The following is a 144,179-nucleotide window of genomic DNA, read 5'->3' as shown; positions in this document are numbered from 1 at the left end:
GTATCACTTGTCGGTATGACCCAGAAAAACGAGAATAGTGAACGTTAAATTGATACGGAAAATTCTGCGTTGCCTATGCTATAGTGATTCTATGGAATCAACCTGAGTATCGCATGCATGCAGCATGCCATGCTGGCAAGGGCTGTTGCGGCATGATTTACATAACTGGAATACCGAAAGCTGCACAGAGCCCTTATATGACAGTTAATAGAGCAACTTTGGGAAGAGTTAGATCAATTTTAAAGGAATGAAGTACATTTCACTTATCAACATTCAGTCGAAAAGACTACCTTCGAGAATGGCCTTCTAATTGCCATTATCCTAGTAATCGAGAAGTAAAGCAGACCCACAGTACACTGGGACGTTTGAAACACTGAGTTGTTCCTACAATTTTTGGCAGATGCTATTTAACAGTGAGGGGAAAACTGATTGCCACATATAAGTATTACACATTTGTATATTAATTATGTTGATGCCATCTGTATATAACTTCGCATTCCTTTACATTAATAATACAAAAATAATTAAATAAATAAAACTAGTATTCGATGAGACTGAGTGTCCGCAACATAAATTACGTAGTAAATTCGCCAGATTTGAACATCCTATAAGCCAAAGTCGGAAAACAGTTACTTGATTATGATGCATATACTCATCTTACTATCTATCTTAATATCTCTTCTATTAATTCGACGTTTATCTTCATTTACACATGTTTTTGATTGTCTGTTTCATAAACAGTTAAAAAACATAAAAATTAGAAAGAAGATCAAAAACAGTTGAAATATTCTAAAGTATCATAAAACCAGATGTAAAGTATCATACATCTAGTTGATGTATGATACTTTACTTTATATACGAATTATTTTAGTCAGCAAAATGTCTGATAAACTGAAATATATTTATTCATTGAACCCTTGAACATTTTTGTTATGTTGGAGCCGTTTTGAAGAGCACACTAACCTTTTTTGGTATAACGTTACGTTAATGGATAGGAAACTAAATATGAAACATCTATATTGTTACTATAGAAACACTAACTGTGTATATAAAAGCCAATGTCTGAAAACTCCATTAGGTTTCGCGATTATTTGTTTTCTTAAAAGTGATATTTGAAATAATCCATTTGTTATGTCAAGAAGTGTGTCCCGTATTTTTCTAGTATTATATTATTCTCTTACTATAATTGGCCAACCGAAGAAATTTTCATAAATAGACATTGGCCTGAAAACAAGTAAATATATAACTGAAACATTTTGTGCTGTGATATGCTGGGAATATGCAATGTACCTGCTCATATATATTAATGAAAAACTATTTGAAGTGTGCATAGCCATATATCACTGCATTGAAAACATGATCACTTACAGGAACAAAGCATAACTGAAAGAGCATGGATAGCACATTATAAACATACATTTGGAATAGAGTTAGCGTAAACTGAACTGCAGCGTTTCAAAATTGGTATACTTTTTAAGATTATAGCAGAATGATATCGGATAACAGCGGAAGAGTAATAAATCAAATATTTATGGGTATAAATAAAAGCCATTCAAAATATTAAAATATTAAGCAAACAATAAAATCATTGCACACAATCATAATAACATGTGTTTCATAATAACATTCTTGTAGAAAAACTATGGATATCTTCACTTTGACAAATAAAATGAGCTAACTGAAACTTTAAAAAAATCATGGATATCTTCTAATATGCATCTTTTATTCAAATTTTATAAAATTCTATGCAGATAGAGCAGATTTATTACAATATATACACTTTCGATTTATTTTGACCCCCCACCCCACCCCTTGTTCTCCTGCAAATAATCTGATTGAAACAAAATGATAAAGGTCCACAATATAATTATACTAATTCCAGTGTCCACAGCTTATTCCAGTGTCCTATGGATAACCTGTGTACGTAAGGATGGAAAACTGAATCAAACAGGCGCTTCCGCATATTGAGAAATGCTGCTAACATCACTTTAATAAAACATGATTTTCATTCGCTCTCCATTTCCCAATGTCTATGTTAGACTGAATAACGCCTAAGCAATCCGTTTTATAGATATTGTCTACACTTATGTTTTAAGCGAACAATAAAATTCTGATAATTAACTAATAGGGAAGCATTATGTCTTATTTCCAAATAGTAATCATTGTGCTCACGAGAAATAAAAAAAAATGAAATATTTGATTGCAGTACTCTTTGCATATTGATTTCCTTTAGTATTAGAACTTATTTGGAAGAACATAACATTACCTGACTAATTTCTTCCTTAGATGGAGATCAGTCAAGTCAAATCCCTTCAAGGTCATATCCTATACTGCAATGTCAAACAGCTGATTATTCTTCGCCTGCCTGCCCACAGTTTACAAATTTTTAGAGCGGAATTCACATAAAAATTGAAGGGGACGGGTTAGCCGGTCTACAGGTCCGTTTGGGACCCATTTGCATGTTCGATCACCTAATGACGTTAGTGTTAGCTGATCTGGAATAATCTTAGCTTTGGCGTTTAATTCTAAAGGCAACGAGGGATGCTTGATGTATCCTTTTATAAACATAGAGGTCATTAATATTTACGAAGAAAAACACTTTCAAACTGCTCTAAATAAGTTTAGAAGGAAAACAAATTATAAATATACAAAATGCAGGTACTGCACATATAAATGGAAAACCAGCGTAATGCTTTATTAGACAGAGTTGAGAGTTCAGTTGTTTAGAATTAAGACAGAGCAAATGAGGACGTACAAGATTGGTTAATTCGTGTTCTGCTGAAAAGTCCGTATGAATGATCTTTACATCCTGAACGAAATGAGAATCATCGATGTATTAGATATTAGAAGATTACATGTGCTTCTGAATGGTATTGGTGTTGTGTGACAAGCGAACAGACTTCTTCAGTAGTAATGTTGCACCAATATTTTACTAGAACACCCTCCCCCTTATGACCAGTTTGATGAATGTAAAAACTGTAGACTGCACTTTTCTCTCCAGATGGGCTTTGTCGTTAAGCGTAGGAAGTCAAAAGATAAAGGTGACTAAACTCATCATCATCATGCATATCAAGGATTTAATAATTTAAATCCTTGATATGCAGGATTTAAGGATTTAATAAACAGGCCTAGCGTGGCCTGTTTCGGCCTTAGAAGTCATCGTTGAATCGTTTAAGAGGACATCCTAATTTTCTTTTTCCTAATGGTTTGTACTTTAAGGCTTGTTTTGGTAATCTTTCTGTTTTCATCCATTTATGTTCATATTTTTTAATTTTTTCTATTACTGATTCTTGGTTTAATTCATACTCATAAAGCAACAAATGAATAGGTTTCTTGGAAACTGCACGATTCTCTGGGGGGGGGGGACACTTCTCTGAAACTGAAAATATAGCATCATGAAATGCAGAGAACAGTTAAGAACACTAGCCCAGTATGCTCTGCATCAACATTCTCTTCCACTGGACAAAAAATCCAGACAGCAGAAATATGAATCTCATATTTAACCCTTTTAGATAGCACTGAGACTTTTCTCTGTTGAAATCAGGTCATAGATCGAGCATGTTCGTAGAAAACTTCGTAAGTACTCATATATACATGACATTCTTCCCAACATTCTGTAATTCCCAGCTTATGCATATTTCCCAAAACCCGTTAACATGCATGAACACGAGTAAATGAGCGTTCTTTGCAGAGTAACCAGGATATCATATATCTAATCGAAGGTCCTTTGGGACATTTATCACCACAATGGGTGCTCAAAATAATCTATATTTATCTGTAAGCACAATTAGTTTATTGTTAGTTTCATCATATATTCTGAACTAAGACTGGCACATCAACTCACTAGTTATGCGGTTGCACCCGTCTGTTGCTCTCTGATGAACATGACATTTCCTTCTTTCCCGGTTTGAAATTGTGACAACACATGATATACTGGCTATCCCAAAGGCCTGGTAGATACTGCTGAACTCATACAAGCTCACTGCAGTACCCACTTGCAGCTCTGTTTAATCTTCCTTCGTTGTTTGGTACCAGTGGATTGTCGGGTAGCAACAAAAGGGACAATCAGGCTCCCATATTTCTGGCATCAACGTTGCATCTGAGCAAGCTTCATACTTTTTATATACTGTATGTTTCAAAGCTCGTACTCAGGTTATTTAAATTTTTGATGGAGTATTCTGATAGCATTTTAATCGCTAACTATATTTCTGAGCTACTGTGCACTGATGAATGGAGAGAACGATAAATATGAATATTAACTAACAATGGGTGCTTAAAAGTGCAACTAAAGGCTATTTGATACATCTGCATTTCTTCATTGACGACGACTCAGTTTAGTCTAATCGAACTCTCTCTCTCTCTCTTCCTTTTTATACTTTCGTGTGAATATTCATTCAGCACAATACAACCTGAAAGTGACTTCAAATAAATAGGGAAATATAATAAATGTAAAGAATTTGATGTGAAAGTATATATATATATATATATATATATATATATATATATATATATATATATATATATATACAGGGTGTTCGGGATAAATTTGACAGTTTCGTAAGGAAAAAGAAAATCTTCCTTGTATCTATTAAATTTAATGAATTGACAAAAAAACATTACAGGCAGAGTTAATTTCAATACTATCAACAAGATTTACTCAAAATAACCACCATTAGCATCGATCAAAGCTTCAATTCTGCTTCGGAACCTCGAACAAGCTGATGCTACAGTCTCCCTGGGAAGGGCCGCAAAAACTGTTTTAATTTTATCCATTAACTGGGCTTTTGTATTACTGGAAGTTCGATTGGTGTCTTTTTCAACTGCGCCCCATACAAAATAATCCATGGGGTTAAGGTCTGGGGAGTTTGGAGGCCAAACATTTGGACTGGTGAAGTCGTAGAAATTTTCAGACAACCATTTTTGACTTTTCCCAGAGTTGTGGCAAGGGGCCGAATCCTGCTGCCATACATACGGCCTACCATTGCCTACCCTTGTTATCCAGGGCTTGACTACAGTTAGCAACTCCACGAACAAAGCCCGAATTCCAATGCCAGGGTTCTTCAACACCTGTTCCTGCAGATTTGCGAGGAATTCTGCTGTACGAACGCAATCAGATCGTCTGCTAGGGATCTTTCTTCTTGCTACATCCTCGTAGTCACCATTGCAAGTCTCTAGTTCATGCCTGATTGTTTTTACTGTATTCAGGGAGCATTGGGCAGCAGTCGTAATATCCTTATTTTGATGGCGGGCACGAATCATCATGATACAAGTTATTCTCTTCCATGATTCAGGTGGGTTCCAGCTATCCATCCTTTCTGACATCTTGTATATGAATGAAGAAGGGTCCAAACTTTTAAATGAAGAGAAGTGTGTGTTAATACATGTAACTTACGGAAAAATATAATTAATTATAAATATGTCAAATTTATCCTGAACACCCTGTATATACACACACACACATCTTGAAACGTATTTTAAAAGTGATAATATTTTTGAGATTGCATCTAATAAAAATTAGCCAGTCACATCTTTTGTCTTATTTTTCCTCTAACATGGAAAAAAGAAACAAAGCCTGAAAACTATAGAAAACTATCAAATATTTGTAGACTAATAAGAATAGCATACATTTCAAATAAGGTTTCACAAAATACATTTCCTCTGATCTAGAAACAAAACTGCGGAAAATGTACGATGCGCAACACAAGAGTTTCCCAACTTTTTTTTCTTCTGGTTCAGATTTAGAAACACATCGAACCACAACTCAAAATATAAAAATGACCGAATTTTTAAAGGATAAAACCCAGCAGATCCTTAGTTTAGATCAATTCATGCAACTATCTTCGAGAATAATTCCTAGTTTACGATTTAGTCATGGAGCACAATCTCAAAACGTCTAGAGAATTCTATGGGGATGGATCCTCAAAGAACATCGAATTGATACAATATGTATTGAAATAAACATTTTTATAAGGACCAGTCCAGATCTCATGATGCTCTGCGAGAACGGAGTCCAGCAAGCCAAGCTTTTTACAGAAACTAGTTTTCCCTGAAAAAAATAGAAAAATAGAAAAAATCCGAGTGCATATGCAGTCGATACATGTCCCAAGGTCTACATTTTATGCATGCCCACCATATACAACCCAGTGGTTTTAAATTTATCCGAAACACATTTGACTCTCATATAAAATTTCCAGATTTTTAAAATGTGTAACCAGCATCGGAAATGTTCACAAAACACACGTAATAACAACTAACCGAAGAACGTAGTGGTGTCATTTTCAGTTTCCTAATTAAGGCGATAAGTAGAAGAAATCCTTATTTGTAATATCAGCCTTATTTTCTGTGTGTATTTGTTTATTCGAAAGAATTATCTATTGAAAGCACTGTATTTAAAGAACATTTCAATTGTTTTTCATAGAAATAACTACTTTACTTTGTTTGAATTTTGAGAAAATTAATGAATGAATGTATAAACACAGCATATTAATATTTAGACGAAACATCTGCGTTCGGTCTGGAATTATTCTGAAAATTAACTTCTGCAGATATTAAACAAAACTCATTCAACTTCTTGTTGCTCATGATTATTCAAAAGTTCATTCGATGGTTTAAATATAGCTCTTTTTCTAATAAAAACACTGTGTAATGTATGTTGTGGGCAACTTTTAAATGTCCCTATTAAAAGAATAAAAGTACTAAATGCCGAATTTAACAATGAATTGTATTTGCTATTCATTAGCAGAAAATGCAAATATACTTATTAATAATTTAAATTTAATTATTCCGAATATTTAATTCAACTAGAAATTGGCTAAAGTAATAAGTAAGAAGATTTAAAAATCCATATTTCCATATACTGTAAGTGATGGCGATCTGATTTATTTGTACTGATTGCGTTTAATATTGAGTATATTTCCGTTAATCTTCATGAATGTCACCATTTTCATAAAAATGTCTGGTTTAATGTTTAACTTGAACTAAAATTACTTTTGGTTATTTCGGATTTAATGTACGAAATTTAAAATAATATCTCTTTCTTTATTGATTTAAAAATGTAAAGTTTCTTTGACATTCAGAATTCCTTCGTCGCCACTTCCCCGTATAGCATCATGTCGGCCGGGAAAGCTACATATTCAGGGGCAATAAATAACGAAAGATGGGAATAAAGCATCTTGCAGACACACAAAGTATAGCTTTTCTTCTCTAAGTACCTGTCACGAAGCCGAATAAATTGTGCTTCATGCATGTGAAATATATAGAATAAAAATCCCTTTCACTCGCATTAAAATATATTCTTTCTTTCCTTAGCAATAATCGAAATTCAACTACCCTTATAAGGGCACTTTTGTGAAATCATAGAACAAATCCGACCACCAAGCAGGTGTATTATGTTCGCAATTTGGCGTAGAGACATATCTAGTCTTGAGGCGCAGGCCTGCCACTCTGAAGAAGTCAATGATCACTAATTCCGGTGTTGGACATCGGTAATTTGGCATCTAGTGTGGCACGAGACCCACTTTAGGGCTATTGAAGGAGTCGACCACAGTAATCCTTCAGCTCGACAGCAGTAGTTAGGGCTTGTTTGCTTGACATCCCTGTACTGAAGCGAATGCCAATAATTCTCACATATTTGGGAAATTGCTTAAAATTAGCCGAGATTACAAAGGAAGGCAGCTCTCCCTAACGACCGCCACCCGTTCCGTAATAAGGCGTATCGTCCTCAATAATAGCGAATTCTAGCAGGCTACGGCCATTTGGGAAGTAACGGTCGGAGACGAAAGATGTAGACTTGTGCTCTGCGACTGATCCTTTTCTCAAGAGAGTGTGTGTGTGAGAGAGAGTTCACGATGTTAAGTTTTGGATAACCTTTCGGTTGTCTGAGCGCGGAGTGAGAGGAACTTCTCCGTCAGCAGATGCGGATCGCACTACGATTCTCTAACCGTAGCGGAATATCAGGATGTTAAATATTTGATTTTATTTTTACATGAAAAGAAAAAATAACTAGTGGAATTTCCAAAGGAATATTGATTTTTTTGGCACACCGTCAGTGAATACTGTATTGAATGATGCGCTCGCATTTTGAGGAACCTTTTTTAAGGGGCGTTCAGTACCATGTGATTTGGAGGTGAGATTGTTTAACTGAACAATTTGTAATTCCAACCTACTGCAATTCTGAATATTATCAACTTATAGACTATTGTTTCATAAATATGGTAACATGAAAATCTTAATGGTATTTCTATTTATTTCTCCAATTTTTGTGTTTGTTTATCAAAACTATATTATTAACAAATGGTTGACTTAGAGGACGGGGAAATAAATTTCTTAGCTATTTGTTTAGATAAAGTTTTTAGCATAAAAATGTAATCAAATAGTAAAAAAGGACAGTAATTTTATTAATATTACGCTTTTTTATGTCGAAGTATTGTTCCCACATGTTCGCTAAATTGTGTTTGGGTCATAACATAAAATTCGTATTAGGGAAAAGAACTGGTTTATCCTTACATTTTTAGAAGATAAATGCCTTCTGACTGCAACATATTTATTGTTTTTATGATAATTTCTGTCAAGAATGATAATAGCATATATTAATGCTGTGTGTGTTCTATAGTTCAGACAGTCTAAGATTCTTGATCTGCACACCAAACATAGTAATTTTTCGAGCCATTCAGGCCGCCAATAAGGAAATACTCAAACCAGGAATAAAAATCGTCTATTCATATCAAAGTGAGATTCAAACAACATGGCGATACCCAATCGGCAACCGTGTGTATATATATTATTTGTTGCTCTTTAAGCGCTACTTATTATTGCAAAGATTAAATCATATAAGTTATAGACTGAGAGTTATAATTATAACTCAAATATATCTTGCATCTCTTCCTTGTAAATTTCTATTCTAGTTATATTAATTCTGAACATAACTGATAACTAGAATTAGAAAGTTTCAACTTTTTACGACTAAATGTTTCATCAATAATTCTAGTGGAAGAATATACAAAACAGACCATTCATGATACTCAGAAATATATACACATAAACTGTTCAACAGTGTCATAATGGTCAAGTGTTCTTCATTTCAGCCAAAAATGAAACAATGAGACATTTTAGCATAAAAATATTTTATCTATAATTGTTAACTAATGCAGACGATTTAATTAGTATCATATTAAAGCTCCAACTGATTTTAAATATGTAGAATTACATTTTAGAAAACAAAGGAGATTATTAACGTTAATAATAACAAGAGTAATGCTTCAAACAAATTCCACATACATTTCATCAATGTATTATTCTGATATTGTATATTAATGAAATAATTAAATCAAAAAAAAATAATATACATTTTCTTTTCCAAACTTATGGATTTCATAAACCTTATATATTGTTCTGGTAATCTTTTATCTTGATTTCAGCTTTCTGTTAATTATAGCTTTTGTTTCAGACAAAAATAAGAGCATAAATGTATAATGCACAGTTCCACAGTAATTCCTTAACTCTTCTTTTCATCTGAAATGCTCAGATCTCTAGCTGAAAATTATTTGAAGTTGTAATTTCCAGGATGTATGTATAATTTTTTCTTATTCCTAAAGGACAAAAATTTGGAGTATCAAAGATTACTTAAGAAGAAATATCAATCCACTGAAGGTCAATAGGCCAATAATATAGGTCAATCTACTGAAGGTCAATAGGCCAATAATATAGGTCAATCCACTGAAGGTCAATAATATATGATTACTCCATTCAAGTTCATAAAATCAATATAATTGTTTAAAAGTGTGAAGAATTGTGCAAAATGAAGTACAGTGAAATTTCTTGATTTTTTTTCAGAAAAAAGAAGAAAAAAAGGACTGCACAATCATGTACATCAGTTATGAGATTTAAATTAAAAGCAGTTTCTGCTTAATATAATACCATGTAATACGGTTAACAGTAGTAATAAATACATACTCACTAAACTGGAATCCTGTTCAATTCTATGAATTAAACATAGGTTCAAATGACGGTTGACTTGGAAATGATAAAATTAAAACGATAATTTACACACCTACTTTACTTTTGAATATTTCGAGTTTTTTATATTTTTTTAATAAAATTTATTTTTTTTTTTTAATTTTTAAAAAATAAGTTTTTTTTTGGTTTATATAAATGATGAAGAATGGTGTCCTTAGAACAAAAAATAAATAAAACTGTCGAAAATAACAATTATCGACGTTTAATTATGAAAAAAATGTAACAAATTCCTTTAATATTAACATCTTATGTTATTTACCTTGTGCTGTTCTGCGTACATTCGTAACGAAATTTATACCAATATCGCTACGAATGTTTTTATAAAGCATTTTCCTGCTTCCTTTTGCTAAATATTTTCAAATTTTATATTCACTGTATAGAGTAATATTCATAGCAGAGTTTAATAAGTGTATATTTAATTAGTATTTGGATATCTATTCTAGACAACAAAGTGTGTTATTTATCTACCTGCTAATATATTATTACAAGGTAGATTAATCAGAAAAGATTAATACTAATTTTTTCAGATAAATCAGGAACAAATGTGAAATAGCTTTAATTTAAATTCAAAGTCAAAATAGCTTTCATTGCAGTCACATGAAATTATTATCTAAATTTATTTAACCAGTATTACTCCCTTTTCAATTAATATCAGATCTCAGATACCCGATTCGTTCCTTATCTAATGATAATAATAAGTTATAGAACTGCAAAATTCATTAAATTCATTATCACATTTTCATTAAATGTATTTATTATTATTATTAAATTTTGTTCATATGATATATACAGCAGTATGATACCAAGTTCTGAAACAATGCCAGCAAATAATCTGTAAGCTATTTCTATAGACTGATGAAACAACTGTGCACTGGTGTAAACAATATAAGATTGTTTATTCCGGATAATTAAAGTTGTTTACATTTCGGAAATCTAATGTAAATAAATGTAAATAACGATTCATAATTCATTTTTTTTTCCCAAATAGGTGACAGATGAAAAAACCGCAATTAATTTTCATCTTAGGTGAAAATGTTTGTAAGTGTAACTGACAACGATGGCATAAATACAAAGGTTTAATTTAAACCTACTGGTTTAAATTAAACCAGTAGGTTTAAATTAAAAGAAAATCTGATAATAATTAAAATTAAAAGAAAATCTAGATCTGATAATAAATTCTATTCCGAATTTATTATCAGATCTAGTTAACGTCCAACCTTTCTTTGTAATTAAACACGACGTTTTTTTTTTCAGGAAATTCTGAAAAAAAAAAAAACTTTTCAAGCTGAATGCTTTTAAATCAGGATAGATTAAGGCAAAGTAATGGTAAAGATATTTATTAATAAATATTCTTATATAAATAACTGGCAACAGAAAAAAAAATAGATCCAAGTCGGAGTGTGAAAACTGGAAGAACATTAAACTAAACCTAATTTCTTATCTTATCTTTCACGAATGTAAAATAGGAGTTTTCTTTTTCTGTCAAAGAACTAAATATTCCGATTATTATTTTCTAGTGTTAAGGGTTATTCTATTAGCGCACTTATACTGTTAGATATATAACTCTGGTTCTTGCAATCGAGTAACTTTCACAATAGATATTGGAAAATAAATGAAGATTAAATTTTGAGAATTCTTATGAATAAATCCAATCTGTCCTGAAGAAAATAAGTAGAAAAGGGGGGAAACGTGATAATTCGGGTGAACAGATGATTTGTTGCGCTGTATGACTTTATTTCCTATAGATATTATACGCGGGAAACACTTAAAATGAAATGCCTAAGACAAATAATTATAATTTTTTTCTGGATTGGAAAGTAAACTATACTGGTCAATAAATTATATTCTTGTTTTAATCACTTATCCAAGCAACTTCGCGCGTGAAGTATCTCCAGCCAGGCTACTTGTACACAGAGACTCTTGACTTCAATTGCTTCAGTAATCCAAATTGCTCAGAACACTTCCTTTCGAAGATTTATATCTATGCATTATAGGAAGGGTCACTACACAAACCGATTTCGATCTTTCTTGAGGTCTCATGAGTGAGAGATAAACTTGTAGAGAAATACTGAAAGCTAAATCAATACACATTTGATATAATTTCCATATAGAAGCAGCGAAATGGTGTAGCTGTAGAACGTTTTTTTCTATTGGTTGGAAAGTAAATTACACTAGAGAAGAAATTATATTATTGTTTAAATCCTTTACCTAAGATGATTTCTGCATTGATTTAGCTTTCAATATTCTCACGACTTTAGCTTTCCTCAGAAGACCTTAATAAAGGTCGAAGCCGGTCTCAGTAGTGATCCTTCCCATAATGCCTAGTATATGTCCCAAAGGAAGTGTGCTGTACACGTGGGATGCTAGTGATAACAATGATATGAAGTCAGTCTTTACATACAAATAGCCTGCTCGTGAAAATACTTCAGGCGCAAACTACTTTTTTTTGTTGTTTACACTTGAGTAAAGAATTAAGGCAAAAATATAATTTCTTGTTTCGTATAATTTATCAGACTCATGAGCAATGCGTGGTTGACACTGAGGTAGTAATAATTCCGTCATGTGTTGTGCTCGCATAATAATGATGTAACCGTTTTCCAACAAGCATACTATAAAAAAGACACAACACTTCCACTTTTATATCCTTTCTTACACTTCTAGTAATAGTACTAATTACCGAGACGATATCTTAACCATTTCCTGTAACACACATAATGCCGACAGCTTTTTATCCCTCCAAAAAAAGTTAATTGATGATGCGTTTATCATTAGCACAATGACGTCTAAAAGGTTAGTTGAAATGTCGCAACTACCATTTGCGAAGAAATTCTAAATTCGTTCATGGCTGAGAACAGCAGCTGCTTGCATCGCACGCTTGTGATAAGGGAATGAATGGCTATTATGTAGCACGATCTCTACTGATAGGGGTTTCGTGGCAGTGCATAATAGCAGGAAGTAGTCCTAACTGCTAAATTAACAGCAGCGATTGGATGCTAACAAGCTACCGTCGTTAAACGTGAAATTGGGAAGGGGGGGAGAAAGGGTGAAGTTGGATAAGATCGTAGAAAGGATGAGGTGATCAAGAAGGACAGAAAATTCAGTGAAGAGTGCAAGTGAAGGTGTCTAGCAAACCAGTAAAATATGCTAATTTACGAAGATATGCACGAGAGAAATGGAGGTGGGAGCATATTGGACATTCAGGGATTAATGAATGAACCGTCTGAAAGTAGAATGGCATCAAGTACTAATCCACAGATTATATATATATATATATATATATATATATATATATATATATACATACATATATATATATATATACATATATAACCCATTTCAAAAGAAATATCAATGGTACTAGAATTATTTACTGAAGAAATAGGTCTATAGACCGATGCAAATTTAGTTCATTCTAACTAAAATAAAGAGAAGAAAATAAGGTTTTGTTACATACATTTAAATCTTAATCTTGCTAGGAATTCTGCGCACGCACACACACACTAATAGGCAATTTGAGACTACCAAAAGAGACAAGAAATATGACTTGAGAGTCAACATTTTAAGTAGGTCATACAGAATGTACAGCCTATAAAATAAATCAAGCAATCAAGGTAATTTTGTTAATTAATCTAATCACCATCTATTAACTTCATCTTGTAAATTAAAGCAGGACCTTTGCTGTGAAAACATGGAAGAATTTCTGTCCCAAACAATTTTATTTACATACAGAAAAACTTCTAACACCTCCGTGATCCAGTTGGAAAGATGTGAATACCCTTCAGTAAAATCGGGATTCGCATTCCGTCTAGGAGAGGAGGAATATTTAAAAGCTTTCTAGCCAGAAAAGTATTATCCAGTGTCATACTAAGGAGAAGAAAGGTTCTAACTCTAGAAAAGTTTTTCCCCAAAGTGGAAAAAATGGTGGAAAAAAGTTTCCCAAATTATGGTGAGCCTCAAGAGAGTAAGGATATCAATGGGATACTAAAAATATTCAAACAACTTCCATCAGATAATTTGCATCCTTGTACACTCAAAGATATATTCTTTGCAGCCTGTCACTGATGTTTGTTCATGAATGTTGTATTTAAGTTTAATGATATATTTAAGTTAAATTTTCGTTTCTCTGAAAATATATATCATCGGGAATCCGAAACTGTTTAAATTATGTGCTAAACATTAGCTTCGGAAGCAGTAGTTTTTACAACGAAATTAGTGTATAATAGTTTTTAAAAATATATTAGCTATTTATAATATATAGACCAAAATATAAGATCTGTCAATATTGGAGTCCTGACAGATAAAAATTAATTTTGGAGGACAACTGTAGATAGGAAGTTAATAATAATGTAAACGTTTTCGTGAAATGCTATCATAACATCCTTTATACCCACACCCGAGGGTACATATCGGGAATTTGGTGATGATCACGATTTGAAAATTGTTGTGCTGAATAACAGGATGAAATGTTCATGAAATTTAAAATGCACACGATAAATGTAATTATTGTTACAATTATATTATTCGAAATATATATTAATTTTATTAACTTATTTCGATACTAAAATTCTTTCCTTTTAATGCTATCATTTTCTCAAAGAGGCAGCAGAGTCCTATTTTATTTTATTATTTTTTTATTGAAATCAGTAGGCAGTCGACCTTCACCTGTCATCGTCATCTGCATTTGAGTTAAGAGATGTTACTAATCCCACCTAATACTTGCTGAGCTACAGGATTAAAAAAAAAAAAAAAACTGAATTACTTCAGAAGAAAAAACCTTGTATCTAGACCAAATCTGAACTAACGCAGAAATCTGCTGAAAAAAACTATAAGTACTTTTTTTATACAGTTACCACCATTATGGAAACCACAATGAAAACACGCAGTTTACTTAGTCCTAAAATTGTGATAGATTTGATTAATCAGATGTTTATTTATAAAATGAAAAGAAAGGAACGCAGTGAGAATGTTTCAGAGATACAGTCTCACTGTAAAATACGTATAACACGTATGTACGTATAAGGTAAACATTATACATAACACGTACTGCGCAGTTTAGAAAAGGGAATAAGACGTTTAAATCAAACCGGCTTTGTATTCACTCTTTAATGTTAAGGTGCAGCCTTTAGTAGAATATTCATTTCAGTATTGCGTGACACTTAGGCTCTTAAATATTCTGTTTTTCAAGATATTTGCTAGGAATTAATTGCTTATGTTTCAGAAACCAATGAGACCTCTCTACATTTTTAGCAGAAGTCAATATTTCATTTATGCTGCATGGAGAATCAAAAGAAAAAAAGCACTTCCAAGTTGCTACAGGAAACAAGATATTGCGAGATAGAATACATATTGTTAAGCAATAGAATACGGTTTAAAAGAATATAAAATCGACCCAAAAGTATACATCCGCATACTGTGTGTGTGTGCCCCACCAAAGAAAGGTTGTGAACCCATTGGTACATTAGTACCGTGGATGCTGTTTTATATATTTGCATAATCCGGAGATCCTGCTCTGGAGACCAAACAAGAAACTTTTTTCTAGTGTTTACTTATTTTCATTCAAATCTCTCTAATATTAACAATCCTTAATTATATGTAAAAACATGCTATAATGACAATTGAGATTTAGCCATAAAATTATGTTTAAGTGGCGATGTCAAAAACAGATAACTAACTCGTGCTGAGATACGGTTTTAAGAACAGCCAGAACAGAAATGACGCACACTTGCTTTAAAGTGAATTCCACGGTCTGTAATCTAAATATTCTAGTTTCATTACAATTAAATATAATGATTTTATACAATGCGTACATATCTCTTTCAATTATATTAATATTCTAACTTTGGAACTTCATTTTTATTCAAATAAATGGATTGTACTTATGCCAGTAATCATTTATACATTTATTTTCATGCACAGTTTATCTAGTGCTGATATCAATCGCAGCGATGGAAGCTACCCACTGCATGAAATCAGTGTTAGCGTGAAAATCATGGAATATTATGTGATTAGGACAGGCAGTTGACAATGCATCGTCTGAGATTGTTCTTCGTATCCTCAATGTGATAAGAGTTTAAACTGTGGATTGATAACGTACGTTATGATTGTCACCTGCATAATTAGAAGTTGGATGCATAGTTTTCCAAAATAAATGACACATGAGCGATAAAACTCATAAACTGTGCATATGCTCAAGAACAGTTATATAACTTCCATTTATTATATATTGCGCTGCATTACAAAATGTTACGAGTATTCCTTTATATGTAATCGAAAAACAACGAAGGATATCCGGCAAATTTAAGTGTATGAGTACTTCAACTACTAAAACTCATGGGCTTAACATTTAAATGCAGCGTCCCTCGTGTCTCATACACGAGTATGTGAATAAACAATTAAAAGTTTATTTCTTCAATTCACTTATGGAATAACCTCAGTTTTAATTATTAACTGAGAAGTTCCGGCATCAAAAATCTGGGAATGAAAAATAAAGAGAGAGAGAACAGGAACAAAGAAGTTACAAGCAAAAGATGCCCGAACTTGATAGTTAAAATTATTTCCGACCTCCGTCGCTGATGGATCTTAATTGTACACATCGTTTTAGATACTCGTAACAAACCTTGGCATCATAAATTGCTTAAATGCAAGAACAAGAAAACAATGTGACAACAATAATTACTACACGAGATGGCGTTCGGTTACCAAAGCAACCCGCAGGCCATGGCTATTCCGAGTTATAAATTACACCCTTTAATGGCGAAAATTATGATGCCTCCAACTTCCCACCAAGGAAAGGCAAACACTTTGATCAAGCACGTTGGGCTCATTCCGAAACAAAGTACAGCATTAGAGAGAGAGAGAGTGGGAGATGACTCGAAGTAATTGAAGGACGTAAGAAAGATGTGTGTTATTGCACGCCCGTAGGTTGGCATAAACAACATGTGCTACTGCATGTGTTTTATCATAATATTTCTTTATACTATTCCGAATAACAATTTATGTATTACATTAGTAGCAGAGTTTAATCGGTGGCTTACGATCAGCTTAAAACTCCACAAAATGTTTACTGGTGAAATTTACTCGAGTATCATTAATAATAATGATGTAATTAAATTATTTGCATCAATTTCTCAAAGCAAGATGTTGCTCATTCGGATAAAATTTGTATTGATAAAAAAATAAAATGTCTATGCTACAACATCACTTGCAAGAAAGCAGCATCTACTGCTCTTCACATATGAAGAAAGTGGGAAGTATATGATGCAAGATATGCATCGGTATAGTAGACACATAAAGGGATGCATGATAGATAAATAAAATTAATAAAAACATTTGCAATTTTATTTACTTTTTTCTTCTCTTGTTTTTTAAATCTGCCACTTTAATTTTTTTTAATTAAAATGACTTTCAGAGAACGAGCTAGATAGTCGTTGTTGATGAGCCAGTTTATATTATATCATTTTAATGTTACGATAACTTTCGCTACAATGAGTAATTCACTGGAGTTATCGGAAATGAAATCAATATCTCTTAGGATCTTTAATCAAAACGCAACATATTTTATTTCTTACCCACACTAGAGCTTAAAATCATCTACTTTGACTCTAAATTGCGCAGAATCATAACATATAGAGCATGATCAATGAAAACTTAAATCTGTTGGATTGTTTGTGTCCAATGGACATAACACAGATACATTTCGTCAACTATTTTGAAAGTGCAAAGAACTGTTTGGCTTTTTCCCTTCCATTTCTACCATTTCTCTCTCTCTTCTTGAGGTCCTCTGTTTTGTGTTTTCATTCTTCTTGGTACCATACATACATACTTCTTTTATTGTCTTTTATATGCCCATTATTGCCATGCAAATGATTAATGCACTTCAATCTATATCTTGATAATGAAATCTTATGCGATTAACATCAGTTTCTTTTCCCTTAATCCATGCATTTTTATTTCTTAATGTATTATCCATTGAGATAATACTGAGATTTTTCTTTTCGAAATATTTTAATGTATTTTTAAATACCTTACACTGGGAGCAACATAACAAAGTACTAATCCTGTTGAAGATTTTAGAATTCACGGATGAGTTCTGATTCTATATATTCTAAATATGCTAGGTCGGATATACTATGTTGTTTGCGACTTAGTTGTTTTTTATTATATTTGTTTCATCTGTGGGCATTTCTTCTATTACCTTCATGTACTTTTAATTTCTTTCTCATTTTGCGTATGCTTGTCAGAACATGAAATTAGTACGTAGATTTCATACTGCGTTTCAAATGAATTAGAACTAAATGCTAAAAAAATAATTTTATTAATATAAGGCAAAAAATACCAGATGAAATTACACTTTTTATATAATTATGAAGGAACTTTATTGAGATAAATTATGAAAAATGTTTAACCTTATCTCATAAAAAATTACTAATAATCTATAATAACTTTTAACACGATGACAAGTTCTTATCTTATTCTAAACGCATGTCATTCGTTGAGTTTATCACGAACTGTTGATTCACGTATAAAGAAGAAATATTATGATCGTAAACATTCTTATTTAAATCATTTAAGGTTATCTCGTCAAATCTTCGTTAATATGATTTCAGCTTCAAAAAGTAGTTGTATAATTTTCAACCATTTTTCTGTTAATCGCACTTTAATAGTAAGCCCCGTTATACGCAAATCCATGATTTGCACGATGGATTTGCAACCTATGAATTAACGATTAAGAGATTCAGAAGGCCTGCAGACAGAAGAGCGGTGAAGCTATCCAGGTGGTCAACTAGGCAAGCATGCGATGTATAATATGCAATGAAATGAGATTTATTCAATTGAAGTACTTATTACATGTAAAAGGAGAACGAGAATGAGTTGAATGAGCTCTGAAATATACGATGCTTTTTGGATGCTTCCATATTTTGATATTCAGCTTGTCTGTAGCCATGATGAAGATCCAATGGGCGACTATTACGTTTTTACCTCAAAACACACACACAAGCGTCTGACGATAATTAAAACTAGAGACTAAGAAGTTCTTTCCGGCATGACAAGTACTCCACCACCCCAGTCTGAATCTTCTCTAGTATGAAAACATATATACAGAGTTAGTAACAGAAAAAGGCAGGAAATGACTATTTTTCGGATTATTACTCCAGCAGAAGCTTGACTTTATCATAACACTCTTCTGATGTATTAATATGTAATGAGTGCATAAAATATCAACGCTTACATTGCGCAGTCGTAGAAAAACTTGATGCTGTATTTTACTTGTGACTCACAAAAAAAAGTATGATTCAGTAAGCATACATAAGGCTCTTTCAGCTTAATGTGAGTTGGCAGGTCTCAGGTCTCATACGGAAATGAAAAGGTTTCCCCTAGGAGAACCCTGAATTTTAACCACCACCCCTTCCCAGCATATCTGAAAAAATGACCGGAGAACTATAACAGATATAATATACTGACAATTAGACATAATTAAACTTCGTAGCTTTAGTTTTCTCAACTGTAATTCCAATAAACTAAAAGACAAATTTCTTAAAAATTTCGAATCTTTGTCATGAATAATAGTAATAATATTCACCACCATCATCAGTTTGCTGATATGTGCCCTCAAGGATGTATCTACCCTGTTAAAACGTACTATAGCTATCCACTCTTCTTTTAGTTGGATTTGACATAAAAGTACTTTAAAAATCGTCGTTTTAAGAAACAAACAAGCGTTTAAGTGATCAGATTTTATTATTAGATTTGTTGTTCGCTATTTGTAATTTTATGAATCAAGTTAGACTATGTGATTGATCGAATATAAATAAGCTAACTGATTTCGCAATGTTAACAGAAAGAAACTAACAAAATTTTAAATTAAAACAATGCTTTTGCTAGGCATTACGAAAAATAATTAGCAGTTGAATTCGACATGAGGGATACTATTTTTAAGGAGTAACGTAACGGACTATTGGCTAATGGATATTGCTTACACTATGATAAGAAATAATGAAAAAATCTTGAAGTGAAATAAAAAGTCATCTTTTATATAATAAGAAAATCTAGCATTTTAAAGTTCGAAAAATAATATAAACAGAAGCAACTTAAGATATTGCTAAGATCAGAAGTGTGCTACTGAATTGGGTTGATAAACTAAATATTTTATTCATCATTTCTTTGAGTAAATTCTAACTGAGCCGGTCCGCATTTAAGAAATACTGACCCAATCAACTGAGCTTTCCTTACCTCATAAGGCAGCGACGAAGATCGTTTTCCGACATGCATCAAAAGTGTCTCCATCGTCCTCCGATTCAGCGTCGGGGTGGCCATCCAAAGGGTGCCGTAATACGCTGCCATTTGCTGGCTGCAAGCTGAGCAAACGTTAGCCAGGGCGGCCGCCACATACAAGAGAGGTAGAGAGAGAGATGTTAGGTAACCCTCTATCGACCAACGCGCGCCAACGGCAGGCACAAGTAAGCGTCACTCCGATCAGCATGCGGTAAAATAATCTCTGTCAATGTTTTTGTACGGTCAGCGCAAAGAAAATTTCTTAAAAGGCATACCGGAGAATAAATTGTTGGGACTAATACTACCCGTACATGCAATGGCGATATTGAATAACGATGGCTGTAATGTGGCTTGTTATCAGAAGAGGAAAGAGCCGGCCATAGCAACGGTCCGCACTGCTGAGTCTTTAATTTGAGGAATGAAGCGAGCTCCAAGTAAATCTTTCTAAAATAGCATGATTACGATGTATTTATGGACGTATTTCGCCTTGTGATTTGGTGTTTAGCATGCAGCCTTATCATCAGACAGCGCAAAGGAAAATACCGCTTTTTATACGTTATCTATCTAATAATAATAATACCACTAATAATAATGATAATAGTGCGAGACCGTCCCCTTTGTACGCTTTGATTCTCATACTTCTTTAGTACTTCTAGTAGTACGTGCCTCTTTTCCCTTCAAAGTACAATAGGAAATGTAAGAACACGATATGCACTGAATTCAAAGGATATTACACGAGTGCAATATCAAAGAGGATGCAGTTTAGCAGAAAATTCTAACTTGCTTTTTTTAAGTCATTAGTAGCAGCAGTTTCGTTATTAATGAAAATTAAGCATCGAGAAAAATAGCACCACTTTAAGTGTGAGATTACTGTGAAACAGGTCCCATAGCGAATTATAAAAGTGCTATGTAACTAAGAAACAGAGCACGAAGAAATATGAATTAAGATAACGTAAACAATTTTCCACAGTCACACCCATGAATTGCGATAGGAGCTACAACAGAATTCAGATTGTGCAAATTCAGCTGTCTAATATTTAAATAACCGAATTTTATACTCATGATAGCCGAAGCGGCAGTTCGTTAATATATAAAATATTTAAAGGCTATTACATTCCGTTTTCATAATACAATTTAAAGTACTGTGATGCTTTTGAATGACTTGATAAATGCGGACTATTTAAATAATCTTATAAGAGATGTCATTCTGCAAATCTCATGGACTGCTATTCAAATAACAACCAAACAAAATAACTACAATAAGAGCATCTGAAAATCTCATAACATTCACATCTCTCTCTCAAAACTAAATTTTGATGATATTCGAAAATTATTTCTCATATTAAGTAACATTAGAAGACTTCTTTAGGTTCTAAAAGTCACACGCAAGCACGTACCCCCCCCCCCCCCCCACACACACACAAGCATCTTAAACAGGCAATCCTCTAATATCTCTAAGAGGAATCCTGATGCAAAGCCACAATGGTGGTTTTGCTTGTGTTCTAGGCTCCTCTGTCAAAGTTATTATAAGATGAATATTACCTAATTCTGTGATTCTGATTACCTAACTCAGAAAGGAATTGCCGTTTCGAAATACTCTTATTTTAAAAATAAAAATTAGAGTTTGTGCGATGTTTATTTTCTTTTTAGGTAATTTTCATGTATTAATTACTTTAATTAATAAACAAAGACTGGCAAACTGAAAAGCAAAACAAAAAAATAATTAGTTCTATTATATGTAGAAAGTTTTTTACCTTAGTTCTATTAGTTTTTTAGCTTAGTTCTATTATATGCCAAATGTTATTATTTATTGAAAATGCAGAATAGGAAACACAAGAAAGTATAAGAAAGAAGGGACTGTGAAATCTTAAATTAAACATAAGCAGTGCAAAGATAAAAACTCTGCGGTACATACCGTCAAATTATTAAAAAATATATTTTCATCGACACTCATTAAGATTGAATTTGGATTCAATAGAAATGTAAGCTTCAGATCATTTTGGAAATTTTAAAAGTGACTACACGGTTTTGCCGATTTCGTATAAGCAGTAATATATGGTATTCCTCTTTAAAATAAAATGATTAGAATATTGCAGTCTTTCTGGCAATTAAAAATTGAGTATTCATGTAATTGCGCTTAACTGTGTATAGTTAAATATCATGTTTAAACTGAGTAGTTAAATATTGTATCAAAATTCAATAGCTGAGTTTATAGTATTAAAAAAGTGTGAGTAGGAATATAAAAAGAACTGTAATAGTAAAAATTCAGAGTGCAGTTGTAGAAACGCTTAGAAGAAGTTAGAAGAACATAAAAATAAGATAAATTGTAAAATGAACATAAGAAATTCTCGCTTATATTCCATGGAAGTTTGGCGGATATCGATTCTTTTCGAAATGCATTCAGTGCAAAAAAAAAAAAAAAAAATTGGAACACATCGTTCAAAATTCATGGAAAAGATTGTTCGCTGCAATTTTTCGCATTGGATTACGATGCGCCACTTTTTTTTTTAGTCACAACGCAATGAGAGAGTAATGTAAGGTCTAAAGGACACTATAAAGTCATTAGTAACGGAATCATGCCTGAGTGGTTTCACGATGTGTATTGCAAGAAGCACTCAGTTTTGAAGCAGCCTTTCTTTTCATGTTCGATTGGTATGGGAAGAAATCTAGCAAGAATTTCCTTTGGCTGATGAAACTTATTAAGAATAGAATCATCTCGACAACGAAAATTCACACTGGATCGAGGTATTTCGAATTCACGAAATACCTCGATCCAGTATGAGTGCATATTCAAAAAAACTTAATAAACTTAGGAAACGTAATAAACATTTGGAAATTTTACAATTTTAAACACACGGATAGCACTTGTTTAATTTGTAACTCTTCATTTTTTAATTTAAAAAATAAATTTTAAATAAATTGAAAACTCGATTTATTACCTAATTCATTTTTAGGGTTTGAATCCAATACACAGCACTGCGGTTAAGCTATTTCAGTATTATATAGTCGGCTTTTAAACCCTTAAACCTTACTCTTTTTTATCTTTTGTTGACATCAAATTTTTGTGGAACTTTTCTTGTTGTTGTTCACGGTTTGCTTAACATTTTCGGAGTTTCATATGTTTTACGGGTTCTAAGAAAGGCTTTCATTTCTATTTTTCCCCCAATATAAGAAGAGTAGCAATTGCCTCAAACTCATTAAAGAGAGAGCCACCACTGCAACAATACATTTAATCTCTCTGTGTGTTTTCCCCTTTTTTTGGCGCTCAACCATCATCTGTTGACTTTCCTCCATGCTTTTGAAAGAAGGAAAATTGATAAAAATTCCCATACTCGAAACTTCTCTTATTTGTTCATCTTCTTCCTTTTTACTAAAGTGTAATAGGATTTCTAACACGCACATGTATGTGATGATGATAATACAGTCTCGAACACTTTGAATCTACTTGTTTTGTCAATTACATGTAGTGAACCGAATGCGGAAAAAAAAAAATGTAAATTCCAAAACGAAAAAAAAAATTATAAGCATATAAAGAAATTATTATACAATCATGTTAGAAATGTGTCAGTATTATAATTCAAGAAAATTAAAGCACAAGACAAGGGTTATATTCTTACTCTTCATATGCGACTAAACAACCAGCAACAAAATTCTAAATTAAATTCAGCTGGTGCTTTTAAGTGTTTTTTTTTTTTTTTCATTAAGCGATAGATATATAGGAATGTATATATTTCTACAAGTATTATAAAATTTGTACTTTCAGTTTGGTATTATCGGCATCTACATTATCTTCGCTTTAAAATGCTCTAAAAACGTTATTTCTCTTATTTGATTTAAAACTTTTTCCCCACATCCGATCCAAATAGTTTTATTGGATTATAAACAATTCGGTATAATTTTAAAAAATCGTAGAATTCAACAGCTCAATTCACGATCCACTTGTTTTTGTCAACCATTATTTCTAATTCTGAATTTTTCTTCAATATTTTTATGAAATTATTATCGTCGTATTGGCTTTTTTTTTTCTTCAAATATACGAACATCCATTATTATTATAATTTTGTGCATTTTTGTTTGTCAAACTCACAGAATACTGTGGCCTGACTACTATTTAGTATTTAAAATTATGCGATTCTTTGCCCTAAAGGCAGATTTGCTCAAGGAACTCAAATGCATTTTTTATAATAATCGCTTCAGAGATAATTGCTAATAACTTGTAGTCCCGTTTTAATTTTCGCTTAAATTTGACACAATCAAAAACCTCTTCTCTTTTTTTCCCCATGTTTGAATCATTTTCAAGATTATGTTCTTTGGTATTTTTAAATTTATTGTGCAAACAGTTTTAGTACTATACTTTTTTTTGAAAAAGATTCTGAATAATAATAAAAAAAACATTATTTCAGCGGAGCTAAACGGATAAAACAGAATTGTTATAAATTTTAGCTCTAAAAATCAGTGGACTTTAGCAATAATCATCTTGAAATATAATGAAAGAACTTTTTCGCCCACTAGGAGAGACATTTATAGAATAATCAATGTCACTAGAGGGAGCTTTTCTCAAGTTATTATACAGTATTTGCATTGTAGTGTTCAGCTGCAAATACATTTTAAGCCAGAGGACGTGTCGTAACATTAATTAATTATAATTATCTTAATTTAAAGAACGATGATCTCTTAATTAAGATTATTCATTATCTTGAGAATGCTAAGACATTTTAATTATTAATTATCATATTTTTTTAAATATTTTAGAGTTAAATTTAAATTAAATTCTTGAATTGCATTTCTAACCACTGTTGAAAAAAAAATGAGAAAAATACTGTGGATAGAAAATAATACTCTGAAAGCATTATTAGCGAATCACTACTTACTTATTTCTAGGAATCAAAATACAGCAGCGATAACTGATTCACATATTCTAATTTTAATTTATATAAAATATATATTATATTTTTATAAATCTGCTCATGAAAGATTGTAAACCTATAATACGTTTTGATTATGCAGGGAAAGGCAAAATAATCCGAAACCCCGACACAAAGAACTTCTTCACACAATTTTTAGCCTGTAATTAAGCAGGAGGGGGGGGTCTCACTGGATGATAAAATTACCACAAATATATATATATATATATATATAATATTTTTCACATAACATATACGTGAAAACAAATATCTTATAGAAACCCATAGAGCGACAGGTGTAAATAAAATACTTTTGCGCATGATTACCACTGCAGCGTAATGTGCCTGGTACGAATTTTAACGGGCCTAATCCTCTATGTTGCAGAAAGGAAATTCAAAAGATTTCTTACACACGAACACCCATACACAACAAACAACAGGGCAGATCAGTGTTTCTGAAATGGGGGGTGAGGAAATGGGGTGGGTGAAAGCAGGTTTAAGAAGGAAGGGCTAAATATAATAAATATAAATCTGATTAGTTCCTCGTTTCTTATGGTATTGATATTAGAGTTCAAGTAAATTTTTCTCAGTCATGCACTTAAATTGTCTCCATGCTTATGATATTAATGGGGGAAAAAAGTTTGGCATCCGTGTGTGTGTGAAAAACTTTCCACTATGAATCACAAAATAGTATTTGATAGTCTGTGGCTGCAGAAAATTGATGTTAATTTGGCGCATCACTTCATAAGAAATGTAGATTAGAAAGGTGATATTCTGGCTATTATTTGATCATTATTTGTCTTCCTTTGTCCACAATTCTCGTTATCGAATGAAGTATGCGTCTTTAAAATTCATATTATCTAATACTTTTATTTACAGGGAGCCATATTTAAAGGGAGCAATTAATAGAGAATGGCATTTATTATTTCTCGATTAATAAAATATTCGTAACTACGGATCACTCTCCATTCATAAAGATTGCTAAAAATGTATTTATTTTTCGCTAATACTAGGGAATAGGAGAGGAGAAAACAGCTAACAAATGGAAGAATAAAAAAAAAAGTTAACTCGTTACTTTCTCCAAATTTCTCACAAGATTATCTGAATGCATACTGAAAAAGAAAGCAATACAAAAAAAAAATCAATTTTTATGCAGTTTACACGGTTGGTCACGTGTCTCACTTTTTGGGCACAAATCTCGTTCTGCTGTCAACTACTGTGTCTAAGTGAACAGAGTAATGTTACTTCTTAATCAGTGCTTCAGCTACGAAGTCAGGAGGTGTTGTGCTCCACTGGCTTGCATAAATACCCTACATTCACTAGAACCTGTGACTTGGAAAAAACCTGGAGATTGAGGCTGCAACAAAAACATGTCATTTTCCATTTCTGAGACGTACCAGCTGCCTTCGGTATCCTAAATTGCTTATGATAACTCAGATGTGATAACAATATTAAGGAACATATATGTTGAAGTGATATATAACAGGCATCGTCTTATGAATTATGTAAATATATTTTTAATACAAAATTAACCACCTGGCCGATAAATATTCAGATTTTTCATTTTAAAAATGTGTGATGTACTGTCAGACTTATCAGGAACTGTTGATAAGGCTAGAGCTTAAATATATTCATAACACCTATGAGAAGAATTTTGATAATAATAGAATAATGATGGCGAGAGGATTGGAACTCATCAACTGCTCTTGCATTAGGGGGATAGAAAATATATCTGCTTCCCTTCTTCCGTATAAATAAATAAATAAAAATATTGGTTGTACAACAATACAACTAATCCGAATAGACAACAAAATCAAATTTAACGAACGGTTAACTTACTTTTTTTTTTTATGACAATACCACCAAAGCAAAGTTATAAACTTATCCAGGTACTACATAGTAATTAGGCAATAATTAGATAATCTAGGTAACCTGCTCTAGGAATCAACTATTGAATTTTTGCAAGAGACTTCCAATAAGCAGAATGAGAGAATACCGGACGATGAAATCATATACCAAGGTATTTGAGAACATGGTGGGATAGGAGCCCACAGCTTGTAGGTTGGAGAGCAGGGGAAATATCTATTTGGCAAACCGAGCAGGAAATTTTTAAAGATGTAATTTAATTCTTTGTAGAACAGCTGAAATAACTGCGAAAGTTATTTTAGCTGTTTAGCTTCAACTCACAGATGTAATTCAGCTTTCTGTAAATTAGAAATTTACAGAATCAGAAATTGAACTGAAGGTGAATTGAGTAAAAATAAATAATAATAAATGAAAGTGAATTCAGATTATTAAGTGTGCTTATTTATGCACACTATTTGTTACACTATACTGTTTTCAATACTTATTCCAATACGAACATTTTTCATATTTGTAGTCGTATTATACGAATGTTTTTATAAGAGAGAGATACTATACCAGTTGTTCAAACCAGTTGCGCATGAAAGAGGTAGTGCGGAAAGTTGGATGCGAATTCCTTCGATTGAGAAGTCTTTATAAAGGTTGATAGTTCGTCCAGGTCCAAAGGAGATTCGAACCCATTCATGGAGGAATAGCTGTTTCTGGGCAACCATAATATACTGTTCATAAATATCTCATTTACCACTACATAAGAGACTGCTGCGATCAGCATCATAATTACGGTTGTAATCCGTATAATCTCCAGGAATAACATGCCAGTAAATGCTTCCTACTGGTATCTAACAGGTAGACTTAATTACGCAACTGTCTTACCTTTACTTTTTATGGGTGACTTCAATGAACACGGTACGCTTTGGAATTGTACAAACTTCAACAGAAAAGGCAACATTATTAAACACAGGCTTGATGACAAGTACTTCTCAGAATGCAAAGTAACACCTTCTTTCATATATTCATCCATTTATCTCTCATTCTATCTCTACCCTACTATTTTAATAGATAAAAGAGAACTCAGATGAAATCGCTCAATCGATTATTAGTGATCAGTACACCAAGGATATCTACAGGGAGAGCTGTTAAAATAAAAGAATTTGTTTCAACAGTCGGCGATGCTCTTATCAGTAACGCAGGGATGCACATTACAGAGAATATCGTTCATTAAGTGGTATTAATATTTCAATACATGTCACTGCCAAATTTCCTAACCTAAGATCTATCAACAGTACACTACACTAGTAGCCGTCAGAAGTGCTAGTACTACAAGTCAGTCGCCAATGTGAAAAGGAATTATGGGGGTGCAATTTGCTTCTGGAAAACTGAGGGATAGATACACGCAATATGTACCTCAGTCTGGAGGGTGATTATCTTCAAAAGTCAATGTTCCAAGGGAATGCAAGGATCCTTGAGAAAAGCTGCCAAAAACACTTGCCACATGAATTTACTCTGCAAAATTTCTGGGCATAACAGAAAATGAGGAACGAAACACATTTTTCATCTAATGACCTGGGCATTCACAAATGACTACTTTACATTTTGAACTAGAATAGCATTTATCACGTAAGTCCTGGGTGGCAAAGCAATGGCATTCCGCCTGCAACAACAGGCTGTGGGTTCAAAAGCTCATTGTAAGCATGAAAGTTTGTGAAAGTTTTTCGTAGTAGAGATTTTTTTTGTCACTCGGCATAAGGTTATCATCCTACTTATGATAGGTCTGAAGTGGCTTGAAAAAGTAACATATCTAGTCTCCAGAATAGGTTTCCAGATGGCTGGTGGTAGTTGTTGGAAATTATGACCGAATGAGGATGCGTTTTTATGTCTGTAAATTGTGCATTCTTCCGAGAGGGAAAACCCTGCTACCTCTGTAGGACTTCCAAAATATCTAACTCTTAGACCACCCACGACACTAAACGTATGATAGTGGATCCATCCATACACTAAAAGTGGGATACATTTCGTGGATTCAATTGACGTAGATATTCTGTAGGACCAAATTACGTCTCTGATGAACCATCTTTTTTCCACCCTTCAAGGACAATCTTGATAATAACTTTTTCTGAAATAACAGTTCCAAATTTTAGTGGAAGGCAATCTTCATTGTTCTTCCAAAAGTTATAACTCCTTGTGAAAAATCCTTGAAAAATATTCTTTCATGAAAACAAACAGCTTTCTTATTACCCACTATGGTTTCAAGAAAAAAATCAAATCAACTCTGGGTTCAGAACAGAAAAAAACCTTCTCATGGAGACACATTTTTCATTTCAAAATGTTCCAAAATGATCCACTTATGACCGTTTTTACTTAGAAAACGTCTAATACAATTTAAAAGTCCGAAATTTTGTAGGACTTTCAGAACTTGGGACTACGAGTGCATTTCTCTCTTTTCACTTTATTAAGCATATTCACGCCTCCAAGTCTATCTTGGGTCCTCTCAAGAGAAAGGGTTCCACGAGAATCCGTTTTAAATGTCACTAGTCCAAGCTAATTCCATCGAAATTCTTCCAATAATGTGTGTGTATGTGTGAATAATTTCAGTATCAACCACTCGGCCAACCAGGTCAGCTGGTTACCTGCAGTTTATATATAAGTCAAACCTCCTATAACACAACAGTGCTATGTATGGACAAAAGATAACCTATCCAGCAATCTTTCAGCACTTCTTAGTTTTTTCTCTTCTTTTCAAGTTTTCCACACATTTCCTCTTTAGATTTTTCCTTTTGTCTTTTATTCCTCGTAGTATGCATATCATTTCATCTCTCTCTCTGTTATCCTATCTTATCATCCTTGTCACGTAGAATGTCCATTTCCGTTTAGCTTTCGTATTTATGAGATGCTTGATAATCCAAGCATTTTATTTACTCTTGTTGTATAATGCACAAAAATGCTCTCCTTTACGTTGAGTTTTATTTATTGAATTAAAAGTTAGCGCCTATGTGTTTCAGATACAAAATTCACAGATAACACATTTAGTCAAGAACTTTCTTTTAAAACTGATGGAAATGTTGCTTTTTTATATAATATTTATTATTTCTAAATATCAACCATCCTTCACTAATCCTAATCCTGTTTTGCATCCCGATTTCATGGTTGAATTCTGCTTGTAAATGTTGTTCTAAATACCTTTCTTATTTCTAGTGCTATGTTGTGTTATCATCGTGATCTTTTTTGTTTGTGACATATTTTCTGCATCATATATTATTTTTCTGTTTTATTGATGCTCATTTGTAGTTAATCTTTTCAATTGTTTTCTCTATTCCTGTGAGCACAACTTCCAACTATTTCTGTGCAAGTGGAAATGTCTTCTGCGTATCTTAGGCGTGAAAGATATTCTTCGTTTATCTTTATTCTCAAGGTTTGCTCGAATATCTTCCAAATGCTTTATAGCATTTGGAAGATATAGCACAGACTTGTCACTCATTTTTGTAAAATTATGCTCATTTTATTATTAGTGAATGGTACCAGGATCTCCGATGTTCCAGCATGTAAATATGTTAAAATTTGTCTGTTAACTAATGACGTCTATTAATTTTCGATTATGTTTACCACTGATGAATCTAATCAATGATGAATCAATACTTTTTTCATAAAGTATACACATGATTCTAAAGTATTTAGTTCAAATGCTTGTCACTACTGGCTTGCGGCTAACTTTTTTACTGGTGGAGACTGAAGTGGTACTAATATACATTTTCTTTTAATGAGTGAAATTGCATTAAAATATAAAATTACATTAATATATATCAAGAAAACTTGTTTTGAATGTTCAGAATTATATCAATCGCATGCAACAAAGAGGACAAGTTTGCAACAGTCGAAATGCAATCTATGAGCACTAAAATGAATAAGATGTTAAATCTAAAACCAGGAATAAATAGCTTGGTAATGTTTTTTTTTTCAGTATAAAAAATTATGAAGAAGACTATGAAATGCATATATAAAGAAATATTTTATAAAATGATTTAAGAAATTTTTGATAGAAGATAAAGAAAGTTTCTTAGAATGTTCGTATCCATCTCCTTAACCGTCTGTCGAAAGAGAAAAGATAATCTATGTTTCTGAAACCGTAAGAAATACGTGCTGGTAGCCATGTTCTCTCATATTTCACACATCTAGTAGACATTAGTCCCATGTTCACTCAAAGCATTGTTAACGGTGGTGGCTTCGATGTACAGCACAATATCAGGGAGGCAATTTGCCGAGTGAAACGAGTATACTTCTAATGAAATATGAGCGATGATGCCTTACATGGAGAAAATCAGAGTACCCACGAGAGAGTTTTAACCCTCGCCTACAACCGGTGCAACACGACCCCTCAGGCATCTCTCCACCGGGGCCTGTCAGACTTCGCGAGGTGCACGTGCCTTACTTCGTAATACTACACTGGTCATATTAAAATATATTTTAGTCGCATTTCCTGCCACAACAATCGGAAGCAATCAGCTCCCCGCTGCCGGGCTTTTTTCCTCCCACTAGAATCCCGACAGTCGCCTCCGCAGCGACGTCTCAATGTCCGGTAATTTAACGTAATTCTCGGCTCTCGGCAAGAGGCCACTCCTGATCATGCTATTGTGCCTGCCGTCGCGGGAGATGCTCGCACGAGATGGAGTACGTTAGGGCGAACGCCGGCAGCTTTCTCTGATGCACACAACGAAGACGGGCCTAGGGAAGATGTCGAGCATTGTACAGTAATGTTAGTGGAACGGAAACAGATCCATGAAATCCTGACTTGATGACTCCGGCTCGGATGGCGCACTCATCAAGAGATTACGTTGCACTTTGAAGACTCGATGCTGGAAAAGTTTCACTTCGGATTCTTCGCCGTTTCTAAAGCGTCTTATGTTGTAAACATTAATCTTAATGTGTGAGCTAGAAAGAAAAACTGGAAATATTCTTGATGCATTTCAACAAAGAATTTCTGAATTTTTACCGAAGGAAAAGCGTTCACATCCTGGAATTACGAACCTTAAATGAAAACGATTGGTCTTTCGTTATGAGAGGAGAAAGAACATTTCGCATTGCATGTTTTTTGTTGTTGTTATTCTTTGTTCATAATATATTTTCTTCTAGATTTATCTCTGGTCTTCTTTGTCATGAAGAGTTTTTCTATCGGAAATATAGTGATTATTTTTCAGATTAAGAAACATAAAAAAAAAGTCTGATGCAAAAACATACAAACATGTTTTTGCGTTCGACCGGTTTCGATTTCTTCTACGACACGAATGTATACGAATGAATGAATATGAATATTAAGCCATTCCATTCATAGAATGGTTTAACAATATTATAAGTATATTGGGCATTTTATTTTAATCAGTTATAAAGTAGCACAAGATACGAGTTCCATACGCTGGGTAATTTAAGCTTATCCAATAAGGAATATGCGAAACCTACTTTTCTTTCGGCTCAAATAAGGTGCTCACGAGTTAGCTATGCTAAAAAGAAGAAGTTTACAGGATTGAACCATCCTGCAGAGAGAGAGAGAGAAAGAACGTGTTCACTGATGGATATCTTAAAACGAAACCCGACATTATAAATTCCTGCAGTAAAATAACAGCTCGTCTGGAGACTGAATGGATCAAAAGAGGGGAAGGTGTATTGTCTGTCAGCACTAGGCGTGTGTTCACCGACTCGTTTATCTCTTTGGTCGAAAAAAAAAATAATAACTTTCGGCTCTCTCCGTTTCAGTCAAAAAGCTACTTATTCCGTTCCGAATCAAAGGCTCAGTGCTATTCTTCCAGTGTTGTGAGGCATCTTCTAATCTCAAGTGTCTTCTATATGTGTGCGCCTGCTTGTTGTATGAGAAGAAAAATCACACTTTCGAAGACTAAAAAAAATAACTCGTCCTCGTTTGAAAAGCTTAGAAACATTCCATTTTTTCAACCTACACCGGTTACACCTCGCAGCCATGTAGCGCATATTTTGGAGATTTTACAAACCTTCTAGATATGCAGCCATCATTTTGAGGATTTCAGGATCTTCCTAATTAGGAAAAGCAAAAACAGTTGATTCCACCAAATATTCAAGAAGTACTTCTGTGAAAAACGTTGTATAGCATTGATATGCAATGGTAGCAAAAGACATTTTTCATTACGTAATGAATGGAATCTATCCATTGAGCTCAATAAAAGCAAAGTGAATAGTTTAGTAAGTTTTAAGCTAACCTAGAGAAATGTTCGCGAATTTTTCCCGGCAGTGTCAATGCATTTTTAATTGTGTGGCCTTCATATTAGTTTACTGGAACATAATCGATATCTGCCTTTCACTTTCCGAATGTTCATATGACAAATATGTTTTATAGAAGGAATGGATCCAAGACTTACTCCCTACGGTGCATTTTAATATGAACTCTTCCACACTACCAGGATTTTCTCTAATGAATACTTTAGAATGTGTCTCCCTCCATTTTGCTATTTATAAGTTTGGGAACAAGTAAAACTAAATGAACAGTTTATGAATTGTATTTGCTTTCTGAAATAGGATTTTGTGGCTGTTAACAGTGCGAACTAGCACAAGAGTAATTCTGTCATTTTGGGAAAAAATACTTTAGTCTTCTTCACATGCTTGATCGGGAGAATTATTTTTTCTAGAATTTAATAACGAAAAGGTTACTTGCGCACATGCTATCTACAACGCAGTGTCTTCCATGTCTACATAATTTCACATTTCCCAAAATGAGAATGCAGGAGGGCAGTTAAGAAAATCACAGAGGCCTACTTGGGAGATTGATCTCATAGAACAGTTGGATAAAATCGTTAAAAAAAGGATCCAGTTAAGAAGTGAACTGCAACAGCCACTCTTCATAAGCTGACAGAAAGGTTGCTCAAGAATGTCAATTCGTTCTGAGGGGATCATCCAATCACCTAATATTGTCCCAAAGAATATATATACTCGTACATCTAAGTGCGGAACGAAATATAAAATGTCAAAATATAATATTTCTTGTAGGATAACCTCAATGTCACCAATATCCAGAAAGAATTTTCAGTGATTCCAATGTTGGAATTTTTCCCGTTTTTATACATTTGGAAATTTGAGATAAATTCAATTTTTTTGTTTAAATTCATTGGGAATAAAAGTCAGATAAATATAAAGTTGCCGAAATTCGATGGTTTCATCGTTTTATTTTTAATTTCACTGTTGCACTCTGTGGATGAATGAAAACAAATGCCATTAATCCTTTCCTATATAATCATTGATACGTCCATGGTAGCATCTGGAGGTTTCAGCTTGTATATGTGATTGCCCTTAGAAAAATATAAAAATTAGAAAAAAAATTCTCTAAAATAATGAATTCTTAATATTAAAATAATAAGTAATAGAGGAAATGAACTACTCAATGAAATAAAAGACAACTGCAAGCAACAGCTATATTGCGAAGTTTTTTGTTTTGTTTTTTTCATATATGAATTCCAACCACGAAAGGTGGCATAATCTAATGTGCATTTAGTACTGTGAGTGAGCTATAGGTTAAGTAATCTGAGAACCTTGCTCTAGAGGCCAAACATACTAGTCATTAGAGCAATCTTTAAGGCACTTCAAGCCGATATGATTGACTCTGTGCTAACTTCTGTTATGCACATAACACTGCTTACCAGCATTGCTTTTCTATTTATGATTCTGTATTTAGCAATCGACATTCTGTTATCAATTGCTAGAATTAGGGGAAAAGAATACTACACTTGTCAGTGTCCCAAGCACGTACGCTATCTCATATTAATTAAAAGTTATGCGCCCGCATTTATAAATCTGCTTCGTAATTATCAATAAAATTCTACATAGAATTCAAGGATAAAAACAATCCTAAAATTCTAATACTGATAGGGCAGTGAATCGCAGCAAAATTATGCATCGCTACCGGCACTTTCTCAAAAGTGATTCAGCTATCACGGATAAATTATACGTATTAAACAGCTTTCCATACTGGATGGTGCCTGAGGAGTTTTGAAAAGATTCAACCCTTTTATTATTGCCTTTACTGAGTTCATGAGATTTATACAACTTGATTAGCCGCAGCGTCCAAATCGCTACTACAGGAAGAAAGTGTGTAAATAAATATCAATCAACTCCCCGTTTGGAAATAATTTGGAACTAATGTTGACAGACTGTTTGATATTTTATAAATACGCTTGCATTAAATAATGAAAATGATTATATCCTTATACCTTCAGTTAAATATTATTAAGAAGAAGTTTTTTTAAAAAAAAATAATTAATAAATAAAAACGACTTTCATTTTCACCACCTTTTTCAAATAATTTCAAATGGCGACTCTGTCCCACTATTTCCATCTCATTTTATATTCTATAAGATATTCGGAGCCAATAAACTTGGCATATTTTCCACATCTTATGAAGTTGTCCAGATAAGGTTTTCGTTTTCTATGTCTACAGTTAGAGGTTCACACTGCGAACTCTTATAAGCTGATTTCGCATGAATTCAGAAGATGGCGGATAAGGAATTATTACATGATTGCGAACTTTTTACATCCATCTCTATTTCTCATCTCCCAGATGGGGTGAATCTCCTGATTAGGGGCTTTGGGCAATTTAATACAATCCGCTTGCCATTTTATTTTGTCTTTTATTTTATTTAATGCATTTTATGTCTAGAATTGTGTGTTCACAGGTCTGGTATGCCTATTCTGAGAGACATAAAACCGTCTACCTCATAATTCGATTGAAAACACGTGACTAAAGGTTCCTCACATCGAAGACGGCATTCGAACCGTGATCTGTTTAATCAAAGGGCTCATCTGTATCAACTAAACATGGCGTTCTTATTTTTTTGTTCTGTTTCAATGTTATTTTTGTTAAACTCTCAGGAATAAAATAATTACAGATAATTACAATAATTCTTATGATTATAAGAAATAAAAGTGCATTTCACAATTGTGAAATCTATTCTCCTAAAGCACATTAATTTAACTCAGCAGTCAAATGCAACAAGCGAAATCTTTTGATGAGTTATTTCAATTAGATAAAAACTAGTTCATGTTTTGAATTCGGCAGTTCCAACATATGAGACAAATTTTTAATTTGTTCATAATTACCAGTCTACCACTTTAAATAATAAAAATATATGAGAACAGTTCCATTTATCTTATTTCTGATAGTTCAGCAATATCATGCCTTGCTTCTTGATAACACAATTTAACTGCAACGAAGCGGATCAGCTGCAGACATCTTAAGACCAAAGGGTGTGAAACACTAAATATTCAAACCAACAAAATGACTGACTTTTACTACAACGTCTCGCTATGCTCGAATAAAACCACTTAACTAGTAACTTCGCCAAATAGCCCTCTCTGCCTTCTGCTCCTACCTTACCAATTTAGTCACCAATTAACTTTACACTAAAATCACAGACCGAAGAAGTGGAGGGGAGGAGGGAAGAAGGAAAGAAAGCAATGATGAACGTCACTCGCTTGTATAAACACAGGTCCAAATCCCACAACCATTTTCTTGACATCTTTCTTTGGTCTCTTTTACTGGCAGTCTTATATCAACATCTCTAAGTCAATCATCCTCCGATGTGTAACAGCCATAAATATATGATTTTTAAGATAAATTTAAAAGCCTTAATAAAATGTTCAACGTAGACATAATATCGCATTCTATAGAAATATATTTATTCAATTTTATAATGATATACTATTGCATAAACAAACTTATATTAAAACTATTTGACTCAGTGCCTACGAAGATTGCTTAATGATAATAAAAACAAAAAATGCCCATAATTTACTTAAATGATTCCGAATTAAATGCTGATCACGATATTAAGGAAATAAGAACAAAAAATACCAATACGTTTTATTTATATATTTTCACTTTAGATTTTCGAAATCATTGACATCATAATACAAAAAGGCTTGGTTTTGTAAGGACTACATTAAAATTGGACACCCTGATATACAATTCAGTTTGCCTCTTGGTACAAGTTTTGTAATATGCCCATTTGTAAAATCGCAGTGATCGTGGGTACCATTATCGGCTCACTGTATATCTGAACACGTTTCTCATTCCGCTCTACGAGCTAAACGGATTCGAATTCCCAACTGTTCAGGTTTTGCTGCTCTTAACTTGAAAACCACTGAAAAAAAAAATCTCTTGATCCACTAAGCAACTTCTCTTGGTAGATCAAAATCCGAATAGACCAGCTACGCTGATAAAATGTCCAACCAAAATAACCTCAATATACTTGTATATAAGACACTTTTCGATAATTTATTTAAATGACTCTTTGATTGCATTATCTAAACGAGTATTACTACAAAATAACCTGCGGGAACAAAGAAAAGTTTTAAAGAGGAATACAGTTTGGAATTGAATCCGATATGGCACTACTGGAGTTAGAACAAATTTCATCCAGTAGATGTAGATTTGTAGAATCTATTCCAGACTTCACAGAACAACACGTGTCGGTCAAATTCTGTTTCAAACTAAAGAAAACCGCTTTCGAAGAGGAAACAAATAGCAGAACTTAGAATACCAGTCATTTGATGAGTATTCTAAGTTTGCCATTTAATTAGTAATCAAAACTGGGATGGCGTCAGTGAATAATAAAGAACGTTGAGAACCTTTATAAATGAGCAAAAAGAATGAAAGTTAAGACGTATTCGAGAAAATTGATGCATCATTAAACACAAGTTAGCGAATCAGGTGGGAATCACATCCAGATTGACCCACAGAATTGTAGCGCACTATTTGAACATGCGAGAGATTGCAGCAAATGCTCTGATTCACCTGTACGAATTTTTGGCCAAAAACTGTATTCGTTCACTTTCCTTCCTGCCCAAAGCTCAGCGGCTTTATTTTTCCAAATCTCGACCTAGTACTAATGGGAAGAAAATCTGATATCATCATGAATTGAGAAACTCGCAAACTATACTTCCTGAATTCGAGCTCGATATACTTTGCAGTTGTTTTCGACAATGAGATCAACCATCAAGTAGGAAAATAACATAATCATTATCGTAAAAAGAAAAAAATGCAGTCCAAAAATTTTTGATCACGCTTTATATATAAATCAAATATTTTTTGAAGAATTTACCTGCGTGTGTGTGTGTGTGTGTGTGTGTGTGTGTGTTGATTAATGATTCTCTAATCAATCCATAATCAATGTGCTAGGACAATATTTCCTTTTGGAACAATGGCTTGCTAAGTCAACGTTTCTTGTAATGACAGTATATGTATCAACCCACATCGCTTTAAAAGTATGAAGGGCAGTATTTTTTTAAATATAAATCATATTTAAAAATGTCAATGGCTAAAATATACTTTACTCAAATGAGTAACGAGACAGCCCGTGTTTTAAGAATTAATTATACTGATTTTGATTCTGGTCGTCAGGTGTGGCCCTTATATTTATATATATGGCAAAGAATTATACCCCTGAAGTCGACTTTACATCAGTATTTGTCAATGGTACGTGCAGAGCTCGCGAACTTCAAAAGAGGTATTAATATGGAATGCTATAACAGTTGCTTATCTGTTCGCGATAAACACTACATTACCAAAAAGCAACTGTAGGCCACATTATTAGCGAATAGATGGAGATGTGAAGATGCTATTCTTATTGCTCCCCTTTCCTATAAAAAAAACACAGAGAGGACACTCCATAAAGTGAACACCAGGGGATAGTTTACACGAAAATCTCGGCAATGTTGATTGTGAAGTAAGAGGATAAGGAATTTTTGTTATTACCAAGTAGAGTTGGATAGTAAGTAAAAAACTCTGCAAGTTACACAGTCTCGAGTTTTAAGGAAGGGCAGCTGCTCGTATCCATATATCAAGTATATTATTATGGATATACTTCAACAGTGTATATTTATAATGGTGTAAAGAACATCTTGAATAATCCGTAGAGCTCTGGAAGTCCGTGATATGGAGTGACGATTAACTTTACATCCTTTGATTTGGTGTGACGGATACGTGAATAATGTATCCGCCACATACATCATTGGAACTATGAAATTTGGTGGTGGAGGTATAATCTGGAGCTATTTCTTCTGGTATGTACCCAAATTTCGGTTTTAGTCCGAACAATGAATGTCGACGGATGTCCAACACTTCTTGATAATGTCATGCTCTTCCACAATGTTCCTACATTGTTGAAGCTTTATGGAATAGTTATATACGAAGCTAAATTACATGGCTTGAGGAAAGTAATGCGAAAAATTTGACTGACCTATAAAGAGGCCAGAAAGAACTCAATAGAATGAGTCTAGGACGAAGTGAATCGTTGGATATCGGCCACACCAGATCATTCAGTAGCAATGCATGGACTAGTAGTGGTCGGGGTAAAAGAAAAATGGTCCAAAATATGTGTATGCAATTCAAGTTTCCCCGAAATATAGTGCCATCTCTCAATACTTATCTCAACGACTTATTTCATTTATTTCAAAACGTGCTATTATCCCTATATTTCCTTATATGAACATTTAAAAAAATTCAGAAGGTTAAAAAAAAAAACTGAATAAACTTTACAATTTGCAATAACGGACAGATAGTTTAATACATCTTCATTTGGTGTCATACTAAGGAAACAGATAACAAACAAATTAGATAAATAGTCTTAACAAATAATTTCAAATATAAGCAATTCATCCCCTTAATATCTGAACATTTCTAACATAAACAAAACTTTCATTTATATTTTGTGTTTACAGATTAATAATGACAGATAGCTCAGCGATTCATTTTTAGTGAATTATTTTTTGCAAACTGTGATACATTCGTATCGTGAGTAGGTTAAGGAACTTTTTTTATATTTTTATTCAATTTTTACCTAGTCTGGAAACCCTGCTCTAGAGAGTAAACATGGAGCTTTTTCAGCCACTTCATGCCTCCAATAAGCGGGCTGGTTTGATCTCAACGGACGATGAGGGTCATTTCCCACCTAAAGACAATCACGTACATCCATTCCCACGGCTGGATTCTAACCCGCGACCTGCTGGTTAGAGAGCGGATATGCTAACCACTGGGCCAACCAGGCTGGCAATTTTCCTTAAATGTTAAAGCAAAACCATATCAAGCAAATTAATACGCGTTTAGACTTCTCTTTGCATTCTAATTTAGTAACGGCATACAAGGATTAAGTTCTTTCCAACTCTGGACATTCAAAACTATAACAATCTTATACCTAAAAAAAGAAAAAAAAAAGGAAGAAAGGTTTTTAAATTTCCATTACTGCTGGGTTAAAAGTTTCCTTTACACCCAGGTAGCACATGCGGTAGTGAAACACGGGCTATTTGCGGTATTTCTCTTTCAGCAATTATTTCATTTCACAGATGGTTAACTCTGTTAGAAAATTGAAGTTCTAATGACCTGTTATTAGAGAAAGGGATAAAAAAAGGGAAAGTTAGGGTTAACTATATTGTATTAATTTCTTTATAAAAACTGTGCTTTTCGTAGGTCCGAGAATTCCATTAGAATTGCGAGTTATCGAAGAACTAAATACAAACAATTTTATTGAATAGGAAAATTAGCTGCCTAAAATCAATATTTATATTAACCGATTCATCCCGTAAGAAAATCTCGATTGATTTCAACTTTCCATATTAATCAATTTGACATAAATTTTCATCTAAGCATAAAATATTTAAATGTCATTATTTACGTGTAATAACCACTTAACCCTCGGGAGCTCGCAGCGGAAATTTTGCAGCGTAGGTCGCAGTATATCTGAAAGATACATTCATTACTAGTACGTGCTAAAATGCAAAAAAAAGAAAAAACACTGCAAATATAATACATGATGGTACAAATTAAGTGGATATTGAATCCAACATTATTTCATAGCCGAATATAGAAACTACAAGAGTTTCGTGCCGAATATATAGAAACTATAAAGGTTTCTGCGGATGCAAGCATAAGCAACCTTATGGGCAACTCGTAGTAAAGGTGGGGTAAGCTCCAGATCACTTTCCTTAGTATTTTCCATAAATGTAAAGCACATCTCCTAGAGGACGTGTATGATTAATAAGCCTTTGGCTCTCTATTTCAGTAATACATGATGGTTTATTTATTTTCAGTTACAATCTAGAAATTATTGAACAAAGAATAAAAAATAAAAAAACACTAAACCATACTATACTGAAATCGGAGGTCGCGGTATCTCTCAGATACAATTTACTGTCAAATATCACAAACCTTTACATAACATGTGTTAAACCAAACTGACAGCAAAAAGCAGTGCGGAATATCACTCGTAACATATGAATGCACAGCTACTCATGACCTCCAAGCTATACAATGAATTGTGTAAGAATATTTATATTAAACATTTTGCATGTATCTGTCAGATCAGCTGAGAGCCCCCGAGGGTTAAATGCTGTACATTTCTCTCCCTCTTGCTCAATGTGGCGACTACGTTAGGGAAGGAGGAGAGAAATCTGTATTCATAATTCAACTTGTTTCTGTCCAAAAATTGACCTATAATTTAATCACAAAAATAAACTTTAAAATAAAATGAATTTGTTCAAATGGTTGCTCACAGTTCGAGCCGACCACCTCCTTTTCATTAATATGGGACATAACTTATCAAGTATTGTGTGATGATTTTGCCATTTTTTTTTTTTTAACTTCAAGCACATTTTGGCTACTTAACTATACTAGCATTCCACTGCACTAAAGTGACGGGAAATACTGCAATCGCGCCACGCGTGTCTGTGTGTATGCGCGCGCACAATTTAAAGTTGTGTCATTGTGTTGTACAACAAAATTACTGTAATGAAAAAAGAAAAAAAAAATCGGAAACTGAAGAACGGCCTCCGCCTTCACATGAGCTGATTTCTTCGGTATCCATGAAGAACTAAATAATTATGGGTTATTTATGCTTCAATCGTGTGTGAAAGATGTTAAAACGATTATGTCGTGACACGTCCCAAGTGTGACTTAACGATACACCTTTCATTTGTTGCCAAGTAAACATCTAAAGCTAGGAAGTTAAACGTTCATACTCCAGCGATGACAGAGAGCAGAAAAGAAAGCAAACTGACCTGAATGCACCGTTTCTTATCCTGTGTATGTCGGATTTTCTTTAAATGTAACAATGATTAAAAAACGCTTCATAGGATTTAGAGGTGACTACCTCAGACTCAGTGGAATACTCGGGTAGCAAAAGGTACTACTTTGCTTTTAACGGTGAAATAGTCAAACTCGAGAAACAACAACGGAAATATTAGCTGCGTTCTAAAGATGATTTATGTTAACTATTTGAATTTTCTTCGTCCGAAATATGGTTACATAATTAACCATCTGTACATGGAAATGAAACTCAATGAAATAAGTGCAATACAAATTTCATAGACAGGAAAATTGATAATGAATCGAAACGAACTGAAATCAATACAGCTCTTTTTCACAAGCAAGAAACTTAAATAACTCCAGATAATACTCTTTATTGGTTTCTTATTTAGAGCACTTTTTGCATAGTCTAACAGTCGAAGACTTTAAATTTACAGGGATCCGAAAATTAAAAATACCGGTTGCAATTTTCTCATCAGGATTTGGCCATAAACAGTTTCGTGTACGGCTTGCAAATTCTTAAATATGACAGTTCATCTTTAATAAAGAAACAAAGAGCAAAAATAAGAGATAGAGTCTCTTAGTTTTGAGAATTTTCTGTTGGGATTTCTTTTTTAATTTTGTAAGAAAACTTTCATGTAAGTATAAAACACAGTATATAACTTCCTCTCAACTATAACAGGATGCTGAACTCAAAAAACAAAATTTCCATAACTAATTAAAATTCAGTTTACTTAAAATTTAGTAGTATACCCTTACACTGTATACAAATAATAGTACGTTTAATTCTTGTATACAAAAACAATATAATGACCTTATTAACTAAGCTGTGCTCCAGGGATATATTTTACCTATAGTACTCGAAGAAAATGACATTAACTCTATTTTATATGCTAAATATTCCCTACGAACAAATAAAACGTATAGTTTTGAACACACCCACACAATTTTACTAGCAAAAATGTGACTCCCGAAGTATGCCTCCCTCCATCATAAAAGATAATTTAGAAACCCCCCCCCCCGTTTATCCTATGCCTTTCTTCTTGAGCTAAGATAGTAAAGTAAAATCCTTATTGTCTATCAAGGTTATATCAAGGTTCACTACAGAATTTAATTATGACCTCTTCTTCTTCTCAAACAATTAATCGTAAGAAATTCATCTTTTTTCCATGAGGGTTCCAGCAACTGCGACACAGACAAAGGCCGTTCCTTAAGAGAATGTGTCAGGATTTGCTCCGTATTCCATACAGCTCTCTCGGGGTCGACACCATCTGAAAATGAACACAGGTGGTACAATAACATGCCCTTTTGGGGGGAGACAAGTGGAGCGTAACAGGAGGAATTGTCTTGTTTATAACGTGCCTTTGTTAGTTCCTACCAACAAATCCGAGCAATTCCAACCACAAGCCAATGCCCGCACTAAGTAAGGCCTATTTGTCCGTGGGCCATGCCAGTAGCCAGCGGCCCACGCAGCGTTGAATTTATCACGGAGTGTCGTCGTCGCTGACATAATGAGTTCGGCATGGTCATTTCTTGCGCCCAGCCCGAGCTCGGCGTCACGTCCTCGTCATGTTGTTAATGATGCAACCGAAGTCGGTCGTTGACTCGCGGATTGCAGTGCTGAGTCTTTTGCTGCATGCTCCGTTGCTTCTCTCCCACACCTTACACTAACCCTTTCCCCATACTGTTTACTTCCCCCTTCCTCTGCAAGAATTCTTGGTTAGGTACGGACAGACTGCATATTTCGGTTTCGCAAAATGTACGCTTAAGCACGTATGTGCGTGCATAATATTTTCATGGGACAACGGAAAGTATCTGACGTCTCCATTTATTTTCCTTGTACAATTTCCTCTATTTCTTCCAATGTCGTCTAGAATATTCAATATATTCATTACTGGGAACTTGTAAGGCATCGCAAAGCCAAATTTGTGAGGGGAAAATATACAGGAGAAGATCGATATCAAGTGACCACTAGAAGCAACAATATCGCATTATAGACCACCCGCGCTGCATTCAAAGGGAAACTACTTAAGAGATCATTGCAGTTCCATAAATGCTCTTCTAAATGTTGATACCTGGATAAGATGGGTAAATGACTATAAACAGTAATGAAAGCGATCTCTGAGAATCATAATCAATATGTTTGCTTAGAATTCTCATTGAAATCAATCAAGTTAAAGGCTAATGTATACACATGATTAATTTTTTTTGCTCTATTCTTAAAAAAAAAAGTACAAAAATCTCAGAGCCACATGGGCTAAAGAGATTACAGGATATTTGGGCTGCTTTAGGAGGTATTTAAAAAGTCGTCTCTTCTTCATGCACAAGTCTTAAAACTTGCGATACAACCTCGTCCATTCTGTGCCTTATGTAGTATTATTTACAATTCATAAAGTACTCATATTAAGAAAGCAGCTGTCAACATCATTCAAATTCTTCTTGTCATGTTAATAACCAAGAACATCCTAAATTGACTGTACCACTGCTTTGAGTAGAAAAAGAAGAAAAATAAAGTCCTTACCAATCACGATTACGTGTCTCAGTGATAGTGGTTTAAAGATATACTTTCAGTGCCTGACACAGGAAGCTGGAGCTCATAACGGACTTTAAGAGTTGGAACATTGCCTTTGTTAAAAAGATGAATTACTGTAGAAGCATTCTTTGCAACCAAAAATAAGTAGTTTTTGATTTCCAGTTTCTCGTCAATGGCTTGTAAATGACGGTGCAAAATTGTTATGACAATAAAATATAGCAAATTCTCGGTAAATGCGCTAAAAGTTTGTGCAATTATTATTATTATTAATACACTGCCATATTGCATTTGTGGTGGAAGCTATTTGCAAAATGGTATTCATAAATAGCGTGGCACTCATATTATTATTATTATTATTATTATTACATGATACCTCCAGGGAGTCCAAAGACTCATCGAGGGAGGACACCTACTCTACATCTCTCCGTCTCCACCACTCAATCCACCAACTACACCAACGCCATCTACTGCCCGCCGCCACCACTAGTATCTCCACAGACAATCGCAAACATCCATGCCCACGGCGGGATTCGAACCCGCAGCCTTTTGGCTGGAGAGCGGATACGCTAACCACTCAATTAACAGAGGACTACGTCTTGGGAGCCAACGATTCCCAGAGATTTTCCAATGGGGAAAAAAAATTCTAATGATATTTTGATTATTTGTAAACACAGGAAATGAAGATAGGAGGATGCATCCTATTTGCATACTTTCAACTGAAACGCATGTTAAAATGAGCGCTCCCAGTTGTCCTTAGATAAAGAAACACTTTAAACTTAAATCTATCCTATGCATAATAATAAGTACTGTATGCAGCATAACAGTTAAGTCAGTTTCAAAATAAATTCTCATTGTCTAATGTAGAATAAATCTAATTTATTCTTCGTGACTGGATCCATATAACAGAAAAACCTTATTTTGAAAAAAACTGAGTGGCCAGTTATGATGATTACTCAAAAATGTGCACCACACAATAGCTAATCATCTGAACTATCTCGATGTGCCGAAATTGAGTCCACGAAGTTCAAGAAACACCATAAGTATTCTATCTCAGCAACTCAAGATAAATTTCTATAGTTCCAAGCAGGCGTCAGTTCTCAGTTCACGATTATCTTGTTTCGCCATCCCCAAAAGCGTATAATAGAAATTAGATCTAATAACAGGGGGAGCGTATCTCATTAAATTAGTGTCACTATCACCTTCTTGGACTATTCTTGGATGATACGTGTTGTGCGACGTGATGTATTAACATACTGGAACTGTCTATCACTCGGGTAGATTAGCTTGAATGGCTGCACTTGGTCGGCAACAATATTCAAGTAGGATTCAACACTTAGCTCATACTCTATTGGTAACACAGGCTTAAGGAGTAGTAGGAAAATATGATCCACACCATAAATCCACTTCAGTCGCTTATATTTTTTAACCAATCACGACGAGTCCATGGTTCTGTGTTATTATCCGCCTCATTAATGTCCTTCTGTCTGCATGAAATAGGAACAACCAGAATTCATCGCTCCGTGTGAACTTTCTCCCCACACTCGAGTACCTAAAACTGTTGTTCCTTCGTGAGATTAGTTGTAGATGTTTGTTTCTGCTGTACAGGCTTAGTATATTCAATAGCTGGTTGGTTGGGTAGCAGAATTACGGCAAAAAGCAACTAAGGCTACGACCAATAGTGTGTCTGTTAATTGCGTGTTTTGTCCTGGACGGTTTCATTGTTTTGCGGAATGAAAATCTAGAGTTTCTGAGAGGAAAAACTGTCACCTCCATATTTAGGCTGGTTAATTCACCTTCAGTTGAAGAGTCCTTCGAACGGTTCCTTCGTATACTAGATGGGATTCGAGTTCAGTTATTTCTTACAAAAGGGGAAATGTAGCGACAGCAAGTACACTCAATAGCGATCTGCTGTTATCCTCCATCAGTCAATATTCGACGCATACAGCCTTCGGGCCTTTCTGTCTATTCCTTGGGTTGTGCTACCGTGCAGTCATCCGATCAATTATAACACCTGCATTGGACGTTATGATACTATTGGGCCTTCGTCTATCTCTATCCTTCGTATCGATCATCTGTTTCGGTCCGCATTCTTGACGTTGACTTGCTTTCTTATTTATCTCACCATTCTCGAAATACCCCATATACTGTCCTACGCTGGCAGGAGTTTATGAGATACGGTTATCATCCACAGTTCGAAATTACTAGAGGTCACGACCATTGCCCATTATCTCAAATCTCATCACACTTGCTGCCCCCATGAGGCAATCTATCGCATATTTATAGCCAATAATACCTGTTACGTGTTATTCCTTTGAAAATTAGGGTTTCCCCTAATATTTTGGCCAACGAGTATATTATTGCGTTTGTTTTCACAATGTTTTAATATTCAATACAATATAATCAGAATTATCTCAACGAACTTTTTTCATCATAGTCTATAATCACGGCCTGTCCAGTTTTTAACAATAGGTTTTGACCTCAGCCTGTTACCAGACTGCCAAAAAAGCTGTTTGAGAAACTAAACGATTTCGTCCCTTCTGCGGTTGGTACCGGATTGCAGGGGATTTAGGAATAATTTTAATACATTGGAGGAATCAACTAATATGAACCACCAGTCCATTAGTGAAACATGGAATTTGTAGTGTATTTCAAGCTTTAATCTAATTTATCATCATCTTCTTCTATGGTCCGTTCAGGCCATCAAATTTAATAGACTTAATTCACATCACGCAATGAGAAATTTAAGAAATTTCCACTGGCTATTGCCATTCTCCATACTTATTCCGGTCTTCCGCTGAGATTCACTTCAAATTGTGAATAGTTGAGCACGCACTTCGATTTCGTGTGATAAAGTAATACATTAACGGATGGTGCTAACATAATGGCTTATTATCAACTTTCGTTTAATTCTACTTTCTTTAAAGGGGCACCAAAAGAATTTATTGAAGTACTTTCATTCGGTTCGATATTATGCTTTGAATAATTAACTTTATCGGTCCTCAAATTGCCAACTCTTGCAAATTTCCCTTTAGGTGTGATTTATTCTTCTAAAACTTAACCCTCTTAAAATTTGATTCTTCTCTTAAAACTTTTAAAGTCGCTCCATAGTTAGTTAGAGGATGATTCGCTTTCTTCGTGTCATATCCTATTTTGTTAGTATATAAATATCAGTGTTCGAACTAGTACGCATATTTGAGTTATTCTAATGTGATAACCTTAACTTTAACCTCAGGTTTCATTAGTAAAATACGAATCGCTTTTTCTAACTGTCAGTACAAAATTGTATCCTTTGTTGTTATCCAAATTAGTAAGCCATTACTTTATAAACGCGAGTGAAAATGCTGTTATTTAAATTAACATAAAGTAGAACATATTTTTCTACCTCATTAGCCTTTTCTTCTGGTAAGTAACTTTATATGAAGGTTAGTAAAATCCTGAAATCAAAATCCTGTCAACTAAAAATTCGCAAATGTGTCAGAGTTGCTGGTATAAAATTGATGAAGCATTACTATAAAGAAATGCGAAGCTCTGTGGTGGTGTTACTACATGAGTTATTGAACTTGATGAATTTCTAAAGGATATCAGTTATAGGCTTTCAGATTTGAGCTTGAGATTCTAGCTAATATTCTTCCTACAGTGTAATACAGAAGATTAGTTGGAATATGATTATTTAGATAAATGGTTAACTAAAGAAATGAAGAGACGTTTATCCTTCACTGTCTGAAAGTCAGAATGATTACAATACTGTACGGGAATGCAATCAGAGAAATTAATCAAAAATAATTTTGCACTGAACTTGACTGCCCAAATACAGGTTGGTATTTGCTTTGTTTTTGCATATCGTAAAAATTGAGAGATTCAATGTAAGTCATAGGGGATGTTCACTCTACTCTTCTTCTGAGCAGTAACAAAATCATAGTATAGCATAGTTTTACTAACAATTTTATTATCAACCGTTTTTTTAATCTCCCCTTCCCAATCCTCTTAAGTTTTTTCCACAGCACCGTAACGCATTTTAAAAATCTCAACAACAACAACAACAAAAAAAAAAGAATAAAAGCATTCAAAAAATTGCTGACTACACAGTGGATATAAATATCTGTAATTATATTGAGGCTAAAAATATACTGAAGGTGAAATTTTAATACTTTCCAATCCCTCTGTCAGAGAATGCTTCTAATGCTACCGACTGCTTTAAACATTGTTTACCGGTCCAAACCACAGTGCAGAGACAGGTATTATACTTCTGCATACTATTAACTGATACACAGACCAATGATTGGGAAACGCTGTTGTAAATCACATGAGAGTTGTGGCCGGTGCATTTATTCAAAAATAATCGAGACGATGGAGTATATTTTCATTATGCTTATCAAATACATGTGTTTTCAGGCTGCAGATTAACAACTCATCAAAGCGATGATGTTACTTGAGTGGAAGAAAAACCAGTAATATTAGTTTGTTAGCTATTGCTTTAAACCGCGCACACACACAAACAAGATATTTTGTTTTACATTATTTTACAATTAAAAAAATGTTCCGATTTTGGTGAAAAAAATGAATCAAAAATATTACATTCGTTTTCAGATCGGTTTCCTATTACAATGCAATTATCGATCTAATCAGTATCCCTTATAACTGACGGAAGATATTGACATAATTATAAGACGTCGTCTCTTTGTTAATTAGACTTGAATTTTTAACTGTTGACATTATATGTACTTTCAAATGTCTTTTTTTTTTTTTTTCAAATTAATGTCTATGACAGACAATATTCTTAAATAATTTGTGAAGATTTATTTGGTTATGTGTAATCCTTCAGATTACGTTGTATTAAGCTAAAATATTTTTTTTCCTGGGATAGTTAGCCATTTAAATAAATGCTTAGTATTAATAATAGATTATTTTAATATGTGATACTAAATGGGAGAATGAAACAGGAGGCATTTCAGGATATTCCGTAAAGTAAACTTAAAATCAAAACCAAATCGATATGAAAAACCAGTGACGAACATGATTCAGCTATTATTAACCAAATCGCTAATTAAAGAGTGCGAAGTTGAACTTTGGTTCCATTTAGCTTGTAAACTAAGATTAAACTTAACGGAAGTTGACGTAAAGAGCACTGCAGGAATGAAAGCTACTAATGAGATAGAGGAATTTAACAACTACGTCATGAATATTTAAGTATACTTGAATAAATTAAAAGAAAAAAGATAAGATGAGAAGTGTAATATATCTAGTCAAATAACATCAGATGCATGTGATTGTCTACCGTCATGTTGTATGTATGGAAATTGTTGTAAGGAAGTATATGTAAATGTAACTGTGTACTTTTATCCTACACACTCTTTGAAAGTACATAAAAGAAAACGCTAATGGTGATAATATCGGAGAAGGAAGTTTGATATTTTACCATATTTGCAATCCTAGTTGAGAAAGAGTTAGAATCCCATTTTTGTGACATGAATTACTGCGCATATTATTAGGTGGAAGATGAATTCATGGCCCAGTGAAAGGGACATGAAATCACGTTTAGTATGGTTCAGTGTAAATAGGAATTAATTAAACCGATTATGAATATTTTAATGAGTCGCTTAGATTAGGAGTTATCCTTTCTGACACTAAAAAGTTGCAAGAATTAAAGGGCAACAGATTTTTCACTTTTTGTTTCTTTATTTTTATATATGAAGAGATCTGAAGAGAAAGATTATGGAAATAGCTCTGATGAGATTTATTTGGATTTTAATTAAACCGTTTGTAGATCATCACGATAAAACCCCTGATTAAAATGCACCAAATACGCATTGGATCACAGGCTGATCAAAACAGAAATGTTTAGAGAGGAATATTCGATGTGACAGGAACTTAGGAGCCGCGTACATCACGCATTTACTTTTGGGTCCTTGATGTTCAAAACCCTCATTAATAATTTAAGCTTAAATAGTTAGATTAAAAGCTCTTTATCTCTCTCTTTATGTGAAGTTGGTTAGAATAAATTATATCAAAAGACGTTTGAAAAATGTGGCTGAAAAATGGAGATAAAAATTAACATAAAGGAGTAATCGAATTGATGCAACGTAGTTAGGGATGAATATAATAAATTGAATACACATTATTATATGTTGAATTACTAAGCATGTCGATTGTGAGCAGATTGCAGTTCAAGGATCTTATCTGTAAGATAATAATGTTCAAAAGAATCGTTGGTTTAATAAAAATAACTTTACTAGTTCAGGAAAGGAGTTATGATGGTCTTAGTAGTATGAAGATGCGACTCTCAAAAATTTGGTCAGCCAGATTAATGAATGCTAATAGATCCTGCTAAGAAGAACTGGAAGACCAAAACAGAAATGACATGAGACCGGAGGAGGTCATGTGGTCTAAATCCATAGGCAGAAGTGAAAATGGGAGGTATTCAGAGAAGATGCACTAAGTGCGCGTAGGAATTATCATGATAGTTTCGAAGTTTGGCTTGTAATCTGCAACTTAATGAACTTCGTCGACTTAATTGATCAGACTTAACTAATATAGTTACTAAAGAATTTAAAAAAAAAAAAAAAGTCAACTAATGCACAAAAAGCCACATTTTGTGCGATCAAGGTGAAGAACATACCGAACATCTTCAATGAAGGGTGCAGAACAATTGAATGAATGAATTTGGTAAGCATCGTGAGTAGAGGATAGTTCATAACATTAGCTGATGTATGGTTGATTAATTTATATAATCGGGAATGAGTGTCCTATTGGTGTGGTTATTATAAATAATTAAACATAGAATGTTATGGTTTACATTATTGTATATAATCTCCTAATTAATATGCAATTCAGTGTAGAATAAGATGCTGTAGTATTATTACTATTGCCGATTATTGTTAATCATAGGCAATATAAATATATTGATAAGTGATTAAAGATGATTAATATGCTAGTTAGAAATGCTGATAGTATCGTTTTCTCTGCATAAAAAATAAACATTTAAAAATAAATTAAAATTAAAGAATAAGAATAAAAAAAAGAGACAAAGTAGTAGTTAGTATCCGTGTGTGTAAGCAAGCCAACCTATTTCAGGTAGAGAAGTGAAATAATCTTGCTAAAGATCGGTTTTGTCGGATTAGAGTGGTAAAAGTCAGGATGTGCTTCACCTGCTTCTGATCAGGTTTTTTTTTTTTTTTTTTTTTTTTTTTTTTTAAATCTCCGGTATGGAGGTGGTCTGTGTAGAGCTTGGTTGGCTTTTCTCGGGGTGCTTTGTTTTCTCATAAATAACATAATCCGTCGATGGCATTTTTTGAAGTAATTCGTACTGTTTCTACTCAAGACAGACTTATTGCTCTGCTGATAGACAGAAATAATAATACATATAAAAGCAAAGTTACAACATTATGGATTACAATCTTATTTATTTCTCTTTCTTATCGATTTATAGATAAATAATACATGAGAATGAACACTTTAAAAAACAAAGCCACGCTGTCTGTCCATTCCCACCTTTACACAGTTTACGATGGTTGGTAAATAAACGTATTGTTTCATTTGAATACACACTCTCTCTCTCTTTCTCTTGATGGAAAGAATCGGGTAAACTGTACGACAACTTTCTGATTACCATAAAACCTCACGGAACAATAAAAAAAAAAAACATGAAAAAAAAATCCAACAAGCCGTCACTTTATCCCCATATTCTCTTTCCCCGTTTCATCTGTTTGTATTATAAGTTAGAATGCAACCTTTGTGGCGGATTTAGCGGATTAACTCAGCTTTCCAGAACCGTGGTGGCTAAACGTACGGTCAGTCTCATTTGCTCTCACGGTTCCATTAGGTCTTTTAAAGAACAGGATTACAAACAACCTCTTGTGCATGGGAACATACGCGTGCTTTGTGGTCACGTGGAAGAAGTGCAATGTGCCGAAAAAGTTTTTCGAGCAGCTTTCACAAGGTTCGCTTCTTTCATTCAACTGGTTCCAACAGGACCTTTTACTACAACTGACTGGCGGGCACAGTCTTCTCACCCACCGGAAGTTCGGGCGACGCATGTCATGTATTATTTAGTGTAGGGTTCTCCATTATATGGTGTTCATGTTCCGTCCTGTGACTTGTGGGGGCTTGACAAAGCAGGAACAAAACAAAAATCATAATGTTTGGGATAAAATAAAATAACTGTTGGCTTGGCTGAAGCGCTTAGGAAGATAAGCGTTCTCACTTGGATAGTTAGAAAATCTACGGCATTTCGCTACGGGACCAGGTCTCTGAATGAACAATATTGGGAACTCTAAACCTAAAATTTCTTCTAACCATTTTAGGTCTTTTGTGATGAAGAGATCAGATTTTTTTTCGTTGTCACACCCCATGGTTACACAACTAGTGTTCGGAATGGTTGTGTAACTATGAAAGCAACAAGGAAATAATCGATTCTTTTATATTTACATTTGATTTTCTGAACATTTTTTATAATTCGTAAATTTCATACTTCGATTATGATTAGACCTGCCGCATTACTATTATCCTACAGATCACCTCAAGGCGAATCTTGACTCGTCCAAAGTACGCATTGATAGTACACCCAAATGGAGTAGACGCTTCTCTCGAGAATTCTTTTCTTAATGCATTCAAGGTCCGAAAAGCAATAATGAATTGTCTCTTGACGGGAAATTTATGTGGCAAGTAATGACCCATAACGTATCTTTAACATCTAAAGACCAGTAATAATTTAGCCAACAGGTCTTGCCTGTTTCATGGGTGGAGAAGTGTGAAGTCTGTTGGGCGGATTCTTAATTTTATTCTAAGTGACTCTGAGTCTGGTTTTTGTTGCATGTTATTATGAACTGAATAAACACTTCATGTAGATGAGAAATAGTATTTGTTTATATGAGCTGATTTTCCATTAAATGTTCCGAATTTATAGAAAACATATCTGCTGTAATGAATTAGAAATAATTTATAATTATTAATTTTATGCATATTTTATGAAGAATTTTTATTTTACGAAGAAATTATGAAAGAATTAAACCAAGAACCAGTAATAGAAAAAATTAAAAAATATAAACATAAATGGATGGAACACGTTCAAAGAATGAAAATAGAAAGATCACCAAAACAAGCCTTAAAGTACAAGCCATTAGGAAAGAGAAAACCAGGACGTCCTCTTAAAAGATTCAACGATGATTTCTAAGGCCGGAACAGACCACGCTAGGCCTAAACCCTTGCTATGCATGATGATGATGATGTATATTTTAATTTCTCAAATACACAGACACAGGCCACAAAAATCTATCGCACATTATAACCGTAGGTAAACTAGTGAGTTTAATAGCATGCTTAATGTATATACAGTAGGAGCATCCTACTTAGTCAATCTCGTTTAACTGGAATCTTGTAGTGATGGAATTAAGGTGTATTAGTACGAATATGCTATAGTTTCTACACCTTAATTCCATAACTATGCCATATTCGTACTAATATACATCAAAAGATGTAAAAAATAAGTGATTATTATTATATTTTAATGCATCGTAAAATCTACCCTAGGACTATACTGAAGGTAAAAAGATGTAATCTATTCATCATTCTGTTTTCATCAGATAAGCTAGTGGAACAGAACTGTAGACTAGCCAATCCAAAAACAGTGGACAAAGATAAGAATAATGAGCATATAATGTTTAAAATCTAGAAGAAAAAAATTCGAACCACCAATATAAAATTAATAGTTTTAAAACTTGGAACTGTATAACATAAAAAGCTAAAAACATGAAAGATTTAAAATGATTGAATAATTAGATTAAAGAGAGTGGAAAACGTATGGAATAAACGATAGAATAAGAAAAACAGATGATTAAAAAGTTTAGAATAACCATGTAGGGAGCCTAATTTATATTGAAGAAAAATGAATAAAATATTGAATATTATGCACAGCCATTACGACTGCCTCTACGGTGATTTAAATGCAATTACTCTCTGCAGTACTGACTAGTACGATTCATTATATATTTATGTGAACTCCATGAACGAGATACTATAAATGTATATATACTACTTCCTTCGTATGTATTTAGTACCCTGCATAATCTATGGGTTAGACAAACAAACTTTGCTCTATAGACTAAGCGGGAACTTTTTCAACCCCCTTCAGGATTCCCATAAGGTGGTGGTAGTGTCATACCGAGCGATGAAATTTATCTGCCAAGTAGAGACATTCACAACAACATCCACGACTGCGATGAAATTCGAACTCAATCTCTATTGGTTGGAGAGCGAAGCGCTACCCACTCTGCCAACTAACACAGCTTTGAACGACGATTGATCTCTTGATTACCGAAGACTGTGATTTTATTATATTAATAGTGAGATGAAGTAAGTATCCTGTTTCCCTATTGTACTGTATGCTGTGATAATTTGGTTACTGATTGTTTTATGAATTCCATCGTCATCGAATTTGCATCATTTTATATCAAAGCGATTCTTTTAAGATGATATTTTTTGTGCTCTTTAAATTACACTCTAAATGTTATAACAGCTCCCAATTTTATAAGTGCAATTTGTACTCATTAAGTATTAGGAAGATAGTTCTAGAAATCAACAGATTTTGGTTTTAGTAAATAACATAATGAATCAATTGAGATGAAAATATACTGGCATCGTTGCATCTACGGCTAAGGCTTACCAGTTTTAGTTTTTTAAACTAAAAGGCCTACCTTTTAGTTTCTTCCGGAAACTAAAAGCTGGTCCAAAACTGGTATAAATGGGAATGTGAGATCATAGCTAATACAGCTCAGCAACCTATGTATAATTTATGAAGCTCCCCCAGTTTTAAGCAGCTGGCAACACGGGGATATTAAAAAATACTAAATGCTAACTGATAAGATAAATAAACACCAGAATGTGGGTCTGCAAGCAATTTTAAATTAAAATTAGAAACGCTGCAAGATCTTGCTTGGATAAAACATTTCTGTTTATTTAATATATATTTAATATACTTACTCCATTTCTCGAACTTTGCAGATACTGTCAGTATATTTTATCTCAATTTTCCCACAGCAGCTTATATTATCTCAATCAAAGAGCGTCGTTCTAATTTTTTGAACATGTTTTACAGTACCGAGCGGCATTTTCTACCGTCACTCTGCCAGTAAGTGTTGAATTTATCAGTCTAAATGTCACTACGCAACCACCCCTCCTTCTTCCATCAGCGTGTTACATATTCTTAAGTTGTCCGAAGTACTGTCATTATTCGATCTTCAGTTTTTGTATATACAAGAATGCTGCCAACACATAAAAGTACAAACTAGTATTAGCTTACTATTAACGCGATATTCCACTTAAAACACATGAATGCGGCAGTTAGAATATCTGCTTATATTAAAAGAAGAAGGGGGGAAAAAGACTACAGAAATTCTCAATTACGAACAAGGTGTCGCAAATATAACTATTACATAATAAAATAAAAGCAGATTTATAAAAATTCTCAAAGAAATTTCTCATGGAAGAACTCAAGACAGTAATAAAAATATAAAGTGAAAACAGAATAATGAATGCTACAAAATGTAGCACGTTTAGGTATATGATAAATTAATTTTGTTGAATACGACAATCAGATCCCTAGTTTCAACAGCAGTAACAGCTTCTGCATCGATTTAACAGGTAGCAGTCAGTGTATACCTCTGCTATCATCAATATAATATCGTCAAAAATGATTATTATTTAGTTGTTATACATTACCAGAAAAGAGCAAATGGTTAACAAAGTAAGAGTGCGCCGCAACTCTAGTTGCGTAATAAAAATTGACTTCTGTAAACGTCATAAACATGCGAAGTTTGCAAAAGCTACCGGTATATTAAACATTATTTGAGTACCAGGAAATGCATTTCTTTTACCCCCGGTGGGGTTTGTGCAGTTGTAGAAACAAACAAATATTATGGGATCAGTTATTTTAAATTGACACTTCAATTACTATTATTAAATAAATATTTGATAGTTTACGTTAACTTCCAAACGAAAGGCCGATATTGTTAGTGATAATATCCCTCTTGCAATTAAAATTGTAATTAAAGTGCTGTTGATTGACAATTCGATTTTTATATTAAAATACAGAGAAGATCGAGAATAAATCATCTAAAATAGAAATTTTAGACTTTTCTTTCTCGTATTCTCTTTTTAATTTCGATCTTTTCTCTTTCTAGAATGTACAGAATGTCTACAGGTGTACGTCAAAACAAAATAGTGTTGTTATAAAAACAATTGTTATGAAGTTATCATAAAAAATAGTGCCCCTTTTATAACAATTTCCTCTTCTTCCTTAAACTTCTGCATTTTAAAAAAAATAAATAAAAGGAACTGAAAACTATCGTTCTTTGTTTTGCAAACTTAACATTCCTCATTTAACAATTCAGTGATTATAAATTTCCGTAAAGCAATTATTGATATGAAGCATTAGTATAAAAACTTCGTAAGAGTTATAAGATTCGTAAAATTTAATCAGTAAAAAACACAGCTGAACGACACTTTCAAGAAAAGTTATAGCTTAATACCAGTTCTCAAAACGTTAGCAGTCAACTACACATAATTACGTTTCAAAAGGTTGTGGTTTCTACTAAAAATAAAAATAAATAAATAAATAAATAAATAACGACTTCATATCAACAACTCCAAAGTTAACTTAATTAGAAAAAAAAATAGCCATTCTATGACCCACTACCAACAGAATATTAAATTCAATGCCAAAAACTGAAGTTTAAATCCTTAAACTGGATATCCCGATGGATGACACGTTCTCTAATCGTTCTGGCTTCCATTAATGGATGTCTGTGAACAGTAGTCGATTTTCATCGCAGGGTGCGACTCCACCACTCAACTTACTGGAGGTGTCTGAAGTGGCTTGAAAAAGTTTCACGTTTCCTCTCTAGAGAAGTGTTTTGGATTATTTAACCTTTTAACACATTGTACTCCGAGAAGATACTTGGGGTTACCACGAGTATGAGTACTAATGTGCAAAGTGCAATGATTAAATCTAGTATGATTTATTTATTTATAGCCTGTTTAAATTCCACCCACAAAAGATTTACATCGTTCTAAATTTAATCATTGCACTTACTGATTAGGATGAGAGAAAAAAAAATTAAACTAATCACTATAACAATTTATTTCCAAAGAAGAGTACTTTTTTTAGTCAATGTTTCAGTCATTAAATAATATTTAGAGATGCTTTTATCACTTTTCGTTAGCTTTAGATTTTAAAAACTGTCGCGAAAAATTTAGAATTTTATTTAACATTTCATGTTGTATTAATAAAATTAACCTTTTTAATGATTCGTATTATAATCCAAAATGCATAAAGACGATGCCATTTCTGTCTAAGTAAAAATTGACGAAATCATTTTGCTTTTGAAGAGAGGCGATCCGTTCCCTATACCTTCCCCCCACCACCAATCGGATCTACCACTAATAATGTGAATTGGTATATACTCTTAAGCCCATCGTAACTCAATTCTTAAGTCCAAATATGATTAAACTATTGATTTTTTAAGCGTTCCCTTATATGAGAGATGTTCAGTTAAGATGTTCACAAGTGATGTTCGCTCAGGTAGATATCGGAAGAATGTGTATTATAATTCTCCGCCTAACCAATAGATGGCACTTGAAATTTTAGTGCTCATTTCATTTTTGTATCACAGAGCGAGATAATTACTCTTCTTCGTCATAATTCTCATTATGAGCAAATCATTTTCACCTATGAGACAATAACTGTGTAATGCTGTCTCTATAGTCTCCTCGGCTCTCAAGGTCAAGGTACGTTCACTGTGTTTTCGGGAAATAGATGAACACAAGATGTTCTCCGTTTAAGATGATCAATTAAATCTGTCTTGTGTAAAGAGGCGCGATCAATTTCCTCTCTTTACAGATGAGAATCTGAACTCTTTCTGCACTACTTAGAGGTTGACGAACATCACTACACAACAGCAGCGATCATTACTGTTATTATTATTGAAATGGGAGGTATTACTACAGGTCCTCATGCGTTGTTAATACTAGCATCTCATCTGCATATTTATTTAAGTATACAATTTAAAATATTTCTTAAAAACTACAGTATATATCAAATCGACAAGTCCTTAATTCTCTCCATTAATAGATTGCTCTAGAGAAGCCAGAGAATTTTTGACAAAAAAAAAAAAAACAGCTTTTCTTTTTCTTTGTATACAATAACAGGCCAATGAATGTGTTACTAATGGGTTACAGCTTCCATCATGTCGACGATGCCTTTTTGTGGTTGAAAACATAATACTAATAAATAAATGCGAATCGCGTATAAGATGCGAAAGAGTCTTTATAATTTTTTAAAATTATTATCTGAAAATGAATAAGTTGGTCGCATATATCTAGATGGGAAGTATTTTTCTCTAGGAAACTCATCCGGCAAAATAGGCAAACCAGCCAGAAAAACACGCAGTTTACAGACATGATAAAGTGGTGCATTAGCCATAGTTGCTTCTACCGTAATAATTCTAAACAGCCATAGCCACTAATGGATGAATTTCAGTTCTTGCATGTATGATAACATACGGAAATGAGGTGACATGGAATCGGCTGTTTTTCAGAAATGTTGATGTACTTCACTGTACTTCCGGATGGAGTTCTAGTCGGTTTGAATGAAGTAATTTCAGCTTTTACGACCGAGGAGGGTGGAATTGCAATTTGGTAAATATGTGTGCTTTTCGACAAATAGCAGTTAAATCACCTTTATCCCTTCATTGGAATGAGTATTTATGTCACGTAAATAAGGATAAGTAATTAAGATATCTCTCTATAGATTTAAAAAAAAAAACCTCAGCTAACTGTTCTTTGTGGACGTTGGGTGATTGCTGTTCATAACTTCTCGGCTGAGTTTCTGGATTTGACTTTTAACTCTTTAACTCGAATGTATTAATGTTCCGAAATAGATTGACGACTTCGTAGCTTATGGGTCGGGCCTATACTCCGCGTTAGCTATAGATCATAGTTAGCTCGTAATGATGCCGATGTTGGCAATAAGGTATTAAACCGAAACTCTCCAGAGCCCAACACCTTTATCGTGAAAAGGAAACCACTGCTAATGATGATATCGCTTATGAAGTCAATGTTAAAATAAATTGTTGAATCGAGATCGATAAATACCATTTTCGATCTAGATTCCTTCGCGCAATTGATTTTCAACCGAGCCAACAACTGAAAACAAAAACGGTGGAAAATATGAACTGAAAAGCAGATTAGAAATGAGCACAATGAAAAATTCTAAACTTTTTGATATTTATTTATTTCAGGCTGATGAGCTTTCCTATCCAAAGTGGTAGGAAAAAAGTGAATTTCAGCACTGGCAAATTAGTTTTGAAACATTTTTCAAATGTGACGAAGAAGAAGAAGAACAGATATGACTATGTAAAAAATAGTTAAACATTTATCCCGCTTAGTGGAGGCCTGAAGTGTCTTTGAAAAGTTGCATGTATCTCTAGAGCAGGGATTCGGAATTATGTAAAAGTAAATAAATAAAATGTAAAGATGAATGAAAAATACGGATGAGTGGATTGTATGTGGTTTAACAATCCACTCATCCGTATTTTTCATTCATCTTTCTTTCTTTCTACACAATTAATCCTATTTATTTCGTGTTCTACTTTGCAGTCAGAGCAATGGATCATGTTCGCTGAGTGTGCTCTTTTGTCCACTGTTTCTGATTGATAAACATCTTTTTTTTAATACGACACACACACTACATATCGCTTTTAAAACAGTTCAGTCTGTTTGTAAAGTATTTCGAAGCCATTTAGTCAATTATCTATACTTTTATAGCATCTTGCACAATGACACATAACAGTGAATTATTCTCTGGTTGGAACATTCAAAACGCCCTCAGGTGGCAGAGAGTTAATTCAGTTCTTCGTTCTATAACGAACCTGCTTGCAGCGAAACTCTTGTTTTAGTTAGTGATGTGATACAAATATTAACAAAACGCAGACTTTCGAGATTGGGTTGGCTCTGGATAAAAGACAATTTCATCTAAGCACTTTTATAGTAAATGTTATTGCGATAAATCTAAATGAATCTGAATAAAAGTAATAATAAAGCTCTTTTAAAAATATATAAATGAACATCCCATTTTTCTTATCTCCCTATTTTGTCTAAATTAGATGAACTAGAATGTATCGACAATTTTGGAAATAAGAGAATTTTCAAGTTAATATTTTTAAATCCTTTTCATCTTTATTATTTTGAGGAGATGAAACATACTTATTTACTTTACTGTGTTTGATGTGCATGCATGGCACTAACAAATAAGAATAAGGACATTTATTAGCCATAATGTAATGAGAACAAGTTAGCCCAGATGTTGACTTTAGATTTTGCGAACATTACTGGCAAACTGTAATATTGGGTTTAATTCATCTGCTTTGGAAAAATGTTTAGCTTAGTAAATACGGTATAATTGTATTGTAATCAATAGGAAACTTTTAACGATATAATTTATATCATTCTCCAATACTAATATACTGATTTAAAAGCTTTTTGGAAGATCGAGGTAATTACCATGTTTACTGTTGGTGTCAGCATCAACCAGTACCACCATGGTTTAGGTAGAGATAATCAGAATGACTCCCAATACAAATAAAGAATCTCAAAGAAAATTATAATAGACAACTTAAAATGCCCTTTGTAACTATGAATTTGAAATAAAGTTTTAGCGTGCTCTTTATTTAAATTAAATACATAAGAAATTCAGATTTCAAGTACTGTATCAATGAATAGTGCTAATTATATCCAAGAATGTCTCTTTTTTTTAAATTTAGAAATTTAAAAAAAGAGATGCGTTTAATCGAAATCATTAATATGTTAAATAATTTTTTTTTTTTTTTTGTATAAATTAGTGCTTCCCAACTTTGCCGGGTCTAGCAGATCCTCTACTTGCTCCGCCTTAGTTAGCACTGGCTGAAAGTGAACCGAAATTTCGTGTATTTTTGGTCCATACGGAATGCAAAATGCTATTTTGCCAAATGTTTGGAATTTTCACCTGGCCAAATGTTTCACAAACCTAATACAGAATGTATAAAAGCAACTATTGTTGCTGGCTGCATGTGCTAAATCTGACGATTATAGAACAGAATAAAGGTCTGTCTGCTGTTTTTGTATAAATAAATAATATTCGCTAAAGCCAGCTGTTTTTGTTTTTTATATATATTAGATTGAGGGACACCTGGTTTGGAAACCAAGTTACCGTGTGGATTTCGGTCACGCACGTTACCATTCAATCTGAATACGTTACGGCACTTTATTCTACAAGGAACGGTTGGGAACTTTTAGTCATAGGTTAACCAGTATTACAGAATACTTGATTAGTGTCAGAGATCATAGAAAATGCAAACTAATTTAGTTTCGATTTTCAACATTTAAGTTCTCGATATAAAAAGTTTAAAATCATATTAATGAATTTATACAAGTTGACTATCACTTCTTCTACGTTAAGAACAACCTATTTTATATATATAATAAAAGTACTATGAATCTGTCCACTTGCATTTTTACTGAATTTTTCACTTTCCACTGCTATCTATGTGAGAAGGCACATTCACTGTTTGCTGAAAATAAAATGCCATTCAATAAAGTCATTTCCTCAGTGGTTTAAACACATCAAATAATTAAATATCTGTAAAAAAAAGCGAAATTTTAATTCAGAAGGTTGGTTTATTTATGAAAACAAATTAGCTTCTTTTGAGATATGAACGTAGATTGGTAAAATCAGTTTGAATTAAACCAAGTTAAATCGATTTTGATCTACTTTTGTAAAATAATCAGTTCACTTAATATTTACATAATGATTACGTTCAAGTTTTCGCTTGAAGTATTTAAATACAACTTTTGCGCAATTAAATATCATAAAATCATCGTATGCGTCAAAGCCATTTAGAATACTGAAAAATCTCATTTTTGTTTACTGAGAACGCCCTCAATGGCGTTTTATAAGCATATGAAAATCTCTAGAAATGAAATTCTGCTAATATGAAGAATAGCTTTAATGCAGATGGATAAATTTGGGTAAAATTTTATAAACATCACGCATTATTAATATGTAATACACAAGGTATTATTTCTGTATGAAAAAAAACACAAAACTTTGAAAATAATAATAATATATTAGTCATGCCAATTTATCATTAAACTACATGAGTGAAAGTTTCCGATAAACATGGAATAAGACAGGAAAATACAAGAACTCTTTACATGCCTCTGAGAAAGTTTTTCATGAAGTGGAAGAATGAAGGTGTTAAAATTAATGGAAAATTTCAGACTCATCTCTGTTTTGTTAATGATATTGTTCTCTTGGCAGAAGATACAGAGTATCACGAAATAAAATTAAGGAAATTAGTTCGTGTGTCCAAACAAACAGGGTTGATAGTTAAATTTAAATGAAACAAATGATGAATGACAATTTAACAACATTATACTGGAAAGAATTATACTGGAAGATGGAGAAGTGGAGTGAGCAGATTCGTGTGATATGTTTATATGGGACGAATCGTTAAAAATCAAAGATGCCCGATTAGAAGAGAGAGAAAAAAGGATACAACTAAGCTGGATGGCTTTTGGGAGAATATCTTGGCGATATTCCAGTTAATTTGAAGATTTAAGCTTTCGACTAACATCTCTTGTGCATAATTACACATGGCAGTGAAACCTAGAATTTAACTAAAGATATATTTCACAAACAGGAAGTTACCAGAGAAGGATGAAAAGGAAGCTGCGGGGTGTGCTGTCTTGAAACAGGATATCTTTCCATTTAATAAGATCAAGAACAGGTGCACAGGATATTATCAAATGCATCATACATTCAAAATGTAGATGAACTCTACGCATTACAGGATATAACGATAAAAGATTACCAAAATTTAGACTTATGGATGACTGTAGACAAAGCAGAGAACAAAGAAGAAATGACAAGATGAAATTATTGCGAGTGCTGAAATGCATCAGGGCCAAAGTTGAAAGGACAATGGAATGGAGAAAATTGGGGGAGATCATCGTTCTGCAGTAGAGTGATCCAGGGTTGAGAAAGATTATACACAGTTGCCCATCATAAGGCACGTGAATATTAAAGAAAAGGAATGCAAGCACGAATTAGTAATAATTTGCACTCATGCTTAAGAGTTGTTGATAAGGAAATTATTTAATTTTTTAAATGTTTCTCTATTCTTGTCTTATTAATTTATGTTTATTATTCACTATGCGTATCAACTTGAATCCCTCCCCCCATTAGATCCACAAATCCCGATTTAAAAAAAAAAAATTACTGTTACTAATAGTCAGTTTTGTACCGTAGCCAAGTTTTGATTGTAATTTGACTTCAGTTAAAAGCTGAGCAGTTCTGTTAGTCTACGACACTTGGGTAATAAGGTTCAGAGTCAATACGCCGTGCTTTTTAACATGACTTGTATGAATTTTGTTCCCCGAACAGTTTCTCTGTAGCATCGATTTAACTTTACGTACAGAATTTTATTTATTGCCTGTACTGCGCTCGCAAAGTTTACAGCATTTTGCCCAGTGGGTGTATTTTCCTCCCGGTGTACTTAAAGCAACTTTAAAACGGCTTCACTCTTTATCCGTCCTCGCAGAGACAGGTAATAACGATGCTGCTTAGCTTTCTGTGAGAAAAGAAATTGCCTCGTCAAATACAGATTACATTTCACTTAAGTTGTGCGTTTCAAAACTTATCCGCGTAAAGCACGTGGCTCGCGGGCATGTTCCCAAATTTAAACAAACAGATCGGATGTCGGCATCGCGTGCCGTTTTGATAAACTGCTGAGGTTTACGGGATGGGCGGGCTTTCGGCACCCGAACCCACGCTAACTCGCAGGGTTCTTTAGTTTGCGTGTTCGTCTGTTGTCGTCACACAAAAGCAGCTTTTGCGTCCCAGGTCCGACCAGATGTTAGCGGTACGGTAGGCACTATATGCCTCGTGAACACCTACCGACATACTATTTTCTGGCGTATAAAATTGTGTCTGCGACGGAGAGAGAGAGAGGGGCTTTGTTGGGGTACGAAGGGGGGGAGGACCTACCATTGTCCCACCAAAAAGCACAGATTTCTCGCCGAGGACGAAGTACAAAAGCTCACTTCATTTTCCACGAGTACCCATGGACGCATAAAATGGCAACAAGCATACATTTCTAAGGCAGCATTGAAAGTGTCTTCACTACTATTCAAACAGAAGAAGGGTGGATCAGATTTCACTACATTCTCCTTGCTTTCGTCCAGAGGCCACTTAGAAAGAACCCCCGATAGCGACAGGGAGCAAGTCCCACCGCATACACCGCAAACGATGGTATGGAGATATTGTTAAGTAATGAGAAGTAATGACACAAGAGTATTACATCCCTACCCGATTATTAACACAATTACAGCTGCCGACGGGCCAAGGTGATCAGTCAGAAAGGAAGAATATAAAGCATCCTTCAAACCGGGGGTTTACTTGACATATTTAGATAATGATTACGGCAATTTAAGGAAGTCGATAGCAGTTTTTAATATGACAGGTGGAAATTGTAAAAGGATAGTTTACAATCATGACATGCTTATTTAATAGCATTGCAGAAGCATGCGGTAAGAATACGTATGGCCAATCGGAACGTTTCCCATGGCGAAACTCATTCACTGCTGAAATGCAGAAGTATGGAAAGACCGATGACAATCTTACTCACTGATATTAAACAGCAACATAATTATCTAAACAACTATAAATTATTTTTACACTAGAGGGTTCACAAGCCGTGGATCGCAGACAGGACTCGTCCATAAATTACATAAGGCTATTTTTCATACTTTGCGTCACCCCCCCCCCCGGCTCTTGTTCTAAAGGATTATATTTATTGATTTAATTATTTATTTGGTCTCTTCTTGATTCTCCTAGTAGAACACTATCAAATTAAATCCCATGAATTTTACATTTAGGGTGCTCACATCAAAACTAGAGCATTTCTTAATGGATTACTTTCGTAATGATCGATATTTGTAGATAAGAAAAGGGGAATCTGCATCATGTGGTATCATTAACTGTTTCTTAGTGCCGTTCAGTGATCATGTTAAAATATTACGGCGGATACATTAGATGTTGGTGTGCTAACATCTGTCAAAGGCCTTAGTCAAGGTTTCAGTCACTGCACAAATACGCTGGTTTTTACTGTAACTTCCACTGTTTGGGGTTACTCTCGCAAGTAATTAAGTTAGTGTCTCATTTAGTGCGGAAAGGAGAGCCATTGATGTACACGTGTTTCATCTGAAATAATTCACATGCTAACTACTGAGGTTTTATACACACACACACACACACACAGTGTTAATTTACTAATATGACATTAATGATATATATATTATGCAGACATTACTATAAAGACAGCAGATGTATAAGTGAAAACTCTTTACGTAAGCAGATCACAGCGTGTGATTATATTTCAATATAATAAAACAGTTTTGCTTGAATGACAGAATAAGGTGGTTCTGACCTAATCCATTCTTGATCGCCAGCTTGCATCCACCATCCGACAACACTTAAGAGAGTAGTCAGTCTCCAACGATCAGATATTATGATCACTGTCCTAAGATTTCCTAAGCTCCCCCCCCTAAAGAACTGTCGTTACTCGAAGTTGCATAGATTCCATAAGATCTTCGGGTGTTGTAGGAGGTATGTTGCCTCTTGTGGAGAATTCAAACGCTGGATCGCTCGAACCACGTAATCCACAATGCTATATGTGATTTGATAGCAAATTCAGCGACCGTGGCAACACCCATAAATCACTCTCGTGTTCGATAAGCCACTCTTAAACGATACCAGTAATATGACACAGCGCATTACCCTGCTAGAACACACCTATGCCATTTAGAAAGCCCTCTAGTCACTATGGAGGTCATGTATCTGACTATCTTCAATGGACAGGTACATTTGTAGTATTAATAGTTGGTGTATAGGTTTCAAAGCCCTGAGAGATTCCTCAGAATCACCCTTCCCAACTGCAAAAGGCTTCAACCACCGCTTGTTTCTGCTAGACCATGATATCTCAGTGGTTCTCTCTCTCCGGGTTTTTGCCAGACCCTCAACCTACCTACCATACTGCATAGCTGGAAACTAGATTAATCCGAAAAGGCAATTCCTCCCCCCCCCTCGCTCTTCTGGTCAAATGACGTTTCAGTTGCAAACTGTAGGCACATTATCGATGATTAGGCGTCAGCATGGGAACCTCGGCTGGACTCATAATTTGAAGGCACATATGGAGATGGACACGTTGGACTATGGTCTGGGAAACATTGTCATTTGTTCTCTAGTCCAGTGCTTCCCAAACTTCTGGATGTCAGAGCCCCCTTTGCCAAAATTAAAATATTTCACGCCCACCCTCGAAAAAAAAAATCGTAATAGAGAGATATATTATTATAATATTTATTGTGTTTATATTCAAGACAAAACATACACAGCGAATATTGCAAAAATCAAATGCAATTATTACATTTTTTGCCTCTTACCGTTTGGTTCTGAAGACGATGCGGGCTGTTCTGGTAAAATATGAAATACTGTCCTTTTTTTTTTTTTGAGTCTGTTTCTGCTTCTTCAGGTTGTTCGCGGGAATTTTTTTTATCAGCCACTTATCCATCTCAGGGTTAAATTTTTTAACGTAGAATAGATCAAATAATATTACCACTTACCGATAATGGAACACCACACACTGATAACATGAAATTCGTGAATATTACCTGAATAAGGGAATCCCCGGACCAGGAACACTTTTCTCTTTTGTGACTTTTCTCCCTTTACAGTAATTAAGCCTAACGCGAAACTTGAAATGCTAGCTCTCTTCAGCCGAATTCCATATGTGAAACTGCCATAACATTCATTATATCTTCAGCCGAATTCCATATGTGAAACTGCCATAACATTCATTATATATATATATATATATATATATATATATATATATATATATATATATATATATATATATATATATATATTACTTAGTTTTAACACATTCGGTTGAATTTTATTGCTGCCTTGGGAAATCGAACTCACATCTAATTAATAACAATAGTTTTTAGTTAGATACTGTGTTTGCCCATGCAACATATGGTTTTGTTTCAGTCTATACAGCATAGTTTCTGTATGAGGGGACATGTGATTCATTAATTAGTGTGTTTTTATCCCAGTTGTCTCTAATTGCACTATTTGTTGAGAAATATATTACACAGACTCCTCATACCTTATTCACTGGCATAATAAAAGCACTTGTTTTTATTGCCTCTGCAGTATAGTGTCTATTAGGGAGGGGTGTTGTTTACCACTTCAAGCGAGTTACTATCTCCCCACATGAACTTGTTTAAGCTTTTTTTCACGTGTGAAGTATATGCGAAACTGTTATTGGTAACAGAAAACTAGCTCGGATGAGAGTGATAATATAAAACGAGTTTTGATATGTATATAAAGTCAATATCAACAGTCCCTGATTACGAACGCCTGATGAAAGGGACAGGAAGATTTGGAGCTTCCCTAGAGAGCATTCGAAGTAAATACTATTAACCACTGCTTTGAAATGAAACATATGAATAAGCAATATTTACTAATATTCATTAAGCGCCGAAATACGCAGGAAGCAAAGTTTGTGAACCAACACCAATGTGTGAATTTTTCCATTAAAATATAAAAAATAACAAAAAAGAAATAATAAAAGTTAAATACGTTTCTTTTAAAATAAAAAAAATCTACTTAGTCTTAAAACATTTTAAATTTGTTTTCATTATTTCACGCCCCCCCCTCAACAAAACCTACGGCCCTCAAGGGGGCCGCGGCCCACAGTTTGGGAAGCGCTGCTCTAGTCAACCATTCCACAGTTTTTCGACTATGGAGTTGCATAAGGCAAAACAACACTTGCGTTCGCCACGCGCATCGTCGAGTTGTGGGCATCCATCATTGTCTCACGACTGCTGCGCTGCTCAGTATTCTTCCACTCTTGGAAACCTTAATTACATTCTCTGCGAACAGCTCAAAATATTGGCAGCTTCTTGGATACAGTAGCCCTTCAACCGGTGCCCTACAAATATGCCTTTTTCCGAAGTCCAGCAGATCATGTCTGTCTCAAATTTCGCTCAGCAACTTCGAATGAAAAAGCACGTCATACTATTCCAGTATCATGTATACTTACTTTTACCGTGATACGAGTGCTATCTAGAGGGGTGGATGGCCGACTTTTGAGTAACAGTACAGTAATAACATGCTGAATGGACTGTGTATGTGAATATGTATAGTCTGTTAACGGCACATGCTACATCATTAAGAACGAAATAAGCAATGCATGCAAAGCTTATCGATAAAGTACTTGTTACTGCTTCTTTGTGCTCTATTCCATGTCAACTTATGTCACAAATAAACAGATATATCGTTAATACTTTGTGTAAACGATATACGGAAAGACAGATTAAAAATGGCTTAAGGCAATTAAAAATTAGAAACATGGAACTCCTCTGAAATTTCGATTATTTGGAAATGAATTAAAATTTCGATTATTTGGAACTGAATTGGGAAAAAAAGAGGGGGGACTGTCATTTATCTCAGCTTTAGTATGCATATAAGAGAATAATACATTTCTACATATAAACTCCGCATACGGGGGATCACAAAAGCTATAACAGCGCATGAACAAGTGGTAGCTAAGGAGAAAGCAGGAACCTGCTGATGTATTTCTCGAGCAGCTAAGGTCATAATTTGTGAAGAAAGCTTTTCCATAGAAAAGGGACAGATGGAATGAAAGAAGAGGAGGAGGACTTTGAAGCTGAATTGTGTATAGATATTGAACTGCAGCTTTTATGCATGCTCAGAGGAAAGTGAAGGAACTATAGTAGCCCGTTTGTTGCAGCAACCTTCATGAAAATACCTATAGAAAATGCACAATGCAAAAAAGAACTTTTATGAGACAGTGGTCATCTATTAAGTGGACTGTCCCATTCAAAACAGGGCAGGAATTTTGGGAAAGGACGCCAATTTTTTTTAATCTGTAAACACTAGGAATTTAGCGTCAGGAAATACCAGAAATTATCTCGAAGAGAATGAAATTTGTGTGTGTGTTATCTAAAGGTGATCGGAAGAGAATGAGATCTTTCTTGGCGAGGAACAAGGATTGCGTTTTGGTGACGCTGAAGTTCACGAGATTGTCTTCGCCTCTTAGATAATGGAAGAAACTCAGTTTCAGGGTTTGATATATTGGAAATGACAGATCTTGGTGGTTGAGTCATCTGATTACTAAACAGTTTGTGAAGAAGAGAAGTGGATGTACAGTCGATATGTAGGAGGAAGCGCATGAGTCAATGTCCAGAACTCAGGAATACTCAAGAATTGGTGAAGAAATATGAAGAGAGGAAATCATCACCATGATGAGCACTGAACGAACAAGGGGGTGCCAGATGTAATCGAATAACCTAGAAATATCAAAAGCGACCATGTAAGTGCTTGTAAATTTTTCTGTAGCTTGTGTCAAAAGGAGGGTAAACTAGACTTACAAAAATCTGCTATGGAGCGAGAACCATTAGTAGGGAAATCCGCATTAAGGGTCATTAACAAATTGGAATAAAACAAAAATAAACTGGAATAAATTCCAATTTATTCGAAAGGATTGAAGGCAGGACAATGGAACGTTAGTTCCCAATCGACAAAAATGGTTTTCATCTCACTTTATGTTTGGGGGGGGGGGGGGGTTAGGATGAATACAGAATTGCTTCCTTACAGTTGGTTATATGTTAAATAAGTATGGCAGCATTTGCAAACGATATAGGTTGGATGTTTATTCTGTAACAGACATTTTTGAGTAAGCTACCAAGAGGCAGCAGCACGCAGTCATTTTTGATACTATGCGGGTGATTTGTCTTGATAGATGCCAGGAAGTCAGCTTTACCTTTGGATGATATTGTCATGGCACCATCTGAATGTGAAAGAAGAGAGAGAGAATGGAAGGGCATAAGTTGTGCCCATAGCCCCGGCGAAAGATCAGGAGGAGGCTCGAGTGCAAGGAGCTAAGTTTTCTGCTTCTCACTTTTTCAAAAACAAATTTGGATTTTTTTTTTATGTTCTAAGTTGCAGTATAGGCTAAATATGAAGATAGAGTTTTTGAGATGATCCACTAGAGATATGCTGAATATTTGTTGATTTGTCGACGAACAAAGGCTTTTTAGTGGAGGCGTGTTACGTGGAGGATGAAGCTTCATTCCAACAAAAATGGTTTCAGTTATTCGAACACAGTGGGCGTTCGGCTCAGGAGAGTGGAAATAGTAATCTAACCATTGAAATCAGTATAAATCAGAATGGATGGATGACGAATCTTCCATAGGAAAGGTCAAGAAAGTTATGGCGTGAATTAACAATAGGAAAGCTGAAAATGGCATCTACTTGAAAGATGACAAAAATTATTTAGTGGATGGATGGAGACAGTTTAGGTTAGATCATTACTAAAAGCGACTTCCTCTCCCCTGGAGCTTGATTAGTTGAGCTACAGAATCAAAGCCAGTTTGAGTTCTAAGCAGTGAAGTTCAAAAGGAAGATGATGTCTTTGTTTGGATAACTCGACTAATCTCAAAAGAGATAATCACGATTGCAATCGTAATTTGGAGAGGGATACTTGTGGAGACGTGTAACCAGTGATTTTGAACCCAAACAAATATAAACATGGGATTTATGTTTGGTAAACTCTATCAAGTATGGTAGTGCATTTTATGGTAGTGTAGGAGCTGCCATAATTACTGTCGACCTCACCTATGGTAGATAGCACTTATTGAGACTGCCCAGCTGAACAATAACACCTCAGAGTTTGATATCTAAGTGAAGGAGCAATTAATCACATGCTGTTTTGAGGCATCTGGAAAAAAAAAAAAAAAAAAAAAAAAAACGATTTTATGTGACTACTGAAGATTCGCGGTATCTAGTAAGCAGAAAATACTGCCGTGCTATTCACTGAAGAACAATGTCATGCTCTAATTTGCATAGGAACGCAAATTCTAACTCTCAACCAGGAATGTCGCTTGCTTTATTCCACCATTATCGAAGTTCGGAAACAAGAAAAGCAACAAAAAAGTATTTAAGTTGTTACCGAAAGTAAAGGTTTGTAGCGGCAGCGTGCCAAAGATGGCACTTCGAACCACTATTGGATTGTACGAGCTACTTCTCAGAAGTATTGTTGAAAGATATTAGTATTCTCAGCATTGACCGCTTTAGCGACCCATCTGAAAGCAGCTCCGTGAACTTTTCACAACCCTTTCATTACCACAGCCTGTCACCATCATTGCAGGTGTTAGCAGTTATTGTGCATTCACTGCACGTTCGCCACTTCGAAACCTTCCATTATGGCACCTCTGATTCTCCAATCGATGTTTGACTACTCAGTCGATTGATCTGCCTTGAGCTACCATAAATTGAGAGAAGAGAAACATCGGCGAATAATCCCCCATTTTTATAATGTTGTCGATAATCACGTGATCCCCGATCAGGAACTGGGAAAAAAAAAAAAACTTCGATAATGGAAATCACACTTTGTTTCCTCCGATAAATCTCTCCTATGAATTTTACTAGTTAGTGTCATTGTCATGCAACTGCAACTATCGCTCTTTACTTCAGATCTGACAGGCATGATCATGTATTCACTGTCGATTCAGTTGACTTATCTTACTCTTAGTAATGCCCTTTTTTCCCTCTAAAACAGACTTCTTCATCCCAGCTTCCACAAGTACTGCGATCTCCAGCTGTTCAAAAATAACGTCGATAAGATTATCTTCTCTTCTCAACTACACTATCTTACATAAGTTTATTCTGCTAGAAGTTCTGCAGACGATCGTATGTGGGTTTGATATGTAAGCTACTTGAAGGAGTTTCATTCTTCCTCCTTAATTGCTTACTGAAGGTTAAATTCATCCATGGAACTTAACATCTCAAGTTTGCATAGTATCTTGACCTCAATAAATATATTCCGATGAAACGTATGTTAATTTGTTCAATAAAAGAAAGGTAATCCATTCTTATTAAGAATGTAAACTTGTGTTTCTGATCGACTCGATGATGGACAAGTGGAAATGTGACAAATATCTAGGCCTTGAGTTACATTGTTTGGCAGGAGAAATATGAAACAACGCTTCTGGATAATGTAGTTCTTCCTACACATTGGCAATTCTATGAATGAAAAAAAAAAAACTGTATATTTTTCAACATTACGGCCAACATTGTCATAGTGCAGATACTATTCTGACATTTTCTGAGAATAATTATGTAAAAAAAAAAAAAAAAACAAAAAAAAAAATGATTGGTTTTAAGAGTTCCGATCTCAACCCAACTTTAGAGTTAACTGAAACGTCGAATGAGAACCAGACTAATAGTTCCAAGCACGGTACATAAGCTGGTGGTCATATTGAAGAAAGAATGGTCCGAATTATCTAACCCATATTATTACTAATTGTTAGATAGTTTGACAAAAAAAAAAAAAAAAAAAACAATCTCAGATAAGAACGGAGGATTCAGACACTAATGACGTGTATGCAAACTGACGTTTTCTCTGAAATAGTGCTGTTCCAACACTTATTTCAATACAACGCAACTATACATAGGTTTTTGACCATTAAAAGTGGATGAGGTTGTCGTAAGAAACAGTATCTTCCTTTATAATTTCGAAGGAATGGCTATCTTGTTTGTATGTGATTATTATTTTTTTGCAGTGAACCGCATAGATATTTACTCCCCCATGGTTTTTATCGAATGCATTGGGCATTTGGGAACAAATTTAGAAAATGCTCTGAGCTCTTCAATGCGGACTGGACCCGAGCTTGTGTTCGTTCATGATCGCTTACAGTTTTTGAAAATATGTCCCTTATAAGGATGCTCGCAGCATCGTGATGTGAAAAGATGCAGTTCCTCTATTATCACGATTAAATTTGTTGGTATAAAAAACATGCTGTTAAGTTCTTGAGATTTCCATATAGGAGCAAGTTGATTAAAAAAAAACGATACCGATGTTCCTCAGAAGTATAATGAATTTTATTTTCAGAATTGTGACATGATAAATAATTTAGAGCTGATTGTACATTATACGCAAAACAAATGATATATGATGAAGTGTCTCCGAGATTTCTATGCCAAACGAATAACATTCGATAATCCAGACAAATCCAGTATAAATGGGAAAAGATAAGTGCTTTACTGAGATGATAGCCTATTCATTCTTCTAAGAAGAACAGTCGTACATATTGTTTTCTTATGGATAACATACCATAATCTGTGGATGTTGGTAGTATTCTTTAAGACAGCGTTTCCCAGATTTTCCTACGACGGAACACTTCACAAATCCTGAAATTTTCACGGAGCACCTTAATGTTATAAATATAAATAATGTTATATATATATATATATATATATAAAACATTATTTAGTAATGTATTAATTAATAATTATTTGTTAATTTAGCTGATTTTTATCATTACTTATTAATTAATTTAAACATCAATTAAAAATAAACATAATTAAATTAATTTGTGCTGATTTTCATTGACATATCCAATTCTGATCGCCAAAAATTTATAATATTATTATAAATACTTACGAGTGAATGCAGATTTTTTCTCCCGTGTGCTGGTAGTTTTCCCCTCCTTTTGTGCATCCTGGAGTCGCTTTGTAGACTGGTGGCGGATGACTCAGTATCTGTTGTCATAAGCACCTTCAATAAGAGATTTCTTAACAGCAAAATTAAACAAAGTCCCTTGTCTCTTATTAATATTAATATTTAAATCTGCAGGCCTATTGACTTTTAAAAAATCACGGCACTACGGTTTCGAAACTTTCACCGTATAATACGAACTTGCGAAGAAAGTATTCAGTATTACTAGATTTGAGAACCGGATACAGACTACCTTGGATCTTCAATTTTAGTGGAAAAAATTTCTTTATACTTCCTTGCTGATTGGTCACTAACATTTGCAACCAGATGTTATTTCGTTCAGTTTTGAGAACAGGGGATAAGCCGCCCATTGTTGTAATCGGCTTGCAGGCAATTTTTATGACCGGTCATAAACGGCGGTATTCCCTTTCGCAAATGTTGAAAGGTTTCGATGTGCGAAAATTAACGATAATTCATGAATACTTCCACGTTTAAAAATACACGGCTTGGTCACTAACATTTGCTACACAGATGTTATTAGGCGTTCTGGGTCTGAGCTTTTCGACATATTCACGAATGTTATTCTCCTCAGAATATTTCCATTATAAAATATTTATTATAATGAAGTTAGATAGGGCTAAATGGCCTCGCCTACTCCCGTATACGGGAATAAAAAGACGTTAGCTGATTTTTTTTTTTTTTTAAATATTTATTCATGAGAAATGCTTAGAAAACTAAAATGACAAATTCCAGGAGAACTTATCGTGGAACACCATTTGGGAAACTCTTTTTTAAGTATAAGGCTAAGTGATGAAGCCATCATAAAATCATCTCTAACCTGTTTTTAAAGCACTAGAAGCCTACTTAAATCTATCATCATCTCAACAATCTGAAGGAATTATAATTTACAGTGACTCAAGATCAGCTATGGAGGCAATCAAAAATGGCAATACCAAGCTCACACAAGACATCCATAAACTCTTAAATCATCTAAAGTGTTTAGGTAAAAGTTGCATTCTACAATGGATTCCTGCTCATGTAGGCATTGATCACAACGAAGCAGCTGATAAATTAGCAAAAGAGGCCAGAGAACTCAACCAAGAAACTCATATGATAACTCTTGCTGATGCCAATGCACTAGCAAAAGCTAAACTAATTCCATTGAAATCAGTGATACAACATCAAATTCCCGAGATCAATGCTGACAGAAGGACCTCCACTACGATAGCAAGACTACGAACAGGACATTATAGAGGAATGAAGATCAATACAGATGATACGAGAACATATAGAAACTGCAACAACTGCCCCAATACGGAACTGACACCCACTCACATCTTTACCTGTCCAGCAATTACAGCAGCCTTGCAAGAAATAGATCCTAATCCTGAACAACAGCTCTATACAAACAAAATCACAGACATAGCCAAAGCAGTACGAGGAGCGCACGGAAACATCTAAGACTCTTCAAAGGACAAGACAACAACAACAACAACCTGTTTTCATAAATGTTGCATATATATGATAGTCATTGCTAATGAATGTGGCCCACCTGTAGCTGACTTTTTTTTGTAAATGTGATTCTTCTAACGAAGATATTGTGTGATGACACTAATTGAAACAACTTTCTTATAAGAACTGTTTCAATTCTCTTATGGAGGTCATTTGCGTATGGTAATGACGTCTTACATTAGAACACTCTCTCTCAAGAAACAGTTATCAAAGGTGGGGGGAGAAGTAGCTAATTTAGTAAAACGATTAGGCTAAACGATAAAATTATGAGCCAACCTGATCTGTCAGTTTTATGAAAAGTTCGTAGGTTTGATTATCTGCTTAAGACAAGGGTATTTCAGTAGCAGCATGTTGTATACTGGTTAAATTCTGAGGGGGGGGGGGATATTATCGTCTACGAGTTAGCATTGATGTAGATACGTCACAGAATGTCTAAGAAGGCTCATTTGCAACAATCTTCCAATCACTTACTTCACCGAATTTCAGTGGTTGGATTTGTAAACTGAGTTGGGTTTCCCAGAAACCTCTAAGTTTATCGAAAAAGATTCAAGCAAGTGTGCTCTTTGCAAGCCACTTATCACCGCAGTTAAAATTGTTTCGTGTCTACGCCTCCCACCACCGAAGGTAATTAAAAAAAAATTCATGATCAGAAAATTCTCTGAGTGTTGTAAAATATATTCTCTATGATGATCCAGTTGATAGATGATGTTCATTAGAGAATATATTTTATAACATCCGAGCTATGGCACGGAATACATACATTTGAATTTACGGTTATATAGGGTTATCATTTAAACTGAAATTTAAAAAAAAAAAAATCTCTGTGTGCGTGTGTGATGTTTTTTCTGAGACAACTAGATTTGTTGGTGTGTGATGCATTGGAAATAATAGTATGCTGGACAGCACAAAATAATAAAAGTATATTCAGTTAAGGCTAAGATCGGTAGAGCGTTCATTCGAGTATATTAAATTTTTGCCTTAGCTCATCGTTAACTTTATTTCAACCGGAAAATTGCTCCGGTGTTCAGTAAATAATTCACTATCAACTCTTTCGTGACGAGTTCCAAGGATCCGGGGAATTTCAGCCAAGGTAACTAACGATATTAAATGTTCTAAGTTGCGTCTACGTAACTTAATCTTCAGAACCTTAAGTTATCCTAAATTTCCAACAAAAATTCAGTACGCTTCCATTAACCCCTGCTCCCAATTATTTATTTACTTTTACAGTTAATATAATCTCATTTTACTGATCAGTTATACTGGAGTACATTTATGCGTCTGTACTTACTTAAACTCAAATACGACTCTGTTTGAAGTAGAATTCATGACTTTCCCCTGAATCCAACAGCATTTCAGTTCGAAGCTGGATAAGCAGTAGGAGACATCCGCTGTAAAATAGTAAACCTAAATGTGACTGGGTTCTGACTTAATGTGCAATGCTAACTTTCCGTGGTTCATCATCCCCACTTGGATGATGAACGAACGAAGAGAGGCTAGCAATTTGGAACTAGGTCTAAAAAAGTTTATTCTATACTAGCTTAAATTGTACACGAATTCGATTATAACACAACCTATCATACATTATTGGAGCGCCCAGTTATTCGAGGCCCGCATTGTTTTCGTCAGGTAATAAGAGCGAACTGTGAAAAGTCAACGGCTGAACATCGTCAATAGAACTGAATATGGCTTCACTGAAAAAAAAAAAAAAAAAAAAAAAAAAAAAGAAAGAAAGAAAGGTGGGACCAGCAGTGGAATTAGAAGGCTAAAGACCAAAATAGGCAAGATCCTTCTAAAAACATGATTTATTCAGGCTCTAAGGATCACAGACAGAAGAAAGTAGTTATAATATTCAACAATAAACATCAAAGAAAAACTTCCGAAATGGGAGCAAATATGAGCAAAGTGAAAACTGGATCTCACTTGAAGACATAAGTTGCTGTTTGGAATTACTGCCTATGCAACTAAACTTGATTTATATCTAAATTTTCACATTTTAAGTCTGGAGACGCCGTATGGTCACTGCCGTACCTCACATGGTTTTCACAATGTCTTCTGCTAGAATAAGTGGTAGGGTCACAGATTCCCTTTCCACACAAAGAATGTAGGACAGTCACAAACATCCATGCCCACGGCGGGATTTGAACCCGCAGCCTATTGGCTGGAGAGACGCTAACCACTCGGCCAACCGCCTGCAAACTAAACTTATGCAACCAGTATATTATGTATGTCAATTACTTGTATTCAAAGTCAGTTTGCAGATTCAATTGAAAGAAGGCAAAATATTCCTTCACATCCATGAGTCATTAGAGAGATTAGCTTATATAGCACTAAAAAAAAAAAAATTAAAAAAACTGGCTCTTGAAGGGGATCCAAACAGCATAGTACAGCGTTTCCCAGGTTTTTTCCTACGACGGAACACTTCACAAATCCTGAAATTTTCACGGAACACCTTGGTTATTTTGTAATGTATCAATAATTAATGATTAATTAATTATTCATACATTACAAAATTGATTATGGCATAATTAAAGAGTATTAGTACACTTATGCGGTGTGACATGTTGACATATACAAAATTACATTTAAATCAGTTATCAATCACTGGACTAATGAAATCTTGTAGCATATTGTAGTTTCCTCAGGCCAACATCATTAATTAATTTGTGCTAATTTTCATTGACTTATCACATTCTGATCACCAAAAATTTATAATATTATAAGTACTTACGAGTGAATGCAGACTTTTTCTCCCGTGTGCTGGTAGTTTCCCCTCCTTTTGCACATCCTGGATATCGCTTTGTAGGCTGGAGGTGGATGAATCACTATCTGTTGCGTCACAAACACCTTCAATAAGAGATTTCTTAACACCCACCAAAATTAAACAAAGTCCCTCGTCTCTTGTTCATATTAAAATTTAAATCTGTAGGCCTATTACTTTTAATAAAATCACGGCACTACGGTTTCGAAACTTTCACCGTACAATACGAATCAGCGAAGAAAGTATTCAGTATTACTAGATTTGAGAACCGGATACAGACTACCTTGATCTTCAATTTCAGTGGAAAATTTTTCTTTTTATACTTCCTTGCTGATTGGTCACTAACATTTGCAACACAGATGTTATTTCTTTTAATTATGAGAACAGAGGATAAGCCGCCCATTGTTATATTCGGCTTGCAGGCAATTTTTATGACCGGTCATAAAAAGCGGTATTCCCTTTCCCAAATGTTGAAAGGTTTTGATGTGTGAAAATTAAAGATAATTCATGAATACTCTACGTTTAAAAATACAGGCTTGGTCACTAACATTTGCTACACAGATGTTATTAGGCCTTCTGGGTGTGAGCTTTTCGACATATTCCCAAATATTATTCTCCTCAGAATATTTCCACTATAAAATATTTATTCATGAAAAATACTTAGAAAACTAAAATGACAAATTCCAGGAGAATTTCTCGCGGAACACTTATTCACCTTCCGCGAAAGACCATTTGGGAAACCTGGTATAGTACATGAAAACAGTGAAAAATGTAGAAAAGAGCAAAGGTAACAATAAACGGATGGTATCTGTCAAAGGACACTCCAATGAACAAGGCGCTGGCTACAAACACGTGACTTGTATTTGTAGCCAGTATGTTGCTGGCCTATCTGTTCGGCAAACTGTTGGCAAATTGGACCATAACAGGTTAACAATCAAGGATATAATACTGAGAAAGAAGCTCAGGGAGTCGACTGCAAGTGTTACCCACAGCGGACAACCCACCACACTCACCGAACATGACCGTAGGTTGCTACGAATGATAATATGTAAAAACAGCCATTCAGCTGCCGACACGTTGAATGCGGAGTTCCGGGCACCGTCTGGTACGCGAATCTGCACAAATGAGCTTCGGTTCTGAATGTTTTTTGTGCAGATTCGCGTACCAGTTTCCATGGTAGGACTGCAATAAGCATGTTCCAGTAGTGCAAAGAGCATGTACAGTGGGACGTGGAAGATTGGAAAGCTGTGCTATGGATCGACGAATCAAGCTACCGAGCAGATGGATGAGTGTGGATGTCCGGTGAACGTTTCTTACCAGAATGTGTAACCCTAACTATGAAATTTGGAGGTGGCGGTGTGGTTTAGCAACAAACCTCTATTTGTGGTGCCTTGAAAAGTGAACTCCGAAAGGTATCTAAGCATTCTGGGCAATGCAGTGATTCCAACTTTGTGGCGCTTCTACGGAACTGACCATTGTCTCTTTCTGCAAGGCAATGCACCGTGTCAAAAGGCGTCTTCTGTAACTGCATGGTTTGCAGGGTAAAATACTCCAAAATTCCCACTGATCGCAATCGTACACTTGTGCCCCTTAGGATTGCTGTAGTTATCGCAGCGAAAGGGGGTACTACATCTTATTAAGGTGGGCGCGATGGCTGTTTGTTCCTCACACTATGGTATCTGTTGACATCTTTCCAAGCAGAGAGAGAGAGAGAGAGAGAGAGAGAGAGAGTGAGTGAGTGAGTGAGTGTTGTGTGTGTGTGTGTGTTAAAATGAGATAACAAATGAGAGAAGAAACGGTAGAAAATATCCAGGAGGTTTCTAGTTGAGATGTGTGGTAAGAAAACTTCGAGTGTGATATTTGATGTAAAGTGCTAAAATATGGCGAAATAAATGTTTTGAAATATATATATATATATATATATATATAATAGCCTGGTAAGAAAGTCGAATTTCAGATGATTTGGAAGAATGATAATATCTCAGTGTCAGATAGCATCTATAAAAGAAAAGTAAACTGAATGTGAGAATCTTAACAAAATTCAAAGTGAAGGATATCTAAACTGATGTTGAAAATAGTACCAATTTAAACAGTTTATAAACTGTTTAAATTGTTTAAACACTGCATAAACTGTTTGGAACTAAATATATATGTGGTGTAAATAGAATCCTATTCATGAGTGATACATAAGTTACTCTCATAATTATCAGAAATGAATTTTATGTTAAATACCGTATATGGTTTAGATGTTAAAATCAGGTGAAAGGCAGGATTATTTATGCCATCTCATTATATGGCCATGCCCTAAAAGTAATATGAACCCGTATATTCAATTAGGAGATATTAAGCTCAGTTCTTTACCCTGTGCAGAAGATGTCATCATCTTAAATCTACTGAAATTTTTTAGCCAAATGAATAAATGCTGTAAGTGACAATTTTTCTTTCTTTTTTTTTTAATAAAAAACCACTAAGATTAAAAACAGATATCTTATAATTTGAAGCATATTAATTTAGAGTGGAATAAACATTGTATCCTTCATTGGATAAACGTAAAAAGTAAGTGTTGCTGCTCACATTATGAATAACTTAGTATCAATTTTATTGCAAGTTTATTATTATTCTGACAGTTTTCATGAGCTTGTGCTGGTTAATAATCAGACTAAAACTATGAAAATAAACAGCAAATTAGAAAACAGTATCTGCATTCTCAGAGTGAAATTATTAGAAGATATTGCAGAGTTTTAGTAATTTAGATATGATATTTAGTGGAAATGACAAATAAGGAAAGATAACACAATAACTAACACTGATATAGAAAGAAGCCTGTTGAGTTTGGCTCAAGAAAAAAATCAGCCAAACGTTCGAGGTCAAGTATTCTAATGAAATCTGGTAGAATGAAGAGATGGCATCATTGGCATAATCATATTACAAAGTGAGAGATCAAAAATTATTTGGCATCGTTAGAATTAAGAATATGTAAGAACTAACAAAGATGATATTATCACGTAAATGAAATTATGGGAAAGATTAGAAAAAAATGTTTGAATAACAAAATGACAGGAAAAAAATATCCAGACGAAGTCTAAAGTATAGGTAGGCTGTTTCAGTTATTAGAAGATTCTGAATTATGAATTGATTAAATAAGAGAACTAATTAATGACAGACCCACCTGGAAGAAGTTCTTTATTGGAAATTAATCATGAAAGATTATTCGACTGTCATAATAACTGGTACATCACTTGAACAAGTTTACCAGATGATAATATTCTCATTTATACCACAATACATTTTAATTCCAGAATAATTAAAATGTATTAATTTTTTAAGTAATTAAAATGAAAAAAGTAGGCCATTTATCGTACTGACAATTTAGAATTAGTCCACAAAATAAAGACATTTATTAGTTTTAAAACAGAGAAGTCAAACTTTGACCATTTTTATTATTCTTAGAGCACTCTTCGTATATTTATACTATGTAATAAAAGTAACTTATTAATATGAGGAAAAAATCAATCCGTCAGTGTCCTCCCAAAGAAGCTGGGAGAAACTCCCTAATCCAAAGAATCCGTAGAGCAAATTGAACAACACAAAGAATAAAACCGACTGAAACAGAATTACAAACACTATTTTATTATTTGTTCGGTTGCGTGTGGGTCTGGATGGTAGTTTTGAAGCAATATACGTCATTTCATGTAATAATAATAATAAATATTATTATTAATATTAATAAACAAAAGAGGAGGTGGCATTGTGGCATTTATCAAAGAAAAATACAGTGTGACAGAAAAGCAAACTCACTTCGAACATGCGGAAACACTAATTTTGGAACTCACAAATAGCCACAATAGTATCAAATACACAATTAACACAATATACAGACCCCCAGATAATAATCTACTCAGTTTTCTTCACGAGTTAGAAACATGGCTAAGCGGCATCGAACCGCGTACAACACACAGGCTCATCCTAATAGGAGACATTAATATAAATACTCTTGACCACGCTTCTTCAACCACTAACACATATCTTGATATACTAAGTCAGTACAACATAAACCCTACCATTAACTCCCCAACAAGAGAAGAAATACTCAATAACTCAATCATGCATTGATCATATCAATATACGGGCTCCCATCCGTACATATACATTATCAGTAATTAACGTAAAAATTGCCGATCACTACTTTGTCTCAACTTCATTTTATTACGTTTCCTACCCCTCCCACCACCACAAAAGTCGACAAAACTCGATCATACTAAAGAGCATTGTCGATAACCAAGTAAAAAATACAGACTGGAATTCCCTACTTAAAATAAACGATCCTGTAACATTATACGAGAATTTTCAACTAACGTTCACAGAAATATACAAAAAAGCAACAAAACCTACACAAACGAGACGACAAACAGACAACAATCCATGGATAAATGACGACATGCTAAATACTATTACTGAAAAAGAAAATCTATGGAAAAAACTTAAAAAGTCACCCAGTAACACACATTTACAAACCTTATACAAAAAACACAAGAAATAAACTAACAACAAAAATTCGTAGGGCAAAAAGACACTACTACTTCCAAAAATTCATGGAATATAATGACAACAATAAGCAAACATTAAGCAAAAGATGTTGTTTGTGAAAGCTTCACAAACAACATCACACAACTCAAAAAAGACAAACTACCAACGATCAACAAAAAACTACCAACACAAAGTCAACAACAAACGATGTATTTTCCACCCATAACAAAACAGGAACTGAAAGAAGCACTCCTAAAACTAAAACCAAAGACCACTCCAGGAATAGACAAAATAAGACTCACAGACTTTATAACACACTTTGAACAAATAAACTTTTGAAATTCGTGAACATAATATTCGACACAGGCATTATTCCATAACAACTAAAAACTGCAGTAATTACGCCAATATACAAACACGGCAAAAGAAACGATACTCAGAACTACAGACCAATAGCTACGCTACCAGTCATCTCAAAAATTCTAGAAAAAATAACACACACCAGACTACAGAACTATTTACAGAAGCACAACATCATCTCACAAAACCAATACGGCTTTCAGAAAACAAAAAGCACCATTACTTTATTAGAAGACATCGCCGACACAATAAACAAAGCGCTCGACAAAACAAGTACGCCGTCCTTATACTGCTGGACCTAACCAAAGCATTTGACACACTTGAACATGACATGCTACTCACCAAACTATACTCAATAGGTATAAGAGGAACACTGCATACATGGTTCAAGAACTACCTCTCAAACAGAACACAAGTAACAAAAATAGGTACATGTCACAGTTGGAGTATACAAGTAAAACACGGTGTACCTCAAGGTGCCATATTATCACCCACTCTATTCAACATATACATTAACGATGTTCATAACATATCCATAAGAAGTCAAATATTTCAATACGCAGATGACACTGCACTACTAGCAATCCACACAGACATTAACAAAGCTCTCTGCAAAGCACAACAAGACCTAAACGAAATCACAACATACTTCCACCAAAACGTAATTCTAATCAACGGCACCAAAACACAGATGTTGATAATACACAACCCAAGAATCATATGCCCCGCATCACTATCGATACCTTGTCACACATACCGCTGCATTAACAACAAAAAATACCTGCCAATGTTCCAAAATCAAACCTGTAACACACGCAAAATACCTCGGTCTCTAAATAGATTCCCACCTTAAATGGACAAAACATATAGAATACCTACACACCAAACTCCGGATCATCGCAGCAAAACTCTTCCAAGTTAAAAACATTATTCCACCCAACATAAAAAAACTCCTATATCACGGTATCTGCGAATCCCTACTCAGATACGGAATAACAGTCTATATAAATACGGAATAACAGTCTATATAAATACGGAATAACAGTCTATACAAATACATCAAACAGCCACCTAACAAAATTAGAAACACTACACAGGAAAATCGTGTCAACAGTGATCTGGACACCTTACACGCAACAACCAATATCCAACAAGCACATGGCGATACACAGAATTCTGAGCATTAAAAACCTGAACCACTACATGGCATTACTACAAGGAATTACTTCAACATCATCTATCGAAACAACAGAGACACATATCGTATAACACGACCTACAACAACTCTCTACATCCCCACACCCTTCAACAACTCATACGGTTCTTTTGTGAGATCACATCAGATACCCACGCAACTCAACAACCTACCAAGAAAGTTAAAACACGTAGATAACTACAGAACATTAAAAAACGAACTCTGGAAAATATACCAACAAAGTTAAGAAACCATTAACACTAATATACACATCACAAATCATTAGCATCCAATGCCTACATCCCATACATAAACAGTAGCAACAACACAAATAGTGAAGGCTAAATCCCACTCTCTTCATAAAAGCTAACCCAAGCTTCGAAGTAGGTGGGATTAACTTGCCTCACTCATATACAAATAATCCTTATAAGCAAATACAGAAATTTGTATGTATAATCATTCTTTCTCAAACTTAAAAAAAAATTAAAAAAAAATAAAATAAAATAAAATAAAAAATTATACAAAAACTTCTGTATAGTCTTCATTGTTAATATTAGAAGAACATGTGTTGTAAATACATAATATAGAGGCAAAGGAGTGTTATTGGAGGTTTTAATTGAAATCCAATGTAGGAATTGCAGCACTTAGTGCTGAACTCTGTAAAATTGTAAGATGCAATGTCACACAAGATGTTTATTGTATGTATAAATATTTTAGCAATGAATAAAAAATATATTTATTTTAAAAAATAAAATAAAATAATAATAAGCTAATAATGCTAAATCATAACTCAAAGATACATTACCCTGTTTCATTAGTCTCAGTGTTTTATTTGTTTACTATTGGCCGGATTTTCTGTGCTTTCCTTTTTAATTTGTTCGCCTGTTTTCATGAAATGTTTTCTATAACTGCATAAGGAAGGGAATAGCGCTTCCGTTTTCCATATTGACTTCAAACTTTAACCACGATTTTGACAAATGGATCGTTATTGTACATCGAATTACGTTTTCTATTTCTCTTGAAAATTTGCATCTATTTGAATTGTTTCGAAAAATTAAAAAGAAATGTATATGTATTAACATTTCAGCTGGCATTATAATTTTTTTTATCAAGAATAAGTCAGGAAATCCTCGAGAATGAAAAGAAAAGTACAAATAAACAAGTAATGTGTTGTTATCCTTGCTCTAATTGCATCGTGAAACCGGTCACTAACACCTAAGGAGACTTTTTTTGCTCGCTTACATAATATACCACATAATTCTTTCGATGTTTGTGATCATTAACAACAGCCAAGCTTAAATGCTTCTCCTGTTATGACTTGATTGAATTCAAAGTTTATGACCCTTTGGGAGGTCGTTTAGGATTAATGATCAGTCACGAGGCATCAGTGTATTTGGTCTATCCACACCGTGTGAACCTATTCATCAGTTGTACGGAATGAAAAAAGTACATATGTATCCGCATTTTGAGAATAAAGATTCTGTCGGATTAAGGCCGTCTTTCACTAAATTAACTTGGATTCCAATGAAATCTAAGAAACGCAGTTTAAGATTGAATTGAAATAATTGGGAATACTGTTGTTTAGAAAAGTGTGTTACTATTATTCATTTATTATTGTGAATGAAAGAAGTATTTATTGACATTAAATACCATCTCTTGGAATTTTCACAACATTTATTTTTACAAAAAAAAAAATTTGAACACAATGAAATTGAAACGAGGAATTAAGAGAATGAGCGATTAGGTCACTAATTTTGAAGATTAAATATGAACAGAGTAATGGGGATTAGAAGACGACTTCATAACAGAGCGGGTGATAGAATTACAAATGCCAAACCGAATAAACGGAGCTAACATTCCAGATAACATTCTGGTCAAACAAATTTTCTTCCTGTGAATATTTTAAAAGCGACTCCGTCGTGACTTTCTCTCCAGCTAAATTCTATTTAAATCTGTATATCGTTCCTCATATATGTAGACTACCTTTCTTCTAATATTGTGTGTTTTTTTTTTATTTTTTAGGAAATACACATTAAGTTCTAGTTTTTTCATAGAAGTCGCATTGTATTTGTCAACTTTGAGATCCAACGAATTCCTCAACGTTCTATATTCTAATTAAACCTGCTGTTATTTTACAAAAAAACTTTTTCTCTTCTTTAATATAAGAGCTTAATATAATATAATAAAGCTAAACCATAATGTAGTTTTTTTGTAAACCGTATTAAGATTTTCTGACATTCTGTTGCGAAGATTCGCTATTCTGCCACCAGAGGTCTCTGAATTATGCACAGAGTTTCGTATTTTATAAAACGTATGATGAGATAACCATCCTTAAGATAACTGTAAAACTGAAGAACAGAGCTACAAAAAAGTTACGATACACATTTTTTTTTTTCTTTGAAATATTTAATTTCATTACCGAAAAATAAAAATTGTCGGCATGCTTTATCAACTTGATAAAGCATGCAGACAAAAACATTAAATTATAATGTTTTGTCATAAAGTTTCGCATCAAATATTCATCAGCATCGATATTTCCTCGGTTTTTACGCAAATATTCCTAATCTTACTTTCTTCGACAGCATTACTAATTCAAATTGGCTTGAATAATTTCGTTATAAACCCATCTTAATATGCACGACAACCATCTATTTATAGTTGGAACTCGCTTTCTTCTTCTTCTTTACTGTTCAATCTTTAAGCATATAAATTATAGTCTCTTGCATATCTTTCATTATGCTGATTATATTCTTACATAATCATAGAAAACCAAACCAAGAAAGTATTTTTGCCACTTCCAAGTTCTTTGTTATTGATTTTCTGAATGGGCAAGGAAGGCAAGTCACAAGACCAATACAATACAATAGTCTATTTAGGTGGAGCATTAACTATTCTAGTTGTCCTTAGAAGGTTTTTCCTCTGTTTTATTTTCTTTCTTTCTTTTTTTTTTAACTCAAGATTTGGTCTAAATCTGAAGCAGGAGTTATGATTTTTTCCCAGGAAACTAGAGTTTTTAACCCAAGAACTCAGCAAAATCGAAAAAAAGAATGTTTCAGATAATAATATACCAGTTAGGATTTAAGAACAGAAGATGGCGGCAGTTATATGTTGTATTCTCTTTTCCCATCTTTTGAAATCGTCTGCAGCCCTCAACTCAACTACCATCGATAACCAAGCTTGGAGACAAGTTGAATTAACTCCCATTAAAAACTGGTTAGGATAAAAGAGTTTGGCTTTCTCTCTCTTTAGGAATAAAAGACATTAACGGATTTATTTACTTCAATAAGAAGTATTTACAAGTGAGCACTATAATTTTTTTTTTTAAAAAAGAAAGAGAATATGACAGCTGAGATAACTGGACAATTTTCATTGATTTAAGAGAGTATTCAGATTATCAGATGACATAACAGATCATGTCATCTAATAATTATGTCATTCAGTTTATTAGATGACATAACATTCTTTTCTTCTCTTCACTAGTCCAGCTAGATTGGAGACATAACTGGTTCAAATTTCAACGATCTATTTGGAAAACAAATTCTTAATTACAACCAAAATACGATTGTAACAGGTGTCCTATTACCTATTTGATCAAAAACTGACTGATTTTCCCTTTCAGTCGTTTCCGACAGCGGGTGACTTCTGTAGGCTTTGCCCACAAAGTATGCCTGATGAGAATTTTAGGTAGATCTTTCCCCAACTCCCCCGTATTTTATCGGAACCGGTATATGACTGGGACGTATTCATGACTGCAATCCATGTGTGTTCACGGGGTCGGTTTGCCTGTTCTGGGAGACTAAAAACCCGAGTTTCCGGGTGAAAAAAAAAAAAAAAGAAAAAAAAAACACCTACCTCCGTGTGAGGCCGGCTAACTCACCTTTCGTAGAAGGAGACTAGATAAAGATTACTCACATCACTGACAGGAATCGAACCCATGTCTTTCCGACCAAAGGGTTTCGTCTATACTGACTGAGCTAGAGAGGTTCCATCAAAAACTGACTGCATTTAATCATTCTAATTGAACTATATTGGTTAATACCAATACACTTTGATTGCCAAATCGATACCGTCTTCGCCTGTCAGGCCAGCATGCTATGGTTCGAATCTCACTGTGTTTATAGATGACTGCGGAACATTTTAAGCAGCAGATGATTTTCATCTCCTGGTGGACTGTCACCTTACTTATCAGAAGCCTGTATGGCTTGAAAAGTTTCATGATTACTAGGACAGAGTTACAGTATTACCAACTCCTCCCCCACATACACACCATGTGCTATATCTTTCTGAATTGGGAAAATGTAATTGTCCTAAAAATAAACAAAACCTGGTCATACAGTACTTCGTCAAAGTATTCTGTTTATGCATTATGTAGTGCCACCTCTATTTTTTTTATTCATTAATAATAGCATGCGCAGTTTAAAAACTTTTAAACTGCGCATGCTATTTTATATTAAACATTATTTATATTAAACATTAAATATTCAAAACTATTAGTTTTGAATATTTAATAGATCCTCCACCAAAATATTAATGAAATACGGAGATACTAAAATATTCGGAGAACGAAGAAGTGTAAATGACTACGTAGTTATTATTAATTCTGCTTCTGAGTCTTAAGTGTGGTCTAATTCAACCAACGAATATTTCGGTGAATTATGCAGCTCTTTAATTTCTGTAAGAAAATGGAATATTAAGAGAAGTATTCATACTAGAATACTTCGGAATGAGGGAGGAGAGGAATTATAATTCAAAAGGAACGAAAAGTAAGAAAATAGCGACATTTTTGTTTTCGCTATTCTGAAAATTACGTTTTTACTCTCATACCACTAAAAATGAAATCCGATGTAAAATTCTTAATTCATTACTCTATGAAACAAAAGAAGGTTGGCGAACAGGATCCATCTTAATTTCCTTGCAACTCACTGACCCTTTCAGACAAACCATATTCCGATTATTAAAAAGAGCAACGACCAACGTTGAGCGAAAATTAACATTATGTACGATTTCTAGTGTGAGAAATGCTTGCATGTAAACTTGAAATAGACGGCGATCAATCGGGTTAAGTTCCAATGTCAGGTCAATGTTTAATGATCTGGAATACTTTATTGCTTCTACAGGTGGCTCTACCTGCTACGAAGGAAACTATAAGATTATCGGTAAAGCAATAAACAGCCAACTTTCTCAAGATATCAATAAGACAGTGGATAAATTGGAAGTAAGGATTTTAACTGACTATCCGATTTATGGGATACTGCAGAACAGCTAGTCAAACGAGTATAATAGTGACCAGATTATTAAGCCAATCAATCATATGATCTCTACTTAAATCTGATGAATAGTGCATATCTTTAATGAAATAATTTTTTGCAATAAGTGATGGATATAAAACGTAATTCTGCAAATGAGATTTTTTTTCATTGTTGCAAATATGTTGCTGTTTTATCAATGAAAACATGTATAACAGGCAGTCAAAAGTTCATTTGTAGAATTATTTTGAGATAAAATATGCACTCATGAAAGTATACATATTTAAGGACATAAAATATTCAAAGATATTTGAATATTTTTTTAGTATTTAAACATTTAGATTCCTTTTTTTTTTCGTCACAAATTCCATACATTTCAAACACTGATACATGTTTTTTTAAAAATCTCGGCTACACCCGTTCGAATACCTAAACCCTAATCAATTACAATAATTTAAAACACCTACGGTCATTAAGAACTCGAGCTAATTAAACACCTTCATTTAAGGAAACAGTAAATATTATTTCAAAATTAAATTGCAATAAAACGCATGAAATTATGAATTGCCTCCTATTGGTTAACCTCGCTATTAACACTCGCGGCAAATAATAAAAGTTTAAACTGTTCTCTCCAGAAGAGGTCGCATTTGCTGGGTAGTCAGGTGAATGACTCCTCCCCATCCCCCTTCTTTTTTATGACATTAACTGAAATAAGAAATGAGGGAAATCCATCTAATCTCATCTTGCTTATGGTAATTTTTTGAGTCGATCCCTCGGATTGTTTAAGGCGCGAAAACTCAAAGCCGAGTGTCGTGGAGCACTAGACGGCTATCATGCTTGTCGTCTGTTACAGAACAATGATTGACCGTCACATGTATTCAAGCTAACGTGCGTGCGACCAAACAACGAACTGCGAGGGTGGTCACCGAGCCGTACCTGTGTCTGACGGCACGGAGTACGCGGGAGCGGCGTCCACCTGTCCTCGACTACATTCATTCAACGGAAGCACCAAAGCCTTCTAGTCAGTTGCCAGGACAGAGTTAAAAAAAATAATAAATAAATAAAAAAAATAAACGTGCATATTGTACTTCACACGCCACGCAGTAAGATAACCTTCGACCCTGTCCAGCATGAGGCTCACTCTTGCGTGCAGCGAGCGCCCTAAAATCTGGCACAAAGCTGGTTCCACCAGCAGAATGGGCGCAGTCTCGCGGAACGCGTCTTGTGCCGTTTCCGGCTGCTTGTTATATTTTTTTTGTTTTGTTTTTTCGAAGTGGATGTTGTCGGTAGGACAGGAATAAACGAAGCAAGCAGTCTCTCTCTCTCTCTCTCTCTCTCAGAAACTTCTTGATAGAGCTAACCACGCACTGTTGCAGTAAGCCGTAGGGCTCCAGTCCGGTTCTAATCAAGGCGACCAGCTTTCATCTAACCTGACGTACGCAATGGTGCCGTGACTTCGAGCGTCCTGTTCTCCTTGGTGAGGGGGTGGGCCATGTACACCCACGAGCTGAGTGCACGCTGAGCGGTAGGGCAGACGGCCATCGATGACCTTGGTAGCACCTACCTCACTCTGGCAGATGTAACAAGCTAAAGATTGAAAAAAAAGACGGAGGGGGGGGGGTACCAGATATATGTTTCCCGAAAGAAATTACGAGCACATTAAAGTTTCTTTTTTAGTGAACCTTTAAGAAAACGAACTGGAATAAAATATTAACGCGTGCATACACGCACGCACACACACACGCACAGACACACACACACACAGGATTCGTAGTTTGTGTATGAATAGAGTTTCACGTATTAGACAGACCAAAGTGGTCTTCAGTCTGCTGCAGACTACTCCATTCAGAACGCATGCAACGTCACCCCTCACCTTCTGGCTGATCAAGGGGAGAAAAATTGCCGTCGGCCATGAAAGCGCTGATGTGCCGGGACCGTCAAAGAGCTAAGGCATGCCGCACGGCGCCCGTCAGGGCTACGTGCTGTTGAAGCGGCTTGCGTGTCCAGTGTAAAAGACATGTGATGGGCTGGTTACTGTACAGCGGTAATGGCGCCAGCCAGGTGGGGGTAGAAGTGACGGGCCCGTTGTGTTTGGGTTCAGACTGGCAGTCTGAAAAGTTCTCTGTATTCGAAACTCAAACAAAGCGGGTCTGACAGTGGCTGGTGGCGCTCCTCTTAATTCAGAGATTCTCTGCAGCTCCACATTGCTGTTATCTGGTAGGCGTAGCTGACAGTGGCGATATTTTTATAAAACTCTGCTGGAGGCATTTGGACCTACGCAACCTGCTCGAGCTCTTGAACATGCCAACCCCTCGTGCCGTACTCACGTCTCTCTACTTCATCCCTCAGGGGGAAACTTAAAGGGGGGGGGGTTGAGAGGGATAGGTTGGGTTTCGAAGGATGAGTGACGGCTGAAGGCGGGAAGACCGTCGTCTTTGTACCGCTGGCTCAAACGTGCCTAGCGACGAAGCCTTGACGTTACACAGCTTCTGTGGCGCGTTCGACCAATCACAGCCGTCCGCTCAAGTTGGGAGGTGGAGCGACGCTAGCTGTCATCCATATTCATCGTAAAGAGACCAAGGCTTCTTGCTAGTTTAAGTACTTGCTCGCTGGCAACGTTCGCACCACAAGCACAGTTCTCAACTTTCTTTCTTGGTCGGTGTTTCCTTCAAGCCGTCACCACGTTGAACTTCACGGAGTTTTCGGCCCCCTACCCGAACATGGCGGGTACTGCGGATGGCCTTGACCAGGATGTGACCAACAAGTCGGCGTTCATGGAGATCCAGCAGCAAGGCCTGTCCGCCATGCCTCACCATGCCCAGGCCTATCCGATCCGGTCCGCATATCCGACGCAACCGACACAACATGAAGCTGCGTTCGCCACTTCGCAGCATGCGCGACCGTTGGGAGCCTACCCATTCCCTATGAACAATAGTCCGTTAAATGCAAGCCTTCATAATACATACACCCATCCAAGCCACCCGTATCTTACTACATATCCTGCCAATGTACCTGGATGTCCACCATGTCCATCCCCTCCTCGGGACGGTAAGTTCACTTTATTACGTAACGTTTCCTATTGTTTCTTAGTATTGTGTGCGTGTGTCTGTGCTGTAGCTTAAATCTAGCGACTGTACGTTCAACAAGTTGGCGTGTTCACACCCTATAGCAGTAGGTAAACACAGTGTTTCGGAAACGTCTGTGACACTTAGTCGGTAAACATCCGTAACAACCGTCATTAAGCTCGTTACCTAAGTTTGGGCCAGGCCATGATTGACTGCCGTACTTCACGACTGTGTCGACCTGGTAATCTAGCCGTCACGGTTTTGTTGAACACATATTAATGTCGCCTAGGACAGAGGTCATAATAAAGCTATTTGCGGCCAAATAGCTCACTAAACGCTGATGACATTAATGTCTGTATGTTTAACGCTTCTACCTGTACTCGCAATTATTTTAAATGGCGTTCAAATGAGTCCGTCACATAATAACAGCCTAAACAAACAATAGACTAAGTGAATTATGGGCGTAGCCAAGGATAACGCCGTCCTTATATATGCACGTTCAACAACTGACGAATGATTTCAGTCTTTTTTGTGACGACCACGGGACACTACGAACTCGTCTGTGTAATATGTATTCTTAAAATCATTTTTTAAAAACTTTAATAATTCTTTATTCCATCGAAATGAGTTCGTTGTTTTAAGATGTCTTCATTATCTGCTTTATTTTTGCCTGGATCCATTCCCGCCTATTTTTGTGGTCGAAACTTTGGATATTTCGAAATGTTTCTGCTTGTTCAATATACTCCGAGGATTATACGAGTTGGATAAGCAGTTTTCAAAAGAATGAGGTAATGGAATTTTAACGTGCTTTCTCTTCTTTTGCCGAGACTAGTATTTATTTATTTTAATTTAATGTTTACATAATGAATTCATACATAATAAATAAAAAATGCATAATAAATTCATACATAATCTCTAGCAGATGTAAGCTGGATCTATTACTGTTGTTACATGTTACCAGTGTTGCGAGTAAGACTATTTATGATAGTATCTTTACGTTATCTATCTATACGGTGATAAGGCGCCGAATCAAATGTACTCCATGATAACAGCCCGATTTCTATTTACCATTTCTTATCAGTTGAATATCTTAACGTCAGTGCAACAATTGAAAACATTAACGTTATTGTAAATAAATATTAGAGCATTTTTATTTAAATTTATCAGCAACTTATCCCATCTTATCTTTTATCCAGAGTTATAATGCACAACTCCTGGGAAAATGCATGTAATCTCTCCGACATGTTTAATGACTAATCAACAATAACTATTTTTTTACTGCTGTTGACTAACTTTATAAGTTATTAAAAAGCTTTATTATTTATAAGTTATTTAAAATCACAACTGCTGAAAATTCACGTATGTCTGCGCTCATTCAAAGTTAAACAATTTCCTTTTTTTTTTATTATTATTTTTTCTTGTACCCATCACCTCACCTTCTCTGTAACTATGCGTCGTTAAAAGCAAACACGGATGTGCTGGGTTGTTGCAGGCACTTGCTTCTCCCTAGGGCCTCGCTAATGCTGCCAGCTTAGCGCGGGAGAAAAGTTCTGAGATACAACGCACTTTGTTATAGTTCAATAATTGCTATACAAGCAAGCCATATGCAGCTAGATATATTCCAGGATATGGAGTCATCGGGCAGTTTTAAAGTATGCTGAATTTTGCTAGTATTTTATACAAGGACTCAAAAACTATAAGCAGTGAATAATACGGTATTCTAGTATGAATACAATGTTCTATATTATTATTTATAACTACTTAAATTTAGTAATTACTTACAAAACTTTACATCACTTCGTTTAGAGAGTTTTTTTTTTAATTTTTTTTTATTCTTGTGCAATGCTAATCTGAAGTTTGTAAGTGAAAGCTTTAATTATAAATTCTACGAACTGTAAATGAACTGTTTACTGGGTGTGTGCATATACGAAGATTTTGTTTTTATCAGCCGTGTCACTTAGTTATATGCAGTCCAAGAAAAATAAATTATGATGATTTTACGTTAAAAACTAAAGTAAACGTTATGTCAAGAGATGCACATCCAAGTGACTTTCACAATAATGTAATCCAAAAAATGATAAGAATTTCAAAAGACACGTGTCAGCTTTCTAAATACTAAAAAACGTATCGTGAGATATCAGTATCTTTAACAGAATAACTTGTAGTTGAAGTCTTTATTGAAGTACAGAAATAATGCTTGATAAATATTTAAGACATTTTTTGGAAAAAAAATTCATTATTTTAAAAATATTTCGGGAAGACGTCAGCGCTCTTTCCCCCATGATAAATTTCAATATTTGTACCAACACATACAAAAGAGAAGTTGTTTTTTTTTATTACTTCCAAAATTCAATAATAGTGGCGATTATTAATCAGTTATTGGTATTGCAAATTCTCTGTTAAGTAGGACTGAACTTTGATTCTTTGTATTTCTTGTTATAATGGATCTAAATAAAATATATAGATTATATAACATATACTTAGCAATAAGATTGTGTGATATTTGTATTAAGAGAGAGAGATAAACGACTGTTGTGACTGTTTCCTTGAGTGTACACTGATAAATCAATGATGTCGCTGATGACTGGGACTGCTCGTCTTAATCTATTTCTTAATATAGTAGATATACTCTGTAATTGTTTTTCTTAATAACAGATATTTAGTTAATTAAAGTGGAGCACCAAAAACGAATACAACGATATTCGTTTTTGGTGAAATAATTGGAAAACTCTAAAACATTAGTACGATTGTTCTGAAAGTTGGTATGTATTTCAGACAAATCACAACTGGAGGAGACGCTAAGGGTGAACGGCAAGGGCAAGAAGATGAGGAAACCTCGGACCATATATTCCAGTCTTCAATTACAACAACTAAATAGGAGGTTTCAACGGACTCAGTACCTAGCGTTGCCCGAACGAGCGGAACTAGCCGCCTCCCTTGGTCTGACGCAAACACAGGTAAGCTACAGACCTCATCCTGTTCTCTGCAACACAATGGCTGTCAGCGGTTTGACCGGTCTCTTTCTTTTTCTCTCTCCTTCTCTTTCTCTCTCGTGAGCCTAGTGATCTAGTGAGTGCTTAGAAAGTGCACATCATGCGCGCGCACGCACACACACACTAACACACAGTCTATTGTTGATTGTAGCGGGATATGCAAGCATGGTTCACTTTCTCGGCAATCAGCCACACACAAAGGAAGCTTCGTGAATGGGTTGAAAGAGTTGTAAAGTAGAAACATTGGAGACCAGAATAAGGTTACTGGTAACAAACAATTACAATGTATCAACTACACGCAGTATTTATTACCCAGCTATTAACACACTTCATCTGTTATATAATAATCTTTATTAGTTTGCTAATTATTTCAAAATGTTTACTTTTGATGATACATACAACCAATAAAAGTACAATTGCTCCCCCCCCGCTCCACTAAGTGTTAATAAAAACTGCGTCCTCTAAGCTTTAGTTATTGTGTTTGTAGTGACGAAAATGTTTCTTTCACCACTATAGTGCTATGAGAAGGCGAAGCTCTTTGTTTTACGAAGTTATATCATGATCATTGTTAGCACTTAGCATTCTTTGTAATACAGAAATAGGATTCAAATTAAAACTTAAGCGATCTCAGAGAACAAACGTGAAGAATTATACAGTATTAAATATTCGGAATACATGCTTTTTTTATATAATGTAATTATTAATATTATTGTGGCTGTGAATGAAACCTTTAGCAATATGCGTCTGAACCTGAGTGAAGGGGATTCGCATTGAATTATATTAAGTAAATTCAATAAGTATCTCTTAAAACTAAACAATTCATATATTTAACAAATAAAAATATACACTGGGGGAATTTTAAAACTACGAAGACGAATTTGAGAAACCTCTCAATTTATTTCTGTTTCTACACATGTAAAACGATGTTCCGATTTTAAGATTTTTATTTTTTAATCTTAAAGTTTGGATACAATATCACGGGTTATTTAAGATTTTATGGGAGTTTTACCTCTTTCTACTATATAACAGTACATATGCAATATCTAAATTAAACACACAGTAGCATAAAAATACACTGGACTCGTGTCCCACACCTGGCTAACGTCACTTTATTGGTGCGTGAATGAACATGGCAGCTGAGAATACCTCCATCAAGAGCACACCTGTTTCTTATTTCAACATATGATAATTTCTTACACGATATCCTTCGAAGGGGTGAGAGTTCTCGGTTTTACCGCCTATTTATTATTCTTTGTTCAAAGGGTAATCGTTGCTTTTGTATAATGATCGACTCGTAAGTAAAAATCCCTGAATGCATCAAGAACGTTTAGAGAATCTTCTCCTAGCGATCTAGGAAACCCGAAGTAGTGATTTAATTTTTATGAAAATCTAAGTTCCATGACTCCATTTAATATCATCTTAAGTAAATCTACTTTCATTTATGTTTTACAAATAACACAATAGAAACACTGGAAATACAGACGTTGACTGTTTGAAGTAGTGGGGAGGCGGTGCTGAATAGTTAACGGATAGTAAAATTCTCCTTTTGATCGCGGATGAGGCTGTCTTTTAGTTACAATTGGTTTATTTCTCAGAAATTTCCTTTGTGTTGAAATTGTTCCTTTGTTTATAGATCAAGAAGTCTAGATTATGATAACATATAAATTTGAGTAATGTCGCCCATCAAATATTAAAATTCCGGAATGAATTAGGATCTCGCCGTACCCGGTCAGTGAAAATCTCCCACAACTCAATTATATATCCTCTTTGTAGTATTAGATATTACAAGGAGGATATATATAATTCCCCTCGATATGAACAATCTATTTAGCATTAAAACTAACATTTAACTTTTGAGCAAAGATTGTCTTTAAAAACGGCAAACTCAATGAATTCCGCAGTGCATTCTGGACACGAAACTATCCGAATATTGAACTCCCGACTTGCATTATCATGGCAAAGCCAAAAGACGTTTGAATGAAAATGGAGGATTTTTTTTTTATTATTATTTAGAAAAGCGGAGTGCGTTTTTGAAATTATCAAGTCGCTTTTTTTCACTCTATATTGAGTAATGCTCGAGTAATTTATTTTATTTATTTTTTTTTTTTAAGAATAACTTGGAAAAGCACGTTCCTATAGGCGACTGAGTCTTGCATCTTTTGAGTTATGGACTATAGAATTAAACGTGTTTGGAAAGGCATAAATATTACTGTCTTATTATGAAAATTGTGGCCTTCCAAAATCATTCTTTGTACGCGGGTTCAAAGATTCAACAAGCAGCTGGTGGCGGTTGGCCTAACGGTGCCACATTGTGCTAAACAGCTTAGATTTGCAAATTTGAAACTGATAACTAGACGGAATCTCACTTTTAGCGGCATCAAACATGAACATGTATCACACTTCTTTAGTTAGTTAAAAGCTGAACGATCGATTCCTAGAGAAACGTATATTAAATAACAAGAACTTGAATTCTAAATGAAGTATTCTCTGAACTTCTTTTCAAACTTCTGTAAAACTTTGTCTAGAATCAGATACTTTTTCGATACATTCGTTTGAAATTTAATGCCATTACGATTATTCCGTTTACTTCATCTCGTTGCAATCATAACAGCAGAATCTTGTACCAAAGACCTTTCTTACAACGATAATTTATGGCGATAATTTATGGCGATAATTTCTTACAACGATAATCCCAGTCGATCTGTTTCCTTCGGCTAATATTTATTTTCAGGTCTAAAATTATTTTATTTTAATTCTAAAAAATGTTTTCCCCCGTCAGCCATTTGACATTATGGCAGTGGGCCAGAATAAAGGAATTTTAAGGCTCTATACCCAGCAATTATCTCTTGCAGAACAAAAAATCCCTCTTACATATCATCCCCACCTTTTTCCTCTTTGAATGAATTCTTACCTCTTCACAAGTTTCCGTTACTTTGAAACTGTCTCATTTACAACATCCACCCATTTTTCTTTGTTTCATGACTTTTGTGTGGCTCTTCAAAGTTAGCTGGTTTGGATCCCTCACATGAGCTATACGACACGTAAGGAAGAACCGTATGTGTGCGTACGAGCACACACACACACAGAAAGAGGGCACGTGCGATTCTACGTAAATTATTAACTGGTATTTTATTTCTTTTTCTTATGTTGTTATCTTAAGAGTAGCATTGATTGTGTTTGGTATTACGGGCGAAGTAGCTAAGGCTGAGGACAGTAGACTTCTCAACCGTGTGCATTTTCTTGTCAGCGTGCTTGTTTTGTAGGAGAAAAAAATCTTATTACCACAGTTCAGATTGACATTATTTCAACTGAAGACCTCACCTTCAGTTGAAAAGCGATGAAAGTTTCAAAAACAAAGTTAATATTTACCAGTTTCAAAATTGTGGTTGGATTATTGAATGAAAATAATTAAGCGTTGGTTAACACATAAAAATTAGTTAAAGTGATAGCAAACAATAATGACTTACGGATGACAATGAAAGTGTTCTCAAGCTATTTTATGAATTCTTACGTCCTTATAAATTGAGATGAAACAAATCCAAAAGAAATTCGTCTTCGTGAAGGGGGGTACGTGTAGTGCACGTGGCATTATGCTCAGGCAAAGCTGTGCAAGTAACACATGCATTTGGTTTCCTAACACCACGTGCTACTCAAACTTGTTTTCGTGTATTAATACAAACTAAAGTGATTAAAATAATTCGTGACGAAACGTCTGTTTGCTCCTCCCCTGCCTGCGGTTTAATGTTATGAAGGGCTACCGTGTCCCTCACCCACTTTTCACAGGGTAATCGAAAAAACCAACAACATCGACACTTCGTGACAGCTTTTCAAATAAGAAATGTGCTGGAATCACCAATTTCCAGTCTCAAAAACGTAATTACAATTACCAGAAACGAAAAGAGAATTCTGCGTTTAGAAATAAGTTTCTGTACGATCTGGAGATTGTTTTTATAAAGCAGCGGAATGTTTGTAAAGAATTGTCATTGAGGGTCGATGTATACTTTTATAGTGAATTACTAAAGCTTGCGTCAATCAGCAATTTCTTATTTTATTTTTTGCTAGTGCTGAAAAGTTTCATAATCTGATGGTTCGGCTCGAGTAATATTTATTGCTTGCCTTTCCTGTAAAAATTACATTTGCTCGACCAAGCAAACGGGCCAATATCCCATTTGCTTCTGTCTCTCTGATGTGTCCCATAATTAGCAACAGCAACAATGAGAACCCATGGGGCATAGTGTGAGCATTAACAAGACAATAAGGCGCTGAACTGTTTGAGGTGCCAACTTTTAATTGTAATGACAGGATTTCCGATGAACTCAGAGGTATTTATTATTGTATTAACAAAGCACCTCTGTTAATATTAGAATTGTGTGACCGCTGACCACTCGTCTTAGAGTGAAAAAGCGTCCCATCATTATATGAATGGGGAAGTTTTACTCTCAGTGGTGGCATGCGCAACTTGTTTTGTGTTGAAGGTGTCATGAGGATTCAAGGGATGATCGATCATAAAATTTCCAGGCCTCATCCGTACAAAGACGCCAATTTAGTTCTTCTAAGGTTTCAGATTGCCATTAAAATGTGTTAGCGGTCATCTTTCTCGTGCATTGTCCTCGGGAGACAGGGGTAGGTGTCCCCTGCTGTTTCTTTCCACTCTCTGTCCACACAGATGACATGTAGCTTTACGGTTGTTTCTGGCTGCACGCTCATTTAGGCACCCATTTGCACATGGTAAACAAATTCAGCTTTCTATGGTTGTCTTTCTTTTCTTCTTTTCCCCCTTTGAGGCAGTGAAAAGTCCGTGCGTGCACAGTCAACGCCATGAGAATTAGAACAGTTTAAGCACAGAAACGCCATTATTCTGTTTAGTCACTTCAACAATTATTAGTTTTTGTCCAGTTTTTTCGTCAGCTTTACCATATACACAGATAAATCTCCGGCAGTGAAGTGGTTGCCTTTTATAAAGAAATTAAAACCAAAATAAATACTTGAGTTTATTTCACTGTCTTGATCGATTCAATCATTAGCGAATGCCACGTGAATTAGGTGATGATATTTCACCTTTTTTTTAAATACATATCTACCTCCGGTTGTTTTCTCTTAAAGAAAGACCACTCTCGATTTTTTTTATTCTAATCCTACTAGAAAAGGTTATACTACAACACCATTAATACCATAGTTGGGTAAGGGTTAGGTAATCTGAAAACAGACTGTCCCAGAGACGAAACATGATGCATATTCAAGCTATTTCAACCATCCATTAAGTCGGAAGGTGGTCTCAAACCGGGCGATGAAAGCCACTTCCCTCCTAAGCACACTCACAAACATTCAGGCCACAGTGGAATCCACATCTGAAAGCGGAGACCTTATCCACTCAGGCTACAAATATGAAATCGTATTTCAGAAAGTATATTTGCAAAATTGCCTTTTAGAAAGGGATTCCGATAAAACACTTAATTCAGGTTGTTCCTACAAATTATTTTATAGACTAATTACGCTCCTCTGCGATATAACTTAATTTTTACTTCGTGTTTCCGATTCTTATGAGTGTGAATACTAGTTTATTTTATCATTTTTACGATGTTTTCTGTGTATCCCATCCGCGAATGATTGTAAAATCTAGCATACATTACATAAACAAACATGGAACTTTAAAAAAAACAAAAACAAAAAACACTTCAGGTCTTCTGAAAGCGGAATGATGGTCTTACATCCGATGATTAACGTCATATTCCACTGACATCCATACTCACAGTTGGATTCGAATCCAGAACCTGCTGGTTGGAGAGCAGGGTACGTTAATCACTAGCCAACCGGGCAGCTAAATCTAGTTAATCAGCGATTAGCTAAAGTTGGTTACTTTTTCTATGTTTACATGCAGTTTGCAACAGAGGGACATCATTTTCAATATCGCATTTTATGTTACAAATAGTAGCAATTATGGAATGAGCGAAATCCAAAATTTCAGTTACTTAGTGCTGTGAAGCAAGATTCGATCAAATGAATTCTATCCAGTTCTTTATAGAATTAAAGAGATCGAAAATCGCATCTTAGCCGTTCGAAAAAAAATGTTCTGCGACGACTAGATACATCTCAACGAGCATATTTTTGCAGATGAGAACTCTCTTTCTTCAGTAGGTCTCATGCGTTGCTGAAATGTCTGATCTCTATTTATGCGTAAAGATTTTATGTCGGTTAAATCTAGATTAATATTCCGCGTATTATGCAGCACTAAAAAAAATGTTAAGATTATTTTAACATTGCATTTGGTTTAACTTGACATGCGAAAAAGATACGACTAACCCTGGCTTCCTTTCTTCGATTTCTTGCTCGTAGTTTAAATTAGAAGATAATTAAATAAAATTTAATTTAATTATGTTCTCATATAAAATAAATAATATTTCTTGCTTTTCTTGAGCTCTGTTTCATGGTCTGAATTAATTTGTATATTTATTGTTTTTAAAATTGTTGTGAATTTTTTGAATTAGATAAATCCAATATCATGTTATAAAATCATTTAAATATCGTAAACATGAAATCAGTACGAATTAGCTTAAGCTGTATGAATATTATGCATGAAAACAGCTCGCTATATGGAACCGAATCTAAGGCTAACCATATTTGCTCCTGTTATCTAAGAGAATTCATTTGCAACAATTTACTAAAAAAATTGACAATAAACGGCTCCAGTCAATATAATTAAATAACAGGATTGGATGATACTGAACAGATTTTTGGAAATATAAAATGGCGCTGTATATATTTAAAGTGAATGCCATCCACGAATGGTAGTATGCCTACCTTACATGCAGTACTTTGTGCGAGCTAATGGTTAGAAAAATCCAGCACCTTCCTCTAGAGACCAAACATGATACTTTTTTTTAAAGCCATTTCAAGCCTCCCATAAGTAGGGTCGTGTCACACCTGGCGATAACATTCGCAAAACATTTATTTTCATGGTGGGATTCGAACACTGCATATAGGTCGGAGAACAGAGACGCCATTCGTTCGCTTAGGCTAGGCTAGCAATGGAATATCTCGACACGCATTTCGGCAATCACATGCTAGACGCCTTCATTAATTGAAAAAAAAAAAAATTGGAAAAACTTTACACAAACGTATGCCAGACACAAATTATCCTACTATATTTTGCTCAGCCTAAGGTGTTTTTTTTTTTTTTTTAAATCACTGTCTCACAGATAAGTGTGCTGTTTGTGGTTGACGTGTGAGACACAGATAAACTGCGCCTGCGCTAATTAGAGTTGGCAAAAAGTCCCTACTTGTTCACAATAACAAAGGCGTCAAGTTCGAATCCCATGAAAAGTAGTAATGTCTGTAAAAGCTTGCTCTGAATCAGTTTGTTTCTATAACAGTCGCTTAATTTTATGAGGTTCATATCTTTAAAATAATAAAATTGATTAATCATTATCACGTGCAGCAAATGATTTAACTTGCGATGTCACATCTGCAAACTATTCCCATCAAAGATTCTTGCTAAAAAAAGTAGGAAGCAGTCCATTAAATAAACGTTGCCAACTCCTGCGTGTCACGAGAACTTTGCTATCCCAAACGATGTAGAAATTTTCAAATAGCCGCCGATCTGTGCACATTCGATTGTCTCCTAATGTTATAGACAAGGATGTACTAACAAAACTGTTACAAACTGACGAAACAGTTCCTCAGGATTACTCCATATGCGCGAATGAAACCTGCCGGTCCTCTAAAATTATTTCTCGTTTAATCTACGACCAGGTAATTCTTGTAGTTCGATTCCTAGATTTTCTTCAGATATAACACTAAGCACAACTCAAGTAATTAAGATCTCGAACTATGATCTCGACTTCCACTATTAAAATTCCGTTATCCGAGTTCCATTACAGCAAGAAGACTTTCTGAGTAGCCTCGCACACGCAAGCACTTCTTACAATTTTTCAGTCACACCGAAAAAAGAAATTACTGCTGTATTACACCCGAAGAAGCTGCTAAACTAATTAACATTCCTACCGAAACACAGCACGGAATAAACAACCTTAAAAGTGTATATTAATGTAGTTTAAAACTGTTGGTTTGTGCAAAAACACAGCAGGGATTCAACAAGTGTCCGTTGAGATGACTTTCTTCACGTAAATGCGACCTTTCAGACTAATTTGGAGCGATTTTGTCACCTTCTTCAGCCTTAGGAAGGTGGAGACAGTTAAAGCTATCAAGCTTCTTTGTTAAACTGTACCCAAGGTCGTTGACGGACTGGTATACCACGGCTTCCTGACCCTCTGAGGTATCTCTAATGATGCACCTCGCGGGAGATAATGGCACGTTCTGGCAGTCATTAGTGCAATTAAGGAAATTATTACAAAATTTACATGAAATTCAGTCGGCGCACAGAAAACTGTCTGGAGACTGAAGAAGGCCAAGAGTGTAATGATGCTCGGTCTTAAAACATGGCCACTCTAGTTTTTCTTGTTAAGCAAATTACGATGGGAAATTCAGTTATTTATTCATAGACTCCTATTTAAGAAAGAAAAGATTTTGCGGCGGTGAAATGTTTTACTTTCACACCATACTGAGGTTACGTAGCAGTTCATAAGCCTAAGGGATAGCAAACCTCAAACCATTTACTAAGTAAACGGATGTATTAAGGTCTTTCATTAATAAATGCGTGACTAAAAATACGCAGTTTAACAGGGTGCTAATTCCACAGCGATGAGAATTTCAATGTAGTAATTGCATGCTATTTCAATGGATAATAAAACATCGAATCAGATTAGGAAAATTCTCGATTTTTTTTAATAATAATAAAAAAAGCACGTTCTTTTATACAGCCGTTTTTTTTTTATTATTAGAATGCGTTTTAACAATGGAGGAAATTTGCCTAAAATACCACTTAGGTTGTGAGTAACAGATGTTGGATTAAGAAAATGTTAATTTGTACCCATTCTTTTTAGACTTATGCATGTTCAATGCAATTTCTTGTCGCGCGGTTAGCCTAGTAGCTGTGCGCTTCGCAACCATATGACTGGGGAAGGAGTGTCCCAGGTTCGATTCCCGTCGAAGACGTGAGGAATTTGAGGATCTGCCATAACCAAGTTAGCCGGTCTTGGGCACGGGCAGTAGGGTTTTTCCGCCAGTTTATCTGGCGTTTTTCATCCCCCAAGCAGGCAAACCGGCCCCGTGAACACACGGATCTATAGCAATAAATACTTAACCCCCATGAGGGGGCTCAACTCGCCCCAATAGGAACGGGGGAGAAAAAGGGAGGCAACTCCGTACGAATAAATAAAAATAAATGCAATTTCTTCATCCTTTATAGTGGAACAGAGCAAACTTTAATATATTTTGCTTTGCTTCAACCGGGGATACTGCGTCGGCCTACTGGTTTAAGTTAGAGTGGGGATAGAACGACTATTTTTCTAACTTTCATACCTTCTTCGACTAAGATGTGACGTAATATATTTCAATACAAGTATGGAGTCACCAATTTAACAGCTTTATATAACATTCTCAAGGTATTTTCTGTGGAGAATAAATCAAAGCATTTCTTCATTCTAAACTATCTACAGGATATTTTATGCATGTTCAAAAACGTCAGAAATCAAATTTATTTTACATTAGCAGGTACCACTATTCTTGTAAGTGCGCTTTTCAAATGATCACCGTCATGCGCAATACGTATTGTTGTCCTGCTCAGCAGCGAGTAAAGTGCGCTACCGTGCTATGAGCGCGATAGTGAATATCTGAAACAGGTACCAAATATACTAATGCAAAATATATTTCGATTGATTCCTTGCTGCATAGACACTGCGTAAAGTAAATCAAAAATGTGTTTACTGCGCACATATTATTTCAATCATTACATAATACTGTGTGTGTATGTGAGAGAGAGAGAGAGATCCCTGCATTATAACTATATCGAAAAACCATTAAAAAGATAATAATGATTTATCTGATTATTATTAATGTAGTTATTAAGGCTACTTAGACCCAAGAAATATGAAATTTTTCTGTTGAATTTTCCACTATGGTTTATTTGGGATTGTGGCAGACGGCAGTATATTATTGATAGTTATATGTGTGCATTTTCGGGATCCTGTTTGAGTATTTTACAGGAAGAAAAACAATTTTTTTTCTGAAATGAGAAAAAAAAAACTGTCATCTATACATGCGCCAACTAAACCATCTTTAGTTGAGAAGTCATAAAGATTCATGGCCTCTCAGATGGACTGGAACCTAGATCTTTATAATTAAAGGGCACCTGTCATTCTTTAAAACTCGCTACAGAAGTATCTGCTACTGGAACAAAACATATCAGAAGGTATCAAAGTGATTATTCAGGAAAATGCGCTCTAAATACTAGTCGGAACGAAAGAAGCGGAGTATATATATCCAAGAACACCTTATAAATGAAGAATGATCAAAACAACTGAGGGTGTAAGTTGACCGGCGAGTTTGACACTGCTAGATTTGTGAACTGTGGAAAGTCGGATTGTGAATTTCTTTTTTACATTCAAAAAAAAAAAAACCACACACAAAATGTTCTAACTCATTAAGCACTGAGGGTAGGGTAAGGGTTAGCTAATCCAGGAATTCTGCTTTACAGATGCAACACTGATTTTTATTTTTATTTTTTTTCGTTTTGTTTTCTGGGCCATCTCAAGTCAGCAATAAGCAATGTTGTCTCACCCCGGGAATTGAAAAATCTCCTACAATCTGAAAGTAATTACAATATCTATGTCGACAACAGGACCCGAACCCATGACTTGTTGGTTAAAGAGCGGAGACGCTATCCGCAACTAGGCTGACATTCTGAGGACTTAATAAATATTACTTTCAACTTCACGTTCTAACTTAGATGATCATACTCAAAACATGATTATTGGTAGTGAAATTGCGTTAATACTATATCTTAAGAAGAGCATGCATCAGCTTTCTGCCTCGTATATCACCTCGCATAGCACCATGCGACCAGTGAAAAAAAGAAGTTAATGAGTTCTTAAACATTTCTCATTTACAAATATGCGTTTGGTGGAACAAAAAACAGTTTTAACTTCAAAACATTTTTCTTTGCTTAAAATTGTAACGTTATTCAGCAATTCTCAAGAATAAAAATTGGAGATGTCGGCGAACAGAAGAGATGCCTACCCATTATTACTATCCACTACCCCACTATTTTTTTTTTCCTCGGCCATCTCAAGTCAACAATAAGTAAAGTTGTCTCACCCTGAGAATTAAAAAATCTCCTACAATCTGAAAGTAATTACAATATCCATGTCGGCAACAGGACTAGTGAAAACTGGATTACGAATATCATCAAACTGACAAATATTATTTGCTCAAATCGATGTGTTCTGTCCATAAAATTCCTTTGCTGGAAGGAAATGCTTTAATAATATTTACTGCTTTGTTGAAAAGAGAGAAGAAGAGAAGCCAAGCGAATACTAAAGATATTGTCATTAGGTTGTAATTCTTATCAAAACTCTGTTCTCACTGTTTCTCTTCAGGGATCCTTGCACATCGCTTAGATATTATTTGGTACTGAAAAATGGACCTTTAAGTTAGCAATATTTTCTGTATCGGTTTTATGAACTCGTCAGCATTTTCATAACGCTCCATTTGAAGAAGGAAGACTTTCTTCTCTTCCTGTTGTCCTTATATATATGTGGGTGGTTTCTTCCGTAGCGATTTCCACATCCTTACATTTCTGTTTCCTCACTATTTACCATAATGTACGGAGTTTCCTCCTTTTCCCCTACTCGAAATCATGCGCGGGTGTCGATTCCCAAACACTTCGCCAATGTCTCGATAACGTTGATGGAAGTCTTAAAGCAAGCACACGAATCTCACGTAGCATGCCAGCGAGTAGACTCTTTGTTTCGCTTCGAGATTAGGCCAGTAACGTGCGGTTAAATGACAAATGAAATTCACGCGTGTCTGCGTCTCATCCTGTGGAAGAACACCATGCTTAAAAAAGGAGAAAAAAAGTAATAACGGAAAAGCCCGTTGTATAATTAGAGCGAGTCATAGTTACAGCAATGACACACTCAAGTCATGCATGCATCCTTTTCTTCGTTTATTTTTATTTGGAATGGAAAGTGCTTTTTTTTTTTTTTCCAAATAAAAAAGAACAGAAGACGAAACCTCAAAATAAAAAATGGGCTTTTTATATAAATTATTGCCTACTGAAGAGATCTTCATTTAAATCCATTACTTGTCTTTTAAATTGTAAGACGCAACAGTAGTTGCCATAATCATGTTTCTTCAAGTTTTGCATAAGTCTTATGTAATAAGTGTGGTATGGTCTTAGAATCCGTTTACTTCGAATTCGTTTTCAGGCAAAATTTTAAAGCGGCTTGTAACTGAAGCCGCTACTCGCTTCAGTTAGACAACTTTTTCTCACGCGCCACCAGGTTTTGCCTCTCATAGTGTAGGGTTAATACATAAATCTCACACAGAAGCATTTTAAATTATAACTGCTACAAATACACATAACTAGATTCCAAATATTGGCGCCCATAGGCAGTATTTTTGTTGCTCCTATCTCATTTAAAATATGATAATTACATGCTATTTATGTATGATATTCAATAATATTTATTATTTTAGCATTTGTTTAAGCGTCAAATGTAAATCACTTTTATTCAATAAAGGCTGGTGTACAACTAAGATCACACGACACGTCCGGCATGTTCCGACAGTCAGAAAATGACTTCTTTTTTTTTTTTTGAGAAAGAGTTAGTAAACCATAATAAATAATAATAATAACAACACCATAAAAAAACGCTTAGAATGCATTCACCGTAGCATCTCATTACATCAGTAAAAGGCTATTTTCATTGGTAACAATGAGTTGGCAGCAATGATGGATATATATTACACAACGTTATGGTGTTGACACTTCATGCTAAGAGGTATTATTAAGACAGGTATTAGGTAACTAGTATTCCAACTCCATACAGCAGTATATGCTAACCTATGGACCTGATGAACAGTTTAAAACTGAATTCTGTAAACTGTTTTCGTTGCTGAAAACAAAGCTACTTGTGGTCTGGGGACAGCTTTATTCCTATATTTAATTATTTGGAAAGCTGTCCCTCAAATGATTCTAAAGGATTAACTTATATTGAAAAGTAAGGATTCAAACTCGCAAAATTAATTTATCCTGAGATCGTAGTTTGAAATATCTCCGTGCTCATCACTCGCTGAAAGTGGCAGTATTTGACAAAATACTAGAGACTATTTATGTAGATGTATTTCAGTGCTACTCCAATATAAAAATATTTACGATATAAGGGACGGGGAATGTTCTGAAAGGGGCGGTTATTTATTTATTTATTTTTTTTTAGGCAACCGTAAACTCTTATAAAACAAATGATTTTAATATATATATATATATATATATATATATGTGTGTGTGTGTGTGTGTGTGTAACAATATTTAAGTTGGCTGACAGAAGTATACCAAGTTAATTATATCAAGTAACGAAGATCTAAGAATGGTTAAACTAGTGCTCTCCAGTTCTCGGAGATAATCTCCCTTTACTGCTCTTTATTACGATATCTAAAGCCTATACTTTGTAGCCCTCTAGGCGGGCAGGCAGTGCCATACTTTTTTCCAAGTAAGCCTTGCAGAAGGTAATGTGGGACGGTTTCACAAAGCAGATATCCAAGTGACAAATACTAGGTGGTACTACGCCACGGATATTTGCGAAGTTAGCGTGGGTCGCTTTGCTGCAGGTAAATTTTGGACGGTTGCCCGTAACCTGGGGCGCCGCCGTCAGTCGCATGATTAAAACAACATAAACCGATTCCATGCGGTGGTAAATATTGTTTAAGAGCACTGGTGTCAAACGTAATATGTCAAAAGCGAACTGCTGGGGGCATCCCTGGAGAGTTATGACATTATTCTGATCTCCCAAAGGTGCCTATCAACGTTCTAAGGTTGCAGACTAGTAGTAACACGCAGCTTTTGTAGGAAGCTGCTCGTTGTAAGTCAAATGAGTTAACATAGAAAAATGTTTGACTGAAAACTTTAGGCGTGCGAATCTCTTGTTCGTGCTCAATAAGTTGTCCTCGGGAGCATTCAAATTTATATTTCATGTTGACGAATACTTAATAACTAAATACGCAATAAAATAATTTTATTATCGAATTAAAACAAATATCTCTTTAATGTTTGGTTAAAGATGTTGGAGAACTAAATCGCGAGCATACGCACGTATTAAGAGATGGGAAAAAATGAAATAAAATAAATAAATAAAAATGTTTCGTGTTAGATTCATCGTACGATTATAGCAACGCGATATCACAGCAAATCAGTTGAGATTTAATATAATGAAGGCAAAAACTCGTTTGCTTAAAATAATTGTAAAAACATGTCTTCAACCACAGTTGTAGGGGGGGGGGGAGAAAGAGAGGAGAATAATCCAAATCGTCTATTTAGCTAAGAATGAAACATTTAACGTAATTTCAGTAATACCAGATTTAGTGGGTGGATCACAAGCAGCAACGCGAGTGCCCTACTCCGAAATCACACAATGTGTGTGTCTGGGGGGGGGGGGGTGATGATAACGTAGCGGGGTCCAGTGAGTTATTGAGGGCTCTATGAATACGCTCAGGGGCATCATGAAATTTGTTGAGTGGGAGGGAAAGATTTCAGACCATCATTCCTGATCCCCAAAAACCCGTAGTGAAACCAGAATAGTTTTCTTTCCCTCCACACTCTATTTGCCAATAAGGTAAAAAGTTCATTAAACTCCTTAATTGATTAAGAACATGTATTATCTGAAAGAAGTTTTGTTAACAACAACAAAGAAAAAAAAAACCTTCTCTGGATTTTTTTTATTTTATTCTATTATAAACTAAGGGCAGTGTTTCGTCTTCCAGAAATTCAAGTGCGAAGAAACAAATTGCTATCGGGCTTTTGCCAATAAACCAAATGAGGACATAGCTGTCATATTACATCGACTGTTTACCTAAGTTTTTTTTTAAGCCCTGCAAACATTGCATTCGTAGCATGTTGCATGTCTAGAATGCAAAGATTAGTTCGCTGTTATAAGTTAGTAAGGATGCATGACTTCAAATCACCAAAGATTTTTTTTTTTTTTTTTACCCTGACGTAGTACAGAAATGGCGCTTTTATCCAGCATGCGTGCTTAAGGCGAATTAAAAAGCTATAATTCTTAGCTCCTGTTATGGCTTTTCGCTCAAATGACAAGGAATTAGTCCTTGTTTCTGGTGGCAACAAGAAACTATTCAATAAACTGTAAAAAAAATGGCAGTTAAGTTGGAAAGAAAGAAAGAAAGAGAAAATTCATCATCTGAACATATTCGAGGGCTTGAACACCTTCCATCTCCGTCTAAGGCACCATAACCCTGTTTGAAAAAAGGACGGAATAAACTCCATTTCGTAAGATCTTCAATGACTTGCTTAAATTTGTCTTTAAAAACGTACCAGTGGCGTTCTTGTGCACAATAAAAAGCTGCGTTCGTATCTTAAGTTTCGGTCACGTGGACATTTGTGACCTTGACCGCACAAGAGTAGGATCGTAGTAATACAGAATTACTTCAAGACATTTGTACCAATTATGACTTGTCTGCATATGCTTTTTCTGTCTGTCATTCCAACCTAAAGGAGTCATTTAAGTAGTTCTAAAAAAAGTTGATTTTCTGAAGAAAAAGAAAAAAAAAAGATAAAATTTCGTCTCGTTTTTTCACAATAGAAATGTTTTCTTAAAATCGCACGCGCGTATTAAGTAAGTTTTAATTGCGGCGGATATTTCTTTGTGAATTTTTGCTTTCTCTTCAGCCATTTGAACTATAACCACACCTTAATTTCGAATTTAACTATAAAAATTCTTACGCACGGCATTATTCTTTTAAGTATCTTAGATGTTTCATCTAGAGAAAGAGAGAGCGACAGAAAGACTTTTCCTTCTTTAATTTATCCTTGTCGTCTGGTTTGATTTTTATGATTCGCCTTCCGGTGGCTAAGCTGCTGTAGCTCTGCCTGATGGCAAATAGCCGCATTACGACTTTTAGCTAACGTATTCTTTGTCACGCAACAATGAGACGACTGGAGACGTGTACTTACTGACTCCACCGTAATGGACGCAGCCCAGCGGAGGAGTGGCGGATTGTTTTCTGCAGGCTGACGAACAAACGGAAACCACACCGAAAAGAAAAAAAATAAAATAAAAAAACTTCCACCATAGAAACGTGGATGACAACTACAGAGCTAAGTTCCACTTTCATTGAGGACATTCCAGACAAACAAATAATAAAATAATAATCGGTGTTCAAGTATGAACTCAATACGTCAGACGCAGTTTGGCAGATGCGTAGCATGCACCTACCAAATGTCTGACTTTATATGAATACGACAATCATTCATCCCATCTAACAATGCGAGTTTCGTATCCTGCAGAAAAGCACCTTTACCCAGGTTCCCTTGAAACTGTGGCGAGTGCAATTTCTCCATTTCAGTAGCTATAAACAGAACTTTGGGACCTTTGGTTTAGTTGCAAGCGGTGTTTGATAAATTATACTTACTAACATTGGCGAAAAGTTCTATACAACCATTGAATAACTCCGACACCATAGAAAATGACGATGTCGACATAATTTTTCTCGTTTCCGGGATATTGATAAACGCACCTGTCAACATACGGACTATGAAAAGCTTCACTTTCCTCATTTTACCAACGAACTGTGCTTCTGCTGTAACCCGACACTGCCTATGATGACAGTAACTTATATCGGTGTCGACACTCAATGCTGTTCACAATAAATTATCAAGGTTCAATGTAGTGAGGTTTATTGATAAGCTTTCATAAAATAAGAGAAAACCTTGGGGGAATTAGGGGGATTTTGTTCATGAGACATTGGTTACTCGATATTAAAGCCTCGATGGAAGTACGGAAAAACTGTTAAATTAACTAAATTGTTTCCAATAACAAAGTCAGCTGAGTCGAATGAAATATGTAGTCACTTCTAGAATGATTGCAAATATAACTAATTTGATTAAGGTCCCTGGAGCAAGTTGTATTAGAATCAAAATGCCTATTTTCGTTGTAATAAAGATATGGAGACTTAAGAAAAGATACAAGTTCGCATAATAAAATCAATAGTGCCATGTTCTTTATGCCTAAGATTAAAAAAGAAAATCTCATTTTGCCAATAATTTTCTTCCCACCTTGCCAGGACAGTAATAAAACCCAAACCCTCTTAGTTGAGTTGATGTTGTCAGTAAAGCCTTCGTTTAACATCAGCCCTATCTTATCCCTCAAGAGTTGAAGTGAGACTGATAACTGTATCATGACTTGACGTGAGAGGGGAGTCTCGTGGGGGTGCTGGGTAATCCATACTCTCATATCTACGCTACGTGTCCTTATCCTCCAATCTCAGTTCCATTATCCCCTACACCCAGTTGTCTTATCTCGCTAATTACCTGAGGGAAGACAAGAATGGTGATCGTGTGATGTGGACCTGGCTCAAATTTCACCGCCATGTTTACGATAAAACATTCATGCGGGATATTAGTTTGGTGGAAGGATGGATGCTTTGAATATAACGCATATCAGCAGATTTTAACAGAACGGTAATGTCATGTGATACTGTGCGGTTTCCGGATTGATGCAACCTCTCTCACTCTCTCTCTCTCCGTATGAATAGGTTAAACGCTTCCACTTAATTAGTCCTTTGACAGTCTAAAAAAGGATAATTACTGAACGCCGAGTTGGGCGTGAACAGACCTCACAACTGAGGTGGAGGTCAGATCGGGCTTGGTTTCATATCACGTGACTTGAACATTGCAGGCCGGTCTTCAGCAGGAAGTTTTTTTGTTTTTTTTTTCCATTTTCCTCTTTCCTTTGGAAAGTATCAATAAAATAACGAACCCATGAAAAAAGATACTGGGATGGATTTCAGAAATTAAAAATTCATTAATAAACTGATTTACCGCAAATCTCGCGCAGTCCCCACTTTTTTGCGTGACTTTAAAAGTTTCTAGGACATTAGCTGAGATTCACGACATAGACATTTAAGAAAGCGATACCAGTTTCAGGTTTAAACAAAAACAAAACAGTTAAATTTCGAACATTCAGAAAGAAAGGTCTTTAAAATGAAGAATCAACAGCTCCTTACTCGTAACTTTAGTAAATGAAAAAAAAAAAAAAAAAAAAAAAGCTATCATATATTGCAATTTCTCATTTAGCTATACTTTTAGCTTAATTACTTGGTTCTAGTGAGAAAATGAACCCGCCAATCCACATACCCAGCAGAAGACCGGATTGCAGATGGCTCTGTGATATCACGAGAAGATAAAAGAAGTGAATCGCCTACTTTTGAGTTCTGCTGCAATGCGTGATGTCGAGATCAATAGGCAGTTTTTGTTCCTTTTCCCCTAAACACTTACTAGTATTGTAAACCACAATTGTTTACAACACAGCGTAATAAATAAATTAAAACACACACACACACACACACACAAAAAAAAAAAAAAAAAAAAAAAAAACATTAACACTGCCCACCACTGACTCCATTTGTTAGAAGTTAATTTATAAGATAAATCTAAAATTTTGTGTAAAACGTACACCTGAAGGATTATATTGTCCATCCAATAACTTTAATACTTCATTCGTTTCTTTAAGGTATAGTGATATAAAGTGTTTGTCCTATTTATATGCTAGTATTCTGGCATGCAAAAATATAGCTGCATTTAGCTGAAGCTAAATACAAATTCGTTTTAATGGCAAAATTTAAAGCTGATTTAGCACAAGAATTTCTACAAGACGCTGAATTTAAGCTAATTTGACTCTAAATATGCTCATTCTTTAGGATGCATTTAACATATCCCCAACTCCATAACATTAAGGTAAGAGTGCCATATTTAATACCACAGCAAGCTTTGCGTGCAAATTTAGTAGATAACTAAAATTCCTAGCGTATGTAAACTTTTGAAGACGCAACCGAGGGGCGCGTGTATTTTGCCTCTAAACTGAGTGCGTTGTCCAGCTAATTTTTCTCTTTTGGGCGTGGTGAGGAAAATCTTTGCTATCCCCCTTTACCCATATGAGTTCACGAAGCACATCTTTATTTGGAAAGTCTAGGTACAAGGGAAAGTATTATTCCGACCAAGCTAATAATCAGAAATTTAGACAATGTCACATGCGAAAGGTTGCGAAATTTATACAGCGCACATTTGTGCTGTGTGTGTGTGGTCAAGAGGTTAAACGTAGGTTTCCTTTTTTTTTTTTTTCATGTGGCATCGTTGAAATAAATTAACGAGACGGTCACATTTTTCATGCCTTATCTCTCATAAGATGGATTTAAAACAGATCTTGGTTTCAAATCGCTTTCGACAACACCTTCGCAAAGGTATGATACCTTTACCCCAACCGTGCATACCGTGCTTTATTTTTACTGCAGATCCTTTCGAAATTCCGCCTCGTCCCTCCCACGAACTTTGTAAAGATGCAGGTATGCATATACAAAGACAAGTTTAAAAAAAAAAAAAAAAAAAGAGGGATAGTGTGCGCGAGAGAACGAGACCGCCTCTTAGTAGCTCCCTTGAAACGTAGTGAGTTTCTCACCTTGACTAATGAATCCTAGCATGAGTAGTAAGGCCAGATTGCACGGTAGATAGTTCCTTGTGTTTCCGCTTTTATCATGTAAGGAAAAAAGTCATTAATCATACCAAGAACAATAACATGAAATACCGGTAACAGGAGAAACCAGCAAACGTAAGATGAGACATCGCAAAGGTTAAAGTTAAATTTGTCTTACCTTGCTGGCAACTGTCATCTCTCGTAGGTGTTTATTTTTTTGCGGGGTTTCGGACAAAAAGCCTTTCCACACCAGTTCTACTGTTTAAAATTACGAAGTATTAGAATTATCCTAAAATATAATTTTATGCAATTTTTTTTTTAAAGTTTACTAAGATATTTCAACACATCGCACATTTTTACTACGCAAGACTTTGTGACGTAGAGGTCACCGATTGCCTCAAGGCTTACTAGCTTGTGCGCGCGCGCGCACACACACACACATGCACGCACGCACACCACATAACGAAGAACCTTCAACGAACTTCATCGCTAGGAAAGTCAAATGTTACTACGTCAGATTTAGTTCTATGAGGAGAGAATGAAAGTGGAAACATACTACAGTGACATATCTGTGCCTTAGAACATTTAGTACCCTATCAAGTTTCCCTCAGGAAATTTATCGATTAAAATGCTATATATATACTCGTATATATAACATAAAAATCAGCTTTGTCCCTTTCAGCTAAGTAAACTTTTGTCAGTAAGCAATATTGTGTACACCCAGAAACTAAGGAGGCCTTTTAATATGTCATGACACAAATTTTACGTGCAAACGAATATCAACAAGATGCCTGCAGCTACTCTGACGAAAAGAAGTGTCACACAATGGCGGAAAAAAAAAAAAAAAAAAAAAAAACCGCACTCGAATGTTTAAGAAAGACAGGGAGTGTCAAATATTAAAGCTGTGTTATGCGGACCATTGTAAAATGTGCAGCCTAGAATTTAAAATAATGCACAGCAGGTAAAGTTCAGTTCACAAACAACTTCAAAGAGACTTTCTGTATATAGTGACGGACAGATTTCGCAATAACTTTTTTTTTTTTTAATCCGATTAAATTTTAGCGAAATTATTTGTAGTCAGAGAAACCTTGGTACATTTCTTAACTGGAAGAATATTCTAGTTGTTTGAATAACTTATACGTCGCTAGACAGCACTATTGCATTCTGTTTTCTAGAGACGTTTAGAAATTGAAACGAATTTGGTATTCGATAAGGAAAATGAAGAGAAAATCAATCTTTAAATATATTTCCCTGTGTCAACGAACGAATGTCATATACTTTATGCAGAGATGGGAAAACGAAGCTGACAGAAAACAATTTTGGCTTAAACTGTATTTGACGAAGTAAAATGTAAAAATGCAATTACAGTACATTGTGAGGATACAACTCACTTCTGGATTTTAATTTCTTGTTTTCCTCAAAGTGAAAGGATCAGATGGGAAACTTTTAGAACTTCGATGAGAAAAAGCATTCATGCCGTAATAACTTGGCAGATTTGCCAATGTGTGTGATGCTGCCAAATATACTGGGTATGCTTCGTCTATATTTCATGAGAATATCGGCAGATTACTGTTGGAAAATCGTACTTACGAATAATTCTGTGGATGTTACTTATGAAAATTCAACAAAACTCATCGTCACCTGTAAGTTTCCACAAGAAATTCAACTTTCTGCTGCCTAATTCTAATCGGGCTTTAACATATGAAATAAAATATACAAGAAAGTTCATGGTGTTAATTGCATTTCCGGAAAAGTTAAAGGAAATCCCACCTTTCCAGTGACAAAAAGGAAAATCTTCGTGGGGATAAAATGCATTCTCGCCACGAACTTAAAATCTTTTAATAAAAGAAACGTTGACATTTTGCCAGTTGTTATTCTTTCACCTAGCAACTAGCTGTGAACAGAAATGTGGGAAACAATTGCTGCTTTAGCAAGACAGTTTGCAGAGCACAACACCTGCTTTTAATAGAAGGCAAATTCCATGCCAAACTATTTCCTTCCTGCTTCTATTACATTCCCGTACAGTTAACAGGGTGCAGCAATCACGGCATCTTAATCAGTAGACGGTGCTGAACTTTCATAGTGTGACTAGCCCAAAAGACGCCTTAACATTAATGTAATTGGTAACTGACGGTTCCAATCAAAATTAATAATTTCACCTTTTATATGCGATTCCCATTACAGCTATCGCAACTAGCTATTCGAACTGGTCAAATGTTTTCGGTGACTAGAAAAGTGTGCATTTATTCTTTGAAAATAATCTCGTAGTGTTCATTATTACGATATTTGTGAACAGAGTGTATTATGGCAGTGTAAACAAAAATTATTCAAAGAGATCAAACGGCGAATTTCGTGTTGTAAGATTAATACGTTTTCTATCTGTACTTGTTTTAAAATGACTCGCTGTGTAAATTATTTTTTTCTAAATATTACAAAATGTTTTTTTTTCGTGTTTAGTTTCTATCTGTCAGGTTCGTTTATTTAAAAAGCGTTTCTTTATTTCCACCAAGTCGGTTCCACTGACGGAGATAAAAGATGGAATCCCAGTTTACGATATGAATCACCGCCGAAAGTGAAGGTGTTGTAGATGTTTCCAAGGGATTTTTTAGTGGTGGAAGTGCGGCGGAGACTGGCTCCGTAAGCAGAACTTCCACGTCGTGACTCGCAGGCTTGTTTCCGGGTCAGATGTTATCGAGGGCCCTTTCCCGCGCTGCTCATAGGTCGTGGCGTTGTATCTCACAGGAACACACACACACTTTCTTGTAAGCATGCGTTGTTCACGGATTGTGCTGCCTTACTGACCCGATCGTGTAGAAGGAAGTGAATGGATTAAGAAGCAGAATGACGTTTATGATAAGAATAAAGCTAGTAGGTAATGAACGCTAAAAGATGCACTGGCGTTTATCGACGATTCCAGTTTTTATCGCCACGGCGACGTATGTTTTAAGTGACGTAATTTTTACCCACGCGGACAAACCAATGCAGTCACTTCCATAGGAAACCAATACCTTGCAGCACGATCCAGCTGTCGTGCGACACCCCTATTCTGTCCACTGTTGACGTACTGTTACTACACAAAGTCCGTTATTCAAACCCCACCTTGTTCCCTCTCCTCCCACTACTATTGCCTGCATGTTCACATGGAGCTTGCGCAGCTGGACCGTAACATGGGAAAGTTTCCCCATGCGCAGCACCGGGCCTCTGCCCACGCTGCTACCCTGCGTGCAAGGCTCGAGCTACGGACTTTTGCGTGACGCACAGTTTCGGCGATAGCCTCGTGCAGCCGTCTCGCCAATGCACCGTCTCCTTCCTTCCTTCCCTCTGCCGTTCGTCCTCCGCTTTGCCGCAACCCCTCGGGCCCGGGTCTACCGGTTCTGCTCGGCCGCAGGAGCCTGCCTTTTCCCTTCCCCCCCATTTCGATTGCTTTTCCTCCCCTCCGTCATTCTTTTCTCATCAACAGGAATGCCGAATAGTACTTTAATTTCCGTGCAGGGCGACGAAACTTGGAAGCCTCTAAGCACCTTAAAATTGTAACCGGGACGACTTCTCTCTTCTCTCAATTAACGCATGCCACCCACTTCGGCATGGACCGGAATATCTCCAGTAAACTGGGTTCTATGATTTTATCTTCGTTGAAGTGAAATTACACGGGGTAGGTGAAGAGAAGCCCGAACTATCCAAAGAAAGCAAAAGTGAAACAAAGTAGTTTTTTTTTTTTTTTCCATTTACCATTTCATGTTTTCCTACAAATTTTCACATAAAACTTGTTACTGTAATCATGGCGTATTCAAAGCATGGAATGATGGGTGGCGGGAGGATAAACGAACTAGGAGGGCCACTACAATAAATTTAGTTAAATCGTTTTTATTTTCTTAATTTCTAAAAATAATCGTTGGCTGATTTCCGAAATCAATTAATTTTTCTAAATATATCCCATTCGTTTTTATTATTATTTCTTTTATTGGGCGGATAATTGTTAATTACTTTTTGTTCTTTTGCAGTCCATTCTTAAACTATTTCTTTAAATGTTTTCCAAACAATGCGCACACTCACTATTCATTAGTAACACTGTCACTTCGTATGATCGCGCCACTGTTACTAAAAAGGAACGAGCAGATTGAAATGCTGTGGTAATGGTAACGTACTACAAAGAGCAGTGTTATAATTATTTTAGACAGTGACCACTGTAAAATAATGCGCTTTTTTGACACTGAAACGTGTATATTTAAAAGGAATTCCAACGGTTATGTTCGAGTTGCTTCTTACTCAGCCAGAGAATAAAAATCAAGTGTTTATCCTGTCGCTTTGAGGTATTATTAACCAACCGAACAAACTGGTGACAAAAACGCGTTCGAAGGGGAAGAATACAACAATTCCAAATTTCACTAAACAAAGTTTTTATTATTATTTTTTATAACGTAGTACTCTACTCAGGTACTGAACCACAAATACAGTAGAAATAGGTAATCATTACATTGGACGGTTTACTTTTAAAACCATGAACAGGTTTGCAAGAACCAAACACTTGATGGCATCTAGTAAAAGGCATTTAAAGCTGCTAAACAAGTTTGGGAAATGGAAAAACAAAAGGGTGGTTTACTTTGTGCTTTCATATGACTTTAGACAGTTAAACTAAAAGCGAAACAAAAAAAAAAAAAAGGAATTTAAAAAATGGACTATAAAATTTGCTGGTATAATAACGGTAATGATTATGGTCGAGGGGAAAGACGGGGTGAATAAAACGAACAACATCCAAGTTGTTTGGGGTACAACTCTCCGTCTATATATATATATATATATATATATATAGACGGAGAGTTGTAGGTGTCCTCCCGCGATGAGTCTACGGACTCCTTGGAGGTGTCACGAATGATGATAATAATAATATATGCTTTTGGGCTAGAGGAAGAACAGTTCAGCAACTTGGTTTCAGTTGAAAATGCTTAATCGATACTGCTTACGGTATTTCACAAGATAATACAAATAGTCGTATTATTTTCCATTTTCTCTTCCATTTTCATATTAAGACGAATGACCAATAAAAAAATTTCCAGGAAGGGGGGGGGGGAACCCATAATCGTCACTAGCTAACTCACCTTCAGTTGGAACGCCCTTATAAAATTGCCTCTTTTATCCTAGAGGAAAGAAGCAGATTTGTCGTTGTGGGTTGCTACGAGAAGATTACATCCACTCTCCATCTAGTGGTCTGTTGGCTCGAATCCGATCGCATTGATGTTTTGCGAATGGCGTAGGTGAGAGATGAACTTCATGGTTCGGTGTAAGACCACCGCATTGTTTATTGGCGGCATAAAAGTAGCATGAAAAAGTTCAGTGTTTGGTCTCTCGAGTAGGGTTTCCAGATTGGCTGATCCTTATCTTCTCCTCCCACACAAGGATAATAGACGAATGCACCAAATAATATAATACTTGGTTGATTCTTTAGAATTCTTTAATTCCTTACTCAAAATTATTATAATTGGTTACTTCAGAAGATACAGATATAATTTCCTTTTTTTTTTATTTTTTTTTATTTTTAAATAGTTTATTTTATTTATTTCATTTTTGTTGTTTTCGAACATCTCGCGACTGGGGATAATTTTTTCACTTGCAATTGGCAGGCTCTTCCTTTTCTTCCAAGTCTAAGTGAACTATTTTCGAATTACTAATACGGATGGCTTCTGTAAAATGCCAATAAAATGACCTGCGTGTTTACCAAACAATACCGACGTTAACGACGCAATTGTTCGGTTTCAAGCTTTGCTGTGCTCGTGAACGAGAAGGAATCGCCATCTGTCAAATAAACATTTACCTCCGTGACTACTTATTAGATGAGATAAATTCCTAGTCTGAGGGCTTTCAAGCGACACCAGTACAGATCGATGAAGTAATTTTTCATTGCTTATACACACTGATAATACTGACGCAGTTTCGAATTTATGCAAACTCGTCCTGCAGTAAAGTCTGTCCCTTTTCCTGCGAAGGAGCTGTAAGCAGTCTGGCTAAATCGGCATTAATTCAGCAATAAAAAGAACGAAATACGTCGCATTAATCAGATATCGTTAAGGTGAAATTAAATAATAAACAATTAGAATTAAAATACTTGAAAAACGCTTGAAGCGAAATCTTTAGTATGGTAAACGCAACTAAACATCAACGCAAAGTTTTCTCCTACTGTCTTTGTGTTGGAAACTTGAAGCCAAATCTTTATATCGTAACTTTAACTGTGAATCACAACTCGAACTTCACTTTAACAGCGATTCCCTTAACAAAAATGCATCCAGTCTTATAAAAATGAAATCTTCCAAACGAATACTTTCGCAAATAGTTAATTTCAATGTCTAAAGTGCACACTCTAGCGGCAGTTTCTTCAGTAACCAAAGAATGACGCAAAAAAAATTCAAACATCTTTTGAACGATAAATACAAAGAAATCAAACTCTAATATTTCTCTAAACTTAAACACAACCGTCTCTAAATATTATCACAAATCTCAGGAGGTGTGCATAACAGGAAAGGAAAATAAAGCGAATGGCGTATTCAGGAAATAGGAACTCGAATTCTGAGACTTTAGTTATTAAGCCTACTTTTCTCTCACGGCCATAAGTTTTTCCTTGTCAATCGAGTGACGTCATGCTGAGCGTTGCACGTGCCGGTTGAATTCCTTTTTAACGTTACGCTTCGTGAACTTCGATAAAACTGCTTTAGCTGGAGGATTTTTTTTTCTTTCTACTTAACTCGTTTTTATATATATATATTTTTTTTTATTTTACTCCTTTTACCTTGGTTGCGTTGTGCACATACAGTGTTTCAAAGAAATGGAAAAACACTTATAAATTGTTTCACGATGTCCGAAGGATTTCGAAAATACACAAAAACCAAGAATGGCGAATATTTAAAAGAAAAGCCATTGAAGCCATTCAGGTATTTCCGACTGTCTTTGTGTCGGAACCTTAGGCTATGAAGGTAGATGTTTACATCGTAACTTTACTGTGAATACTTGCATTGTCTCCCGTCTCGCTAATTACACTTTTCTTTTTGGTGACCTTATTGTATTTTTCAGACATGTAAAATAAAACTTATATTGATATGTATGTTTTTAATTAAAATGATCGATTGTCTATCAAATTCTTGTCACTTTTTTTAAAGCTAGTTATTAGAGAAAGTGCACAAAAGTGTCAATAATCTAAATCTAGCGTAAACCGTTTCCATGAAGTTTTTGGATATTCAAAAAAATCGGTTATGCAAATAAATGTAAATATGCTGTGATATAGTTAGCTTCTTTGTAATTTTTTAAAGTGTTTTCTTTCAATTAAACTGGAAAAACAAGAAATTATTTTTATGACCCACCTCCGTTATCCCATCGGGAAGCTTGTTTTTAAAATCAAAGCATGCATTTTAGCGTCTTGAGAAAGAACTAAGAATAATAGTCGTCATAGTAGGACTAAATTATTCTACTCTGCATCACGTATGTTTGGGTAATTGATTTTAGAGACATAAATTACGGAATCAAGGAGTGGGACAGCAATAGTATAAAGTGTAATTGCTATTGTCTTACTTGCCAAAATCGGATTTTAGAGTGAGAGAGAGATTTGTTGGTATTGTTATGTGGGATTATGTCGAGGAAGTATATTAATACGGTATCCTATCTGCGGGTATTCTCTGGCCGGTTTCTCTATTACTTCCGTGTATGAGACTGCCCAACTCAGGTTCATTCGCAAGAACCTGAGTTAGACGGTTTTTTTTAAAATGTGGTTACGAAAGCCAAAGATACGTAGCAAGACGAGGGCCTATAAGCACTGCAAATTATTATTATTATAAATGTTCCTTGTCCTAGATGGGATTCCAACTCGGGTCTCTTCGACCAAAGTGCATGCATCGTTGATCTCTTTCTGCTACAAAAGTCAATATGTTTAATAGCTATTGCATTTAGGAGAATTACATATGAATCAGGCAGATAATATTTTTGTTAATATATGCAGAGGGAGGGGGAAATGAATGCAATGATAATCATTTATTTAGCATTACTTATTTAATATTCAAGATTTAAGAATTCCTTTGATATATCTGGAGAGCAGAACAAAACTGGAATTCATGTAGTAAACTTGATTACCGGTGACCAAGAGTTTGACACGTACAGAGTACCATAAATTACCCTCCTTATAGTACTTGCATTTTACCACATGATGCAAGTCCTTCCACCCCACATAAGGAAGACAGGAATTGGGGGGAGGGTTCGTAGTTCCGAGGAGAAACTGCTAAATGAAGGTTCCGCAGTGAACGAGGGTAAGTTACGCAAGGAAGCCTGCACATTAACTTCGGGAAGAAATTACAGAAATTATCATGGCGTTTCAGTCACGATAAGAAGTCACAGGGACAGTTCCAATGTCGTGGCAGGAAATTATAGTGGACAGTTTCCACAGTCATCATGAGGAACTATGAAGAAACACACTTCGCAGTCGTGATGGAAAAGTGTGGGAAGTGCCATTTTATGTAATCGTCATAAAATACAGCCGTTCAGAAGAATTCCCACACAAAAGCGTCTTGGAGATTTTCCAAATAAATGCATGAAATGTAAACATGATTTGTCTAGAAAAAGGACAAGTGACAAAATTTTGAATGAACTTTCAAAATTTTGAAAGTTTTTTTGAAGTATCAGTTACAATTTTGATATAACTACTTCATATTTATATCAAAGACGCTAAGGGGATAGTTCCTTTTATGGAAATATAAAACTATTAACTTCCATTACCTTCTCACTCTCTATTTGAAAAGAGTGAGAAGGTGCTGGAGTTTAAACGTTCAGAATGGTTTCAACTATAGGGAAGGAAACGTAATTAATTATTTAAGTAGGCAGCTTAGCAACGAGTCCTGATTAAACAACTGAGTATTAATCAGGTCATCGGTTTCGTTAAAAAAAAAAAAAACGGATCTACTGATAAAAATCAAGGACGAACACGTTCTAATACTTTGTCAGCTATTTGGAATAGAAATGGCGGTTTCAACCATTCTCCGCACATTTTGATTCGCTTACCTCAGAAACAAAATCGAAAATTGTCTTTCACTTTTGTGAAAGTATAATACTTTCTGGTAACCGGTAAACTGGAGGGGGGGGGGATAATGCAAAGAAGTAGTCTGCAAAATAATGAGACACATGTAACAGTAATGATAGATATTTGCGTGGAAGAAAATAAGCCTCACTTGACAGTGTGGGTTCGAAACTTGTCTGGAGGTGTTCAACTGTCATCATACTATTTTTACCTGAAATGGTGTTCTTCATACAAAAACGCCTTGTACTACCAGCTGAAAACTAGTATAGAAAAAAAAAAGACTGGGAGCATGTAGTTATATGTATGGTTAGTCCCTTTTGTATTCTTCAAATAATACTAATCTTTCTTCAATGACAAAGAAAATGAAATTTGTTTGACGCATCTACCTCCACAATTATGATCACTCCAGATGGTAGGAACATCTCCAAAACGTAGGGCTATTATATCTATCGTATTACTGAAAAAAAAAAAAAAAATTACAGACATGGAGAATGGAATATGCTAGCTATTTAAAAAATAGTGTGCGTGAATTTGTGTGAAACAAGCGGTAACGGGGTCAGATCTTCATATCAGGATTTCAATGCATTTTAGCACTATTGGTGTAAATAGTGACATAAGAGATTTTTTTGCTTGATTCCGGTTCCCAAACTGTTTGGATGAATAAAACAATATATAGAAGTACAAACTGCACATATTGAAAGTTGCCTATTTGCTGACGAGGTTGCATATAAAAATTCGTTTAAGAGTAATAAATCCTGAGTTGGGACTGGTTCGAGTTATGGTGACAAAAGCCATGAGATCAGTATTACGTTTATTAATTCAGTGTTCTCCGGCTACTCTTTCCGATCTGAGGAAGTAAAAACTCTCCGTGTTAAGACCGCTAACTCAGCTTATCACTCTTTATCGCCTCCTGTCTAGGAGGCGATAAAGAGTTATAAAAGCAGAGCTTGAATAAATTTTTAAATTTTGTGGAAGTTCAACCTTTCTCGTGAAAGAGAACCCACACTAACTGACAACAGAAGGAAATTTTAATTTAAATCCATTTTTTCATTCTTGAATAATGTAATATAAGAAAATGAATTTTAATACGAAATGGTGCTCAATTTTATGCTGCGTATTGTCTGCATTTATTTTAAAGAAGAAGAATGCAACCGTATTTAAATGAAATGTATTAATATATCATACTTAGCCATAAGAACATTGATTCTGAAATGTTCCTTGGACACCAGTGAGATTTAACTATTTCTCCATAACTAGCGAGAGGAGAGTAAGTTTAAAATAAAGAGAACAACAGCACCAGGAGAAAAAAAAAAAACTTTATTTATAAAGTAGTGTTTTTAAATATAAATGATAGCAGAAAAAGATATCGTTGCAGTGAACGATTTCAAATTCATTTTTATGACATGAAGTAGTACAATGGGTTCATTTGTGGATTAGACATTTCCGATACATATGTCTTCGTATCGATTTGTCTGTCCATGGTAGCGACAGGCGGAATAACTGTGACTCAGATCATTCATCAAGTTCACATTTATTAATAATATTCTGGTTTGGGGATGGGTAGGAGTTCCATTAATTTAGAATGAACATTCAAAAACCAACTTAATTTTATGTACGTGTCGTTATATTCTCAGTTCTGCATGAATAAATATGCAAATATTCATTATTGGGCAGCGTCCATAGAGATTTTTTCTGAGCATACATTTATGTGTGTGTTAAAATATATATTTAACATATAAAACCCTGGTTATAGATTTGAGCTTGGTAAAGAATACATTCGTCATATGCCGACATATAAGAGCGATATAAAAATCGTCCTTGAAACATAAGCTACGCATTATCAGCGAGCGCGGGTGCACATACAGTTTCCTTTTCAGATACTTTAATAATAATTCTTGAAAATCGTGGACACTCAGACTGAGAACGGACGAGATGTCAATTTCTTGCAAACAATGACAGAATTTACAAGTCAAGGTCGCTTGTTCGGAACTCCATAGGTCTGACAGAGTCCCTGAGCAGTACTTAAAGAATAGCTCCTGTCCATCTCCTTTCACTTTGTAACCTTGTCACAAAATGCAGCTGTAGATTGTGAAACCCAGTAATTTTAACAGCAGAGCTTGAATCAATTTTTAAATTTTGTGGAAGTTCAACCTTTCTCGTGAAAGAGAACTACAGACTATTGTGTTGGTTCCTTTAACTTCTGCATGCTGTACAACATGCTGAAAATTCAATGCTTTCGAGCAATTCCCTTATTTCAATTAAAGGAGAAGTCATAAAGGTTTACGACATAGGGAAGATATCGAAGGAGAACTGGATGTTCTAATTTCCTCTAATTGTTTTCTAATGGCGATATCAATTGCATCGGACTTTTGAACCCAAGTTAGGTTTTGTAACAAAAACAGACTAATTTTTGAGGTCTCCTTAAGGCGTTAATTTCAGTTACCGTCTCCGAGTCTTTGATCTCGGCTTCTCGTTTCATGAATTATATCCACAAAAGGAAGACCTCGTGCATCTAAAATATCGTTTACGCAAACGTAACGGAAAGCGAATGCACTGCATTCTGTGCTTATGCGACTATCAATTTCCTTGCATTGCAGGGATAAAAACCTTGCCACGACAGTAGGAGATGGACTAAACGAACGGTCAGTTTAAGAACCATTGTAAATTTCCTCATTCTCTAGATGGGATTCGGACCTGGGAGAATTCCACTAGGGATGCGTCCTTCCTAATTCAAGGGTATACGCTATTCTTCCTATTGCTCTGCGGATACAGCATGTACGAATGAAAAACTACAGTGTGTATATTTACATGCGTGAAAATTAATAACAAAGCATTTTTATTAAGCAAAACCATTGCAGGTCTGCATTAAGTAGAATGGTACTCTCACATCGACAACGAAATTAATCTTCCAATCCTATTCAGCATGGATATTCACAAATATCCATTCCAGAATAGGATTTGAATGCACAGTCTAGCGAATGGAAGGAGAATACAATCCATTTGGACAACAAGGCCAATAAATAAATTTGTAGAATCAATAAACAAGGAACTTTGTGGTTCATGATCTGGTTGTGGAGAATGAAACAGAAATTTTGTCTTTCCTCAACTATTTTAGAGTCGATGCTGATATTCATATTTAGTTACTGTCGCTGGACGGATTGATAGAAGTGGCAGATGTGTCTCTAGGTGAGTGCATTTTTGAAGTGGGTCTCTCAGAAATTAAAGTTTTTTTACTTATGAAATTCGTCGATGTCTTTTTTAAAGACTGTCTAAATTAGTCTCCTGTTTGGAAAAGGCATAGAAAAATCCCACATATGGGATGGTAACCTAGATCTCTCCCTCTTTCTTGTCACTGGGTTATTTCAATACTACTCAGCTACGAGAATTAATTGCACAAACTTTGTTCAAAATATATCCTCGCACAAAGAATGAATTACAGGATTTAGACGTTTCTTCTTCAGATTACAAACACAGTTGTCCATTGTTCTGATAGAATAACTGTTGGAAACTCATATCAGTTGTGGGGATATCCAGTTTTGTCCATCAAATTTAACTTTTGTGATTTTGATGACAAATGTGTTCCTTTCAAAGTTTTCTTGGGCATCAAAAAACTCGCACAGAGCCAAATTGGGCGATCGTGGAGGTGATGCTTAGTTGTTTCTGTGGACCGAAACATTTTAGTTGCTCTTGCGTTGGCAGAGTTGCATAAAACTGTTTCTGATCATTGGTTAAAACTGACTTACGAACCTTTGAAAATGCCAACCTCTTCTGCGCTCACATACAGTCAGTTATGAATCATTTCAACTTAAATTGCATTTTTACCCCCCTTCTTTTCCATAGTTTTGTTATTTATTGAAGTTCATGGCCGACCAGGATGCTGATCAATTCCATTCTTTAAATGCTAACCACTTCAAGATTTTCGAACATCTCCTACAGTAGCCTCTATATGTGATTTTCAGTAAACTACATGTTTCGCTGGTTGTTTTGCCAATTTTAAAATGAAGTTTAATCCAAACACGTTACTCTGTGCTTTCAGAGACTAAAAATCCACATGAAAAATAAAGAACATTTAGCATGATTCGCATGACCACAGCAGAGCGACGCTACACACATCCGTTTGGCCTAACTTGTCTACATATGCAGAAAGTTCGAAACATCACCCAGCCTGGTTAATTTTCGAACATTTCCTATTAAATAATAAGGGTAAAAGGGCAAATTTATCTTGTACAAAGTAAGAGCTGCGTGTATGAAAGTATTCCGTCTTTTATTTTTTTGACATTTTTTTTTTAATTTGCGAAATTATTCTGCAGAAAAATGTATTTTCGTGCTACACACTTAGAAAGCCGACAAATCTTATTATCGCTTATAAAGTTAACAAAAGCGTATGGCTTTTGTTAGCTTTTTACTACTCCAGAAAGACATACCATTCATTTTTCTATAATACTTGCCATTTACACTTAGAAATGTGTAGGGAGGGTGACAAACAAGACCTGCTAATATTTTATTTACCGTTAATGCTGATTTTTTTTTTCCTTTTTTTTTGGCAAAGTCTACGTAGGGCGGAACTCTATGCGAAAGCGATCTGTCATCATTCTTGGTAATACTGGCTAGCACTGTACTATTTTGAAGAAACGGTTTTATATTTTAGTCTTTCTAATACAATGAACTCATGTTTTAACTTAATTAGCTCGGGGATGTTGGCAAAAATCCTTTCAGTATATTTCTACGTTATAAGCTGTCTCATCACGACATTACATGAAGTTTTATCACATGGAGTGGATAGCAATAACGAAATGAAAATTCTTGGCAGTGATTTAGAGGTGCTACTGTGCACAAATTTTTATTGCATTGGGCGAGCACCAAGGTGGCAGAAGATATACGTCGCTATCAGTACGGGTAAGCATTGCAGAAATTACGTGTTATACATGGCAAAGAGATATGCCATCACCTACCAAGCAGGTCCTTCAATTAGCTGTTTAATATTCTTTCCCTAACCTTAAGATTTTAATATATGGTCCAAATTTTCATAATGTGTAAACACTCAGACTTCGTAAGAATATATATTCGATTGTCAGTTATTCCTAAAAATAACACAAGACTTAAATCTTGGCTTATCCGGATATCCCGTCAAATTGTGAAGAAATGTATGTTTGGCTATTTACTTTCCTGCGATTCACAGTTCCTGTAATTCTACCCTATGAAATCCATCAGCTGTTGTAGCTGAACAGCAAGATAAATTGAAATCAGCAAACGAATTGCTGATCTTAAATGCTAACATTTCCGAAATACGGTTATGGATAAGCCAGTAGAACTGCAACAACTAACGTGTTGGTTCTACTACATTCCCTTGCTTGTGCAGTGCAAAAATGAGTACATCATATAAATCAAAATCACTACAAAGCGTTTCTGTATCGGTATGTCATGTATATCTTTTATTTGGTCGTGTTTTACATCACCTGCACAATAACATTTGCAGGTGATGTAAAATCCGGTTTTACATCAACCGTGTAAAAAAATGTTATCGTTTGCAGGTGATGTAAAAGTACTAAACGATTGCCGTGTTTAGTACTTTTACATCACCTGCAAATGTTATCGTTTTACTGAATAAAGAGCCAAAAGGCTTCACTTCGGCGATGCAAAATTATACAAATGAAGTGGATATTGAATCCAACATTATTTCAAAGCCGAATATATAGAAACTACAAGAGTTTTATGCCGAATATAGAAACCATAAAGTATCGGCGGATCCAAGCATAAGCAACCTTTCCGGACTCGTGGTAAAGGTGGAGAGGTCTGATCACTTTCCTTAGTATTTTCCCTAATGCATAGCATCATACATGTCCGCAAGGAGATGTGCTTTCCATTAAGGAAAATACTAAGGAAAGGGATCAGACCTTACTCCACCTTTACCACGAGTCCGGAAAGGTTGGATCCGCCGATACTTTATGGTTTCTATATTCGGCATGAAACTCTTGTAGTTTCTATATATTCGGCTTTGAAATAATGTTGGATTCAATATCCACTTCATTTGTATGTTATTGTTTTATTTGTCTTAAATAAAAGCAACATATGGAATATAAAATTAAACATTACATATATATATATATAGGTTAAAGCATTTTCTGAAATTCTTAAAACATGGCGTACGCATTTATGCTATAATCAAATAATCATATACAGTATAAACGCAAATGCTGAATATCATATTACAAGTTCTGCAAAACAACTCATTCGAATACAGTTACATACAATGAATAGTCCAGTCATATTGTGTAAAGTAAAATAAAATTTGAAAATCAAAAATTACTTCAAAATGGCTTCTGTTTTATAGTTTACTAAATTTTTGTTACTGATAATACCTACGAAGGTGTTGCTAGTAACTTGAACTTTACTTAGTAGTAGGCAGAGAAAACTGTCACCTTTTCTAACTGGTGGGTGGATTAATTTAAGGTTCTATTATCAGAGTTAGCAACAGTGTACTTGGAATTATTTTATCCAAACTATCTTAATTAGGTTGCTTGCATTCTGTCTGAGAAATAGTTTGAAACATTTCCTTTCGACATAAATTAATTAAAAAAAACATTATTTCTGAAAAATCAATATAAATCTACAGATTTTTGAAATGAAATTTAGGAATGGCGTACTTGATTTTTTAGTTAGCGGCATTCTTAAACTAACAAAGATAAAATGGCGTACCAGAGAATTTAAACAAATTGTTGTTATCAGCTAACAAAAGTTGTTAACGTTATGCGATTTCAGTGTTGAATAGTATAAATCCTCGTTCAAATAAAGGATAAAAATCGTTGAAAAAATCTGTAAAATGAGCGAGTATTTTGCCGTCGAGAGATTCGGATGTTGCTGTGGGAACTGATAGATGAGCAAAGTCAAGTTCGTTTGTATACTAAAGAAAGTGGCTAAATTAAATACATTGAATTAAATTATATATATATATATAACATTTATTTTTTATAAACGGAACTACAAACGCTTCAGTAAGCGAATAAACTCTTCTGTGATCCACTGCAATATTTATTTTTTTTCTAATTTCGAATTCAAAATATCTCGTAATTTTAACTTCCCGGTTCTACCTCAGATGAATACTGGAAATCGGTCATTTGCATAGAACTTGTTATTCTTTTTATGAATGCGTTTAAAAAAATAGTTCTCAAGCTTTTTTTTCTCTCGAAATCGTAGGGAATTCAAACTGAAATTTTGCTGCAGAGCGCTGTTTATATTAGATTTCAAGTATGACCTTCCAGTGGGAAAATAAACATTTCTCTGCATGTCATCTTTAAATACTTTCTGCCATTAAACATTTGAAAACATGGCATCCAGAATGATTTCAGTTCTTTTGAACTTGACCACGTGATCATTTCCTCCGAAATAAATGTTGCATGTTAACAACTGTGCGTGACTTACGGAACGTATTTAATAAACGCATCAACATTTAAGTAAATTCGATTAAAGAATATCCGAAATTGACATATTTCTTCTACCTTCGGGTCATTTAAGTTGATACAAATATTGGGGGAAGGTGATCTGACAATTTCAATGAAATTATTATTTTTTAAATATTTTCAGAAAAGAAAAATATGAATATAAATGTAATCGAAAAAGCTTTTCTTTCTTTTATTGTTAGGTTTACTTTGATTTGTAGAAACGCGTCCTCTAACGGCTTAAATTCTATAATTTTATTTGTCTTTCTTCTCCTTCGAAATAACGGATGAACTTCATGCAGCCCCAAAGGAGAACGTGAAATGAATTGGGTTATTCCTCTTCTGTTCATTATAAATAAACGGAAAGCATATACAAGGATGATTTATAAATAACAAGTATCGAAAACTGTGAGTAAATGCGAATCAGATCTGTCTTCGTTAGAAGATTCTTACCGTCAATATATGGATGAGGACTGCCGCTCAACGTTTACAAAGATGATTTGTCGTCTTTCTAAACACAAACTTCTAATCTTATTTTTATTCGATATGACTTAAGATATCTACTCTCTTTGGAGCGCTATGTGTGTTGCATTATGCTTTTATTCCGACGTACATCGTTGTCTTACATTCTATTTAGCTTTTCTTTCATACGCTGTTCATTAAAAGCTAGTTTTCATTTCTACTGAATTACTAGATCATTTTCGGCACAACCCACTAACACTTAATTTCTCCTTTAGTACATTCTTTTCACCTCTTTCTTCCAACCCATTATTTTAACTTCATTTCCTTTCATTCTTTCTATTTGTTTTTTTCTTCCCACGTTGTGATCCTTAAGTGCGCAACGCATCATCAACAATAAATCCAGATTTTCCAACTACAGGCCGCACATGTTGATAAACAGAAGTGGTTAGCGAAAACAAGATTTGAAAAAATTATAGACATGCGATATATTTTATTGCATGTCATTAATTTTAATACATGCTATTTGTAATATATGTAAAATAGAGTACAAAAACAATCAGAATTAAATAACCATGCACCGCCGGATAAAAATTCAGGTCAATTCTTTTACTTCCAAATCATCAGTGATCCAAAAATATCTCCAACTGCTAATCCAAATGATAAGTTGGATTAACAGATTTAATATACTTAATTTCTTCATGTAAGACCCAAATCAGCTATTTTTAAAAAAGACGTTCATCAGAACACTGATAAACAGAGCGAATGTTTACACGATGCACGCGTTTAAAAATTATAATTTGGAAAGATGAATTTATGTTTCTCAAACAGCGAAGTAGTTAGCACTGATCCAGATAATTTAATTCTTATTCTTTTGTTTCATTTTGGTCTTCTATTTTATGCTATTTTTAATTTTATTCCTTTTCTTCTTTCCTGTCCATATCTTTGCTTTCTAAAACACCCATTTTTGTCTGCGTTCTCTCATCAATTTTGAAAGGATAAAAGACGTGCGTTTCTGGGAAATAAAAAAACGCTGTCTTCTCCTTGTGGGATTGGTAAACGTCTCTTTTAAAAAGCTTCTATAAGTGTTTCCGTGTCCAATACGAGATTCAAACTACATCTTCTAACCGCATTCTACTTGTTTGGTTGGTCTGTTTACTTGAAGAAATCCATTTTGTACACAGTGCAACCTCAATTTAGATAGAAGTTAGTCTTTAGTTTCACAGAAAATCAGATCATCCGCTAAAGTTATACTTTAAACTTGCATTTTAATGATGTACTAGTAAACGGTTGCTAGTTCATCTTATTGCAGTGTTTTAATAAACTCCGATGGCACCGTTCAGTATCAAAGCATCTCGATAATTAAAATGGAACTCAAAGTAGTTTTTATGATCTCATCAATCTGTTTCTTCTGTCTCTGCAACCGTAAAGGCCAGGAAGATTACTTATTTTCCACATAGTGTCTCTCTTTCTAAAATATGTATTTTATTTAAAGTAGTTCTCCCTTTACTTATTTTGCTCTTGAATAGCTTGCTGAATTGTTTTTATAAAGTGAAAAACTTTGCAACGGTAGCCATGCATCAGGAATCCAACCAATCACCTTTGTACTTATTAAGTACAAAGGTGATTGGTTGGTTGGATTATTGGTTGCATTATTGGATTATTGGTTGTATGTTTGAATTAGAATATGTCATTTTCAACGACATATTCTAATCCAAACATATGATTCTTTTGAATTATATCCTGCAACTCATACTTTTAAAAGGTCGTCATGGTGTATAATATTTTAAAATCTTTGGGAACATATTAAAAGCATTCCATCCAATGATAACCGATCAATGGATAGTTTTCTTTGAAGTTTTTTTAACCCTTACACACAAGAGGTTTCTAAACCAAACCTACATGTGCATAACAGTGCCATGGGTGGGGAGTATATATTATAATCATCTTAAAGATTACTGATATGTACTACCTTCGGAGATTCAGTGGCTTCATGAAGTGTTATTCAGATATTTCTGGCTTCATTCGTGTAGGGGAGAGAGAGAAGGTAAAAACAAATAGTGTTGGTGCAATAAATGATTTTTTTCCCCCACATTTAATTTCCGTAGACGCCGTATGATCACTGCCGTATACCTAACATGGGTTTGGCAATGATGTCTTCTGCTAGAATAGGCGGTAGAGTCGCAGATTCCCTTTCCACACAAAGTTTGGAGGACAATCACAAACATTCGAACCCGCAGCCTATTGGCTGGAGAGCGGACACGCTAACCACTCGGCCAACCAGGCTGGCATAAATGATAAGCCAGTAGAAAATAACTGAGTCATTGAGAACTAATCTTATTGCAAAGATCATATTAAAAATTAATCTTATTGCAAAACAAATATTAGTGATAGCGAAACATATTAAGAAAACTGAACATCCCCATATCCATTGAACATTTAAAAACAATACAAGAAAGCATCATGCTGCTATAATCGTGATAGCTAGATAGCCAGCGAACCTATACAGTTATTTTTTTATAACGTTCCTATCCATGAAGGGGGGGGGGGTAGGCTTATAGCAACTTAGCACATCAGTACCGTGAGAGTGCTAAGGGGTTGGAAATTCCGAGATGCTCTAAATGTAGAACATTTTTAAGAAAGCTATTTCAAGCTCAAATAGGTGGAATGAGAGTCTTACACCGGTAATGAAAGTCATCTACTACCCAAAGACATTCAGAGAAATCCACTGTAGAATTTGAACACGCGGTGTACTGATTAGAAAGCGGAAACACTGGCCATTTAAGACAGTTCAACTTCTTATATAGGGACTGTATGTTCATTGTTTGCAATCAGTTTAGATATCTGGTGTTTCTCGATTATGAATATCCCTGGTATAACAATTTACCACATGATATAACAAGAGGCAGCACAATGACTCATGCCGTGGGTTATTCTCGAGCACCATCGATATGATCTGGTAGTGAGCGTTGGACAAGAAATACCACACGATAGTAGTGGCGGGTTAAATTTCACAAGATATATAAGATCTGATACAATTAAAAAAAAATTATATCGTCAACTAGTTTATTATTCAGATTAATAAGTTCATTCCGAAACTATCACCAGAGCTAAATCGAATATGAGTGGTCTGTTCGTAATCATGCTGTAACTTCGTGTTTGTATTTCTCTCTCTCTCTCTGATCAAGTTTCTTTAACAGAACACCGAAACTCTCTTAGAGAATTCCCTGAACGAGTGTGCTACCTCATTGAATTGAATCGTGTTCACCGCTGAGCCATCATTTGTGACTAGTTATTTTACGTCCGTTTTTTTATAATCGAAAATAAACACGATTTCTCTCCGACTCAAGTGATTATATACTTATTTGAAAAGCCTCCTTTAATCTCGGAGTAGGATCAGCAAACATTAAGCAGCATTCCGTATTTCCTGTGGTACAAGAGTGGGTGAAATAGTGTTTACTGCTTGCTGGTTTGATCTGGAAAAATGTATCGTATTCACATCAACAGGTTTCAGAATTTTATACTTCCGTCTATAAGCTAAAGATATGTCTTCACCAGAACTATTTTTCTTTTGTTACCATGGCATTGCTTTTATATCCAAACAGAAAGATCCCTTCGAGTTCTTATTTCTCAAGACCGGTATTGTATTTTGATCTGCGAATAGCTTCTTTAAACAAATACAGTTTAACAAACTATTTGAAAATATTTCTATCCAGAATGCTCAGAGAAACACATTCATCTGAAATTCCCAGTTACTTCAATTTTAGCTCAACATATCCTGGTCATATTAGTTTAAATTCAGGAATATTATGTGCCATAATAATGAAAACTAAATTTGGGTTAGACAGGATGATCTTCAGCTCACTGAAGATAACGGACATCCAAACAGAGAACTAGCGAATGTCATCAATAAACGTAGGCATAACACAATTGGCCGAGTTTTTAAAAAACACGTTTGTTGTTCAGATTTCGAAAATACAAGAATAATTTATTGTAGCTAAAATAGAGAAAAAGAAGCAAAACTAATTCCATCTCCTTTATTTATAATTCGCGTGTTCCATTATTTCAAGCTTCTTCGTATTTTCCATATTCAATTCATGAATTTCGCTAGTTGTAGAGTAGAACTCCTTTAATTTAAAGACTAAATCCGTTTCGATTCTTACTAAAAGATGTCCACCTCAATCAGGAAACGGCGATTTATTTTAAACTCTGTTGACTTACATATTTTTTCATTTACAATATTTCATAAACTTACACGCAGTTAGATGCAATATAAATATTTCTCTGTGTGTTTGTGCGTGCGCGCGACTCCTATCCACGAAAGGTTGAAAGCCTTACTCTAGAGACTAAACGTGCAACTATTTAAGCCACTTCAGGCATCCAGTAAGCGGGATGGGGTTCTCATTGCAGGCGATAAGATTAATCTTCCACACATGCGACAATCACAGAGAATCCATACCCACTAAGATATTCAAACTCTGATAGGTGCTGGTTAGAGAGCGTGTATGTTAATCATTCAGCCAATCAAGCTGACAAATTTAAGTGCAGTATTCGTAAACGCCTTTAAAGCTTAAATTTACACCTCAAGAACAACAAAACACAGAAAAAAATCTTGAACTATATGCGGCGATGATGTAAAAACCAAGCTTATTATTCGAAAAGGTATACAAAATGTAGCCGTTCTCATTACAGATGGCCCACCATTTATTTAACTGAAAACCTGTCACTGCTTATTAATATTTCGGTTGATATTTGATACAAATGCGAGAATTCTTTGAATGAGCTGTTCGGTAACCGCGATATATATATATATATATATATATATATATATATATATATATATATTACTTCTCAGTACTCTTCTTATTCGTCTCAAAACTTTTATTTTTACCAATTCTAAAATTAAAAATTACACGGACAATAACATAACGCCTATCTGATCAATCTATCAAATAAGGAAAGATAAACTTACTGAATAAATCGTACGTTTACAGAATTATTTCCAAAGCAGAAATCTTTTTCTGATATTTTTCCAGATATAAGATCGCTCATTCAGTTTACTGGAGGCCTGAAGCGGCTTGAAAAAAAGAGAAAAAAAAAGCTCAGGTTTCCTAGTTTTAATCCTAGCGCACCCACGCTACTCATGTGTTAGAGACTTGCATCCTTTAGTAGGCGAGATTACCACCTAAAAGCTGCACTCCACAGTCTTAAATTTTAATCAGATAACACAAAAATATTGATTTGTTTTCGTCATGTTAGAGCCCTGGAAATGGTTTCCAATTTACGAGCAAGACAATGAAAGTCTGACTTGATGCATGTTAAACATTAGCACTTTAGTTCACATATCAAGATTCTTTTGGTCAAACTACTGTTGATGTTTGATCTTACATAAAAATGAAACCATATTGAAATAACCAAAAAAGTTATTGCTGTATCAGTAAAGCATACGATAGTAAGTAAAAACAAACAAACATTAAATTGTAATATTCGTTTGTTTGTCTTACTAATTTTGGTCTTCGTAAATGTTTACGAAGATGTTTTTAGGTAAATGTTTTTACGTAAATGTTTTTAGCATATTATGTATGTTTTATACCTAGTAGCAGAAGTGTGTTTACCTTTAAAATTTATAAAGTGTCGCAACTGAAAAAAAAACAAAAACTCAGTACTGCAAGACGAAACAACTACCATGCCAGTAAATCTTAATCCAAAGAACTAATAAAAGACGAATGCAAAGGCTCTTGAATAGAAATCACAGACTGAGTATTGTAACAGCAAGGCAACTCATGTTTGAATACAAAAATAGTAACAACTCCAACGAATCATGGGAAAATGTTGTTTTCTACTTGGCTAATAATTCCTACCCTTTCTTTTAATAGTTTATTACGGCAAATGAAGCCTTTTAGGCTCTTTTCTATTCTTCTTCATTTTAAAGAACACTACCTCTGTTTCAATCTAGAAAGTGCTATTTCTCTAGCTAATATTTTACTGGTTACTTTTAGAGATTCTCTTACTGATGTCGAATTTTCTTTTCTTTACAGGTAAAGATATGGTTCCAGAACCGTCGGTCCAAGTACAAGAAGATGTTGAAAGCTCAACAGCAGCAAACATCACAGCAGCAGCAACAGCAGCCCACCCAGACGCCACCAACAAACCCTAGCCTGCAGCAGCCAAACTCGGCCTCCACACCTCAGACACCGCCAGAGTCGCATGAGACTCACACACCACCGACGGCGCCCCTACTGCCGCCTGCGAACAGCGCACCCGTCAACAGCATGCCCACCGCCGTCAGTCCACCCGCCATGAGCCCGCCCATCAGTTCGTGGGACATGACCCCTGCTAAAGCGGCCATGAATGTGACGAACAGCTATATACCGCAATATTCTTGGTACCATCAGGCGGACCCGACGATGAACCAACAGATTCTCACCTAACGTCGGTGTTTCCTTCCTGCTACACTGTGGCGGGGTCTACCTTCACGTCGCTCCAAGCGTGAGTACAGTGGCTTTCAGTATTATCCTTAATGCCCCCCGAGTCTACAGACTGCGGGCAATTAAGCCTGGGACCGAAGTCACCTGTCCCTTCGCCGCGGCCAGTACACTAGGCAGCTCGCGCTGCGTTCCAACAACCATCTAATCAAGTGGACGTTTTCCGACATCCTGTGGACACCAAGGTCCCCGTGAAAAACGCGTCCACATCTCCATGTCGGCCTCCTGTATGTTTGTATATCTCTCTCTGTGTGTCGCCGAAGGAGGCCAGTCGGACCGCTTCCGTCACTAGCACGGTCGTCTCTGCGCGCCCGATCGATGCTGTGGCACCTGTATATTGACTGTCCTAAATTAAACTACATTTCCTTTATCCTCTATGTTATAGGCTTAGATCTGGTCGATCTGACATCAGACTGGTCAAAAGAGGACTGTCATGTACCATGTAAATACCCCCATCCACCCCTATTTTCCCCCCGCGTGCTGACACCAGCAGATTCTCTAACTCAGGTGTAGTTAAGGCTCGTGGCTCTACGAGTGCCTCACAGGTCACCTTTTGGGCCCAGTTCAGTCAATACTCAAGCCTGCTGGTATTATGCTGTTGTCTATGGGATCACTTTTTTATCGAGCAATCCTTCCCTGAAAATAGTCTTTCTGTTCCTATGTGCAACGTGGACGGATTGCATACCAACTTCTGGAAGCAGAAATTTGTAGTAATCTCTTCGTCCCGCTCTCAGATACTCTGTAACAATGTGTACCTTATCAGTCGCCAATACCTAAGAGACTCAGCACTAGTTGCAGTCCAAGCTAGATCATACCAAAGGCTGGGGAAGAAATTTGTTTCATCTCTTTTCTGTTTCACTCAAAAAAAAAAAATCACCATTTGTTCTTTCATATCCTGCCCTGAATGTTTTCCTTTTTACCCTTCAGCCAGGGAGTTTATTGTAGTTCTAAGTGGTTCCTTAAGGACAGACTGTCGGAATGTATATTTGTGAAGTTTCATCAATAAAGTATTTTAGCGAAAAGAATCCTTTCTCCATCTCTTTATTTAAATGGATCCCTTAACAGCAATCATCATTGAATACATACAATTTAAAATCATATACAGAATAGGCGGAGTGGCTCAGCCATTTGCTGTCAAACTCCATCAGACATCTATTCGGTGTGTATTTTAAAATTATACAGTCACATCATCAGAGTCCGAAATATATTGAGAAATGAGCATTATCCAGGCAACAGGTTTCGAGTTTCAGACACTAACTGTACGTAATAATGGATGAAGTGTCGAAAATCACAAACACCTCTTTGGAAAATATAGTCCGCATTTTTCATCACCTTCAGAGAACTATTTTTAAATTACAAAATGAATGTTTAGAAGTTTTCATAATAATCAGTTTATTGAAAAGATCATTTAAAACTGCAGAACGTCCCAATACTCGCAAATCTAAAATCATAATGTAAGATTAAGTGCGTTAGCTATGAATTTCATGTGTGTCAAATTCGTGAATTGTTTAGAAAGAGCAGATAAAAAACAAAACTATAAACAGGCTTACAAAGGCACACACAAAAAAAAAAAACCTCGTTTCATTGAGAGATTTGAGAAGAGGCAAATTAGTTAATCATCCAATCATGAAGAGCCTAAGGTCGGTACTTGCAGCATTGTGCAAACTGAAGTGACGGTCTTTTGCTCTTCGAGCTGCCATCTTTCCCTCTCTACAACGAGTAGTTTTCAGTTCTGGTCAATTATCAGTTGAATGTAGTTTCCCACACAGAGTATCTGCGTCTAACCTGTGAAGCAGTCCTGACTACTCACACCCACAGTAACAAGCCAGGGGTGGATGGCGAAGTGTCACAAGCTGTCATTCTATTAAGAGAAACAGATAAGTTTGAAATGAGACGTACTTTTGTATCTCTCCATTGAAAGCTTTTCCGATTAAGCAAAGCACAAACAGTATGCTTATGTTCGTACACACTCCACACCCATAAAAATCGAAGCATTTTATTTTTAATTGAGTGAAACGATTTAAAAGTTACATTGGTGTCTCAGGGGATCGTCCATAAATTGCGTGAAACTTTTCTTTGGAAGGGGAACGGAGGGAGGGTCAATCTTTTCTAAAAGCAGACCGAAAGTTTCCATAAATTATCTCAATTATATAAGGCAATTTATGGAAAAAGGTAAACTGTCTAATCCCCCCCCCCTTCAAAAATAGTTATATGATTTACGGACGAAAACATATCAAATATAATATGATAGTTTTACGCTTTGTCACATAGCAAACATCCACCTGTTGGGTTTTCGTTATGTACAAGGATCAGATTTTTATTTTTAGCGTCACAGGAGCTATCTTTCAATATGTTTTTTTTTTCTTATTTACAGATATATATGTGATTTAGGCATAATATTCAATAAAATTATTTAGTATTTACTAATTTATATAAAATAAATTTAAAACTATAAGAAATTATTCTTATTTAAAAGAGAAGAGATACTTTGAAACAGTAAGTTGCTTATGCATGAATATGGCCCTAATGAGTTTAGGGCAAAACAATTGCACTTCGACTAATCTCAAAGTTCAGAACTGAAATTTGAGATTAGCTGAACTCATGAAATAGCCTGTGCATTTTTATTTAAGAAAAAAAAAATGCTTTTGCAATTATATTTTCAGTAAACAATACAAAAGGTGTTTAACATTGTATATATAAAGGTCAATTTTTGCATCTATAAAATATTATTTCGATCATTTCAAGTGATATTTTTACTTCCTGAATTTCATATCAGACTTTCCATGATAATTGTTAGAGAAGTGACGTTTCCTTTTTTTTTTTTTTTTTTTTTTTTTTATAACAGAGAAAACGTCACTTATAACAAAGTAGTGACGTTTTCTTTGTTATATCCGATTCCTTCTTTCAAATATTGAAGCACTTCTGATGAAAAAAATCACTTCATACTTAGTAACGTGCACTAGCTGAGAATATTCTTTTATACATTTGAGTCTTCTGACAAAAAGTTATTTATTTATTTACGGCTAGAAAACATTTGTTGAATTCTAACCATAAACTGGACAAACTAGAACTTAGCTCAATTCAAAACCTACATTTATCGACTTAAGAATTAAAGTGTGAGTGGTCTGTAATTATTTTCGACCACAAATTTTTTATCCTTTCTGCAACAGCTTAATGGAATATCGTTAAAACCTCCATTTCCATCGAAAAACGTTTTGCGATCCACCAGGTATTTGCATCCGTACTTTTGTTTCGCAAAAATAGGACCCCTTATATCATTGACGAACTAGACAATTCTTTCATATTTCTGTGGTGGTTACCTCGGTGTAACAAGAAGTTCAACAATACTACCTTCATTTCTTACTTTTCGAATAAATAAAAAAAATCTCATTCGCAAGAAACGAACACTTGTTTATGAGCCAAGTCCAGATGTCGGTAGGATTTGAAGAAATTCCAACTTCGGAAAATGTTGGTCAGTTGCAATAATGATTTTGCTTATTCTCTCCCTCTTCCCTGTTTATATGATGCGTGATGTTGATTCTGGCTTACCGAAATTCTTTAGTTTTAGTATCTTTCCTGGTATGTTATTGTCTAAGGCGTATTCGCATTTTATTATATTATTTGGAGTCACGTGATTGTGTTGCTTAGAATGAGGCCGAAGCAACTATGGCTATAAGACCAACGTAGTATGTTTGTCAATGGCGTGTATACTTCTGGCTGGTTTGACTGTTTAGCGGGATGAAAAAACCGCGGTTTTCCCTAAAGAAAAACGTTATCACCTGCGTTTGATGCGTTAGTAGTGTTACGAATAATAAATTCAATTATGTGTATTCGTTTATATTTTTATAACAACTTTTTTAGATAATCTCATGAAATTTCGATGTATAAGACCTAAAATTCTCCTGGAAGTACATAACTTACTTTAAAATATTTCAAATATGGTTAGTCAAAAAAGTGTATATAAACGTGTAAAGAGAATGGGTGGATTCGGCATATGTTGAACATATCGAACATACCTTAATCTCGCAGATAGAAATTTGAACGTCTTTTTTTGCAAAAAAACATCCCTAATTGTTTTTTGTCACAGCATTTCCTCATTATAACATTAAGTATGCGTGTCTCTATTAAATCGTCATATGGATTCGATCGTCTCGGAGAACAGCAAGTACTGCATATTAAACTACAAGTAGTATTTAAAAAGCCTTCTTCCGCTTTTGTAATTCTCATATCTGTATGTTAAAATCAAGTTCATTGTTAACAAGCAATTTAATGTCACAAATAATGGTTTTGCGTATGTAAAACGATATGCAAGCATAGCGCTAAGTGCGTGCGATTTGTTTGAGAATTTTCTGTTGACATACCCATGTTTTTTTTAAAGATATTAAGTCAAGTTCACTTCGCCTGTAAGTGAACCTGAGATCCACTGGGGATCTCAGGTTCACTTATTAAAATTCACTGTTTTCTGAGATCCACTGGGGATCTCAGAAAACAGTGAATTATAATTTGCAAAAGCATCAAAACATAAGCTACAGACGGAAAGGAATTGCCAACAGTACTCTATTTGAATAATTAGTAAGCCGCCTATAAAGTTCAACAGTACAAATATGATAAATACAAGCCTGTTTCGTTGTTATTTGTTCCGTGATGTAAGTACTGTTAACGTAGAATAGGAGCAGTTAGAGGCAGGTCGATGACATACAAATAAATGCTCAGATAATTGTTGCGTCCTTCAGGTTGTGATTACAGTTACAACATAAACCATAGCAGTTAGAAAGAAAAATGTGTATCACCATTTATCTTTCGAAAAATATTAATATGTATTCTGAACACGAACTAAAAAGAAGTTCAAATGTAGCAGATTACAATGCAGATTAGCTTTTTAAGCATTTTTTAGACTCCAACTGCGCAAACAGATTCAACGTAAATCTTTGCCGTGTTAAAATATTAACATACTAATGAGAGAAAGATTTCTTTGTTCTTCTAACTTTTGAATAATTCCTTGATCCTGCCGCTATTGTTGCTTGATGGAGGCAGTTGGAACATTTGTTTTTGGATGTTTTCTTTCCCTGTTTTCTGGTGATCTGTCACCATTACAGCTTCCTGATGTCAGAGTTCGTACTTTGTCCTTGGCCTTGTCAACATATGATGCATAACAC

At 35.0% G+C, this 144,179-nt stretch overlaps 1 protein-coding gene across 1 annotated transcript; it reads left to right on the top strand.

Annotated features, from left to right (window-relative positions):
* The first annotated feature begins 92,664 nt into the window (after positions 1-92,664).
* Positions 92,665-139,277, top strand: LOC150102825 (homeobox protein Dlx6a-like). The gene is made up of 3 exons (XM_090399348.1): positions 92,665-92,992; positions 95,785-95,966; positions 138,577-139,277. Exons 1-3 carry the CDS (start codon positions 92,665-92,667, stop codon positions 138,967-138,969), a joined length of 903 nt encoding a protein of 300 aa, XP_090255474.1. The 3' UTR covers positions 138,970-139,277.
* Positions 139,278-144,179: the final 4,902 nt, after the last annotated feature.

The sequence above is a fragment of the Typopeltis vanoorti genome, chromosome 10, assembly GCF_054136105.1.
Source record: "Typopeltis vanoorti isolate ZY-2024b chromosome 10, IOZ_Tvanoo_1.0, whole genome shotgun sequence".
Lineage (NCBI taxonomy): Eukaryota > Metazoa > Arthropoda > Arachnida > Uropygi > Thelyphonidae > Typopeltis > Typopeltis vanoorti.
The sequence above is the reverse complement of the archived record's forward strand: the minus strand, read 5'-3'. Positions and strand labels throughout refer to the sequence as shown.

What these genes read in the sequence shown, in the direction of transcription:
- LOC150102825 (XM_090399348.1), top strand. Translation starts at nt 92,665, where the DNA reads ATGGCGGGTACTGCGGATGGCCTTGACCAGGATGTGACCAACAAGTCG. An exon ending in TCCATCCCCTCCTCGGGACG is followed by an intron (nt 92,993 to 95,784) that starts GTAAGTTCACTT and finishes TATGTATTTCAG; the next exon opens with ACAAATCACAACTGGAGGAG. An exon ending in TTGGTCTGACGCAAACACAG is followed by an intron (nt 95,967 to 138,576) that starts GTAAGCTACAGA and finishes TTTTCTTTACAG; the next exon opens with GTAAAGATATGGTTCCAGAA.